Here is a 137,753-nt window from a genome sequence, read left to right on the forward strand (position 1 = left end):
CCCACATGCCACAGGGTGAGGCCAAAAAAAAAAAAAAAAGTTTCCCCTTCTATAAGCTTGGTTCCTTTAAACAGCAGTTCTTTGAAATAGGAGTCCACTTAAAAATGCCTATTGACACTTCTGCAGGAAGACATTTACTCCAGGAAGGAGCAGGAACTGTCATTTTCTCCCTGTGGAAAGCTCTTCTTTGGTGTATCAGTGGTTCTCAACTCTCAACCTGGCAGCACATCAGAATAGTTGAGAAGATAAGAGAGAGAGATGTATAATAGCCCCAAACTGGAAACAACCCAATGTCCATCCTGAGGAAAATGGATAAACAAGCTGCAGTACATACATGCAATGGAATAATAACAAGCTATTGATACACATATGAATGAATCTGAAAAACATTAGCTGAGTGAAAGAAGCCAGACACTAGGATATGTACAGTATTATTCCATTCATATGAAATTCTAGAGCAGGCGAAACTAATCTATACAAAAAGAAAGCAGATTAGTGGATGTCTAGGACTAGAGATGGAGACTGATTGGGAAGAGGCATAAAGGAATGCTTTGGGGTGATGGAAATGTGGTGGTATATATCCATTCGTCAGAACTCATTGAAATGTACACTTAAAATGTATGTAGGGGCTTCCCTGGTGGCGCAGTGGTTAAGAATCCACCTGCCAGGGCTTCCCTGGTGGCGCAGTGGTTGAGAATCCGCCTGCCGATGCAGGGGATACGGGTTCGTGACCCGGTCTGGGAAGATCCCACATGCCGCGGAGCGGCTGGGCCCGTGAGCCATGGCCGCTGAGCCTGGGCGTCCGGAGCCTGTGCTCCGCAACGCGAGAGGCCACAACAGTGAGAGGCCCGCGTACCGCAAAAAAAAAAAAAAAAAAAGAATCCACCTGCCGGGCTTCCCTTGTGGCACAGTGGTTGAGAGTCCGCCTGCCAATGCAGGGGACGCGGGTTCGTGCCCCGGTCCGGGAAGATCCCGCATGCTGCGGAGCGGCTAGGCCCATGAGCCATGGCCGCTGAGCCTGTGCATCTGGAGCCTATGCTCCGCAACGGGAGAGGCCACAACAGTGAGAGGCCCGAGTACCGCAAAAAAAAAAAAAAAAAAAAAAAATCCACCTACCAATGCAGGCGACACGGGTTTAAGCCCTGGTCCGGGCAGATTCCACATGCCGCGGAGCAACTAAGCCCATGCACCACAACTACTGAGCCTGCACTCTAGAGCCCGCGAGCCACAACTACTGAGCCGGCGTGCCACAACTACCGAAGCCTGCATGCCTAGAGCCCGTGCTTGGCAACAAGAGAAGCCACCGCAATGAGAAGCCTGCTCACCTCAATGAAGAGTAGCCCCCCCGCCCCGCTCACCGCAACTAGAGAAAGCCCGCGCGCAGCAACAAAGACCCAACGCAGCCAAAACTAAATAAATGAATAAATAAATTTATATATTTTAAAATGTATGTAAATTATGTCTCAATAAAGTTGATTTTAAAAATATAGATGTTCAGCAAATATCGTATATTAACGCATATATGTGGAACCTAGAAAAATGGTACAGATGAACCGGTTTGCAGGGCAGAAATTCTAGAGACACAGATGTAGAGAACAAACGTATGGACACCAAGGGGGGAAAGCAGCAGGGGGTGGTGGGGGCGGTGGGATGAACTGGGATATTGGGATTGACATATATACACTAATATGTATAAAATAGATAACTAATAAGAACCTGCTGTATAAAAAAATTCAAAAATTCAAAAAATACATATATAGATGTTCAATATTCACCAGAGACCAACTGTCAAATTCTCTGGGCTGGGACCTGGCCATCAGCATCACTTAAAAGTTTTCCAGGTGGTGACTATTTGCAGCCAGAAATATGAGCCACAAGACTCTTCCTGTCCTCAAGGGATGGGGATGAGTTTGGAGGACAGGTGTGCAATTCTCAGTCCCTTCCTGGAAAAGGAGAGAGGAGGGAGTATCTGAAAGAAAGGGAGAGCAACTGGGACAGGTGTGGGCAATTTATCCAACCCTCTGCCCCAGTAGGTCAGAGACTTCAGGCTTCAGATCTCACCTTATTTTTTACCTTCTCTCCTCTTCCCCTGGCTTCTGGGGCTCCAGGTGAGGTCCTCTGGCCTAGAAGGAGAAGGCTTGGGGTTTTGGAACTGGGGCTGAAGACCAAATCTCCTCTCCCTCTCTCCACGCAGCCTCTCCGGGAGTACCAGGGAGTCTGTATCCTCCCAGGTTCGTGCTGAGGGCAGATGCTGAGCACAAGCCCCCTGTAATAACTCCAAGAGTTTGGCCAGAAAAAGATGGACAGGTCTCTGAGGGTGTCCTCCACAGGGTGGACAAGGGCCCCAGCCAGTCACCCACAGCCAGGACCCGAGGGCATGCAATAGGCACTGTAGCCGGAACACAGCAGTCTCCATGGATGGGCCCTCCTCAAACCCAATCACAGACAGCTCCAGCCAGAAGCATCCTAGAGCCTCAGCAGGACACACCTGTGGGGACAGAATGATCTGGTGTCTCTGGGCAAGGGCTGATCCCAAGTCCTCACCCCCACAATTTCTGACCTGTGGCCTGGGACAAGCCCCTTCACTTCTCTGAGCCTCAGTTTCCTCATCTGTAAAGTGGAGCTCTGAATAATCCCTACCTGCTGCCTTCACTGGAAGTGCACCTGTGTAAGTTAGAAAAAGACACTCCTTCCTTAAAGTACTTCTAAGTGCTGATTTTGTTAGAACAAGATACTTTACTGCCGTCTGCTGGAAATTGACAAATATATCCAGGATGAGAATACTGCCCTTGTAGATGTGGGATTCTTATGCAGTGTACACCTTCACATCCATACATGATGGCCTTGTTTACCTCATAGGGTCAGTGTGAAGAGTAATTAAGCTAATATACTGACGAGTACCTGGCACAGGGTAAGCACTATATAAGAATAGCTGTAACCATCACCATCATCCTTTGTTGTGATTATGTGCCAGTCACTGTAGTAGGTGTTGGAGACAGCAGTGAATCAAATATATTTGTTGGATGTCCCTGGTGGCGCAGTGGTTAAGAATCCGCCTGCCAATGAAGGGGACACGGGTTTGAGCCCTGGTCCGGGAAGATCCCACATGCCATGGAGCAACTAAGCCCATGCGCCACAACTACTGAGCCCAAGTGCCACAGCCACTAAAGCCTACAGGCCTAGAGCCTGTGCTCTGCATCAAGAGAAGCCACCGCAATGAGAAGCCCGCGCTCCGCAACAAAGAGTAGCCCCAGCTCCCTGCAACTAGAGAAAGCCTGCGTGCAGCAATGAAGACACAATGCAGGCCATATATATTTGTCAAGGCTGGGGTGAGTCAGGAGCTGGACAGCCAGAATACCAGCATGCCTGTCTCCTGGCCTTAACATGTGCATGTTCTGAGCCTAGTGGGTTCTCCCTAAACTTCCAACTTCAGTAAGGAGCTAATGAGATACCCACCAAAAGATCATCTGCGGTGTAAAGAGTGCCATCATTTTTGCTTCCCTACAATGGCGAGGTAGGGAGTAAAATCAGATTTTGGTGGAAGGGAGAGACTGGCCTTTCCTCAAACATGCCCCCCACCCACTCCCTAACTAGCCTGCCCCTGTCTGCTGGCTCTTCCCTCCCTCCTCACCAGCAACTTCATGATGGCAATGAGGAAGCAGAAAGTCTCCCTTGGGCAGAAGGGTGGTCCTAGGCCTCCCAAGGGCAGCACCAGCAGGAGGATGGTCCAGAGAGGCCACATGGGCACCCTGCCCACCCCCAGACTTTCTCTGGTTCCGGCCTGGGGTCCTGGAAACAAGAGGTACAGAGAGTGGGAGCAAGTTGGAAAACTGGAATAGGTGAGGGGAATTGCCCCCTTTCCCTCCCTTCCAGCTTTACTCAATCCACAGATACCCAGGAAATGTACTCCAAGAAGTTGGAGGAGATGGTGACCCTAGAGTAGGGAGGACCTAGGTCAGGGGACTCCCAGACCTGCTTCTTTCGCCCCACCCAAGATACCAGACTGAGCAAGGCTACGAGGATCACCGTGGAGAGACTGGAGAGTTTGGAAGCTTCCCCTGCCCCCCAAACAGGCCCATAAGGCAGTACAGAGTGTGTGAAAGCATGTGCATTCTGTGGCCTGTCTTCTCACTGGAAAACACCAGGGTTAGGCTTTATCTGTATCTGCAGGTGCATATTTGGAAGTCTCTGCTCTGCTTTCTACTTCTATTTCTGTTGAAAGTGTCTTGGAATCTTCGTGCCTGCCTGTACCTGCCGGTCTTCTTTCTCTGAGGGTTGGCCTCTCTGCCTCTGGATCTCTGTCACTTGTGTCTCCTGGCTCTATCTTTGACTGACCTGGTGTCTCTCTTCTTTTTCCTCTCCTCTGTTGGTCCCATCTTTGCCTTCTCCTCCATGTGTGCCTGTCTCTCTCTTGTGCTGTGTATCTGTCCGTGGGTCCCTCCAAGTCAGCCACTGGGTCTTCCCTTCCTCTCTCCCCGGGGCCTGGCTCCTCTCCCTCTCTCACCCTTTAGGAGCTGGATTCTGAGCTGCAGGATCCTCCCTCCGGCCCCTGACCTGCCCACCAATCTCCACCCTGTCTTGGACCCTCCAGGAACAGGTAAGCCACCACACCCTTTTGCACTTTGGACTCCAGACCCAGTGCTGCCAGAGAAATTGAGGCAACGGTGGGCTCCCTGCAGCCCTGAGAGGGAGCTCTGGGCTAGGAAGGGAGCATCCTGAGTGGTGGGGGGCCAGGGAGCTACCCAATCCTGAGGTTCCTCAGATGGGCTGGGGGGACTGGGGATAGAGCAGTGCTCCCCAGCCTTTTTGGCACCAGGGACCGTTTTCGTGGAAGACAATTTTTCCAAGGACCGGGGGTGGGGGTGAGGATGGTTTCGGGATGATTCAAGTGCATTACATTTATTGTGCACTTTATTTCTATTATTATTACATCAGCTCCACCTCAGATCACCCGGCGTTAGATCCTGAGGGTTGGGGACCCCTGGGATAGAGAATTCTGTGTGGGAGGGGGCTAGAGAGGAGGGTGATTTGGGGGGGTCCGGAGAAAGAGGGTTCTCAGATAGAGACTCTGAAGAGTAGAATTTTGGAGGGTCTCCAAGGAGTGGGGGATTCTAGTGGGGAGGCAAATTTCAGGGGAGACAATTGCTGGGGAGAGGAGGCTCTGAAGGAAAACAAATTCTTGGGAAAGGTAGATTTTGAGGGAGGGGGCTCTGAAAGTGATGATTTTGTGAAAACGGGTTCTAGGGGGACAGTTGCAGGAAAAGCGGATTGGGGGAGGAGCTTCTGAAGAAGGGGGATTCTAGGGCTCGTGGGTCTGAGGAGAGAAAGATTCTGGGGAGAATTATGGCGGGGGGAAAGGGCCCTGAGTGGAGGGAGATTCAGGGAAAGAAAGAGTCTAGTGTGATGATTCTGAGGAGGGGGTTTTGGGAGAAGACCTCTTAGAGAAAAATTCTGGCAGGAGGAGACTCTAAAAGAAAGGAAGTTCTGGTGAAAGTCAGACTCTGGGGTAGGAGCCTCTAAGAGGAAAAGGATTCTGGGGGGACTCTCTAAGGAGGTGGGTTCTAGGACGTAGGGGAAGTCTGAATCCTGCCAGGTTTCTCAGAAGGGAACTCTAGAGGGGAAGAAGATTGCCGACGATGAAGCAGTAACACAAACCTCCTTCGAAAAGGGCGATAATCGGTTGCGTATGGGAGCGGAGGGAGGTTATTAAAGAGCCTAAATGCAAATGAGAACTGGCGGTGATCAAGGAAGACCAAGGATGTGAATTTCGTCTTGTCCGCACCCTTCTCTGTCAGCCCCCGACACCCTTCAAGCCCCGCCCCTTCCGCTCCCGGGGCCCGCCCCCTCCGCTCTCTGGACCCACCTTCCCGCCGCCAATCCAAAGCCCCGCCCACTAGCCGTAAAGCTCCCTCCTGTCGCGAAGGTGAGCACAACGCGCCTGCGCAGACCCTGAAAAGCAGCCAGGTTGGGCCCGCTTTTTCCTTTTCCAGTTGCGGCGCCGCACGGTGAGGAGTTCCTGTGAGCGCTCGCAGCCATGCCGGCTAAGGGCCCTTTGCAGTCGGTGCAGGTCTTCGGACGCAAGGTAAGCCGGGCTCCCGATGGTAGGGGCGAGGGGAGGCCTGGGTCAGGGAGAGGCTTGTGGGCAGGGGTCTGGGGTCGACTTGGGAGCCGGGGCCCGGAGCTCACGTGGTTCCGTTGTTTTCCCTTCGCTTTCCGCAGAAGACGGCCACGGCCGTGGCGCACTGCAAACGAGGTAACGGCCTCATCAAGGTGAACGGGCGACCCCTGGAGATGATCGAACCTCGCACGCTGCAGTACAAGGTACCGGAATTAAGGATGGTTGTTTGGGTTGAGTGGAGGGTTCTGGAGATGGAGATGTTGGAGTAAGTGGGTTCCTGGAGTTCGTCGATCTTGGAAGCTGAAGGGTCTGGTGTCAATAATGGGACGTTTAGAAGCTGAGTAGAGGACAGAAAAATGGGGTATTTGTCGATGAATGGAGTCGGGTGTTGGGGGTTCAGGCGATGTTACAAAAGCTTGAATTGAGAGTGAAAACGTGGAGGTTGAAGGTTAAGCAGGTGCTTAACTGGGTTATTTGGAAGCTCACTCAATTTTGGGGACCGGATGGCATGGGGATTACCCAAGTTTATGTGGTCTGATTTCTTGCAATAAGTTAATGGCGGACATAAGGTTGTTTATTTCTTAATGTTTTGACTTTTAGGGTAATATACACTCTCCGACAACAGGAATCAATGTTTTGTTCTTCGAAACATTGTGATTAAAGTAGGGTTTGAATATTGTACATACTTAATAAGCATTATAAGAATTTGAGTTTGTTCTGCTTGGCTGTGAAAGGAGTTCCTCCTCTCCCTGTCTGAGCCTCAGTTTCTTTTTTTTTTTCCTGAATAAAGTTTTATTGGAAGGCCTCAGTTTCTTTGGCTCAGAATGGAAAGAGATCCGAGTTTGATTTCTGCCGTTTCTAGCTGAGTGATTTGAGGCAGTAACTTACCTTTTCTGTAAAATAGGAATAATTCCTACCTTGGAGGGCTGTTGTGAGGATAAATTGGATTTTCCTTGTAAGGTGGTTGGTGTGTGTGAGAATGCATTTGTTAAGTCTATTGCTTTTAAAGGTGAAGAATAACATCTCTGTTGCAGGTTAGTTAAAACTTAATAAGGTGGTGTCGGAGATTCCTTTGTATAGCAGATAATTGAGTATTGTGGCTTATTCTTACTGTCAGTTTACTCGAAGGCTTTGTGTGTGCAGCCTGTGTTGAGAGCTGGAGACAAATCAGTGACCCTGATGGCTTCAGGGCCTGCCGTCACAGAGCTCCCAATCCAGTGGGGGAGACACATTGGACCCCAATACCAGACACTGCTCCAAAGTAGTCAAAGCTGGCGTACAGGAGCCCAGAGAAGGTTTCTGGCTCAAACCTGGGTGGAAGCGTCAGAGCAGGGTTGGGGGAGACTTGTGAGCTGAGGCCTGAAGTAGGTAAAACAAAGTAGGGTTATAGCATAGTTGTAATTTTTCTGGAAATCTGTGAGGCTCAAAGGGAGGGCACAGAGCTCAGGTGGGGAAAGCACGTGACGTAGCTCAGGAGTGGCTTTTCACTGTTTGGGGCAGCCTTGGTGGCTGCAGAGGTGTTCCTTAGTGTTGGGCTAAAGTGCCAGCATTCTAAGAATCAGTCTTAAAGATGGGTAATCTGATGTCCAGAGGGAAACACAGGAGGGAGCCCACCTCAAGTTTCAGGTTGCCTTCAGCGATCTCTTCTGTCTTGGAAACCCCTGCTCTGCTGGCTGTGCAGAGTGCCTTGAGTAACAGCCCAACCTTCTTCCACTAATACTTTGAGGCCAGTGGTGGCCGAAGCTACTTGGAGAGAGTTGTGGAGGAATGTTCAGTGAGGTGGCTTGGCTGCCCAGGTTGTGATCTAAAATCCTGTCATGCTTCCTGTTGCTCTAGCTACTGGAACCTGTTCTGCTTCTGGGCAAGGAGCGATTTGCTGGTGTTGACATCCGTGTCCGAGTGAAGGGTGGCGGTCATGTAGCTCAGATTTATGGTGAGTCCCAGGAACTGGGCACATGGGTGGAAGGTGGGTCCTACCCTTGGGTGTTCCTAAAGTTGATGTACCTTTTTTGTGTGTGTGTTTCTTTCTCATAGCAATCCGCCAGTCCATCTCCAAAGCCTTGGTGGCCTATTACCAGAAATGTGAGTGAGGGTGGGTCCTTCCCATCAGGTGGTGGGGGGGCGCAGGTTAAGGTCTAGCTCTGGCACTCTTGCATTTAGTCACAAAGAGCAGGAGGACACTTCCTGGCGTATCTAAATCTTCACCCCTACTTTAATCCCCAGACGTGGATGAGGCTTCCAAGAAGGAGATCAAAGACATCCTCATCCAGTATGACCGGACCCTGCTGGTAGCTGATCCCCGTCGCTGCGAATCCAAAAAGTTTGGAGGTCCTGGTGCCCGTGCTCGCTACCAGAAATCCTACCGATAAGCCTGTCGTAAAGATCAGGGTTCACCTTTATAATAAAAATGTTATGGGATTTAAGGTTTCAAGGATTATGCTGTGGTCTTCTGTGGTGGTCTTTGTCTAAAAGGAATACAGGAGATGCCCCAGAAGACTTTCTAGAGGCTACCACTCTGGTAGGAGATGGGTTGGGTTGGAGAGGCTGGTGGGAGCAGACCTGGTCTCAGTTTCTGTGCACCTCCAGTAGAGTCCAGTGTGTTGGCACAGCTGAGGTGGGTGTGGTTCTAGGTCATTGGTTGTGTGGGGTATCCTTGTGAGTTTTTTTTTTTCTCCAATCTTTTTGCTGTTGTTTTATTTTTAAATTTATTTTTAAATATTTATTTATTTATGTGGCTGTGCCAGGTCTTAGTTGTGGCATGGGGGATCTAGTTCCCTGACCAGGGGTCAAACCCAGGCCCGTTGCATTGGGAATGTGGAGTGTTAGCCACTGCACCACAAGGGAAGTCTCTTTGCTGTTGTTTTAATGACATGTCAGAGAAGAGCAGGGGAAATGTGTAAGATCAATAATCTTTACTACAAAGTGAGGAGAAACTGCCTGGATGGAGTCTTTAAGTCAGCAACTAAGAGCCATCCATGCCTGTGTTGGGAAAGGAATTTTCCTTGATGCCAAGGAAGTGCCTAGTGTAGATAGGATTGAGATTGGGGCAGGGGGCTGTAACCACCCCATTGTGGATGGGTGCATGATTCCCCCCTGATTGGCCACATCCTTCAGGATGTCAACACTAACTCCTGAGAAAGTCTGCCACACCCCCATGGCCTCCTTAAAGCAGGTCCCAGTTATGCTCAGTGTGGTGACTGTCCTTATGGGCCTGGGAACATACAGGTCTGAGGACTTGTTCATCTATTGTGTCTGCCATGGGATGATAATAGCTGACTTAGGTGGGCTCTCAGTTGCTACCACTGGGCTGCAGAGATGATAGAGCATTTCCATCATGGAAGAAAGTTCTGTGGGATGGCCCTGGTATACGTATTGGGAAGTACTGTTTGTGAATTAAGTTGCCTTCAGTTTTTCCCCATTTTTAAAGGAAGCTAGTGAACGTCATTGGGGTGGGAAGGGCATCTGTGCTTCCATACCAGCCTTTGCAGCCAACCTGGATACTTAAGCGACCTGCCCCCAAGTGGGCTTCCTCACTACTCCCCCTGCTGAGTACTGGCAAGAACATCATTACACACTTAATCAAGGAGAGTTTCACAAATTTTCTTTATAAAAGAAGGACCTTGGGATTTCCTGACTAGTTGCCCTTTTTGTATGTCTGCCCTACCAAAACCATAGCCACATGTGGCCGCCAAGCTGGGCTGCCCTGATGAGAACATTGTCACAGGAAAATTCTGTGGGACAGCACTGGTGTACAGAGAAAACATACAAGGTGCTTCTTACAGATGGAGAGTGGGGTTGATTGAGCTCCATCTGGTTGCCAGGCTAAGTGTTTACAACATCCCTGTGAGGTTGGTGACAGGCAGGTGTCTTCGTGTTAGCTGGTGAGAAAGCCTAGTGGCTAAATAACTACCTCACCAAGTTTTGCACTGGAGCTGGAGTTAACTCGGGTTAACTGGGTTTGGCTGGCATTAACCTAAACATCCCAAGGAGGGCAGCAGTGTCCCAAAGAAGGCAGTGGACAGCTGCCCTTTCCCTTTTCAAGCCTGTCTTAATTGCAGCTCTAAAGACAGTTTACAAAAGGCAGGCTGTAGTAGACCAGCAAGAAAGGTATTCCTGAGGAGGCGTTGGAGCTGGGGTTACGAAGCAGAGGTAGGAGTCGGGCAGGCAGGAGGAATGGAATTCAGGGGCAGGGAGTAGGAGGGCCCGAGGCAGGCCTAGTGCCCAGGGTTTTCGCAGGGGGTCCAGAGACCCCCTTACTGAGACTCTTAGCCCCCTCCCAGAGGCACAGCTGGGACGCATCTGGAGTGGCTGAGGGGGCTTGCCTCTCCTTCCTCACTCCAAGCCTTGGAGTAGACGGCCTCCTTCCTCCCTGCTGCCTCCTCAAATACCAGGAATTCCGGCACCGCTGGGAGCCCAGGCCAGGCTGGGAACTTTCTTTCAGCTGGGAATGTGCAGCCGGGGGCGGAAGAGGGGAGGGCCAGCCTTAGTCCTGACCTTTTGTCGGGAGGCTGCAGCGGAGCAGGTCCAGGCCAAGAAGCCGACTCAGCCTAGGCCCTGGTGTATGGCATGGTAACCACTCAATAACTGAATAGAAGCCAGCAGCTAACGCTTACTGAGCCAGGACTTACTCAGTTTACCCAGCTAATGACCAATTACCTAGGGCCTTTGGAGCACCAGGCTGCAAGCCCCTTGTGGGCAAGGAATTATTCCCTGTTGTGCCCCCAGTGACAAGAACAGCACCTGACACACTCAAGTAAAAGTGCCAATGCGCTTGGCAGTGTGGATGAGTCCCAGCTCTGCTCCTTCCCACTTGTTTGGGCAAGTCCCTTATCCTCTCTGTGCCTCAGTTTCCTCATCTCTAAAGTGGGGGGTAAAAATCGTCCTCACTTGCCTTTTAGGGATGTTGTGAGGACTCAAAGCGAACGAGTTCAAATAAAGTGACTAATGCCTGTGGTATGCAGTTAGTACTCAAGAACAGCAGTTTTTGTTGTTGCCGTTAATTGATTGTTAAAACCAGACTCTTAGGCTCCTGCCTTGTAGGTTCTCATTCCATGGGCTGGGACTAGATCCTGGGGCATCTGCTTTGAACACTGCCTCAGTGAGTCAGGCTTAAATACATGTGGGAAGTAAGGATCCGCTCACTGAAACGTTCTGATGATCCTGTGAGGCAGATACTGAGGAAACCGAGGCTCGGAGGGAAGTTAACACACCAAGTACTAGAAAAGCTGGGACTTCAACTCAGCCACGATGCTGCGGTGTCTCGGAGAATTCCAGGGAAGACTAAAGCACAAGAGGTTAAGTGTTCGATAAAAGCAGCTAATATGCCCAAAGAAACTGCTTAAATTGTGCTGCTCCCTGGGCACGCCACTGCTGGGAGGAGGACAGAACGATCTCAATATAAAAGCCTTTGTTCCTAAGACCTGAATTACTTCGGGGTGTGGGGGCATATTGAGGCACTGTAGAGGTCCCCAGCTAGAGAGAGGGAGTAAAGGGATCTGATAGAAGAACTTGATGGGTGGGTACAAGAACTGGAATACTTAGGAGGGTGGAGAGTGGTTGCCAAGAGAAATAAGGCAGATGTGGGACACTTCCGCCAGAACCCCAAACCTGATCCATTTTGGCATTACCGAAATTTTGTAGTACCAAGACCCAGAGGAATCCAATTGAGGAATGGATGCAAAGAGATTAAAATGGTTGGATGGACGGTTGGCTCGATGGATTAGGAGATGGTTGAGTGATGAGATGTATGAATGAATGGACATAGATGGGAATATGGAGGGACAAATGGATGAATGGAGAGAGTTGGTTGGAGAAGATGGACAGGTGGGATAATAGATGAGTGGATTGACGGAGGAACGGGTGCTAGATGGGGGGTGGGGTAGGATGATGGATGAATAGGGTAGAGAAAGTTGAATAAAGCAAGACATGGGTGGGATGATGGATTGGAAGACGGATGGACAGAGGGAGATGACGGAGAGATAGCTGGGTGGATAGAATTGGCTAAGTAGATGAGAGGAATAGATGATGGTGGGACACATCAACTGGTTAAACTGCTAAGGGAATGAATTTTGAGGGATCTGCTTGGGAGAAAGCTTCTTAACTTGGCCTTCCTGGATAGGCATCAAGCAGTTCATAAACCCTCTAAAATCACACACCAAACTGTAATGGGTCCAGTCTTCAGTAATTCTCAAAGGAGTTTGAGATTCCCCAAATTTTCAGAACGACCGATTTGTGCTGTATCAGACCTTCCCATTCATTGTCGTCTTCTGTCATCCCCCACGGCCCCCAGAATGGGGAAAGATACATAATTTCATAATATTAACAAAATATTAATGACATCCCCTTCCCCATCCCTGTTGGGTTAATCCAGGTTAAGTAATAAGGCCCATTTGCCAAAGACTCCAGGTGTTGGAAAGCTGTGGCAATTTTTAGACAGCGTCTGGACTTCCAGGTGAATTCTGAGGGTCGGTGGCATCTGGCTGAAGTCTCTGCTTTTCAAGAAGTGCGACATCCTGGCTCACATGTGGAAAGGGGCGTCGGGAGCCCCCTGGGCTCTGCGAAGGCCCACTGATTCCTGGGGGGTTGCCAAGAGAGCAGGGTGGTTCAACCTGACCTGGGCCTTGGCTGGCTGTAGCCGCCCGCCACCCCCGACATGGATGTTGACCGTGGTGGCATAGCTGAGCCTCCTGGCTGGGGGCGCTGGGGGTTGAGGCTGGGGTGGCGGTGAAGGTGCCCGTGACGTGGGGGCGGAGGAGGACCAAGGGCCCCGGGAGGCTGGGGGAGCCTCTCCTCCAGGCCCTTGCCGCCGCGCCAGGCTCTGGCTGATGTATGAGGCTGCCAGGTATCTTGACAGGGCAGCTGCGTTGGAGCCCAGGAGCTGCCGGGTTGCGAGTGGGGGACTGTGGGGTGGGCTCAAGTCTGAAGACTCTGACCTGGCAACGTGAGAGACCGCGTGGCCTCCTTGTTTAGACAAAACCACTGTGGTCTGGACTCGGGTGGGTAACAGGCCCTGAATGTCCCGAGGACCCCCTTGCTCAGGCAAAGGTGGGGCAGCTGGAACATGGTCGTTGGTGAGGCTCTTCTGCTCCAACAAAGGTGTCAGTTTCTGAACCTGGAGGTCTGTGAGGCTTTGCTCCTCAAGCAGAGGCGCAGCAGCTGGACCCTGGATGTCCAGGAGGCCTCCCTGCTGGGGCAAAGGTGGGAGGGCTTGGACCTGGGTGTCCGTGAGGCCTTGTGGCTGCGGGAAAGGTGTGGCAGCTGGAACCTGAAAGTGTGGGAGGTCCTGGGGCAAGGACGGCAGAGTGTTGGCTGGGGTCTGATGGTCTAGGTGGCCTCCATGTACAGGCAAAGGTGAGGTACCCGGAACCTGAGTGTCGGGGAGGTCGTGTTGCAAGGGCAGTGGGGTGTCAGCTGGGATCTGAGGGTCTAGGCTGCTTCTGTGTATAAGCAAAGGATCGACGGCTTGGCCACAGGCAGTGGCTGGGGACTGAACAGCCCTAGAATCTCCTTGCTTAGTTAACGGGGTGTTGGTTGAGCTCTGGCTGTCCAGGTGGCCTTCTCGCTTGGGCGTAGGAGTGGCGGCTAAAGCCATGACATCAGAGCAACTTCCCCGCTTAGGCAAAGCTGGGGTGATTGGAACTTGGATGTCCACGTGGCATCCTTGCTCAGGAAAAGAGGTGGTACATGGAACCGGTATATCCACGTGGCCTCTATGCTCGGGCAAAGGAGCGGCAGCTGGAACTTGGATTTCCGGGTGGCCTTCTTGATCCGGCAAAGTTGTAATAGCTGGCATCTGGCCGTTGGGGGGACCTTCCTGCTTGGGCAAAGGTGTGGTGGCTGGAATCCGGATATTCCAGAGGCCTCCTTGCTCAGGCAGAGGGGTGGCAGCTGGAACCTGGATGCCCAGATGGTGTTGCTCAGGCAAACTTGAAACATTTAGACCCTGGCCGTCCAGGCAGCCTCGCTGCTTAGTCACAGCTGTGGCAGCTTGAACCTGGGCAGCAGGGCTTAGGGGGACAGATTCCTGGGCACAGGTCAGCGGGAAGGCCAGCTCACATACGAGCACATGTCCAAAGGCAGGCAGGGGCCCTGTATGCAAAGCAAGGTGGATAGAGTTAGGACGGATGCCCCCACATGGGCTGCGTCTGCCAACCACATACCTGGACCTCACCTGGCTCAGCCTGCTCACGGGGCAGGCAGGGCAACAGCTGCGGCTGGGCCAGAGCCCGTGGCCGGCGGCGGGGGGCGTTGGCTGATGCCCGGGTCTCAGCCCGCTGCATCTGCTGGATCCGCTCGCTGTAAAGCCGGGCCAACTCTCGCACTCGGGACGCTGACCTCTCCGAAGTTGGGGCTCCTGCCTTCCCGCTTCCGCTGCCTCCACTTAGATCTGAATCCTCCAGGATCAGCAGCGGCTCTGGGAAACCTGGCCGGGCCGGCTGCCCCTGCTCCAGTGCCCGCCAGGCGCTCCGGATTTCTGAGCAAGGGCGGAACTCCAGCTCATCTGGGAATTCCTGACCTTGGGTGACATCCCGGGGCTGGAAAGCTGGGTATGATACTCCTTCACCCTCCTCTTGGCCTGCCCTGCTTTCTGAGGAGGGCTCTCCCAGTTTTCCAGAACTGCTTCCAGGGAAGAGCTCTCTCCTGGTGGCTAGAGCCTCATCCGGCTCCTGCAGAGGTCCCTGGAGCCAGGAGTCACAGGGGAGGGTGGGAGCGTTGGAGAGACTAGGAATGTTGGAGACACTAGGTATGGCTGGAAGGCAGGGCATTTCAAAAACACTGGAAATGTCAGAGAGACTGGGAAGGCGGGGCATTTGGGGAATTTCAGAAAGGCTGGGAATTTCAGGGAGGTTGGGTACATCAGGACTTTTGGAAAGGCTGGGAATGTCAGGAATTTCAGCCGCACTGGAACTTTCGAGTCCCTCTAGGACGTGGAGTGGGGAAGGGCCCCGTTCATCCATATCCAGCTCTTCTTCCTCCTCCTCTTCTGAAGAGTCCCGGCTGGGCAGGGCTTGGAATGCGAGGGTGTCACTGTCGTCTGGCACCTGGGAATCTCCCGGGAACTTGGGAATGTCATGGGGGGGTGGCTGTAGTGGGCACTGAGGAAGAAGCCAAAGGTATCAGGGTGGGTTGGCCCCCCCTGACCCTCAGGCTGTGCCTGCCCAGGCCCAGAGCCCCAAGGACACCGTGAGGGGATGCCCGGCTCACCCCTGGATCCCGGAGGCCTCTTTGGTTCAGCAGCTCCAGGATTTCTTCAGTGATTGAGGTCCCAGAGGGGTCCAGCGTGGGGGGCCCAGTGTCCTCCAGGTCCTCAGGGGGTTCAGAAGCTGGAACTGGTGGCAGAGGCTCTAAGGGTGGGTAGAGCTCCCCCTCACTGCCAGTGTGCTGTGAGGAAGGAAAGGAAGGAGGGCAGGAGTCCAGGGCCCCATCCCCCTCCTCCCTGAGACAGGGGAATCCAGTCCCCAGCCCCCTTCTTCTTCAGACCCAGCACTTTGGAACCCAAGCTCCCTCCTCCCTCAGACCCAGGAGTCCCGGACCCAAAACAAACCCTGTCCCAGGATGTTTCTCACCTTGAGTCTAGGCTTAGCTGGAGATGAAGAGATGAGAAAGAGAAAAGAGTGAGATGTAAGAACAAGTGTTATTCCTTGTCATTGATGAGCTGCCCCTATGACCCCTCCCTCACGAACTCTGGGCATCCCCAGGAACAGACAGACAGACAGGGATGGAGCAGGCCGGGGTGGGTGGTCGGTCCCTCACCGTTCTGTGGAAACATGACGTAAGGGTCCTTCAGGGGCTCTGGAGGGAGGACACAGTGATGTCAGGGGCCAGGTCCCACCTGATGCCTAGTTCACTTTTAGGTGAAGGGTACTCACCAGACTGTCTGCGGCCACGGCGGGTAGTGGCGGGTCCTGGAGATGGAGCTATGGGAGAGGCGGATCAGAACCTTGTTAGGAGCCCAGCTCCAGGCTTCTGGGGGAGGAGTGGAGGGAGGGGGAACTCAGGGTTCCATCTCTTTTACCTGTGTTCCTTCGTCCAGGGGTGAAACTTCTAGCATCTCGAGGTCGGGGAGACCCAAGTGGAGGTGTCAGGGGCTCTGGGATAGACTTACTTTTAGGAGCACCTGCAGGGAGAGATTTGGGGCTAACACTTTACTTTTTCTTAGAAGTGATTCCTCTATTACCACAACCTCCCAACACAGGGCCCCAACTCACAGTGCAGGCTGTTTTCAAGGAGAACTTGTTTTGCCTGAAAGAGACAAGGATGAGGGATGAGGGGGCTGGTCCCTGAGCACCCCAGTCATGGTCCTATTAAAGGGTGCTGCTGGGCTTCCCTGGTGGCGCAGTGGTTGAGAGTCCGCCTGCCGATGCAGGCGACACGGGTTCGTGCCCTGGTGCGGGAAGGTCCCACATGCCGCGGAGCGGCTGGGCCCGTGAGCCATGGCCGCTGAGCCTGCGCGTCCGGAGCCTGTGCTCCGCAACAGGAGAGGCCACAACAGTGAGAGGCCCGCGTACCGCAAAAAAAAAAAAAAAAGGGTGCTGCTACATGTCAGGCGCCTTACATGACTGATAATGACTAATCCTCACCGCAAACCTATGAGGTTGATGCTATCATTCCTCCAGGTGAGGAAACTGAAGCCAGAGAGGTTAAATTACTTGCCTAAAGTCACAAAGCAGGGATGTGATGGAGCTGGGATTGAAACCCAGGCAACGCAACACTGCAATTTAACTACCATGTTCTAAGACGGCACCCCCTGCAGTCAGGGTTTTTCGGTGTTACTGGGGGAGGGGAGTCTCCAGCACCCTGAGGACCCCCCGCAGTGGCAGGAACTGTACCTTGGCAGGGATGGAGGCGGGGTGATTCTCAAAGAAGAGGCGCTGGAGACAGTGAATCCACAGCCTCTTCTCTTCTTGGTTCTTGGCCTGGGGGTGGGGTGGGGTGGAATGGGGAGCCAGGGGTGAGGTCTAGGGACTGGGGGATCCCTGCCCGCCCAGCCCCACCCTCTGCTCACCTGGAGCAGGTGTCTGTGCTTGGGAATGGTCAGATCAGACACCTTGAACCCTAGAGGGTCTCGAGGGCTCTCAGTCACACTCAGGTTGCAACACTGGATGAGGGGCAGAGAGGGGAGGCAAGTTCAGAGGCCTCAGACTCATCCATGTGCCCCTCGTGTGTATCTGGGTCCCTACCCCCTAGAAAGATGTCCCCTTTCCCCCTGTCGACCCTCCCCACCAGGCTGGGCTCAGCTATCCCTCACCAGCCCTCCCCGCCTCATCTGGATCAAGAAGACGTGCGTGCCCATGAAGATGCTTGTCTGGTGGGCAAATCCAGGTCCTCCCCCTCCAGGCCCGCACCACCCGTGCATCCCACTGGCCTCACCCCTCCTTATTAAACCCTGCCCCCCCTCCTCGGACTCAAGAAAACATGGCCCTTTTAAGCTGGGTTGTCCCTCCTTGCGGATCCTGCCCCCAGCCTTTAGGTCTACAGGTATGTGTGTATAGAACATACCTGGCAGGTAACATTCTGGCCCTGCCCCATCCCTGAACTCACGAAGATGTGGCCCTTGTATGTGTATTCTGGTCCCCGGCGCTTGGCCACGAGCAGCATCCGTGAGAACAGAAAGAGCAGCCGTTCACCCCCTCGAAGTCGGGGGCCGCCCCCTCCACCACCTCGGAATGCGCCCTCCAGCACCAGCTCGCCAAAAGCACTGAGCTCCGGACCGGTCCAGCCACCCAGCCGCCGCTGCACCTCCTGCCGGGACCACGCCGGGTGCAGCGGGCACAGGAACACACCGGTGGGCGGTGCACACATACCAACACAGGGGGGTTAGCAACCAGACTGCGCTGTCCCAGCCCGCCCTCCAACGCACGGACCGAACCCCCGCAAAGGCCCTCAGGCCCACTGCCCCCCATGCCGCCGGTCCCAGCCCTCTCCCAGGGGTCACCTGGAGGCGCGCAGCGTGCTCCTGCTTGCGTTTCATGTCATTGATGTACCAGGCGACCGCTGTCATGGACACGATAGCCTCCTCCACCAACTCGCGGCCCCCGGCGTCTGGGCCCTCCACCCAGTGCTTGCCTAGCTCCTGGAGGGCAGCCACCAGGCACCCCGGGAGTGGAAGAGAAACAGAGGAAGAAAGAATGACAAGGATAAGAGAGAGGGAGAAATAAAGGCAGGGGCAGAGACGGAGAGAGACAAACAGGCAAAGACACGAAGTGAAATCAGCTGGCGCCAGCCCCCACTGCCAGCAAGACCCTGCCCCAGGCACCGGCCCAGGTTCTAGGGACGGGATGCCTCCCCAGGCCTTGCCCAACTCGTCCAGCGTCCACTCTCCAGATGTTCCACCGGGTGGCCAATGGACAGGACCTTGCCCCTCCCCAAGCAGCCCCCCAGGGGCCACAGCTGACCTGCAGCAGCAGATGGTACTTGAGGATGCGCTGGACAGGCTTCAGCAGGAAGCTCTGCAGGGGCAGTGAGTGGTGGAGCTGGGCCTGGCGCTCCTGCAGCCACAGGGCTGCCGGCGGAGACACTGACAGCTCCCGGAGCAGGGCCAGGGAGCTGGGGGCACAGCACAGGTCAGGGAGACTTGCAGCTACAGTGGGCAAGGCTGGGAGGGGTCAGGGAGTGGCCAGGGTTTTGGAACTCTCAGGGGCCCACCAGGGTCGGGGTGGGTTAGGGAGAGGGTGGGCGCTGTCACGGTATGGCAGGGCTTGGAGCTGGATGGGTCCGGGTGGAGGGAGCTTGGCTGGCACATCAGCTCGTGGGCACAGCCTGGGGCCCCGCAGGGGCTCCTTGGCCCTCACCTCGGGTAGTTCATGCAGTACAACGTGTAGATGTCAAAATCCTCGCTCTGTGGACAGCAAGGGAGTCAGGGAGACCTCAGTTCCCGACTCCCCATGACCCCCCCGCAACACCTAGCCCAGGCCTGCTCCCCCCTTACCCAGGCCCCAGCCCAGGCCCTCGCCTCACCCTCTGCACGAAGCACTCGGCGATGCCCCCGGCACTGCTGCTGCCCTCCAGGTCCTCCAGGAGCTCGCTGTGGAGGGGAGAGGAAGGGTGAGGGGGTGCCCTGCCCCCCAGCCCCCCATGGGAGGACTCCAGGAGACTGGGGCCTTGGTGGCTGCCAGGATCCCTCAGGGGATGTCATGTCCATACGAAGGGTCCTCTGATCGCGACATGGGGGACTGCAACCTGCTCAGACTTTGTTCTTGGTTACCATTACATTCCTCGGCCTGAGATCTTGTCACAGCTGGCATGAGCCTGGGGCGTCTCATGGCACAACCCAGGGAGAGGGGTGTCAGGACGCTCAGAGCTGTGATGATCTTAAGATCCCACTGTGACCCCGAGACCTTGTCGTGACTCACAAACCTCCTGCAGTAACTTTAAGTGTAATTAGGGAATTCCCTGGTGGTCCAGTGGTTAGGACTCCGCGCTTTCGCTGCCGGGTCCGGGTTCAATCCCTGGTTGGGGAACTAAGATCCCACAAGCCAAGCAGTGTGGCCAAAAAATAATAATAATAATAATAAGTGTAATTAGGTATCATCAAGACACTCGGTGTCATGCTCCTTGGACTGAGTGGCCAACCATTCTGGTTTGTCTGGGACTGAGGGGTTTCCCAGGATGAGCTGGTCATACAAATGCTCACACTGTCATGACCCTCAGGCCCCACACAAGCCTTGGATTCATCATGATCCCAGACCTGACATAGCGATAGCCCCATCTCGCTGCCTGGACCCATCCCGATATTTGGACATCTGGGCCCTCAGGCTCCCATCCACCTCACTCCTCCACCACTCTGGATCCTCACTCCCCATCATGACCCCTGCCCAACGTCATGACGCCCCATGTTCCAGACTGGACAGGGCACTGTGGGGTGCCAAGGTTGGGGTTAGAACACAGCCTGCCTCCCCGACCCCCCGAGCCAGCGCTGCTGCCCATCCCACCCGTCCCTGACCTGCTGAACTCGTAGATGTCCTCAATGTTGGCAAACAGCGTGCCCACCTGCTCCGCGCTCAGCCCCAGGACCCCGCCATCCAGCAGAGGGCCCAAGTAGTCCTGTGGGAATGACTGGGGTTACAGGGGTGGAGGGGCTGGCCTGGGTCCCCACTGCACTTGGGTGCCTACCCGCCTCACCTCCACGATGCTGCGGAGGTCCCGGACATAGGCCCGCTCCGTCTCCACGATCTCACGGGCCACACGCTCCAGCCTCGAGGGTTTCGCCGAAGCTGGGGTCCCCACGGGCGACAGATGCAGGCGGATGGGGGGCCCCGGAAGGGGCTCTGGCCTGGAGGCCAAGCAGGCTGGGGTGGGCCCCGGAGCTGGGTCCCCCTCCGAGCCCACTGTGCTCAGGGATGTGGAGCTCCCAGAACCTCGGGGGGAGGCCATGGCGGGGGTTGCAGGGGCTGCTGGGGGTGTGGAAGAGGCGATCAGGGGGTCTCCCCAACTGAGTAAGTGCGCTTAGCTACCCCACGCTCACCCACCCCTGCTCAACAGCTCTCCCATGGGCTCCCTGCTCCCCTCACTGTGCCCTGTCCTCTCCCATCAGGGTCCTCTCTGGACTGCTGGTCTCCATTCCTTAAATCCACCTCCATGTGTCATCCTGGGAGAACTTTATTAATTGGCCTGACTCTGTCACTCCCATGAGTATAACCCCATTCCTGCCCTCAGGGTAAAGTCCAGATTCCTCAGATCCACAGGGGCCTGTGCAAGGTGGCCATTAGAGACCTTTCCAGTCTGCTCTCTTCCCGACACACCACTTCTTACCCTCTGGACTCCAGTCACACTCAGCTTCTTTCAGTTACTCAAATAAGCAGCCTCTTCTCACCTCTGTGCCCCCGGCACATACTGTTCCCTCTGTGCAGAACACTCTTCCTTGCCTCGCTCAACTCATTCCTCCTCATCTTTCAATTCTCAGTTTAGATGTCCCCTCCTCCAGGAAGCCTCCCTGGACCTCCCAGATTAAGTTCCCACAGTCCCCGGGGCTTTCCTCATCCCAGCCCTGAGCACTCTATGCTGGGCTTCCCCTCTGGACTATCATGGTATGGGGATGGGTCCATCTCCCGGACCAGACCTGGAGCTCTGTGCATGCAGGGCTGGGGCTGTCTTGGTCAGCCTGTGTTGCCAGCACTGGGTCAGCCCCAGAGCGTTGCAGTGTCTTTCATGAAAGAATGAATGCCCAGCAGGCTCCACCCCTCCCTCAGGCTCACCTGTCCGAGTCTCACACACAGCCGCACAGTCACACACTTCACCTCTGCGGCCGAGGCTAGGGCTGGGTTTGGACAGGCCCAGTCCACGGGCTCCTTCGGGCATGGCTGAGTGGCTCAGCGGCTTCTGCAGAAAGACCCCCTTCCTGGATATCAGGACCCCATAGGCCTCCCTGCCCCCCACGCTCAGAGGCTGGGGGCTGAGAAAGAACAGTGTGGTCTAAATCCTGGGAGGGGGCCCTGGGAGTAACTACTGGGGGAGACAGAGGCAAAGTGATAGAAAGAGGGGAGCAAGGAGAGAGAACACTGAGAAAAAGATGGAAAGGGTGAGACAAAAGAGTAAAGCGAGCGAAAGAGTCGTCCAAGCTGTGAGTCTGCTGTGTCTGGGGCCGGAGGCTCAGGGATCCTGGGAACGTTTGGGCTCCGGCTGGAGCCGAGGGCGAGGGGCAGGGCTGGGAAAAAGCCGTGGGCGGGAGGCCGCGGGGTCCCAGGGGAGGGCGGAGGAGGCTGGGGGACCGGATGCCAGGGTCCTGCAGACGGCTCCCTCCCCCGCGGAGGGCTGCGAGTTGGGGCGCTGGCCCAGAGTTCTCGACCCCCTCCAGCCAGTCCCTCCGTGATCCGCTCACTGTTCCCACCGCCGCAGCTCCCCTGCAGCGCCTCCCCACACCCCTCTAGCCCCCAACTCCCGCCAGCTCCTCCGCTCGCCCCCCGCCGGCACGCCCCCTCATTGTTCAGCGGCAGCGGCGCCGCCCCCTCCCCCAACCCGTCGGGGCCCCTCGCCTCCCCCCTCACCTCCCGGGGAGTCTCCAGCCCCGAACCGAGGCAGCCCAGTTCCTATTCGACCCTAGCACGGTCCCCGGGGAGGCGCAGAGCCGGGACTCCTGGGTCTCTCTGCAAGTCAGGGGCTTGAACTTCGGGCTCTCAGGATCCGTGAACCAGAATCCGGGGTCTCTCGGAGGATGGGGTGCACTGGTCCAAATTTCTTTGGTCCTCTAAATGGAAGATGCTGGGGGCGTCGACTCTTGAGTCTCAGATGGGGGTGCTGGGAACCCAAATTCTTGAGTCTTCTAGATGGGGCCGTGGGGTGGGGGGGCCGGATTCCTGAGTTCCCCTAACTCTAAGAGCAGGGATTAAACCAACTCCAGGAGGGAGCGCAGGGAGCCCCAAATTCCAGGGTCCTCTTGAAGTAGTTGGCGCTTCAACCCCAAACGGGCTGGATGGGGCGCTAGGAGTCCGTATCCCAAGTTCCTCAAACCCCGGGAGTCCTGGGCTCAGCTTTCTGGGAAACTCTGGAGGGAATCTCCGGTCTGGGATCCTAAATTCTTGGAAACCGGGTGCAGGAAGCTCGGCCTCCAGGATCGCGCAGCGCTGATGTCCCGGACTCCTAGCTCCTCCAGGAGGGGGCGCTGGGCACCTGGATATCTGGGGTCCTCTAGCCTGGACGCTGGGGCCTGGGCTTCGGGGTCCCTCAGGACGCGGTGCAGTTTCGGGAGGCTGGAGTCTGCGACTGTGGACCCCTCAGGCTCCGGGATGGGTGGCGCCGACTCTGGCGGCGGCGGCGCCACATACATTTGTGGCTGGAGAGCCCGGTCCCAGCAGCGGGGCGGGGGGCGGTCGCCTGGGGCTTCCCCTCCCCCCAGCCGCCCGGGCTCATATCCTGTTCCCGCCCGCAGGGGGGAGGGGCCGCCTTCCGGCCGGCCAGCCAACAAAGGGTTAAGACCCCTCCTCTCTGGTTTCTGAATATTCATGAGAAGGCGAGTCCCAGGTAGGCTACACCCCCACATTCCAAAAGCCTCGCGGACTTTTCCCTTTTACAGCAAGAGCCTTCCAGGCGTGAGAATCCGGAACTGGTAACGCACTTTCTTCTATTGGCCAATCCAAAGATTCCTATTTGTATATGCGACGACGAGGCGGAGCAATCCAACAAGGTCACGTGGCCAGGAATGACTGCAAGACCCCGCGGCGCAAGGGTGCGGCCGGAGCTCCAGTGGCGCAATCGGTTAGCGCGCGGTACTTATATAACAGTGCGAGCGGAGCGATGCCGAGGTTGTGAGTTCGATCCTCACCTGGAGCAATTTTAGTCTTACCGGTTTTTGTCAATTTATGCATCTTATTAATGAACCCGAACATCTACATCACTTAAAAGAATAAACGTTTCGGTCTCCTGAATTTTTAAGCTGGGAGGAATCCTGGGACTCTGGTGACGATCTGTTAGGGAGTGTTTTCTGTTGTGGGGAGATGCCGTTTTCCTCTTGGTCACCAGAGGGTGGTATTGCCTCTTAGATGCCTGGGAATTTGAGTCTGCAAATCAGTAGGAGATGTGTCAGGCTGTGGGTCCTCAGCAAACTGCCTATGTGATACTGTCTCCTTCTCCATCTTTTTGTCTTGGATTCCCGCCCCCCCACCGCCCCCCAGTTTTATTGAAATGTAATCGCCGTATAACATTGTATTAGTCCAAGGTGTACAAAATAATTTTAGATATGTATAAATTGTGAAATAATTACCACAATGTTTAATTAACATCATCACTTCACACAGTTACTATTTTGTGTGTGTGTGTGTCTTGGAGTTTTCTCTCTTTCTCTCCCCATTTCTGAATCGATTTATTTTTTTCAACAAATTCTGAAGCTTGTGACCACTATGTGACTGGTTCCTGTTTAGGGTTTAGGTGTGAGTGATACAGCAGTGAACAAGACAAAGTCCCTGCCCCTGAGGATCTGACATTCTAGCGGGGGAGGAAAATTGCTATAAACATAAGATCTAAGTACATTTGATGTGTTAGGTGGTGGTAAACATCTTGGAAAAAATACAGCAAGGTAGGGAGGATGGGGGTTGCAATAATAGTAGTCAGGGACCATCTCACTGAGGAAACATCTGAGCAGAGACCTGAAGAAGGGGAGTAAGCTGTTGGGATACCTGGGGGAGTATTCCAGGCAGAGGGAACAGGAAGTGCAAAGGCCCTGTGGCTGAAGTATGGCAAATGCACTCTTGGAAGCCAGAGTGACTAGAGCAAGAGTGATCAAAGATGAGACCCAGGCTGTGTAGGCTGGTGAGGACTTAAGACTTTGGCTTTTATGTGATCTGACTCAGGTGTCATGACAGCTTCCCTCTGGTTGCCCAGTGGGGGAGTGGGGAAGAGACTGAGGGTAGGGTCCTGGGCCAGGAGACCAGGAAGGGGCTGCTATGATGGTTCAGGTGGGAGATGATGCCCGATAGAACCAGGGTAGGGGCCAGAGGAGGAGGCAGGAGGATGGATTGTAATCTCTCTTTAGAAGGTGAATCAGACAGGACTGACATTGAATTGGGGTGTGGGGTTGAGGAAAGAGTCAAGAGGAATGACTCTCAGGTGTTTGGCACTGGTAGCTGGTGTTAGGTGCCATTTTTGCAAGTGAGGGTTTGTTAGTTCGTTTGTTTTCAAGGGGCAGAGAATCTGTTTTTCGCAAAGGGAAGGACCAGAGATGTGTTACTTCTTGTTTTTTCAGTGCCTGTGAATGTCTGCGTGGCTTGCTCTTCCTCTCCAACGTCTTTGGGTTTCTGGGTTTCTCTCTCTCTCTTTCCCAAACCTCCTCTCCAAGTATGGGGACCTGAGCCCTTTCCCAAAACGGGGCGCGGGGGCGAGGGTGCTTCGTGGAAGAGGAGATCAAAGGTCAGGGCCTGCCAGTGGGCGAGGGGAGAGGGCCAAGGAGGGCTGAGAAGTCAAGGAGGCATGAGGAGGGGAGGGGAAGAGAACACTCGCAGGAGGGAATGGGGTGAAGAGAAATGGGGTGAGGAGGGAGGTGGAACAGAGGGGATGAAGAGTGTGGGCAGGGAAGGAATGGGTGGAGAGAGAAGGAAAGGAGGCCAGAAGGGGGAGGAGGAGGGGAATTGGAAGGAAAGAGAGGAGGGGATAGAGGACGGAGAATGGGCGGCTGGAAGGTAAAGATATTAAAAAGGGGAAGGGGAGAGGAGTGGGGGGGGAGGGGAAGAGCTGGGGAGGGTGGGGGAAGAAGGGGAGGGGAAGGTCGGCGCAGGAGGGTCTGGGCAGGAGGAACTGAGAGGGAGAAGGGGTGAGGCAGGGAGAGGAGAGGGAAGTGAGGGGCGGGGGGAAGAGGGGTAGGAGGCCGCGACGGAAGGGGGCGGAGCGCAGGCACTGACGCGAGGCGGCTTCCTGGCGCTGGGCTCCTCCGCCCCAGTGTGGTTCTCGCCGCCTCTTGCCTTGTATGGTCCGAGGACGCCGCTTTCCCGGGGGCCCCGCCCCGTCCCGGCGCGGCCGCGACCCCTACCCCGCCTGGGGCGCGAGACCACGAGTTTCCAAGGCTCAGAAATGTCGAGATCTCGCAATCCCGAACTTCTCGAATCCCGACAGGCCAAGATTCTGGAATTCCGAAGGTCTAGGAGCCCGGAAAGCCAGAGGCTACAGTTCTGCGATTCCTAAACGTTCTGGGACACCCAGGGCCTAGAAGTCGCCGAGAGACCAAGTCTGAGATTCCACAGTGTTGACATTCTAGAATCCTGAAGGCTTTCAAGCTGCCTCCGCCGAGATGCCGAAAGCCTGAGTCCCCCACACTCTCCGATCCTGGAAGGCCGGGCGGTGGGACCCCAGGACGCCCCGGCTTCCGGGACGACCCCTCCCCCACCCGCCGCGCCGGCCTCCTTCGCTTGCCCTGGGCTCGTGCCCCGGCACATTCCGTCCTCCCCACTCCGCCCCGCCCTCCTCCCTCGGCCCCATGGGGACGGAAACATCCCGTCCCCGCCCGCGCCCGGCCGAGAGCTGGGTCAAGGATCCCGGCGGGACGGGAGCGCCTCCCACGCCCCGGGAACTGGCTCTCCTGGTTCCTACCCGGTGATCTCACCTGGCCCCGCCCTCTCAGGTGAATGGCCGGGCCAGGTGACGTCACTTCCTGCCAGGTAAGCGCCGCTGGCGGCTCGGCTCCGGGGAGGTTTGGAGGAGCTATCGGCTGATTCCATCCCGCTTCTAAAAAAGGCCACACCGTCCTCCCCTCCCATCTCACTACCTCTAGACCGCAGAAGAGCCAGGATTCCAGTTTACACACAGATTTCTTTATTTAAAAATTCCAAAAAAAATAAAATTTTAACAATATATATTACTTCATATATTATAGTATACTTATAACAATAATTAGTCCATCGTTTCCAATATTACAAAAAAGAGGAAGAAAAATACAAGGGAAGCAGACGACCCAATATATATAAATACTATAAAATCTATTAGAATAAATAAAGTCGTCATAAATAAAAGGCCCAAAGGCGTGGGTGGGTGGGAGAGCAGGGGGTTGGCAACGGCTTTGGCTGCTTGTTTTTGGAGGGAAATTTGAGCACCAGGATTCCCCTTCAGGGGAGGATCCAGTCACCATCAGACACCGGAACCTCAGGATCTAGAAAAAATTGGAAGGGGTCAGCGGGGGCTTATTATTCACAGCATTGGGCGGGGGAGAGGTGAAAGAGGCCTCACTGCCTCCAATTTGCTACATTTTTTTAAGACCCCAGAAAACACTCCTTCCCCCAACAGCATGAACAGCTTGCACACCGAGAACCTGCCCCAGCGTAGGGTCAGGGGAGTGAGTTAATGCACTTTGGAAGGTGGGGTGGAGCTACTTGATTAAGAGTCCCTCAGTTCCCCCGCAGCCTTGGGACCCCTTGTGGAACCCACAGCATAAGAGAACTGGCCCCCCTTAAGATCCAGCTAATCTGCACTAGGCAGTCACTTGTCACTCCGAAACGGAGATACGATTGAAGATGGGGAGTCTCCTGGGGGCTGCAGATGGTTGGGGTGGCCCAAAAACCCCGGCCTCAAAGACAGGCGAGTCAGATCCCCCCAGGCTGCTGCCGCTGCTGGCATATTCGTCAGGATCAGATCCCAGGGAATGCGCAGAGGGGCTCCGAGCCAAGCCACCCAAGGGCCCCCAGACGCTGCTGGGGGTGGCCCTTCGGCAGGAAGGACAACAGGCTGGGGTGGGTTCCCTTCGGGCCACCGGGGTCCCTGGGGCAGCAGAGAAGGCAGAGGGTGAAAGTGGAAGGTCCCCAGGTGGTGGTGGTGGGGAGCTGGAGGGTGAGAAGGAACACGAGGACAGGGAAAGGCCTGCTAGGCCTGCTGGTGGTGGCGAGGTTCGGCGGCCTGAGGGCAGGCCTGAGAAGCTGATGCTCTGGCGCAGCACGTGTGGGTGGCCAGAGGCACCCAGGTCCTCGCTGGGGTTGTGGATGAAGTGGCAGCGTGAGCCGTAGGGGCAGCGGCCCTGGAGGTAGAACTTGTGGCACAGTTCCGTCTTGTACTTGGGGTGGCGACTGGCCTGGCGCAGCTCACCCAGGCCGTGGGCAAACTGGCACTTGGCCCCATAGCGGCAGCGCCCGCTTTCTGAGAAGGTCCGACATAGCTCGGTCTTGTAGCGGGAGGAGGTGGTGGGGGTCGCAGTAGGCGAGGTGGGTGAGGGCGACAGTTCAGGGCCTGGACGGGGAGCCAGGGGCGCGAAGCCTGGGGGTGGGGGCACCCAGCCGCAGCTGCGACCCTCCACCAGGCTGGTGGAGCGGCCAGGCAGGCGGGCAGCCACCCCAGACGAGCTGGAGTCGGGTGAGCCGAGGCTCCAGAGTCCCGAGGAGGCCCAGGCCGAGCTGGACTCAGTCTCTCCGTGGTCGGAAGGCAGGTCAGGGCTCAGCAACTGGAGGGTCTGTGGGAACAGGGATCGGTCAAGACACCGAAAATGCAGGGTGACGCCCCGCCCCAGCTGCAGGGCACCTAAGAGCTTGCCAGTCCGGTTTGTGGGCTCCCAGACTGAGCCCCACCCGTCCGCAGAAAACAAACATGGGTTCCGGATCGCAAGGATCCCGATTTGGAGGTTCTGAGTTTATTCGCGATTGAAACTTATCCCGAGGGACCCAGGAATCCCGGCTCCCCCGGCTGGATCAGAGGGGCTCTAAAGTCAGGACACACCGCTGTCCTCCAATTTTCAGCCTCTGGGCCTCTAGGGGTCTGAGGTTCTCCAGTTTCACAAGTGGAGGAGCGGGCAAAGTTAACCCAGGAGTCCGGATCTCTTCAGTTTTAGAGTTGCCAGAGTCTTCTGGGTCAGGGAGTGAAGAGACAGAAGTCGGCTCCCCCTCACCCTGAGACTCCAGCCCAAGAAACGCCTCCGCGCAAAACCGCACCCTCAGCAACTACCAGGGGTAAGCCAGGTGTGGGGTCATTTCCGCCTGCAGACAGCCCCCGTCTGAGAAAAGTTCTCCAGCTTTCCATCTCCGAGGGCCACCCCACCCGTGTTTGGACCGAGACCAGAAAGTCACGGGCTCCATTTTCACCTCCAGAGCATCACACTGGTCTGAGACGGGAGGCAGGGACCCCGGGCCGAAGTGTGAAGCACTAAGGAGTTCCAGTTTGAGAAAGGAGCCAGGGGTCCCGGGCGGGAGTTTGTGGCGCTAGAGAGCCCTGGTTTGAGAAGGGAGTCAGGCATTGCGGACCTCGGGGTGCCGATCAGCGGGGGCTCACCTCGTAGATGGCGGTGAGATCCATGGCGGCGCAGATGGCCGAAGGCTGAGGTACAGGCCGAAAGTGGGAGCGCTGAAATCAAGCTGCGGTGCGGTGGAAGAGCCGCCGCTTTTATCCAGCCAGACGGGGGCGGGGCCTTGAGGAGTTGGCCCGGGCGGGCGGGCGGGGCCAGGAGGGGCGCTTCCCGGACGCGCGCCCCCGGCGCAGCCCGCCCAGCCCTGGACCGGACCCCATCCGCCCGGCTCCCGGCCGGGACTCGCCTGAGGGGGGCCTGCGGGTGGTCGCAACACCGCGGGGAGTGCGTGGGATGGGGGGTGTCGGCCCAGTCTTCAAAGGCTGGAGACTGAGGCGCGGAGAAGGGAACTGGCACAGAGGTGGGGGCAGGGCTCCTGGGGGAATTGACAAGGGCAGAGGCTGAGAGGGCGTGCGATCGAGAGACTGACCGACAGGGGCGGGGAGAGACGCACGGAGAGCAAGAGACAGAAATGGAGAGACCAAAGAGAAAAACACAGGGACACACACACAGAGGGAGGGAGTTGCGCACACAGGGAGACGTGCACAGAGAGAGACAGGGTAAGGAGAGGAGGCGAGGTGGGGAGGCACAGATTGAAAAGACAAGATATAGACAGTCCCAGAGAGACAAATTCAGAGCGGGAAGCGGGAGGGAGGGAGAGTCACATAAAGAAACAGAGAAAAAGGGAGAAAACTGGGAGAAACAAGCATCCACAGACAGAAATCCGCAGGAGCAAAACGGAGAGAGGAGACCCACGGGCCTGGTGGAGAATTCTCTTCTGAGACCTGCCGGCCTGGCACGGTCTCGCTCTCAAACAGCCCAGATCCGGAGACCTGGACCGCCCTCCCCGCCCCCACTCACGGGGGTTGGGGGTGGGTGTGGTTCTGGACACCTGGTGAGGCTGGAAAGGGGCCTCCTTTCCCAATTTCCCAATTCCTCTGTGTCTTCTCACCCTCACGCAGATAATGGCACTTCTGATCGCTTCCTCTGGGCTAGGCACTGTTGCATGAAAGTGCTTTATTTACACACATTAACTCAAAGAGGTATTGTTATGCCTATTTTACACACCAGGAAACCCTGGCAGAGAGAGGCCAAGTTATCCTCCTTTAGTAAATGGCAGCAGCCTAATACCAGGGCCTTAAATTATGTTAAGAGTTTGTGCTCAGAGAAAACTCAAGATTGGAAAGGGGGAGATCTTTTATTATGGTGGAGGGTTTCCTTGATGGAAAGCTGTCTCGAATGGCAGAAATGGGTCATCCCCAACTGATGGTCGGATGGGTCTCTAATAAAGGGATGTACCTTGAGAAAACTCTAAATGTGCAGAAATCACTCCCCTTATTGGCAAGTCTTTTATTGTCAAGGGGTTGCACTGAGTGACGCTCTCTTAAGATATGGAGAAGAAACTAATTTTTAAACTAGGTCTCGATGAGCCAGCTGGCTGCCCTGAGTGAAAACACGGGGGTAGAAATAAACCGTTGACACGGAGTGCAGTTATAATGGTGGAAAGTTCATTCTTGCAGGTTGCGACTGCAGGCTGCGGGCTTGTATTGAGGTGGGGAGATTCTGCTAGACACGCCGACTTGCTCGTCCGACAGAGCACGGGGGAATCCCTGGTGCGGCGCTTTCTGGGGCCGAGGGGCCTTCCCGGCCGGTCTCGTGAGCTGGGCGGCTGCGGGCGGCTCTGGCACGGTTGCAGCCTCCCTCCAGCCTGTGACTCACTCGCACGGGGCGAGGGAGGGGGGCTTCCTGGAAGCCGTGACGAGGAGGCTAGGCCTGGATGCCAGGGTTCCTCTCTGTAACCAGGGCTTCTGTCGCCTGTAAACAGACGCTCGAGGGCTACGGGAAAAGGGGGAAAGGGGAGGTGCCTGGCACCCGCACCCGGTTGGGCTCCAAATCCCTGTGCGGCTAGTGGGACTAAGGCGGCGGTAAAACGAGAGGTGGGAGGCACCCTGGGGTCCCCGGTGTCCGGCTCGGCTCTGGCCGCGATCCTGGAAGAGGGATACCAGTTTCGATTCCCTGGAGACAGGGAGCATTTCCCATCCCTGAGTCAAGCTGACCCCCTCCCCTCTCCCAACTGCTGAGTCATCGGCCCGAGAGCCAGGACGCTTCGGACTGGGCGACTCTCGAAGAGGCTAGAGGGGGCTTTGCGCGATGAAGAACAGACTACCCCTGGAAACACTGACGGGGGCGGGGGTCCTAAGAGCCCGGGCCTCCGCCCCTCCTTGCTCAGATCCAGGAGTCCGGGTTTCCAAGCCACCTCCTTGCTCAGACCCAGGAGACCCGGCCCCCAGCCCCTTCCTTCACCAGACCCAGGAGTCCAGGCCCCCAGCTACCCTCGAGCTCAAACACAGGAGTCCGAGCCCCGAGGCCCCTCTCCCAACGGTTTAGGAGTCTGGCTCCCATCCCCCCCTCACCCCCCTCACCCCCCCCCCCCCCGTCCAGGCCTCAGGCGTCCCAGCCCAGGAGGAAGTTCAGAGCAGGGCTCCGCCCCGCTCCCCACGTAGCCAGTGGGAAAATCCGTGGCACCAGCTAAGGCCGGGAATCCCCTCAGGAATGACGGTGGGGAAGGGGACGGCCGGGGTCCCCCGTGGGGCGCAAGGGGGCAGGTCCTGGGCGGGCAGACCGAGGGGGAAAGGGGCGGAAACCAGAGAGGCTAAAAATACGGCGAGCGCTTCCGGCCTAGGGGGAGGGGAACGTTGAGCAGTTTCCAGAAAAACAAGCGGGGACGGGAAACGCGGGGGTGTGAGAGCCGGCCACAGTGCGCGGGCGAGCTGGGGACAGTGTACGCGCCGGCACGTGTGCCTTGTGCGCCCCAGGCGTGATTGACTGGGCGGGAGTGGGTGCGGCCGACGCGGGCTGGCAGCGTGCTTGGCTGCGCGGGCCCTGCGGCGTGTGGACCGCGTGTAAGCTGTAGGTGCGAGGTGGGGCTGCCCTGGCGCGCCTGGATGTGCAATTGGGCAATTAGGTGTGGGACACAAGTGCGCCCACTTTCCTGTGTCAACGCTGTGTCCTTACAACCCACCTGGAACGAATGGCTGTGAGAATAAATGCGGGAAACTGCCTATGCCTGCGTGTTTCTGACCAGACTGTATTTACTCTCACCATCTATGGGGGAGGGAGTGTGTACTCAGCTGTAACTGTCTTTGAGGTGGCATCCGTGAGAACGTGTGACTTACATACCTCCCTGCACATCTGTGTGTAGCTCTGAAACACCTTGGGATCTGTAGTGACTGAGTGATTGTAACTCTTTGAGGGGGGCTGGCGAGAGTCACTGTCTGTGTCCTCAGGTGTGATGAGGCTCTGTGAGCACACAGCTTGGGAGCTGAGGGTGTGTGGGAGCATGTGCGTGGCTGTAGGCAGCTGTGGCTGTGTGCAGGGCGCCTGCAGCTGACTGTGTGTGTGATCATCAGGTGTGTGAATAGTGTTCCTGTGTCTGTGTCCTTGGGGTGTAGCTGAAAGCACCAGGAGGCCAGTGTCTGGAAGCAGTTCCTCTGTGGCTCAGTCACAGGGCAGTGAAACTGAACTTTGGTTCCTGACGTCTACAAGCGCACATGATGGGGAGGGCAGCTGGCCTACTCCTGCGGTTCACACAGGCCTCCGTGGGCAGAGCAGAGGAAAACATGCACGCACACTCGAACCTGAGAAGCATTATCTAAATCCAGCCTCCGCTGCTTTTGATAGTGTTGAGCTGAGGGCAGGGCTGAGTCAGCCTGTGATGGGCAAAGTCTGAGATGGGGTAGGAGATAGCGGGTTAAGGGGTGGTTAGAGGGTTGTTTGTATATTCACATAGTTGGATTGTTCCTTGAGTCTGTTTGTGGGACTGCCCCCAGGATGGAGACGCCAGGGACACCATGATTGTAGGATGGTGGGTTATGCCATTCTCTGCTAGGGAAGAGGGGTGTCATGTGCACCTGTGTTTAGCCATGGTCTGTTTTGCCCTGTGTGGCTGTGCATCTCATATGCATGCTTCCCTGGAGTGGGCGGTTGTGCACGAGGCTGTACAGTCTCCCTCTGGGTTTAATAATCCACTAAGAACCTTCACTAAGGTCCTCTCCTATCCCTGCCTCTTCACCGTGGCCCCGGCTTCCACATTATTCCACCAACACACCATCACATTTCTGCCTCAGGCAGGGCCTCTGCACTTACTGTTTCCTCTCCCTGGAATGTCCACAACTTATTCCCTTTCCTTCAAGTTCACTCCAGTACCACCTTCTCAGTGAGGCCTTCATGACCTGGGTCAAGGACTTTAACAGGTTTAAAAATAACCTTGTCATCTATTTAACAAATAATAAATACATGTAACATCTATTTACAGATCACATTAATACATGTGAACCACTACCCAACCTAAACTCTCATGTTTTCCAATAAAGTAACATAATTCTCCATATGCAAATCTTTTTTTTTTTTTTTTTTTGCAGTACATGGGCCTCTCACTGTTGTGGCCTCTCCCGTCGCGGAGCACAGGCTCCGGACGCGCAGGCCCAGGGGCCATGGCTCACAGGCCCAGCCGCTCCGTGGCATGTAGGATCTTCCTGGACCGGGGCACGAACCTGTGTCCCCTGCATCGGCAGGCGGACTCTCAACCACTGCGCCACCAGGGAAGCCCCCATATGCAAATCTTGTGTTACTTATTCCCAAATACTTTTCTTTTCCTCCTATTATCTCTCTCCACTTCTGATCTCACTTCTCTGCTTTATTTTCCTTCTTCGAATTTCTCATTACCTGACATACTGTGTTTTACTTTATCACACTTAACTGTCACTAGAATGTCAGCTCCAGCAAGGCAGGGATCTTTGGTTCACACTATATAGGGCTTGGCCCCAAACACATGCTCGGCAAATGTGTGTTGAATGAACTCCACTTCCGGGTGCACAATTTCCACAGTGTGGCTGTGTGAACTGTGCATCCATCATCTCACTGCCCACCAGGTGTCTCTGCAGTCTCCCTGGGTATGGTTTTAAGCACTGCTGGGCCCCATGTCAGGGCTGCTGGGATGTCATGCCCCCATCTGTGTGTGATGTTGTGTTGATGCTGCCTCACAGGGCCAGCTGTACTTCATTCTGAGTGTGTGGGCCTGTGCACTGACACATCTCTACCAGTATGTGGTGTGTGCCCACAGGCTGGAAGGCACTGGGCTCTTCTGGGGAAAGCGTGCTGTACTCAGATAATTGCATCATGTTAGGTGGAAATATAACTTTGTTTTTGTATTTATTTGGACCTTACGTATGGTTAAGGAGATGTGTATGGGTGCCATATTGACAAGGACAAGGTTATGATGGTCAGTTTTATGTGTCAACTTGGCTAGGCTACAGTCCCCAGTTATTTAATCAAACTAGTCTAGATGATGCAGTGGACATATTTTTTAGATGTGATTAAAGTCTATAATCAGTTGACTTTAAGTAGGTTATCCTAGAAGATCTGGGGAGTCACATGGGGGGGTGGGGGCTGATTCAGTCAGATAAATGGGCAGAGCTGTGGCTTCCTTTCAGAAGAAATTCTACCTATGGGCCGCAGCTTCAGCTAGTGTCCAAGAGTTCTGCTGCCCTGCCTGGAGCTTGCCCCTATGTGCCTGGCACTTCAAGGAAGGTCAGGGAGAAAGGGAAGGAACTTCTGGGATGTGTGTACACACAGACACACACAGACACACACACACACACACACACACACACAGAGTTGCAGGCTCTGGGTGAATCGCAGGTCTCCATGGTCCCGAGTTTTCCTCACAGATGTGGAGTCCAGGACAGGAGGCCTCTGGGCGGTGCCATGGGAACCAGGGTACAGAAGGTTTTGGGTGGGTCAGTCCCCCAACCAGGCTGAGTCACTTGAGCCTTTCACACCCACCAGCTGGGCCTGGGCTGGTAGCTCCGCCCTGTACTTGCCCAGGCCTGAAAGCCATGGGGAAGCCTGGTGGGGCACTCCCTCCCTGAAGCCCCCTCCCCAAGGTCTGCTTCCCGGAGCTGGGGCCCAGGCGCCTGTCTTCTTCCCCAGGACTGATGATTCACCCCTGCTGGGGCCTTTTCACTTCTCCTTTGGGGCTAAAAATACAGGGACCCAGGCATCCAACTGGGCCAGGCTTCACCGCAGATTGCACAACGCCCCTCGTTTGAGTGCTGCTGACGCAGACCCCGGGTACGGGGGGTGGTGGGCTGGGTTGCTCCCCGATCGGGCGTGCTGAGGTCAGGGCCTAGACCCCTCCACTTCCTCTTTCCTGGGTCAAACAGACTGGGGGTTGAGCTGACATGGGAGGTGCTGGGGATCCCTGGATGTGACTGTAGTCCCTGGAAATGAAGCTCCTTCTAGCCCCAGGTAAGCCAGGGGTTCTGGCTTCCATTCTGGCCCCCTGCACAGAGTCCCAGTTAGGAGCTGGGGGCAGAAGACAGCAAAGGGGCACTGGGAGAGAGATGGTCAGAGACAGGGAGATGGGGACAAAGAGATCGAATGACACAAGACGCTCAGAGGAACAGCTAGAAAAGGGAGCAGGCACAGAGACCACCCCCAAACTGGGACAGAATCAAGGAAGGATTGAGGGAGAGGGACCCAGTCAGGGTTCCAGAGCCAGGCCAGGTTGGGGGAGAGCCCCTGGAAGAGGTCACCAACAGGCACAATCCAAAGTCCACCCTCAGCCAGGGAAGAGAGAAGGCAGCCCGCAGAGGCCAGGCCCCGCCCTGGGCGCTCCCTGCTGGCCTCTGCTGCCCCCTGCTGGCGCCAGCCGCAGTGCGCAGGCAGGAAGAAAAGTCAGAGAGACAGCTGCTTTGGGCCACTCTTCATTCCCTCCACCACTGCCAGCCCCGCTCCCAGCCCTGCCAGCTCACAGAGCGCCCCCCGGGCCCGTAGGCGGCGCAGGCGTCTTGCCTGTGACCTTGTTGGCGCAGTCCAGCAGGGCAGTGTGAATGTCCTTGGCACAGGCAATCTGGGCTTTGATGACCGCCAGGTATTGCGGATAGGGCAGGCTGTCAGGCTGGACGGCGTCGGGCTTGGTGGCTGTGGGCACCAGTGTCGGAGAGTGCTTGGCACTGTCGCAACTCTGTGACAGGCACTCATGGGCCAGGCGCTGTGGGCGGGCGGGCAGGCAAGGTGTGGCATCAGCCTTCACTCCGGGTACTGCCAACCCCACCCCAAGGGCCAGCCTGGGGTAGCCTTTTTAGCCTCTGGAATCCTGGGGTCTTGGGGTCAGAGCCTGGCCCTGCCACTCGCTGGGTGACCTCAGGCATGCGGCTGCTGCTCTCTGCGTCTGTCTCCTCCTTTGGAAAATGGGTTTAATAATTACTTCTACTATCTAATAAGGTGAGAATGGTGAGAGCAGCGTGCAGGAGACAGAGGCACAGGTCCTGGCAAGTTAACTTAAGTGCTAGTTGATGAATGTCAACTACTATTGTTGTGACTGTCCTGACCCTAGGCTTGGCATTGGCACTAGCTTCTCTGGCGGCACCTGCTCCTCCTGGTTTTCCTCCTGCTTCTCTGGCTGGTCCTTCTAGATGCTTTTTAATCTATCTAAGCCTTAAGTGTGGTAATTCCCGTGTCCCTTCTCCTCCTCTCATTCTCATGCCCTCTAGGGGTTGTCTCACTCACACACACTACTGTTCCGACCCTGTACTGACGACACCACTTCTGTGCACCCAGCCTCCCCTAAAATTCCAGAGTTCCCATACTCTGCCCCCCAAGCCATTCTCCTTCCTGGGTCCCTGTCTCAGGGACAGCCCTACCATTCCAACTAGAGCCCCGGGCCTCATCTTGGAGGCTCCTCCCCCAGCCCGTCAGTCCCATGGCCCTGTGCACAAAGCCTTCTGAGTATCTCTGCCACCTGCCCTTTCCCACTTCCTCAGGACCCTGCTCTGGTGGAACCTGGCCCTCCTGGATCCTGCCATGGGCTCCCAGCCTCCACTCTCAGCCCCTTGCACCCATCCCTCATGTGGCAGCCAGAGAGGCATATTCCTAAAAAAGCAGATGGGTCCATGTCCTTCCCTGCTTGAAACCCTCCGTGGCTCCCCAGCACCCTCCAGGCTATATTCAAAATGCAACAAGCACCAACGCCTACCACACCTCAGCCAGACTGAATTTCATGATGTTCCTAAAGGGAACTTAAAGCAGAAGCTGTTCCATCTGGCTGGAATACCTTTCTGCCACTACGAGGCTCCTCAGACTGACTTTTCCTTCAAAGTCCAGTTCAAAATAATGATGACAATGAGGATACTACAGGAAACGTTTGCCATGTGTCCAGTACCAGGTTAAGTGCTTCTTTTCCTTCCCAAAAATCCATTTTCCAAAGGAGAAACCCAAGGCTCAGAGGTAGAGATTGATGGTCCGTCTGACTCCAAAGGCTGTGCTCTGAGACACTTGCCCTCCTCTCAACTCCTGCCCTTCTTCCATTTTTGTTCCAGCCTCCGCTCAGATATGCTTTCCACCAGTAGTCTACCCTGAGCCACTTCCTCCCTAAACCTGCCCTAGGCAGGGTCAGGTGCCTTCTCTGGACTTCCACAGCCCCCTGAGCTTCCCTCATTTTAATCCTGCCCCCTCTGCCTGTGCCTCCACGACTCCAGCCCTGAGCCTTCTGTCTATGCTTTCCCCTTCAGAGCCCTCCATGGCCTGAGCTTTTCCCATCAGAGCCCTGACTACTCTGAGCTGTCAGTGTTTGAGGATATATTTGTCACCCCACTGAACTGGAAGCTCTGTGAGGGCAAGGATTGGGCAATATTGTGCCCCCAGCATCAGTTGCAGCATCAGCACAGGTCTGGGCCGCAGGAGGTGCTCAGTGAGCGTGTGTCGATTGACTGAATGAAGGTTCCTGAAGCACCAGGAACTGAGGCAGGGTTGTGGTCACCCGGTGGCTAGGAGACCCCTTACCAGGCAGAGCTCTAGCTGGTCACAGAGTGCGTAGAACTCCTCCAGACACTTGTCAAAGCGCTGAATGGGTCCATCGCTGCTCTTCCTACAGTCCGGGAGGAGAAGGTGCGGAATGTATTTCCAATCTCTGGGACTAAGTGACTACCCAACCAAGTATCCATCAGAAAACCAGGTATAGGCCTAGGAGACCCGAGGCAGGGCCTAGGGGACAGTTAATAGAAGAAGGGGCAAAAGGGCAAGGTCAGGCGCTAGGGAGCCAGGCTTGAAAATAACAGAAAAGTGGGGTGGGTGTGGTGCAAGGGGGATGAGTTTCTAAGACTAGGATGGAGTTAGGACAGCCTGGAGAAGGAGGAGTACTCACTGTCCATTGTCAATGTTAGTGTTCTGAACCAAGTTCTGGGCTGCAACCTTCATCAAGGTCTAGTTTAAAGAAAAAAAAAAAAAGAGGTGCAGCACATGGAGAAAGAGAAGAGGTGACACTTTTGGTAGATCTACACTCTTCCTTAAGATACACCCAATCTCAGGCCTCCTCTTCACTTGGCACTTACCCTCCTGTCACTCCAGAGTAACCCCAGCTTCCATTCCTCTATAGCAATAACCACCTGTCTTTTCCCAGAGGCCCGCTCTCACCTGGGGTTCTCGCCAATACCCTCCCGGACATACCTCAGAGTCCTCCCTCACCCACCAGTCACGGTCAGTCTCTGTACAGGCCAGTCCTTTCCTCAGGCTTTAACGACCAGAGCTAAGTTTCTCCTTTAAATTCCCTCCCCCTCGAATTCCAGTCAGTCTCAAGCTCAAGATTCGCCCTGATCCCACCTCACACTGTCAATCCACAGAGCTTCGCTTTGGCCTCACGAAGAAGATCAAGTCTCATTCCTCTCCCCTGCCTAACGCTCCTTTTGCTCTCTCCCTGACTAAACAGTCCCTCCGCCCGCCCCCGTGGTGTCAGAGAGCCAAATCTCCCGACCAATTACCTGCAGACTTTCCTTCAGCTGCGGGATGAGCATCTTATAGCGCTGCACAGGATCGAAGTCCTGTTGCTGTTGCTGCAAAAGCCCGCTCTGGGCAGGTCCCACAAGCTGTGTTGGTGGTTGTGGCTGCTGCTGGGGACCCGAGCCACCGGCCGAACCCGGACCTGACACACTAGCGGCAGAGGAAGCCGCGGAAGCCTGCTGCTGGGATGCAGCCATCTTTCTCCCTTCGCGGGTGGGAAGTGCGTCAGAAGCGCGTCTTCCCGGTTTCTTTTTAGCGTCTTGGTCTCTAGGCCCCGTTTGCTGGTTAGCTCCGCCTCCCAGAGAACTTAACCAATGGGGGGAAAGAACCCACCCTCCAACTCGATTCTCAAATCCGATGTCTAGACTGAGATACCGATTCACCAATCACATTGCCTCGCTCCGCCCTTTGCCCAGACGCTCGCCAATCCGGGTGTGGTTCCAATCAGACTCTATTTCCCAGAAGGCGTCGCCGCCTGAGGCGACCTGCGGTCCTCAGAGCACTGGCGGCAGTTGGTGTTCTGGAGCTGTGAGTCAGTCCCTGGCGTTGTTTGCGGGTTTACCTGAGTACTACGTAGTACTCCAGTGTTGCTGGAACTCTTCTCACCAGCCCACCTCACTCCGACCCTATCCCTGAGGAGAGCGGTGTCCACCCGAGCCCTGCCTCGGACTGGGCGTGCGCCGAAGTCGGCACGCCTTTTACCGTGGCTTTTTGAGGCTCTTGTCAGGACTTATCTCGCGTCGTCGCCATGGCGCCCACTATCCAGACCCAGGCCCAGCGCGAGGATGGCCACAGGTAGGCAATACGGCGCCTGACTGTACTGTTTTTCTTTACGTTTGGGTAGGCATCGGCGAGGTGGGAGGGTCGAGCCCAGTTGTCAGTCTACAACCTCACCAGCCCCCCCATGTCAGCCCGTGACGTCACGGAGCGCTCACCGGCTCACGGGGGCGGGTCTCAGAAGGCGTGTTGCCCCCCTCTTTCCCTGCCGTGGAGTTCTGGAATTAAGCTCTTGGGGACTTTACCCAGAAGGGATTGAGTTTTTATTCTTCCAGTCAAACGTTTGGAGACCCCTTTTCCCAAAAACAATTGAGCATGTGACTTTTATTAAAGTACTTGAACACATCTCCTTCAAAAGGGATTGAGCACTTGGCTTCATTCATTAAAGCCTTTAGGGACACTGAAAGGAATACGTGACACTCTCAGAGCACTTGGGACACCCCTTCCAAGAGGAATTAGCGTTTGTCACTCTCTCCTTCCCTTTTAAAAGCTTGGAAAAACCCCCTTTGCTCGCCTGTCAATCCCTTTCTTTACATCTTTTGTCAGTGTCTCTCTTTTACCCACCAGGCCCAATTCTCACCGGACTCTGCCTGAGAGGTGAGCTCCACTGTGTTTTCTTAGGACGGGTGGGCCAATGGGGGTTGCGAACAGAGGTGGGGCATCAGGGGCTGGGTTTTGAGCCACTGTGTTCCCAGGTCTGGAGTGGTCTGCCGAGTCAAGTACTGCAATAGCCTCCCTGACATCCCCTTCGACCCCAAGTTCATCACCTATCCCTTCGACCAGAACAGGTGAGACTGCGCATGGGGGTTAGGGAAACGCCTCACTTAGAATATGAGTTCCTTGAGGGCAAGGACTGCTTCTCTTGTTGACTGTTCACGCATACAACAGTAGCTAGCACATAATAGTAGGTGCCCCGTAAATATTTAAGTAAAGAAGCAAGCAGTGTCCAAGTCTCTTCGAGAGCTGCTCGCCTGCTGACTCCAACATGGGGGACATTTCGTTCCGAGTTCCTCCCTGGAGGAGCTTAGCCTCTGGGAAGCAGGGATGTGAGGGATAAGCCTGGAACTAGGCAACCATAATGGGCATGTTTCCCCACCCAGGTTTGTCCAGTACAAAGCGACTTCCTTGGAGAAACAGCACAAACATGATCTCCTGACTGAGCCAGACCTGGGAGTTACCATTGACCTCATCAACCCTGATACCTACCGCATCGACCCCAATGGTGTGTTGGGAGACAGGGAGGGCCTGCCCTAGGCTAGCGAGGGCTGGCTGTGGTCCTCCGTCGTAGTCCTTCTCTCACCTTGCTCTCTTCTAGTACTCCTAGATCCAGCTGATGAGAAGCTTTTGGAAGAGGAGATTCAGGCCCCTACCAGCTCCAAGAGGTGAGGGGGTGCTGAGTGGGGACTCAGGACTGGCTCTGATGGGAGGAAGGTAGTGGGGTCCTGAGGTGCCCGATTCTCCCGCCCCAGATCCCAGCAGCATGCAAAGGTGGTGCCATGGATGCGGAAGACAGAGTACATCTCCACCGAGTTCAATCGTTACGGCATTTCCAATGAGAAGCCTGAGGTTAAGTAAGTTGTGGTGGGTAGGGAGGGAAGGTGGAGCATTCAGGTATATCCAGTGGCCTCTAAAGGCCTTTTTCTTCCTCCCTAGGATTGGGGTTTCTGTGAAGCAGCAGTTCACTGAGGAAGAAATATACAAAGACAGGGATAGCCAGATCACAGCTATTGAGAAGACTTTTGAGGATGCCCAGAAATCCGTAATTGAGGCACTGGGATGGAGGGGGGGGAGGCAGACAAAGGTGTGGTTCCAGAGCACTTTGTACTCCTTCTCACCCTGTTTTTGCCTCTGCCAGATCTCCCAGCATTACAGCAAGCCCCGAGTGACACCAGTGGAGGTCATGCCTGTCTTTCCAGATTTTAAGGTCAGATCCAGGGCAGGGGGCAGAGAGGGATAGCCTGCCATCTCTGCCTGTCCCAGTCTAACTCCAGTGCGCTCCATCTCCCAGATGTGGATCAACCCTTGCGCTCAGGTCATCTTTGATTCAGACCCCGCCCCCAAGGACACAAGTGGTGCAGCTGCATTGGAGATGATGTCTCAGGCCATGATCAGGTAAGTGGCCCTGCCGTCCACCTCGGCCTGCTTCTCGTTGTCTCTTTCTCCTCACTCACTCTTAACTGCTCCTCCTCTTCCCCCAACCAGGGGCATGATGGATGAGGAAGGGAACCAATTTGTGGCTTACTTCCTGCCTGTGGAAGAAACACTGAAGAAACGAAAACGGGACCAGGAAGAGGAGATGGATTATGCACCAGATGACGTGTGCGTGGGTTGGGGTTAGGTTTTGGGTATTGAGAAGTGTCTCCTTTTCTCCCTCACAGGGAAGAAATGGGGCTGACCCTATCCCCTTTATCCTCAGGTACGACTACAAGATTGCTCGGGAGTACAACTGGAATGTGAAGAACAAGGCTAGCAAGGGCTACGAGGAGAACTACTTCTTCATCTTCCGAGAGGGTGATGGGGTTTACTACAATGAGTTGGAGACCAGGTACTCAGCACAGTCCTACCTCACTCAGATTAGCCTGGGCTTGTACTTCAGTACCCTGGGGTATGCAAGAGCCACCTTGGAGGTCATTTATACCTAAAGATTTGCCATGTGCATTTGTAAGAGCAGAAGCCTGTTCATGCATGTGGGCTGGACCTGGTTCTAACACAAGAACCCAGAAAAAATCTTTACTTAACACTGGAGATTTTTAGAGCTTTCACGTAGAGTAGGACTACCAAGTTTACCGATACTACTAAGAGGCTTCGTGTAAGAGTAAACATAGCTAAAGTATGGAGTAATACATAAAATTAGCATGAATGTTTTAAATGAAGCGCTAGATACCCAAGTTCAAAAAACATGACCCCCCAGACTTCCCTGATGGTTAAAAGTTTACTGCTGTGTTGGGACCCTTGGTGTAAGGTTGGGAAAGTGTGACCTGGAGTTTCTATTTAAAGGAGAGATCCAAATTCTGATCCCATTAAGGCAAAAAAATCTAAAAGGGGGCTTCCCTGGTGGCACAGTGGTTGAGAGTCCGCCTGCCGATGCAGGGGACATGGGTTCGTGCCCCAGTCCGGGAAGATCCCACATGCTGCGGAGCGGCTGGGCCCGTGAGCCATGGCCGCTGAGCCTGCGCATCCGGAGCCCGTGCTCTGCAATGGGAGAGGCCCCAACAGTGAGAGGCCCGCATACCGCACACACACACACACACACACACAAAATCTAAAAGGCACAGTGGGCTGCTGGGGGCTGGGTGACCTGGAGCTCTTGGCAACCTCCAAGGGGCACTGCGACCCAGCACAGCAACCCATTTGCCGCTATGCTTGGGGTGGGGGTGGGGGTGGGGGGTGGCGGCGAGGCAACAAAGGCCCGGCGGGGGGGGGGTCACAGAATCTTATTTTCCAAAAGCCAGAAATCCAGATTATGTTCTTTTAAAGTGTTGGTATCTAGTTCACATTAAAGTCTCGTTCTTTATACGTTTATGTGTATGTGTACAGGGCATACATATACACACATATAAAGTGTAGGGCAACCAAACTGCTATCCTGATGGCTGTCATGCCGCCCGTCCCTTACACCCAAGTTTAGTCTCCTTTATTCAGTCTGTATTTATTCTGGTCTGCTCTAGGCTAAGCATAGATGAGTAAGGATGAATAAGAACCATATTAGACCAGATTCCCCACGGGGGTCCTTAACTGAATCACACACCCCTCCCCCAACTCCACCACCGCAGGGTCCGCCTGAGTAAGCGCCGAGCCAAGGCTGGGGTTCAGTCGGGTACCAATGCCCTGCTTGTGGTCAAACACCGGGACATGAATGAGAAGGAACTAGAAGCCCAGGTAACAAGCACCACTGACCCAGGGCACCCATGGGGAGGGTGGTGGTTCTTGAGGAGTGGGGCAGGAACCAGATAGAACACCCTCCCCTTCCCCTCAACCCTGCTGCTTCCAGGAGGCACGGAAGGCCCAGCTGGAGAACCACGAACCCGAGGAGGAGGAAGAGGAGGAAATGGAGACGGAAGAGAAAGAAGCTGGGGGCTCAGGTAAAGGTGGACGGGCCAAACTCTGGGAGCCCTGGGAGGGTGGGGAACTGGGTCTTACTGCTTCTTGCTCCTTCACAGATGAGGAACGAGAGAAGGGCAGCAGCAGTGAGAAGGAAGGCAGCGAGGATGAACGCTCAGGCAGTGAGAGTGAACGGGAGGAGGGTGACAGGGACGAGGCGAGTGACAAGAGTGGCAGCGGTGAGGATGAAAGCAGTGAGGATGAGGCCCGGGCTGCCAGGGACAAAGAGGAGATCTTCGGCAGTGATGCTGATTCGGAGGACGATGCTGACTCTGACGATGAGGACAGAGGACGGGCCCACGGCAGTGACAATGATTCAGACAGTGGCAGCGATGGGGGTGGCCAGCGGAGCCGGAGCGCCAGCCCCTTCCCCAGTGGCAGCGAGCACTCTGCTCAGGAGGATGGCAGTGAAGCCGCAGCTTCCGATTCCAGTGAAGCTGAAAGTGACAGTGACTGAGTCCCAGGGCCTTCAGGGCCGGTGCAGATGGTTATTCCGTGCAGGAAGGCACTTTTCAGATGGTCTCTTTGTGAGCCTTTTGCTTTGTTTCCCTCTCCTCCAAACCTCTGTTGTTAATAAAGCCAGCTTCTCTTTACTTACCCTCCAGGCACCATGGTCTCATTCTCCTGCCCCCCACCCCCACCCCCGCACCCCTGGTGCTTAAGGCACAGAAGCAAAGGCCACAAAGGCAGGGCCACTAGGTTTTTCATGAAATGTAGCATAACAAAGGTCAGAATCCTTTTTGTTTGTTTGTTTGTTTTTTTTTTCCAAAATAAGCCCAGACCATTAAACAAGTGAAACTCCAACAAATAAGTCTTCTCCAACAGCGAGAAAAACTGTACAGTTACTCAAAGCTGATTCTGCCGGTGGGGCTGGGAATAGAAGGGAGAGTGAAATCATGGTGGAGGGGCAGGGGCCGGGGAGGGTCGGGAGTGGATCAGGGTCCTGCCCGTCAGAGTGGGGCCGCCTGCGTCCTGCACACTCTGCTGACAGGTGGGGGGAGGGGGGCAACTCTTGCCTCCCACGGTGTATGGGGGTGTCCCTCACCGCCTCCCAGGGCCAGGAAGACCCAGCTCACCCTGATGGGTAGTGAACAAGACAGGACTGGCTGGGAAGAGGTGAGGGTCTCTAAGAGGAACACCCTGCTGATTCCAAAACGAGGTGGCCCCTGTCCATCCCACTTCCCCGGGCTCGGAGGGGATTGGAGAAGCCCTGGGAGTTGGAGGGGAATGAGCAAAGGCACAGAAACATGGAGGGGCCGGGGTGGGGGACTTGCATAGGTTGATGAGTGTGCAAGAGGTACATAAATAAACCTGACACCCTACCCAGCCCGGCACTGGGAGAGGAGGTGGGGACCTAGAGCAGGTCCCCAGGGCCACCCCACCCCCTGGCTTCCTCCCTCTCCCTGGGCTCAGAGTTGAGGGAGGTCCAGACCAGGAGAGCAGAGGCAAGAAGGTCTGGGGAATGGGTGAGTGCAGGGAGGGTGGTGGTTTTAAAATTTTTTTTTTTGGTTTTTTTTTTTCCCAACATTTTGTATCTTTAATAACATACACAATGGTTACCAGCCATATTCATAACAAAAGTTATTCATAAAATGTATCTAAAAATAACATTTTTTCCTTTTCGGTGTGAAAAGCTTGAGAATGTCCCAATGGGGGGGGCCGGTTGAGGGGGATAAGGGGTTGGAATAGAGGACCCTGGCTTCCCTACAGCCTGAACCCCCAAATCCCCTCCCTCCACCTGGGCCCCAGCACAACCCCTCAGGAGGAACAGGGATCAGAGGGTCTGTATGACTCTGGGACTGGGACGAATCTCTGGCTTATGATATAGTGTTCCACTTAAGTGAGGTCATGACAGAATGGGGGGTGGGATAAGGGTGAAAGAAAAGGGGATGGGGGTGGGGAAAGAAACCAAAAACCATCCCCTTTCCCTTATTCCTTACCCCCAAGTCTTTCAGCAACCAGACCTGGGAGTGGAGAAGGGTTTGTTTCGGTGGGGGAAGGAGACGTTAAGGCAACAGACTTCCTGACCTCAATGGCTGCCCTGGCTCCCAGCCTTCAACCTCTGCATCTGGGGAGCCAGGGCTGGGGGCAAGTGGGGAAGGGCTAGAGGGGTCTGGAGGAGAGGGCTCTGCCCTCTCCCCTCGTAAAATTCAGGCTCCCCCTGCCACTTTCTTGGCTCAGAGAGAGGCCTGGGGATTCTAAAAATGAGAGGGAATGATCAGAGAGAAAAACTGTTAAGAACTATATAAATATGTATCTTAAATAGGCCTAAGAAATTAATTGCAGAGAACCTCTGATAAACAGGGCAAAAGGAGGTGAGTGAGAGGAGAGTGGCTCCTGTCCTTGGGGAATGATGGGAATGGGGAAGAAGGCGGCAAGGAGGGGAGGGGGGCGGGGGAGGGGAGGGAGAGAGAGAGAGAGAGAGAGAGAGAGCGCGCCAAGACAGACACGCTCCTCACCCGCCTTTATCTTCTCAGCTCCTCTCAAATAACATTCAGGAGAGCAGATTATCTACCTCACTCATCTCTCCCCAAATGTCAGATGGCTCTGAGCAGGCCCCACAATATAGTGGGTCAGTGAGTCTCTGGGGGAGACTGTTTCCTTGGGAGGGGCAGGTGGCCGGCAGTCTGGAGGAGGCAGGGGTGGGACGGGGCCAGGTGGGGGATGAAGGAGGGAAGGAGGGGGCAGGCAGGCTGGCTAGTCCCTGCCCCCTTTATCCTGGCTGCCCCCTACCTCCCTGGGCCTCAGCAGAGATCCCTCGACGGGCCTGGGAGTGAGCAAGGCGTGTGCCAATGTTAAACAAAAGTTAAAAGGGTGAGAGAGTAGAAAAATATTAGAATGTATAGCTGAGCCAGCCCACCCTCTCGCTGTCGCGGAGAAGCCCGTTGGGGGTTGGCCCCCGCCCGCCGCCCGGGGAGCCTATGGGTGCGCTGGGCTGTGGGTCCCGTCAGATGGTGGAGGTTTTGTCTGTCCCATCTGTGGTAAGAAAGGGAGGAAGGGAGGAAGGTCAGGAGCTGGCGGGAGGCCCAAGAAAAGGTGCTCAGGTAGCCTGTCATCCCAGTCGGGCCCTCCCTGGAGTCCGGCCTCCCCTGGGGACCCCTCAGGATGACTCTGAGTTGCTCAGTTCAGAGGTGGAGACGCTGGTGGGTAGGTGGGAGCTGGGTCAGGGAAAGAGGAAATGCTCACCACCCAAGGCGTGTTCTGTCATGCTCAGACACAGAGACTCCAGAGTGGGATTGATCTCCAGGTCAGGCCCAGGGACCGGGCAGTCTGGGTGGGAGACAGGAGAATGAAAGCAGTAAGAACTGGACTGGGGTGAAAGGTAGAGTCATGAAGACAAAGGCTGGCATGAGGCAGAGGCTGAGGGGGACGAGAGGGAAAGGGAAGAAGGGAAAGTAAAGGCAAGAGACAGAGACACAGAGAATGTAAGACACGCACACACTTGGATGGAAGGTATGACTGGGCGGAGTTGAAGGACAGGCCTGGGAGTGCCACTAAGCAGGCAGAGGTGATGATGGCAAGGGCAGAGGCTTGGCAACACAGAGAAAGGCCGACAGGAAGTAATGTAAAGCTGGGGGAGCTGCTTGGAGGCCACGACTATTTTGGACACACTACACGTTCCCTTGGGCACAGTGAGGGCATCTGCCCTGAGCACTGGGCAGCCCCGTGCTCCCTGACTGATGACTTGCTCTGTACTTGGTGTGGAAGCTTAATTAGAGCCGTTCCCTCCCACTTGGACTTGCTCCTCTGTCAGGATGCTGTTGGGGAAGGCCTAGCAGGCACGGCAAATCTGGACAGCAGCCATGGGGGCTGGTCTTCATACAGTCTCTCAAAGGGCCTCCTGTTCTGGAACCTGGGCAAGAGCCCACCAGGTCCCTGGGCAGACCTGACACCACCCACTGCTTAAAACCCTTCCTGGGCTCCTCACTGCTTCCAGAGGAACTCTAAGCTTTCTACCTAGGTTTAGAAGACCCTGCTCTTTCGTGCTCCAGCCTCACCTCTCACGACCTCCCTTCTGAACCCATGAGCCATGTCAGACCATCTAACTGTCTCTCCTTAATAAAAAAAATTTTTGACCTTGGGCAAATCACCTCTCTGAGACTCAGATTCATGACTAATAAGATGAAAATAATATCAGTGCCTTCACATGTGCAGTTGGGAGGATTTCATTCAACAGTGCAGAAAAGCTGTCTGACACACAGTCTAGCACACGGCATACTGGTGAAAAGAACTGTTCTCATTTTTTACTCCTGTAATTCATCCACCCAGTCATTTACTATCATTTACAGATGCCTACCATGTGCCAAGCCCTGTGCTAGGATGAATGGGACAAATGGGGTCTCCTGCCTCCCACAGATGGCAGTTCGCATAATCTCATAAAGAATCCCTATTGATTTGGCTATTTGTGACATGAGTTTAGGGTCACAGGCAAATCTAAGCTCTCTCTAGAGGCAGCCCTTTCCAAACCAGCCTTATCTGCTTCTGCAGCCTCAGTGCCCAGCAGCAGGCCTGGCATAGGGAGTCACCCCTGACTTACTGAGCAAGGCAGGGCTAGCGCTTCTCTAACCTCCCTTTTGCCCACTTTGCCCTCATTCTAATCTCCCATCTCTAGGCTGATCTGTGAGCAGAGGGGAAGACAGACCTTCCACCCTTTAGTGTAGAACCCATTCCAAGAGCTGAAGTCTACTGGTTCCTGCTTGGTCACCTGGCTCCTGAAAGAATGCCAGTGGACTGATAGGCAGGACTCCCTTCTATAGACACCTGGCTGCTGGGACTGTCTCATCCCCTCCACCCTTCCAAACTGAGTACTTAATGATTCTAGAAGAAGACGGGGACAGAGACCAGTATGAACACTAAGATTATGACACAGGGAGGGAGAGAGATAGAGATGGGGGGTGGGTGGGAATGAGGAGTGAGAGAAGATGACAGGGAGGGGGAGAAAGACAGAAAGACAGAGGGACAGAACACATGCAAGGGATAGTGTGTACAAGACCCAGAAGAGAAAAGAAAGGCCAGCTAAGGGTGCTGTTGAGGCCGAGTCGTAAGGGTGGGCACTGTACCTGGAGGGAACATGAGAATAGCCTGGGGGGACGAGTGGACCGGGAGCGAGTGGGTCCGCTGCACAGAGCTGCGGCTCTGGCTGGGCATGCTGTTGCTGCCTCCAGGGTTGGCGAACCACAGGTTCTGCATGTGGCATGGGAGAGAGAAAGCAGTGGGTGAGCGGGGAAGAGGCCCAGACCCAGAAGTGGTGGAGCTGGCAGAGTCGTCCCCTCCCCTCTACGCTGGGCCCAGACACAGAGATATGGACACATATATCAGGCACCACCACCCCAACCCCAGAAGTGCCAGGTCCTTTGCTTCCAGCTGGCTCACCTGTCGGCCCTGGCCCCCAAGGCTGGGGCTGGTGAGGGCATGTCGAGGGGAGATGCCCCCAATGCCCGAGGGGCTCAGAAGGCCCATTCTGCCAGGCGGAAGGGCCCGGGGAGGCATTGGGAACTGCCGCTGGGTCCGCCGGGCCACCCCCATCCCCACAGAGCCAGCTATGGGGAGTGAGTTGGAGCCGAATGCCCAGCTGTGAGAGAGAAGGCAGGGTGTCAGTTTAGGTGGATGGGGCCCATCTGTTCACCTCTTCCTCACCGCCCCCCGCCCCCGGCAGCCCCCATGGATAGACAGAACACAGATCTGCTCTGAGCAGGGATTCCCTGTGCAAGGCCCTGCTCTGTACATCGTCTCCTCCTGCCCCAAGGGTAATCCCAGGATGGAGACGGGGAGTGTACGAAGGTTTCCTCAAGTCCACTCAAAGTAGTTCTCCTAACTTCAATTCTCAAGCACAATGTTTCTGCTGTTTGTTTGGAGTGAGAAGGGACTTCAGAGTCCTCTGCACACAGGTGAGGAGAACAAGGGACAGGCGAGGGGCCAGCTATGGGGACATGTGCTGGTTTTGCCAGCGCAGCACTCTATTCTAATGGAAAATCAGGGACCACCTGATTTTCTTATGGCAAAGTCCTCACTGGGTGACTTGTATAAAGACACCCAGTTACTGAATGAGTATAACAGGATTCCCAGCCCAGAATGCAATCACCCCTCTAGGCACTATCTGTCAACCAATGAGGGCCTAGGGAGGGAAGTCCCTGTGCCCTGGCTGCCCGCCTACCCTTTCTGCTGCCGGTAGTTCTGCATCTCTAGTGCGGCTTTGCGCGGGAAGGTCCGGAGGAGCTTCAGCACTTGCTGTTTCCAGGACAGCAGCCGTTTCTTCTGCGTTTCCGTGAAAGCCTAGAATTAGGGGGGTGAAAGGGGTGTGTGTGCTTCTTTCACATTTGCCTTCCATCCATTTGCTCAGATATTTATCAACTGCCTGTGCTGGTCAAAGCTGGGACACAGAGGTGACCTGTGCTCACGGAGCTTACAGTTTAGTTGGGGAGAAGATACACACGCATTCATAAGTGATAAATGCTGTGAGGGAGAAGCACAGGAGGCACAAGAAACCTGATGTTATGAGGGGCTGGTCAAGGCATCCCTGAGATACAGACGTATCAACTGAGATCTGAGGGGCCAGCAGACGGGAGGGGGACTTACTCCCCAGAGGATTATGTACTAAGGCTCTAAGAATGAGCACTCAGGGGCATCCACTGAACCCAACACTGGGAAGGATGAGGGCTGGAGAGGTGGGCACGTGCCAGTCAGGCAGGGCCCTATTGGTTATATAAGGAATGTTGGTCCTGAGAGTGATGGGGCAGCCTTTCCCTTCTTGGGACCCCTAGAGAAGGCCTCACCTCATGAGTCAGGCACTTTTCGATGAGCTGGAGGTAACTGGTGATGTTCTCCTCGTCTGGTCGGGACACCAGCAGCTGGGTGCACACTTGGGGACATGGGAGAGGGCAGGAGGTTAGCTACCAGCATGCCCTCTGCCATGTTCCAGCTTCCCTGGCCCAGCTGGGTGGCACAGAAGGTGGGTCAGGAAACTCGTGCTGGATGAGTACTAGCTATGTGCCAAGCACTGTACCTGGCTTATCACGAGGATATATAAAGTGCCCAGCATAGTGCCTGGCATAAAGCAGATGTGAAGTAAATGATACCTTTTCTCCTTTTTAAGTCTTGCAACAGTCTCATCAATGTAGGCAACTTTAGCCTGAGGCTCAGAGAGGTTGAGTCACTTGTCCCAGGCCACTCAGCTAAAAGAACTTGCACCTGGGACTTCCCTGGTGGTGCAGTAGTTAAGAACCCGCCTGCCAATGCAGGGGACACGGGTTCGAGCCCTGGTCCGGGAAAATCCCACAGGCCGCGGAGCAACTAAGCCCGTGAGCCACAACTACCGAGCCTGCGCTCTAGAGCCCACGCGCCACAACTACTGGAGCCCGCGCACCTAGAGCCCGTGCTCTGCAACAAGAGAAGCCACTGTAACGAGAAGCCCGCGCACTGAAATGGAAGAGTAGCTGCCGCTCGCCACAACTAGAGAAAGCCCGTGCACAGCAATGAAGACCCAATGCAGCCAAAAGTAAATAAATAATAAATTTATATATAAAAAAAACAAACTTATTAAAAAAAAAGAAACAACTTAACCCCAAGTGTAAAGTTGCCTACACTGTGCTGCCTTAGGAAAAGGCTTCACCATTAAGAGCTTCACCACACCCATCCCGTGGACTTCAGTCCCCTCTGAAAGAGCCGACGGATTCGCCTTATCTCTTTACTCCTTACTGTATGCAGTTTCCACTGACACAACGTCCCATCTTCTGCTCAGGCTGGAGACACTTTGAGGGTAAGGACTGTCTCCCACCGTCAGCCTGGATGCACCCGAGGGCAGGGGCCCTGTCATCTCAGTCTTAGCCACTCTCTGTAGTGCTCTAATCCCCAGAGTGCTTTGAAAAGTTTTGCTTCCATCATTTAAACTGGATTTGACCTTTGATGCCTGGGTTCACTTGGCACCCTGCCCCAGAATTTCCTACTGGGCCCTGGGTGGTCTCACCTTTGCCCATCACCCGTGTAAACTGACTGGGGATGTCTCCATCAGCGACGGGAGCCGGGGCTGGCTCACTGCCATCAGTGGGAGCTGGAGCTGGTGGAGGGGGGTAGCCCTCTGCAGCTGGAGGGTCCTTGGCCTCACTGCCCTTGTCTGTGCCAGGGTGAGCCAGGGGAGGCTCCGCACCTGGCAGCGGCGGCTCCCCCCGGCCCCCGTCCTTGGCAGTAGAGGTGGTGGCGGTGGCGGCAGCCACAGTGGCCTGAAGGACACTGTAGGCCTTGATGGGGGTGATGATGATCTGCTGCAGCTCCTGCAGAGCGTTTCGCAGATTCCCGCCTTCCAGCACATCCTGAGTGGGGAAGACACAGCCTGGGTCACATGCCAACCCCCAGAGCTACGTAGAATGACTATACATGTGGGGTCAAACAGTCCTTGCAGAGAGCTGGTGGGACCCTGGGTTCCAGCACACAGAGAAGGCAGGTAAGGGCACTGCCAGAGCATACACACACACACATGCACACACACATTTGTACATACACAGTCCCTGTTCCCCCCTCAAGGTAGAGTCCCACGGAGTTTAGAAAGTGGGGCCTCAGGGTCCCACCGAGGATGGAACCAGATTCAGACCCAGAGATCTGGACTAAGACACTGAAGGGGGCAAAAACCAGAAGGTAAGTGGCAGGGAAAGGGAAAAAGGGATGCAAATCAAGGCAGATGTGTAAGGAGAGTGAGCGGATAAGAAACAACCAACTGGAAAGAGAGATCATGCACACAGGGGAGACACTCTGCTCTATCAGAAAGAGCTGTTAGAAATGGAAAAGTGAAATGGAAGAGAGGGGCTGAGTCAACAAACAAGATTCTGGAGACACAGGCCAGGACAGACAGGGAGGAGAGCCTCTTAGCTTAGCCACAGCAAGTGAACCCTGTGAGCCGACCTGCACTTGGTCCTTGGACCCTGGTTCCCTAGGGTTGCGGAGGTTCCGAGGTGGGGGCCACATGGGCAACAAGGCTGACCCAGAGACTTCAGCCACTAGCACCACTGGGTAGCCAGTTGGCCTTGGATGGGGATAGCAGGTCCTCACCTTCTCCAGGGATTTGAGGACACTCTGCCTCTCGCGCAGCTTCTGGATGCTCAGGGCTATCTTGTGGCGGGCACCTTTGGTGACATTCTGCGGTAGGACAGAAGGGGAGAGGAAGCTGGAAATGGGAGGCTGAGGTACCCAACAAGGCCCAAAGAGACAGAGGAGGCTTGGGCTGCAAGGGTAATGTCAAAATGGTACTGCCCCCAACCCCGCCCTGATGGTCCCCTCAGCTTTACCTGAGACTCCAAGTGCTGCTCAGTCAGTGTCATCATCTCCTCATAGCTCATCTGTGAGAAGAGGGCCGCGTACTTGTGCAAGCGGAGGCTCTTAAGCCACGAGGGCACATCTGTGGAAAAGAAGGGAGGGCCTGAGATAAGGAATCTGGCCCTGGTGACAGATGTGGGGAAGGACCAGGCATGAATCATAGGCAGCCTTAAAGGCTGTAGAAAATTGGAAGGAGGTAGGGAGGAGCCAAGGGTCCATAAGCTACCTTCTTCTGTCCAGCCAGACCCTTCCAGGTGGCCTTCCCTGGTCAGAACACCCGATCCTCCTGAGTTGCTGGTTTGGATGTGTACTAGGATGACCTCTGATGTCTTTAAAAGTATTCCTGGAACCTCTATTCCATCAGTTACCTCTGTGTCCTGGCTTTCTTGTCAGGCTGGTGTGCCTGAGGGCAGGGGCTTTTCCCCCATCAGACTGGGACCTGTGGGGGTCCCTCTGCCCAGTCTTAAGTAAGGGCAGGGCCTGTCCACTCTCCTCAGACCTGTCCCCTTCTCGGGGATGGAGGGGGGGGAGAGGAAGAATTGGGTGGGGAGGGACAGGACAGGTACCCCACCTGTCCTCCAAGCCTCTGGACTCCTAGAAGATGTCACCCTCTGGGCCCTGGGAGGGGCTGGGTAATCACCCCGGCAGCTACAAGCTCTCTTCTGTCCTTGTAAGTTCTGCGGAAGCCTCTTGAGGAGGGTCCTAGTGTTACTCTCCCACATTGTACCTTTCATGCCACTGCCGTCCTCCTGAAAAGTGTTCCGGCTGGAGCCCTGCTCCTCCGTCTGCTCGCTGCCAGAGGAGGCCACGCTGCTCTGGGGCGAGAGGGGTGCGTGGTCGGGCGTGGTGAAAGCAGCCCGGGCCCCAAGCTCCTCTGGACTCGGCCACTCACCAGGGGCCTGGGGGCTCGTGGGGATGAGCGACATGGAGCGCTTCAGCGGGCTGGGGTGGATTTGGCAGGGGAGACCTGGCCGGAGGGGGAGAGAGGCAAGAGGTCAGGCTTGGGGATCTGACCACAGGAGACCGTGTCCCCCTGGTCAGTGCCATGGACGGCAGCTCAGCCCTGGAATTCAACAAGAGGAAGGGACTCTGGGGTCTGAGGGGAACCACCTACCAGGTACTGCTGGTTCCCTCACTCCTCCACCCCCCAATCCATCAGCAAGCTCTCAGCCACTTCTCTGAACCGCTCCACTTCCTCTGCTAGCACCCTGGGCCAAGTCACTGGCGTCCCTAGCTGGAATTACTGTCACAACCTCCTCACCGGTTTCTTGCCTTCATCCTTGCCCCCTACAGTCTAATCAACTCACAACAGCCACACTGATCCTTCTTAAAAATGCAAATCTGACCCAGTCAGTCCCCGATTAAATCTTACCTGTAGCTTCCCTTCGCACTGAGAATAAAATTCAAACTCTTCCCCCGACACCTACAAGGCCCTGCAGGATCTGGGCCCTGCTCACCTCTGACTTCTCATCTCTCATGACTCACCCCTTTGGTTCAAGCCCTTCTAGCCTTTGCCGCACACCCGCCCCAATCTGTTCCTGGAACACTCAGGCTTGTTCCAGCCTCAGGACTTCTGTGCTTGCTCGCTCTTCTTGTTCTCCTGATCTTAGCAGTTGGCTCCCCCAGGTCTCATCTCAAACAATCACCTCTTCTGAGGCTTTCCCTGAACCCTCAGTCAGCAGTAGCTGTCCCCCACCAACCCCCTATCATATCACTCTGCCTTATCTTTTTTTTTTTTGCGGTACTCGGGCCTCTCACTGTTGTGGCCTCTCCCGTTGTGGAGCACAAGCTCCGGACGCGCAGGCTCCGCGGCATGTGGGATCCTCCCGGACCGGGGCACGAGCCTGTGTCCCCTGCATCGGCAGGCGGACTCTCAACCACTGCGCCACCAGGGAAGCCCCGCTGCCTTATCTTTCTTACAGCACGTATCACAGCTTGAAATGACCTTATCTAGTTATTTGTTCACTTGCTTATTAACTGTACGCCCCTCCTACAAGACCTGTGACAGCAGGGCCCTGTCCTGTCTTAAACATCATTGTATCCTCAGTAATTACAATGAGGCCTCGACTAGAGGAGGTTCTTCACAACTACTTGCAAAGTAAGTGAATGAAGTACATAAACTGCTTCCTCAACATCTCTGTTATTGGGCTTCACCACCTCCCAAAGATTTTTCCTATACTGAGCCCAAATCAGGGTGAATCCAGGCCCTCATCCACAGGATGTTTCACATCCTCCATCCATCCCATTCCTGAGGTAAGAAAAAGGATCCAACTTGATTTTTAACCATTCTAAGGACAGGGCAGGTTCCCATGAGCTTCCAGACCTTTACAAGTGCTATTCCCTCCCCCTAGCTCACCGCTCGTCCACCCTTATCTGCCAGCCACTTCAGCCTTGACTCCTGGCTCAAGCGTTCCCTCTTCTGTGACTCCTTCCTCTGCGTTCCCTGGGCCCCTGTGCTACCTCAAGTCCAGCACTTACTGCCCCCTTCACTAGCCTGCCTCACACTGGACTCTGGGCTTCTGTAGGATGGCTGCAAGCCTGCTCCATCATTTCTGTACCTCCAGGTCAGGGCAAGATACACAGGAACTTTCAAAGTTTCACTAAGTCCAAAAGGAGGGCACCCACCATCCTAAGGGTGCTAAGGGGGCCTCTGAGCTTGACACAGGAAATCTAGAAGTATCTCAAGTCAAAAAAAGAAAAGGAAACAAAGCCAAAAAGCCTCACCCTGGGTAGGTGAGAACATCAAGGCCTGGGGAACTGAAGTCCTTTGTCCCAGTTCCCACAAAGAGTTGGGAGGCAGAGACAGAAGAACCCCAGCCTTGTTTCTGATGGAAAGGCTGGGATTCCTGCCAGTGCTACACTGACACCCAGCCTCAGAAGGACAACCAGCCTGGTACAGGTCCCCAAAGCACCTTCCCTCATCTGTGACAGTTATCTATGATCCTAGCCAGGAAGTCACCTGAGGGAGAGGGCAGTGCATTGATCCCACCCACTAAGGCTAGCCTCCTCCCCCTATCTGTGACTTCTGGGGTTCTCTGCAAGGGGCTCCTCCAAGCCTCTGGACTCCTAGAAGATGTCACCCTCTGGGCCCTGGGAGGGGCTGGGTAACCTTTAACACAGGCCTTTTTTTTTTGCCTGTCTTGGTGTTCCTGGCTTCCTCCTTCCTCCCTTCTCAACCAAGAAGCGGGAAGGCGAGGCTGAGAGGGCTGGAAATTATCCTGATTGGAACGATTGTGCAGTTCCTGAGGAGCCCTTTCTGGACCCACACTGGGGTGGAGGCTGGCCACAGCATGAGAACCATAAAAACAGGAATGCCGGCCAGACATCCAGGGCCTCACACTCTCCAAGAAGCCCTGGCCTGTCCTTGGCAGCACCCCAAACCCACCCTGCCTGCCCTTACAGGCCAATCCTTGCTCCCCACTCAAAAATAGTTTAATGGCTTCCTGTTTCCTGCAACTGCTTGAAATTGAAATTGAAAAGCTTCATCCTAGCCTTCAAGTCCCCCTCTGAATGTGGCCCTAACATACTGAGATCTGAGAGTCAAGACAGACCTGTGTACAAATTCTGGCTCTGCCATCTATTAACTTCATGATCCTGAGCAAGTCACTTCATCTTCCCCCTCTGTCTCCACTTCCATGTGAAGTCTCTGGCACAGGGTAAACATGAATATTTGCTACTGCTATTACTCATTTAAATCCTCGCACTTCTCCATCCTAGCCAGACATGTCTGCATACTGTCCCCTCCAATCTGACACCCCTATACCTTCAATTCATGCTGTGCCCTGTACCTGGAATGCCCATTTCCTCTTCTGGTTCAAATCCCCTATTTAACATTGTTCCAGCTTGGTCCTCTAAAGCTGCTGTCCCCATCGTGGGGAGGAAGGACTGTATGGGCACCCTGCATGGGTGACCCCTCCCCTTGATAAGCATCTTCGGGAGGGTCACTTTTAGGTGGGGGCAGTGTAGCACAGTAACAAAGAATATAAGCTGAGGAGCCAGACTGCCTCGATTGAAATTCTGGCTACACCACCTTGGGCAAGTGACTCCTCTGTGCCTCAGCCAATGAATTTATAAGTATAAACTTCTCAGAACAGCTCTTGGCAAAGACTAAACGCTGAATATATTTTAGCTAGAATTATGATTATTAATATACCCTCCCAACATGGACCCAGAAACTGTCATGCTCTGAGACTAGAAAACAAGGTCCAAGACACCTTGGGTTGCTAGAGTTCCCAGAAGTACCCTTCTACCCCTCTATCTTCCCTGATTCTTGCCAGCATCTTGGAAGGAGGCAGGTGACCAGGATATCCATATTCAGCTGGGGAAGAAAGAGGCTCAGGGGTAACTGATATGTAACAGGTGCCACACAGCTGGGCAATGAAGACCCAGGGTTCACCCCACCCACTGGCACAGGTAACATTTCACTGCCACCCACTCCTGGCCTGCTTTAACCAGTGCCTGCAAAAAGGGGCCGGCCACCTTGAGGTTAAATTTGGAAACTTCTTGCTTTAAGTCAGGTCCTGTCACCTCATCAATCCTTGGAAACGCCATTCTCCCTTATACTGTTCAACTAATATTTCAAAAACTCACTGGAATACCAGCTCCTCCCGCTGACCCCAGCCTCTGCGGGTGCCTGCTAAGAGGCCACTTAGTTGAAGGATGGCACAGTGGTCAGATGCAAGCTCTGGTATCAGATTGCCTGGGTCTAAACCCTGGCCAGTTCCACCACTTGTTCTGTGACCTTGAATACAAGACTTCGGCTCTTTGAGTCTCAGTGCCTTCATCTGCAGAATGGGGCTAATAATATTGTTGTGATGAGGATTAAACGAGATCATGCCTGAAAAGTGCCTATAAAAGAGTACCTAGCACAGTCAATGCTCAACAATGTTACCTACTATTACTAATGCCTTGCAGCATGAGTTACACCTAATATGAACAGGCTTACAAACATACATTTCTCAGAAATGAGTCTGTAGGCTGCAGCCAGATACAAAAATCCAGAATGTCTGGGCTGGAAGGGACCTCAAATTATGATGGTCTATAACTGAAGTCAGGCAGTTATCACACATGCCCAAAGTGGGATGGTAGGGGCAGAGGCCGACTGGGACACATGTGCAGGGTCAGAAGGCGGTGACCAATATTCAACTCCATCTTACGGTTGCCACCAGGAATACAGGCCTTGAGTTGCCAGATCTTTTGACTTTTCAAGAGAAGCTGAAAATCCAGATTTTTAGGAGAAAATTCCCAATTCCTTACAACACCAAATTTATTTAAAAACATAACAAAACAAAAACCAAAGTTTTGTTGAGTTTGAGCTCAATAAAACATGTCTGCAGGTCAGAAATGGCTCTGGGAATGCCAGTTCACAACCTCTGCACTGTCTCATAAAGCTGAGGCCCAGAGAGGTTATGTGACTTGCCCAGGGACACAGAGCGAGTGAAGAGAGAGCCCGGTCCGACCCTTTTCAAGTAGGCATGGCCTCCCGGACTCCCACCTCCTCACCTGCGTTTGCGTTGCTCCCAATACTGTTGATGGCTGGCGGCACTGAGCTGGGTGGGTGGAAGGGCACGTGTCCATTTTCCCGGGGTGGCTTGTCCTGCCAGCCTGGTCCTGCCTCCCCAGGGCCCAGCTCTGCAGGGCCACCCCACTCATCCGAGCCCTGGCGTGAGTGGTAGGTGGGCTCAGGCCGGGTGCGGAAGCCGCTAGCTAGCCGCTCTTCCAAGTGACTCAGCCAGAGGGCCAGCGCATTGCGGTCCTCCAGAGTGGTGGCCGGGTGGATGAGGGCATAGGAGAGCAGCTGGCGGCTCTCCTCGATGAAGGCATTGCTCTCAATCGAGTAGGCCAGCACTTTCTGCAGCAGCCTCATGTACTCCGACTTGGCCTCTGTGTTGCCTGGCTGAAGCAGGGGTAGGTGGGACAGCAGGAGGGACACCACCTTCTCTTTGGACTCCTGCTGCCACTGGCTGACGATGGCTGCAGAGGGGACAAGAGGGAATGTCAGGGGAGCCAGGGTGGGGGACTCCCATAAAACCAGGAGAGGTGCCTATAGCCTGCTCCCTCAGCTCCAATCTCATTTCCCTTCTCCTTTCATGACTCCGACATTGTCCCTCATACAGGTGATATCTAACACACTCAGCCTGCTTCCAGAGTAATTTTTTTTCTGGTTCCATCACTCCCACTCTCAGAAACCTGCTATGACTCCTAATAAGCCAAACTTGCTACTCTGGAATCTGAGCCCCTCCTGCTGCCCCCAGGCCTGCTCTTCTTGCTGTATCCCCACTCTTTATCTTCATGGCCTGTACCTGCTTTCCCCTGACTATCAAAACACCCTCTTTCCTGACTTGGAGGACAATGGAATACAGTGGTTAAAAGCTTGCGCTCAGGAATTCCCTGGCAGTCCAGTGGTTAGGACTCCGCACTTCCACTGCGGGGGGCACAGGTTCAATCCCTGGTCTGGAAACTAAGATCCCACATGCCATATGGCTCGGCCAAACAAAACAAAAAAACCTGGAATCAGATGGTCTGGACTCCCCAACTCACTAGCTGGACCTCTGTCGCTTGAACCTCACAGAGCACTGATTTCCTCACCTGAAAAATTCTGAAGATAATTACAGTACCCAATTCACAGTGTCGCTCTGAGATTCAAGAAGCTAAGAAAGAATGGGAAGTGGCCTGGCATACAGAACATAGTTAATAAATGCTTACTGTTGCTTTTTAAACTGGACTCAGCCTCTAGATTCTCCCCTTCCAATTCATCCCATACACCCAGATGGAGTGATCTTCCTAAAGCACACCAGGATATCATGTTCCTGACCAGGAGCTTATGATGGCAACCAGCACCAATGGACTCAAGTTCAAGAGCTCCTAGCCCAACATCACCTTCATTTCCAGGGCACTCCCCCACCTCCTATTCCTCCAGATAAAAACTTGGTTTAGGATATCCCCATCCTCCCTGGGGCTCTCTCCATGCCATATTCATCCAAGCTTCCATACTCAGGCTGAGATTCAACGCTTTAGTCTGCAACAGTCTCCTTCCTCCTATCCAAATTCTACTTCTTTTAGGGATTGCCTACACCTGCCCTTCTCCAGGAAGCCTTCTGTGGCTACTCCACGCCCTGGTGATCTGGTGATGTCTCCTTCCCATCCCATCGTCTGAGGGCCTGTCTGTCCTGTGAAGATGAGTGAGGCTTCCTCTCTCTACCCAGAAGTGAGCTCCCCAAGAATAAGGCCCCAAGCTAGCCACATAAAGGAGGCCTCGGTACTCCCTGGTGGTCCAGTGGGTAAAACTCCATGCTCCCAATGCAGGGGGCCTGGGTTCGATCCCTGGTCAGGGAACTAGATCCCACATGCATGCCGCAACTAAGGGCCTGGATGCTGCAACTAAAGGTTCCTCATGCCGCAACTAAGACCCGACACAGCATGAATGAATGAATGAATAAATAAATAAATATTAAAAAAAAAAAGGAGGTCTCAGGAAGGAACTGTTACAGGACTGACTGTCCTCCTTGAAAACCTTGTTACCACTTCCATGACTAGCTCAATGGAGTGGAGGATGGCAGGTAATGCTGATGGGGCAAGGGAAAGGGACAAAGTATACCAATACTTGAGAAAAGAAACAATGATCAAAAACTGGGACCAACTCTGCCCTCACTCTTGGGCAAATGAGCTCATATCTATAGCCACCGTAATGATTTTCAAACACCTAACAAGGAAGTTCTGAGAGTTGAGTTACTGGGATATTGGTGAGGTCTTGGAAAGGGACAAAGGAGCTGGTTCTAACCGAACAGAGCTAGGACCCCAGAGGGGTGGGTGATGAAAAAGAACAGGCAGTGATGTGGCTTATGTCCCTCCTCTCCTACTTACTGATGTAAATGTGATCACTTCACTGAGCTCTACTTTCTCTATCCGTAAAGTGGGGCTCACAATCATTCCTACCTGGCATGGTTGCTATGAATTGAGGCCAAAGCACAAAGGAAGGCACAAAGTAAGTCCTCAGTAAACATCAGCTGTCATTTCTAACACCATGGTTATTATATCTTACAGGGGCTCCTTCCTTTTGAATACCCACAGAGATTCTCAAGGCATAAGCCAACTCCCGGACAAGGAAACAGAGAGGCTGGGAATGGGCATGTATAGAAGGAGGGCCTCAGAATTCTAGCCATCTGGATTTCAAGTGAGCCCTGATCTGGATCCCTCTGTCTCTGATGGTGTCTCAACCCAATTTCCTTAAGGCTTAATATTCCAAGGACCTCTGGTCTCCTTTGGCCACACTACTGATCAGACACCTGGCCACTGGAAGCCTTGCATTAAAACCTGAGAAATACCTTTTTCACGCATTTCTTTCCCTTAATGACCTGTCTGGAAATTTATGGCTTGGGAATTCACATAACTAATTCTTACATCTGTAGCTCTAAGAAAATGAAACACATACACCTCTCAACTCCTGGCCATATAAGTGCACATTTTCTTGCCTGGGCCTCTCTGACCCAAGCTTCCTAGAGAACCCCTGTTAAAGTGTTCAAGGGTTCATCCATTTATTCAGAGCCATGTTATGCCCACAGTACTGGCCAAAACAGAACGAAGAGTAATACTACACAATAATAGTAATAATGGATATTTACTGACCATTTACTCTGAGCCAGACACATGCTAAGAACATGACCGTCTTTCATCCTCACCTCAACCCTTGTTTTAGCACGCCCATCTTGTAGATGAGAAAATACATTTGGGAAGGTGATGTCCAAGGTGACAGAGCCAAGATCTGAACCCAGGTCCCTCTGCCTCGAAAACTGGGAGGAACTTTTACCCACAACCCTCTACTATCTCTCCAATGCCGCCTATCTTCTTCTTCCCCCTGTCCCTGGCTTTCAAGATCCCGTTCAGGACCTGCCACACAAGGCTAGGAAACCTCATCCCCTCCATCCATCTTCTCCTGATCTAGCTCCCCATGACCATGAAGCTATCTCTTAGGTCAGCTCCATATCTAAAGATCTTTCCAAGGTGGGATAAGCCTTCCTGACTTCAGGGAGTCTTCACCTTTTGAGTTCTCCCACCTCCATCTGGCACTGGATCACATGGGAAGGACCTCCCTGGTACTCCATTTTCCTGACTTAGTCCCTGAGTTTTTAGTTTTTGATGAGAAGGAAGAAGAAATATAGTGACTGAAGATTAGGGACAGAAAGTTAAGGACTTGCGTCCCAGGTGTGGTATAGTTGCCTGGGCAATATGCCTCCTCCTCTGTAAAAGAGGGATTACAGGGCTGCTGAGAGGATTTAGGGAGACAATGAATATAAAGCACCTGACAGAGTCTGCCCATAGTAAGCACTCAGTATGTGACTCAATGATTGGTGTTTTTCTCCCTTCTCCTCCAGCAGAGTTGGCCTACCCCTTTAGCCCTACCCTGATGCTCTCAATCGCTGTTGTTCAGGCCTTGCAGGGTAGGCAGAGGCATCTGGGACAGAGAGAAGCCTTGTCTAGTCCCTCCCCCACCCCAGAGTACTGCCAGGGCTAAGGGACACAGCTTCTCCTCTGGTACTGCCAGGGGACATGACAGAAGAGCCCCAAGGGTTGGGCTCAATGAAGGACCTTGTTCTACTGCAGTGAAAGGGGAGAGCGGTTTTGGAAGAATGGAGGCTGACCCTAGGGAAATGTGTGTTCATGTGTCTGTACAGCGGTGAACTGGGAAGGGTGGGCCTCCCATGACTGGAAAGCATCAGAGAGAACTGGAACTGGCCCAAGGAATCTGCACAGCCTCAGGCCCCTTGGGGTGAGCCCAGCAGGGGCTGCAGATGATGGGGAGGGCTGGAACTTCTAGTTTCCCGCCCAGGGCAGAAAAGTCTGGCCCAGAGTTGAGGCACAGCAGAGGCCCAATGAATACCTGCACAGCTGAACCCTGGTGGTCCCCTGGAAGGTAGTGGCGTCTTTGTGTGTATAATGTGCCCTGTCTAGGATCCCTTGACCTCAGGTCTCTCTGTCTCATGACCTAGAAGAGTATACTGAGTAAAGAGTACAAGTTCAACTGGCAAACTTGCCTGGATTCGAAATCTAGCTCTGCCTCTAAGACGTAGGTCAACATAACTGTGGGCCAGTCCTTTAAACCTCTCTGAGCCTTGGTTTCCTCTTCTGTACAATGGGGGTAGTTAAAAGCCCCTACATCACAGGGTTATTGTAAAGATTCAATGAGACAGTCGGGCAAAGCACCTGATCTGTGTTAAGTGCTCCATGCATTTCAACTATTATTGTCATTGCTGATGGTTGAAGATCTAAAGCCTACGCTATTTCGGGGCTGGAGGGAGCAATTCACACAGGAGGGCACATCTGGTCTCCCCCTTCAGATTCCCCACAGGGGTGGGGAATTTCATGCAGTTATTTACCAAAAACAGACACGTCTCTGGTTCCTCTGAGCTAGAGGCACAACAAGCAATGATGAAATTCTGGAGGTGGGTGGATGGGGGAGGGGACTGGGGAATGCTGTGATGTCAATGACTGCTGCTCACCAAGCTGCAAACCTGGACTCCAGAGAGGATGAGGGAGACTGCATATGAGTGCTCTCCTTGGCCAGGTGACCAGAGCTAAGTAGGTCATGACCCTGGTTGCTGGCAAATCACAGGCGCCAAATATATCTTGGAGACTGCCGTAAGAGCAAATCCATTTTTACATGCTGGGCTGTTGTAACAATCGTGGCAGCCTGAGGCACCAGCCAGAGGGGATGCGTTTTGGCTCCAAACATGCCCCTCTATGCTTCATCCCATCTCACACAAACATAGGGGAGGGCAAGGGGGTTCACATTTTTGTTTGATGAACTGTGTTAGTAGAGCTTGAAAGGGGAGGGTGGAGGCATTAGAGTTGAGCTTGGGTGACTCACTCACCCACAGCCCCTTCTTGACCTCGGTTTCCCCACCCAGATTCGATGAGCCAGAGAGGGCAGGGCTTAAACCTGCTGGATAGGGGGACTCTGACTCAGAGGACAGGCGGAGGGAAGAAATGCAGGAAATGTGGCCCAGGAAGCTATAGGACCAGGGAGGGAAGGAGATTTCAGCTTCCCCGGCCCCACCCTTCTGGTCCAAGTCAGCATGGGAAGTGGGGTGGGTTGTAGGATTACTCTAATAGCTCCAAGTAGGCAGGGAAGACAGCACTGAGAGAAGGAACAGGGATAATGACAAGGGGAAACCTGGGGCTTCTCCTTCCCTGTTCCAGAGACCCTTGGGTGTTGCTTTTCTGTTCCCAGGTTTTATCTCAGACTCTGCTTCCATGAAACCAATGCTGGCTGCCCGGGCTGGGGGACTTCCCTACCCCCTCCTAGCTGCTTGAGAGGAAGGGACACAGCCCAGACCAGAGCCTCTTCCATGCCCCTCTTCTCTCCACTCCCAGTAGGTCATGTGACAGTACCTTCACCACCTTCCTGGGCCCACCCAGAATCAAGTGTCAGCATCAAAACTAGTAGTTCTCCACTAGATGCACACAAGGGCCAAGTAGGGAGCTTAAAAAACACCAAAATCTCTGGAGATAGGACCGAGGCCTCGGGTCCTTTTTATAAAGTGACTCTGACATGAAGCCAGCATTGGAACCCACTCACCGAGACTGAGCTCTCTGCATTCCCTGGCCCTTTCTGAGAAGGAGATGGGTGGGTAGGCAGCTCTGACCCAAACCTGAACCCAGGGTCTCCCTGGGAGAACTGAAGGAAGTAGCAGGGTTGGATGGGTGGGACATGGAGTATAAACCCAGAAAAAGGCAGAGGATCTGCCTCACTGTTCGGCCCTCCTGGCCTGATGGGATCTGAAAAGCTGAAGAAGAGCTTCAGACCCTGTTATAGGCAACCCTTATCCAGAATTGGTAGACCAAATGAACTGAAGATTTGGTTTGTGGGGTAAGTGTGCATCTTGGTGGGAAGGAGGGACAGGTTCACTGAGGGGCCCACCCCATAAAATACTAAGGGCTACTGATGTACTTGGAGAGTATCTAGAACAATCCCCGTACTGTCTAGTGAATCCTCAGGCCCAAGAGGGATGGGGCTGGCCCACGTCACAAAAGGTGTTAGTGGCAGAGCTTGATCTAGAACTCCTGGGTGTCCTGATTCCTATTCTCATGTCCCATGACAAATGAATCATCAGTAGAGCATCATCTCTCAAACTGCCTGGTCAGCAAGAGAACTTGGGTACCCACTACCAGGCCTATCCTCTCAGGACTCTGATTGAGTGGGTCTGGGTTGGGGGCCCAGAAATCTGGATTTTAGGTCACATTCTCCCCCATCAGGTGATTCTGATGATGCAAATTTGGGAAACACAGTGGGATGGGAAAGCCGTAATGAACAGAGGATACAGAGCTCCTCCAAGCCCTCCAAAAGGATGCAGGCCTCCAAGCCCAGGAAGCAGCTCCTTCCTTCACAAATAAGGCAGGGCAGCTGCTCTACCTGAGGTTGGGAGGGAGACAGGAGACACAGTCTTGGAGCCCCAATGTCTATTAGGAAGAGGCCTTCAAGGCCCCACAGGATTTACCTCTGTGATCACTTCTCTCTCCAGTCATGCTCTGCTCTAATCCTGGCAGGCTTCCTGCTGACTCTGGAACACACCATGGCCCTCCCTCTCTTCCCTCATTTTAAGTTTTCCCTAACTCTCCATCCACCTAAGTACCAACTTGTTTTCCTCTCACCACCTGACATGGGGCTATGGCTAAAGACCTTGATTCATATATTCATTCACTAGTCAACTCATTCCACAGCAGTTCTCAAGGACAGGCATTAACCACAATATCTTAATGTAAACCGTCTGAGATGGGTCTCAGGCATAAAGTATACCATGGTATAAAGTGTAGCATGTCTTTCAAGGGCAATGTGGTAACAACAAATATTTTAAACATACATAACTTGAAACTAGCAGTCCCACAGAATTCTAGAAATTTATCCTAGAGATGCTTAAAGGGTACTCATTACAGCACTGCTTTTAAGAGTAAGACCAAACATACCATGCAGTAGAGCCTACTGATCAAGAGGAAGAAATTTAAAGTCAAATTCCAGCTCCACCTCTGACCAGTTGTACAACCCAGGGCAAGCCACTAATCTCTGCAGACCTCAGTCTTGTTTGTAAATGGGGGAGTTAAAAGGCCTTCCTTACAGAGCTGTTGTGAGGGTTACGAGTAATAAAGGTAGTAAAGCACTGCTTGATACACAGGTCAGGCTCTGTTACCTTACTATTCTTACAATCAAGCAGCCATTAACAACAATGAGGTGTACACGTATGTGCTGAATATGGAATGATCTTCAATACTGTTAAGTGAGAAAAGCAAATTGGTTAATATGTGCAATGTTCTTTGTGCTAAAACAATCAAAACAATGAAAAAGCTGAAGAGAGAACTTGTATGTGCTCATACGTGCACAGAATATCTCATAAAACATACACAAATTGGGAACGTGGAAGTCTGGAAGGGGACCTCACTTTTTACCTTTCATATGGTTTGATTTTACCACAAATTTTGAAAACAAAAGCAAAAACTAAAAATGCTCTAATAAATAAATAGCAGTAAGCACGGGTGTGATTCTGATATATAGCCAGGATTGGCACCCAATGCTCACCCAACTCCCTGCTCAGGATGGGGTGGTGGGGATGTGTGACCAAGCTTCTTAAGACACTGGCCTGCCCCAAAGGAGCCCCCACTCTAGGGGCAGAGCCATACCACAACCCCAGAATGCTCGCCCTGGTGCTAGAGCAGAGGGGAACCCTCCCTGGTGGGGAGGATGGGAGGGCTGTGAAATGGCTGAGGTCTGGGCTTGCTGGAGCCAAGCTGGGTTCCTGCTGCCCACTGTCTGCGAGACAGGGACTTAAGCTGATGATTCCTGGCCTGAGGAACTGTCTTCCCCTACAGCCATGGTGCTTCTGTGAATTGTACATAAAAACTCAGAAAAATGAAGGTGACTGCTGCTAAGACGGGTAGGCCTGAGAAGAGGAAGGAAGCAGCTCTGGGGGTCCCCAAATCCCAATCCTAGCAGCCCATGCTGATTTCCTCACCTATAAAATGGAGACAACAACATTACCTATCTCATGAGGTTGTTGCGTGGACTAAATGAGTTACTGACAATAAAAATAACAGTTAACATTTATTGAGTGTTTAGTACATGCCAGGCACTGTTCTCAGAGGGGTCGTAACTAACCTAGAAGCACAGTTATCATCTTGATTTTACAGAAGAGGAAACCAAGGCTCAGAAAGGTGAAGTTACTTGATTATACAGCAAGTGACACAACTGGGATTTAAACCTCGACAGTCTGACTCTAGAGCCACCAAAGAACACTGTTTTCAAAGTTACTATACAAGTAAAACCAGTACTTGGCTTGTTGTAGGGACTCAATATGAACCGTTATCCTGAGGAAGAACATGGGAAAAGTTTGGACACGTGCTACATGGGGTCCTGGGGTCCCCTCCCCAGCTAGCTTTCAGGTGCACATACTCCCCCTCTTCTTTGGCCTCCATCACTCCCACCCGTCACCTAGGTCAACACCTCTCCATCCAGCCTTGTGGAGGCCCAGAAGGCCAGAATGGCTTCAGCAGTGCCCCTTGAGATGGTTCTCTGGACTGACTCCTCGCTAGACCTGGGGCCTGAGGGAGAGGTTCTAGCAAAGCCTAGCTCACCCATCCCAATGTCAACTTCGTGGGACAAAGAGCACTTCTCTACTGAGTGTTCAGGAAACTGATACGGACTGTATCTAAATTCAAAACTCTTGAAGCTGTTTATGCCTTAGGTGCAACCTACCTTTGAGGGGGTAAAGAATAGTATAAGATGACATGTGAATTTTGGAAGAGTTCTAAAATTTCCTCCTAGCTCTGACGTCCCGTAGCTTGAGAAATGAACTAATGCTCACCTTCCGTCCCCCTTTCATAGGTAATGACTTTAGTCTGTTCCTTTTAGCTGCCCAGACCAGCCACCCTACATGATCCTTCCTCTGTTACGGGTAGTTTCTAGTTTGCACTGCACTCCCCCAGGAGTCCCCCATTCCATGTCTGAGGATTTCTGGCAACTAAGCCCCAGAAGAGCCATGATGATGACCTGGGAGGTCAGGGACTTCTCACCTACCAACAAGCCTAGAACCCACATTTCTTAGTGCCATTGCTGGGTAGGCCTCCTCAGACACCTGATATCTGTTCCCGTTCCAGGTCTCCCTCCTGCTGTGCGCCCATCGCTGGAGACTCACCAGCACTGTTGGCCTCCGACTCCAGCAGGTGAATGTCATTGCAGTCCGCCAGTGAGTGCTCCAGGCAGAGCTGTAGGAAGCGGGCCTGGGTGCGGGTGACCCGCTTCAGAAGTGACAGCAGGGCCACTGTCTGTTCACACTCATTCCAGCCCTTGAACCAGCCAGCGAGGATGCCCACCTGGTCTCGGAACATCATGGTGCCAGGCCTGGGGCCAGGGTGGGGGGGACGGCGGTGGCAAGGGCCAGCGCCGTCACATGGTCTCGGCTGCGGGCTCCTGTTACCTCTCCCCTGAGGGCCAGGGCTTGAGGATGTTCCCTGGTGTGGTGGCAATGGGTGGTGCAGGGAGGAGGACACCTGCTCACATCGGGGGAGGTCTTGGTCTAGCCACTCCTCTCCAGGCTCCTGGAAAAGGAAGCAAGGTCGTCAGAGAGAATGAAGGGGCTGGAACTGGCCTGGTGAGTGTGGGCTGAAGGGGTAAGGAGGCCTCATGCCTTCCTCTTTCAAGGTACCTACCCTGCTGAGCTCCTGGGAGAAAGATGAAGCTAACCAGATACTAAACCAACTCTCCCTCCAATCTCCAGATCCAGAGAAAAGGCTTGATTGGGACTCAGAGACCCAGACAAAGAAGATGCTGCCCCTCAGGTCTGGCTGTCACAGGGCCAAAGGAAGTGGATTTAAAGCAGAGAGTAAGTTGGCAAGATATTCTAGATGGGAAATAGGAGACAATGCACACTGTGGCAAAATATCTGAATTAATGGAGACCTGGCCCCAGGTGACATGACTAAGCAGACATGTGATGCTAAGCACATGCCCTTTCCTTGCTGGTCTCTGGTCACCTCCTTCAGGGGGCTGGGCAGAGTGACTGCTCGCCTGCTAAAAGGACCCTATGGACTCTTTGTATTGTTTCAAGCTAAGACCCACAAGGCTAGGATATAGGTGGGTGGTGACCCTGGTGGAGATCTCAGGTATGTGGATAGCTAACTGATCAGTAACTGGGTGCCTAAGGGTAGGGGCAGAGGTCCTTTTCAAAGATCTCCAACATGCTGGGGGGATCTCATCTGTTCCAACCCAGCTCTCCCACTCTGATCTCTAAGATCCCACCTATCCCTGTTCTGAAGTGAATCTCTCCCTTCTTCTTCATTCCCTTGAAGGTTACTCCTGACCCAGGTCCTCTGGGTTGGGATGTCCCCTTGGCTCCCAGACATGGCAGCTTGTCACTCAGACTCCTAAGAGCCAAGAGGATACCAACCTGAGAAGGCGACACATCAGATGTTAAAAACTCCCAAGCAAGAAAGTGTCCAAATTCCTTTTGCAGGCAGGAACTACACAGGAGCTGTGTCAACTGGGCAGACAACAGGCCTATTCTTCAGCTGACTGGTTTCTGGACACTACTCTTAAGGCTTTTTCTAAGTGTCTCCTGCTCCAGGTCTCCACTCACATTTCCCCTCTGCCTCTCTTGCAACCAGTGCTCTTGGCTCCATCCCCAAACCATTTGGCTCCATCTCCCTCTGGCTGCCAAGAGGACTGAGAACTCCATACAAAGACCCATTGAACCTGCTGGGCTAGGTTTTAGGGAGCTATTGCCATCTCCCTGAATGTCTATGCTCCTGCTGAGGAGGGCTGTGAGGTACAACTGACAATGGCTGTGACTCACCTCAATAGATCCTCAGTGGGACAGTTGAACAGAGCAAACTGGTCTGGCTGTCAATCCCTTTGGATATAAGAAACAAGAGAAAGTGTGTGTGTGGGGGAATGAAACCTTGCTCCCAGCTAAACAAGCCTCCCAGAAATCTTTTCAAAAGACAAATCAAATGTTGCCTCCCTGGCTTAAAATCCTCCAATGACTTCCTACTATATTTAAATAAAATGCCTACAGGGCTCCCTGCAAGACTCTGGTGGCCCCTCCACCCTCCCTGTGTACCAAACTCTTGTTCACTTGGACCTATCCATGGCTTCCCCCAGACCTATGCATGGCTGGCTTCTACTTGTCACTCAGGTCTCAGCTCAATGTCATTTCCTCGGAGAGCTCTTCCCTGACCATCCAATCTAAGGAGTTTCTCTCTGTCACTCTATTAATGCTATTTCATTTACTCTATATAATTTGGCACCCTTAGATATCATATTTTTGTTTGTTGTTTCTCTCTTCCCAACAAATGCAAGCTATATAGTTGCGCAGTGCCCAGGACAGTGACTAGGACTTAGAAGGTGCTCAATATATATTTATTGAATGAATAAATGAAAGTGAGCATGGAAGCCACACTTGGGACTTCTACAGCCCCTGGGGAGAAGGTGATAGAAGGAATGGCCCAAAGGATGGTAAAGGGATTTGGAAACCTTGCCCTAAGAGAACAATTTGAAGGCACTGGGGAAATTTCCCCTGGGGAAGAGAAGACTCAGGAAGAATGGCATAACTGGCTTCAAATACCTGAAGGGGTAGCACACAGAAGAAGAATTAGATTTGTTTATTTACTCCAGAGGAGAAAAAGGGTAGATGGCTCTAAGTGAGAGGCAACATGAGATATGGGAAATGTTGAAAGTCAAGAAAATTCAGTTCTAGTCTTGCCCCAGCCACTCTGTCACTTTAATCTTTGAGCTAGTCTGCTTCCCTTCTCTAGAATGTGTGAGATAAGGAGCGAGACTGGATCAGACATGACAAATGTGTTTTACCTCACAGGCTAACTCCAATCGATTGGTAGTGGCTGCCCGGAACACTGCAGTGAGAAGGGTCCTGAAGAAATGAAGCAATGGCAATATCCATCACTGGAGAATGACTAATAAATTGGAGCACACCTCATATAAGGGGATGTTAGGTAGTAATTAAAAATATGCTTGATCTTGATAGCAGCATACAAACAATATATTTAGATCTAAGTAGTGTTTGATCTTTAACTACCAAGATGGAGGGATGTCCATAAGTACATAGTAATATGTACAATCATGCCATTTTTGTAAAATGAAAAAAAAAAGAGCCATATACAAAAGCCCTTATATATCTCATATGTCAATGTCTATGTATGTATGTAGAAAAATGTGTATGCTGTTCATATTGGTTACCTTGGAGAGAAGGGGGAATTATTAACACTCTCTTTATATAACTTTGTACTATTTCACTAGTTGCAAATGAACATATATTACTTTTGTAATTTTTAAAGATAAATTTAATTTAAAAAAATTAAGGCTGCATTTTACTTTCTGGTTCAGTGAGAAAGAGTAATGTGATTGATTATCAATGTTTGCCCTGGATACGGGATGGATGAGTGGTAGCTCATGTGCCTGAAAAAAATCAGTTTCCCTTCCCAGCTCCAGCATTTTGTGGCTTTCAGTCCCAAGGAGACAGCAGCTGCCTCAGCATAAGGAAGAATTTTAAAATAATGTATCTGTCCAAGAATGGAACTGGCTGCCATATGAGGAGGTAATAAGCTCCCTGGCTGCTGGAAGTGGTCAAGCAGAGGCTGGATGAATATCCCTTGGGAGTGGGAGGGATTCCTTCACTGGGTGGCAACTCATAAGATAGAAGGACATGTTACTATTTCAGAGGGAACAACTGTGATGGGAGGTTTGCTATGCCAACAGCGTTTACGGCAAAAAGATGACCAAATCCACAAACAGACCAAAGTTGTGCACACTCTTTCCTATAAACACTTTTACTGGGTTGTTACTTTTCCCAAGCAACAGCACTGTGCCCCCCAACAGCACTGTGCCCCCCAAATAAACTGCTGACTGAACATTAATCTAGTTTCTTCCCCTGAGCCAAATGCTAGAAGCAAAGCCTTGGGACACAGCAGGATCTCAAACATGATGCTTACAAGGCCAGGTTTTGAATGGAGCAGGCTGGTGAGGACTACGGTGAGCTGGAAAGCACACGCCCTGTCTGAAGGGAGAAGTTACTATTTAGCTCGAACCAGCTGCTGCCATGTAGGGATTTGGGTCCAGTATTGTTAGATCTTAGATTATTATATACTTGTTTTAAAGAGGAGCCAGAAATCTGGATTTTTAAATAAAATCCCATTTTTAAATGTTGGAAAATAATTCATATTAAAAGAGCAACAATGAACCACTATACAGAACAAACAAAGCCTGGGGCCTGCAGTCCTTAGACCAGATAGACACAAACTGTGATAAGACCAAAAGTCCGATAACTATCCCTCTCGAGGGCCTAGAGAAGGTCCTACACGTTTAAGCCACCCCACTGCTCAGGAAACATGATTGGCAGAGAGGATCTAGTGCCCAAGTATGGCTTGGACAGTCCTCAGGAAACACTGGGGCTTTAGGTAACAAACAGTCATGTTTAAGAATATACTATTAGGGGAGGGACAAATTAGGAGTTTGGGAGTAGCAGATACGAACTACTATATACAAAACAGATAAAACAACAAGGTCCTACAGTATAGCACAGGGAACTATATTATCTTGTAATAAACCCTAATGGAAAAGAATATGAAAAAGAATACACACACACACACACACACACTTAACTGATTCACTTTGCTGTACACCAGAAATTAACACAACATTGTAAATCAACTATACTTCAATAAAAATCATCCCTAAAGGAAGTGTTCCTATGTTTTGGACAGGAGAATGCTGGGTGTTTGGTCTGGATGGTGACTGGAGAGGAGAACTGGATGGCTTTCCTCCATCAAAAAGCCAGAGGCCCCCAGCTACCTCCTCTCCTGCGTGCTTGGCAACAATGAGAAAGGAAGACCTGGCTTGGTGAGACTGGCCAGGGAAGAGGCATCAGCCCTGACTATTTGAAGACATCTTACTGTGGTAGCAAATTACTATGATACATTCTGGTGGATTTGTATGCCAAACATCCATGCCCATCTTCTGGTACCAGGCCCCTAAATTCCCTTTAGAGAATTAACTGTCTTTCTTGGATCTAGGAGCATACATGGAGTAAAGCCTGGCCAAGGAAAGGCCTCCCTGGACTTTTGCTGGAAATATTGGGGAAAATAAGTTCTTGGTTAGGGTTGCTCAGATTATACAACATCTTCTGATAGTCCTGGTTGCCACTTCTGCTACCTCACAGTGAGGGCCTTCCTCAGAATGAAGCCAATACAGATGAAAGCAGAGTCAAAAGAGGGGAGAAAAAGAGACCTGTTCACATCATTTGAAGACCTGTCTCCAGTTAGCCTGAAGCCCCCCATCCCACCTCCCCATCCCAGACTTTTCAGTTACATGGTCCAATAAATTTCTTTTGTGTTGAGGTCAGTTTGAGCTGGGTTTCTACCACTTAAAGTTTCAACTTTAAGCCTTGACTGCTCCCATACAAGAGAATTCACCACTGCTCTAGTCTCCATCCTTATGTGACCAAAAATGACTCCCTGCCTTTGAGAAAAGACACTAGAGGGGAACCCCTATGGTAAAGTCTTTCAAATAGTCCAGCAATATGGCTGCCATACTTGGTCTCTAAGAGACCAAGTAACCTTCTTCAGAAGCATCTTCTAACCCTGGAGGGTGGGAAATGGAGTCAAAAGTTGGCTAAGAGGTTCCAGGAAAAACTGTCCACTGGACTTTTTCTTTGGCCCCAGTGAAAAGCAGCCCACATACAGGAGGCGCCTCTGGAGGTCAGCTCTCCTCATCCACAAGCAGCACTGTGGAGTGAGACCTGGCTGAACCAGCGCTCTCCTACTGATACCAACTTGCTGTGCTGACCTTTGGCAAGTAACTCAGTTTCTTCCTCAGTGAAGCTTGTTGTAAGAATGAGATGAAAGAATATATATAAAAACACCTAGCATGATGCTTCAAATGTCTTCACATCATATATTATTGTATCATGTGCCAGGCCTTATGCTAATAGCTTTCCATGGATGAGCTCATCTGATCTCAAAAACTATAACTATATATATGTATATAATAGTATTCTCATTTTACAGATGAAGACACTGAGACACAGAGAAGGTCAAGTCACTTACCCAAGACTGCACACAGCTAAGCTGAGATTTTTAAGGCCAAGCAGTCTGCTTCTTCCTGCAAATAATGCTACAGTGTATTTATTTATATTTAATTATATAAACTTATAAATATATATATATTTATAAGTTTATACATATATATATATATAAGTTTATATATTATATATTTATATATATTTATAAGTTCCCTTCCACTGCCTAGAAAGCTGGACCAAGCTGGACCAAAGCATATACCCTTTAACGCCAACATCTCTGGACAAATAACGGGAGGGTCCTATTAGCCTTCCCACCTATCCCTAGCCTTTCTACAGCATCCACATAGGCCTTGGAGGAGCTTGTTCATTTCATGAGTAAAGTAATAGGCTAGTTACCTAAGATTAACTCACTATCCCAACTTGAGAAGAACAGGAGAATGTCAGAAGCCAAGGGACCCCAACTTCTCTCTTATGAAAACCAACCATTATTTTCAGAAACTCGTGAAATATGTATACAAAATATGTATATTACTGCCTCAGCCAAGAATGAGGCTCTTGTATGAATGGTCCTGGAGAAGGGAAGGAGAGGAGGGGAGAAGCCAGGCAGGGCCTCCTGGAAGATAACAGAGCCTGGGGAGCTCTGGGAAACCTGCATAATTTGGGGCAAATGCTCTTACCTTGCAGTGTCTGTTTTTTCATCTGTAAAATGGGTTTAATACTAGTACCTACTCTCATAGTGTTGTGAGGCATAAATACCCTCACAGACTTGTTACCTAGTATCATCATCCTGGATTCCTCTTTCTCTAATCCCATCATTAACTCCTGTTTTCTCAACATGGAACATGTATATCTGTATCCCTCCATTTTTACTACCACCACCATATTCAAGTCATCATCCTTTCTCATCTGGACAAATGTATTGCCTCCTGCTTCCATTCTTGCCCCTGTTTTCCTTGCAGAAACCAGTGAATTTTCTTTACAAACAACCAAACAAGCAAACAAATCATGTCACTGTCTTGCTTTAAAAATCCTCTAATAGGGACTTCCCTGGTGGCGCAGTGGTTAAGAATCTGCCTGCCAATGCAGCGGACACGGGTTCGATCCCTAGTCCGGGAAGATCCCACATGCCGCAGAGCAACTAAGCCCGTGTGTCACAACTACTGAGCCTGCACTCTGGAGCCCGCGAGCCACAACTACTGAGCCCACATGCCACAACTACTGAAGCCTGTGAGCCTAGAGCCTGTGCTCCTCAACAAGAGAAGCCACTGCAACGAGAAGGCCGCGCACCGCAACGAAGAGTAGCCTCCACTCGCCGCAACTAGAGAAAGCCCGCGCACAGCAACAGACCCAACACAGCCAAAAAAAAAAAAAAAAAAAAAAAATCCTCTAATAGCTTCGCAATGCTCTTATGTGAAAATGTAAACTCCTTACCATAGCCCACAAGGCCCCACATGATCTGGCCTCTGTCAACCACTCCAAGCCCTTGCCCCTTCTGCTTCACTTATGCTTCAGCCACAACGAGCTCCTTGATGTTCCTTGAACACATCTGAGGGGTTTTGCACTGGCTGACCCCTCTACCCGAAATGTTCTTCCCCAGATCATCACATGGCTGGTTCCTTCTCATCAATCAGATCTGGGTTCATGTGTGCCCCAATCTTCCTCATCTCCCCAGTAGGAAGGAGTCTTTGGTCTGATATCGTCGTCAAAAAGTGTTTCTTCAAAGGCTGCAGCTCTTCCGGAAACACCTAGACTGTAAGATCCACGAGGGAAAGGAAGACTGTGGCTGTATTATTCACGGCTACATTTTCAATTCCTAGAATAGTACCTCGCACATAACAGACCCTCAGTAAGCATCTGTGAAAAATTTCCCCACCTTGCAGCAGTCCTTTCTCCACATGTAACTATGCTTAGATTAGAATGCCCAGCTCTTAGATCTTCCCACAACTGGTGCCTTCTCATCTTTCAGGTTATCAGGCTCAACTGTCACCTCCTCAAAGAGGCCAATTCTGACCATCCTGTGTACAGTGGCCAACCTCCCACCCCCTTCACACTGTTTTAATTCCTTCATAGCACATATCACTACCTGATTTCTTTTGTTTATATATCTTCCCTCCATCAGATTATAAGACACAAGAGCGCTAAGACCTTGACTGTTTCATTCACTGGTGTATCTCCAGTACCTAGAAAAGTGCTTTCATAAATTGTTTAATTGCTGGAGACGTCTGAGATGTGCACACTCTACACTGCTGTTCTGTTACTTGCCCTCGACCAGACTCTATTCAACAAATTTACCCTAAAACAAACAAAACAAAACTCTACTCACAGTAATCTACTTAACCTTCTTCTAAAGTTCTGAGCCCTAGAAACCCAAAGCTGAGGTAAGGAACTGAACATGAGTACTCCTGGATTCCACTACCCCAAGGCTATAACCAAACCAGGCCAGTCATCTCATTCCTGTTTCTCCCAGTGAGATCCCAAAGGCAAGTCTGGTGGGGTGAGACCAGCCATAAACTCTCTGGATCCAAACGACCATAGAGAAGAGAATGATTGGGGCTGGGGAACAGTGAAGAGGGGGACTACCATCAACCCTCAGAAAGGTCATGGGATGGAATCACAGTCCTGTCTGGTTTAGCAAGCAAGAGAGTCTCTAAGACTGCCGCTCACCTAAACATGTCTCAAAGGATCTTCTGTCACCATTTCACACTTATTCAGAGAGGAAACTGTTTTCAAACTGGGGCTCTCAGGAAAGAGTTCTCTTTCCAGTGAGACTGCTAAGAAGGTAGGGTTTAAGCCTACAGTTGCTGAGGGTCATCTTTGCCGTCACAAAGCAGAAACCAGTTGAGGATGAAGCTAAGTCAGTGGAGAAATGGGGAGAGATTACTAGGAATATTGAACTCCTGGATGCAGGTAGGTCTAGAGCCATCCTAGTTCTGGACTTTTCAGTAACATGAGCCAATTAATTCTCTTTATTTTTATTAAACCAGTTTGAGCTAACGTACTGTCACCTATATCTTAGAGTCTTGGTTGATATGAACTTTTTTTTTTTTTGCTAAAACTGAGCACTTATATACAAGGCATTGTTCTAAATACTTTATACATATTAACTTATTTAATCCTTATAATAGTTCTATGAAGTAAGATATTATTACCTTCATTTTTCAACTCTGGAAACTAAGGACCAGAGAAGTTCAATAACTTGTCCTAGGTCACAAAACAGGGGGTAAGCAATGATGTGGGATGCAAATCCTGTCTGGCCCCAGAGTCTGCATACTTGATCACTACACTACAATGCCCCATTGCACCCAACCCTATCTGAACAGAAAATCCAACTCTCTGACCCCAGACACTATCATCCTGGGACGGACAGAGCCCAGAGACCTTCTATTTGTGCCACCTGTCCTCAATTTCATCCTTTGTAAAATGAGGATAATCACAGTTTACCTACCTCATAGAGTTCCTGTGAATATGAGATGAGACAATACATGTGAAGCACTTAAACAGTGACTGGCAGATAATAATTACTCAATAAACAGTGGTCATTAACATTATTACTCTGTGGGTCACTAGAGTGCAACTGGCAAATACAATGCAGATGGAAGAGATCTGTTTTCTTTCACCTCTGTCCTTTAGGTGAAGAGAAGAGATGCCATGGGTTAGAGATGAAGAGTCTTTCTTGTCTTTCACCCACTGCATAAGCTGCATCCTCTGCCTGGAAGACCACTCATCCTTGTCCCAACTCTTGTGGAACAGCACCCAGAACAAATACCACCTCTTCTATGAAGTCTCTCCAGATAGAGGGTGCCTTCTCTCACTGCCAAATTTCCACAGTATATAATTTGTACCTCACGTTCTGTCCCGTGTACCTGCCCAACCTATCTACTGTACTGTGAGCTCCCTGAAGGCCAGCCCCAGTATTTACCTCGTGATCTGTTTATTCTTCTCAAACTTAGAGAGAAACAAAAACCCTTGGAGAAAGTTGAGAGCCCTGTGGAGGCCCCAAACCTACAAAGGCTGAGGAGGGCTGAGAAGCCAACTAGGATGGGGTGAGGCAGATCCCCAGGAATAGGACGTGGGGTAGCTAAGAATTAGGAAACAGCACAAAGAAAAGCTCCAGATGAGAGAGGGTGGGGAAGGCAGCCTCTCCTAGGAGGAGTGGCAAAAGGAGCTGGGTAGAGAGAATAAAAGAGGGGAGAGGAGAGGAGGGGGTGGATAAGATGTGTTGAACCTGAATGGGGAGTGAGAGTAAGGAACTCAGAGATTTCTGACCAAATGCAGGAAGAGCTGCCCATGAGCCAATGATTCCTAATAACTTACAGAGGGAAGGATCCCAGCTTGTGGGATTCAGAAAAGAACAAGTTACATCCTGGTACTTTCCAAACTCTCAGGCCAGTGAGGATGAGTGGACAAGTACATGAAAAACTACAAGGAAGAAGATGAGCGGTGCTCTAAGAAGTACAATGGAAGGCTCTGGGCAGTAAGACACAGAGAATGAAAAGACTGGAAGGTGCCTTAAGGCAAGGGTGCCTATGTGGAGAACAGATGAGGAATAGATAAGGAGAAGAGATGGACATGTGTGTTCAAGAAGGGAGCAACTTGAAGCAGAAGCACAGAAAGGGGATGGTATGGAGGGGTGGAGGGGAAGCCAGAAGGAGAAAATGCTGAGGAAGATCTGAAAGGGAACCATTCAAAGACGGAATATGAAGTAATTGCTCAGAGGGTGGGGTAACCTTGTGGAGAAACCAGAAACCTTTCAAAGAGGGTAAGGAATCTTCTGGAGGGTAGGTACTTCACAAAGGGGACTCCCAGGAAAATGGGGGTGGGCAGTAGGGCACAGAGGCATATGCTGAGATATCTTTCAGGGGGGCTTTCTGTGGGGAAAGGGAAATCCTCTTAGAGGGCAGTGGTTCTCAAACTTGAGCATGCATCAGAATCACCAGGAAGGTTCCTAAAAACAGCTGGGCCCTACTCCTAGGTTTTCTGATTCAGCAGGTCTGGGTTGGGACCTAAGAATTTGCATTTCTAACAAGTTCTCAGGTGATGCTGATGTTGCTGGTCCAGGGACAACACTCCGAGAGCCACTACTATAGGGGGAGGGATTCTTTTGTGAGGAGGCCCTCAAAGTGGAAAAAGGAAGGAGAAGGCTTCAGAGAGGAAAATCAGGGGAGTCTTCAAGGAGAGTCTAAGGAGGGTGGGAATTCCCTGGCGGTTCAGTGGTTAGAACTCCATGCTCTCAATGCCGAGGGCCTGGGTTCAATCCCTGGTCAGGGAGCTAAAATCCCACAAGCCTTGCAGCGCAGCCAAAAAAATAAAAACCTTAAAAAAAAAAAAAAAAGAGTCTAAGGAAGGTGTTAAGGGTCTCTCCATCTCTCTGAAGGGAAGATCTAAAGGGAGGAGGGGTCTATGAAGATAGAACCTAAGAAAAATGGTCTGAGAGAAAGATCTCCGAGAGTTGGGATTTCAAGAGGTGAGGGTATCTCTTGAGGATCTGTTTAATAAAAGGGGACATAGAGACTCTTGAGAGGGGGAGTCTGCAGGATTCTGGGGGCCTATGGTGGGATAATGGGGGAAGGAGGCTCAGATCTGAGAAGGATCTCTAAGTTGATTGCAGAGGAAGGAGAATGGAGATGAGAGGGTGTAAATGGGGGTTCTAAAAGGGGTATATCTGATAGGGCCCTGAATAAGGCTTCTTGGGGATGTCGGAGGGAGAGCCTGAGAGAGAGTGTTCTGAGGAAGTCTTACAAAGTGCTGGAGTTGCTGATGCACAGCAATTTTGGAGAAAATTCTCTAAAGGGAGTCTGTGGAGGTGTGGTCTTCTGTGAGAGATCTTAGATTTACTGGAGCAGGATGACAGAGGCCTTTTTAGGAACAGCTCTCAAAGAGCTCAGATGAGAAACTCTGAGTAAAGGTCTCAATAGGATATATGGGGAAGGTGGGTCTTGGGGTGGGGGAATATGGGAACATCAGAGTAGAGGGTTTTTCAAAAAAAAATTCTGGGACTTTCTAAGAAAAGGAGCCGGTTGGTGCTGGGGGTCTTCTACAGGTGGTTCTAGAGGATTTGAGGGAAGCTGTGAGGGTGAGTTCAGGGAGGGAACTATCTAGGAAAAGTCTCTTAGTAAGGCAGGAGGTCTCTAAGTGCTGATTCAAGGGTCTCTGTGCTGGAAGGGTCTCTGGGAGGGATTTCAAGGGCGTATCTCAGAGGGCTCAAGGAGGTGGCTGGGGTCTCTGTGAAGACAGGAGGAGGTCTTGAAAAGCTGCATCTCAGAGGGGTCATGAAGAGAGGGTATTAGGGTTTACAGGGCTTGTGAGGAGGAAAGTTCATCAGAATAGGTCTAGAAGGAGAGATTTTGAAAGGGGGATTCGAAGAGCGATTCTAGAAAATATCAGAGAGAAACTATGAGGAAACGTTTTGGAATCCTGAGGAAGCAATTTCTGGAACATTTTGTGTGGGTTACTAGGAGATTTGTGATACATGAAGAGGGTTTTGGAAGAGACTTGTGGAATGTGGAAGAAGAGTTCTCCAGAGATTTCAGGGAATCTCTGGAGGAGATTTTTGGGATAAGTGAGGAGGGTCTCAGGGGAAGATTTCTGGGGTATCTGAGGGTGATCTCTAGGGCATTTCAGGGTGGTGAGATTTGAGAAGCATGAGGAGGTCTTTGAGAGAGATTTTTGGGACCTGTGGGAGAGGCCAAAGGGATGACTTTTGGGATATGTCAAGGGGGAGTGTATATGGGAGATGGATTGGTGGCGGCGGGGCGGGGTGGCGCTCCAAGTGAGTTTTGAGGATCCGAGGCCATTTCAGAGAGTCTCTGAGGAAGATTTTCAGGGGACATCAGGGGCATTCTGGAGGATTCCAAGGGGAGGGGCTCTGAGATTTGGGGGCTATGAGTGGAAAATCTCCAAGGCGATTTCTGGTATGGGGGTAGGTGGGAGGGAAAATTCTTGGGATGTGTGAGAAGGAAGTCTGGGGGAGACTGTTGGGATGTGCGAAGCAGGTCGCTGGGGGAGATTTCTGGAATGTACAGGGTCTGGAGAGGATTTCGGGGAATCTCTGATCTGAAGGAGATTTTTAGGGCTTACGAGGGAGGTTCCTGGAGAAGATATCTGACACATATCGTTGGAATATGAGGAGTGGCCCCGGGGAAATATTTCTGGACGGAGGAGGAGATTCGGGGATCTGGGACCAGACGGGGGTTCTCTGAGGAAGATATTTGAGGCGTAGGACGGGGTCTGGAGCAGACGTGTAAATATCAGGGGTGGCCTCTCGGGAAGCCTTTCGCACCGCGGAAAGGTACAGAGGGCTTCGGGCGGATTCGGGGGGTCTGTGGGCGTGCCCTCCAGGGAGGTGTCCGAGGTACACCTGGGGGGGGTCACGAGATAGGCTGCTGCCGGGCCCCCCGGCCACCCCGAGGGGCGAGAATTTCGGAGAGAAGCTCGAGAAGCGGCCTGTGAGGGCGACTCGGGGGATGGGTGTGGGAGATTCTCTCGAGGGTCGGGACCCCGGAGGCCCGCGCTCCGCGCCCGCCGCCTCCCGGGGTCCCTGAGGGGGCGGGGCCGCCCGCGGCCTGGGGCGCCCTGAGGTGAGCCCCGCGCGCTCCGACCCGCCGCCGCCCCGCGTCCGCCCGACCCTGCCCACCACTCACCGCCTCGGCCTCCGCCGCCGCCGCCGCCGCCCGGGCCTCCTCAGGCCTCCGCCACTGCCGTCGCCCCCTCTCCGGCCCGCGAGCTCCCCTCCCTCCTCCCTCACCGACCACCGCCGCCGCCACCGCCGCCGTCGCGCTGCGTCACCGCGCCGTGCGTCACCGCCCCTGGCCCCGCCCCGACGGGACTGCCGCGCGCCGGCATTAGCTGACGCCGCGGAGAGGAACGGTACGCCCGCCAACGGGCTGCGAGGGCAGTCCGAAGGGCGGGAGGTGTGCGCGGAGAAAGGCGGGGTCCCAGCGGAGAAGGGGGCCGCGGGGGTTGAACTAGGCCCACGAGGCCCGCCCCCCGCTCAGTGGGATTGGCCTGCTGCGCGGCTGACGGGCAGTCAGCCCGGCGGGCGGGGAAGGGGCGGGGCGCGCGCGGCGTTGCCACGGGCAACGGGCCCTGCGGAGCCCGGCGGAGCCTGGGATTGGGCCTCCCGGCCTGCAGGGGACAGTCTCGCGCGCGTCTACCTCAGCGGCCTCGAGCTAAGTCACAATTCCTGATTCTGGCGTTCAAGGCCCGGCTGTGCGCCCCGCCTGCACGCTCCGCTCTAGGCCTGGGCCCTGCCACCACCTGACTGTCTAGGTTGCGAGTAACCGCTCCGGCTGCTGGAGTCTCAGCTTTCCCACCGCAACCGTCTGTGAGCCTGTTGCTTCTTCTCTCAGATAGGAATTGAAAGAGAGGAAGCATTTAAAAGTGCCGGGCAGGGCTTCCCTGGTGGCGCAGTGGTTAAGAATCCGCCTGCCAATGCAGGGGGGCAATGGTTCGAGCCCTGGTCCGGGAGCAGCTAAGCCCGTGTGCCACAACTACTGAGCCTGCGTTCTAGAGTCCACGTGCCACAACTACTGAGTCAGCGTGCTACAACTACTGAAGCCACCACGCCTAGAACCTGTGCTGCACAACAAGAGAAGCCACCGCAGTGAGAAGCCCGCGCCCTGCAACGGAAGACCCAATGCAGGCAAAAATACATAATTAATTAAATTAAAAAAAATTGTTGATAAAGCGGTGGGTGCAAAGCCTTCACTAAGTGGGAGTTGTTGCTCTGACTGTTGTAACCTATTCATTCCGCACACTGTCCTGGATCAGTGTGAACTAAGCAGAGCAGGGCGCTCACTCAGAAGGCTGTCAGGTGACAGAGGCGTGGTTATTAGAGGAACCCAAAGAAAGGCAGTCGGAGTGGAACATAGAGTTCACCGCGGAGTTTGGCCTCTTGAGAGAGTTTGGTTTTGTCCCGAGGACGCTGAGGAGCCATGGAAGGGCTTCAAGCCAAGGAGAGTCAGTGGGGGTTTGCAAAGATGTCTCTGGCTTTTATATGGAAGATGGATTGGAGGAAATAGAACTGGAGCCGAGAGTCCAGGGAGGCAGCTGGGGTAGGAGAGGGGCGTTTGCACCAGGGTGGGACTGTGGGGAGTGGAGGAGGAGTGGGTGGCAGGGCTGGATGCCCAGGAGGCCCGGGGAACCTGCTCTGGGACTGGGTGGCCGCAGAGGGGTAGGGAGGGAGAAGTTCAAGATGAGGCCCTCTGGCTAGAAGGTTGGGGGGATTGGGGGCTTCCCTGAGAAGGAGACCCAGAGGAGAAGCAGGTTAGGAAGATGCTGAGCCCAGTGTGTGCCACCCAGCGTGAGGATTTAGGCGGCTCCACACCCCTGGGGCTGGGGCTTAAGAGAAAAATTGGGGCTGGAAACCAAGATCTGAGGGTGATCAAAGATGGTAATTGAAGCTGTGGGAGTTAGTGACCTAGTGTGCGGTGGGTATGAAGGATGAATGGAGACAAGGACTGGACAGAACCTTGAGAAGAGGAGACGTATAAGGTTTGAGCAAAGGAATTGACACTCTCAACAAAGATTGAGAAGGAACAGCCAGAGAGAGAGAGGAGGAAGAAAACCAGGAAAACATGGCATCTCAGACGCTGTGAGGAAAGGCCATTTTATTAAAAAATTTTTTTAATTAAAAAAATTTTATTTATTTATTTTTGGCTGCGTTGGGTCTTTGTTTCTGCTAGCGGGCTTTCTCTAGTTGTGGCGAGCGCGGGCTACTCTTCGTTGCAGGGTGCGGACTTCTCATTGCAGTGGCTTCTCTTGTGGAGCACGGGCTCTAGGTGCGCAGGCTTCAGTAGTTTTGGCACAAGGGCTCAGTAGTTGTGGCTTGCGGGCTGTAGAGCGCAGGCTCAGTAGTTGTGACACACGGGCTTAGTTGCTCCGCAGCATGTGGGAATCTTCCCGGACCAGGGTTCGAACCCGTGTCCCCTGCGTTGGCAGGTGGATTCTTAACCACGGCGCCACCAGGGAAGCCTGGAAAGGCCACTTTAAAACAGAGTGGGGGGGGGATATCACAAACCCTAAGCATTACCCCCTCCATTTAAGCAACAACTTTCACACCATATAGAATGGTTGTGCTCTAAGGATGCTGGTTCATTTATTCATTCAATAAGACTTCTTGAGTACCTAAAATGTGCCAGGCACTACCCGAAGTGCTAAAAATTCAGCAATGAACGAGGCAGGCAAAAATCCCTCTCTTCATGAGGCTTACCTTCTAGTTGGGGGGGACAGAAACAAATAAATACAATGTAACTTGGTAATAAGTTCTATGGAGAAAACTTATAAGGGGATTGAGAGATGGTGCTGGCACTGTTTTAGATGGGGAAAAGCACCTTTGATCAGGTGACATTTGAACAGAAATCTGAAGGAGTGAAGGGGTGAACCATGAAGGAAGGAGGGTTCCAGAAAGAGGAGCCAGCAAGTGCAAAAGCCCGGTGACAGGATCATTCACAGGACCAAAAAGGGGCTAGTGTGGGTGGAGAGGAGTGAGCAAAGAGTATTGAAAGACAAGGTCCAAGAAGTAATGGAGGAGGGGTCATGGCAGGTGATTTAGAGTTTTTAAGGCCACTATAAGGACTTTTGCTTTCACCCAAATAATAGTGGAGCCATGAGAGGGTTTTTGAGAGGGCAGGCATGTCATCTGGCTTGGTTTTCTTTTTTTTTTTTGGCCACGCCATGCGGCATGCGGGATCTTAGTTCCCCTGACCAGGGATCGAACCTGTGACCCCGCAGTGGAAGCACAGAGTCCTAACCACTGGACAGCCAGGGAATTCCTGGCTTGGGTTGTTTTAGGATGTCTCTGACGGTCCTATGAAGAACAGAGTGTTGAGAGGGGGGCAGGAGCAGAGAAACAGTGAGGAGGATGCTGTGAGATTTCAGGCAGAAGAATATGGGCTGTGGAGGGGAGGACCAGTTCTGGTTATATTTTGAAGTTCAGAGCTGACAATTTCTGAGGTACGTTGTCAGAGGAAACAGATGGGTCAAGGATGACTCTTAAGACATGCAGATGGATATGTCACACTGGCATTTGGATATAAGAGCCTAGAGTTCAGGGGGAGGCCCAGCTGGAGAAATAATTAAGGTATCCCCTTTGAAAACCAAGAAGCTGTTGCTATCAGGAAGACAGGAAGATGGATGGAAAAGAGAAGGGGACCAAGGACTGACCCCTGGGACACCTGACTGTTAAAAGGAGGCTGACATATGATCCTGCAATCACACTTCTAAGCACATATCTAGAGAAAACTATAATTCGAGAAGATACATGCACTGTGATGTTCCTTGCAGCACTGTTTACAATAGCCAAGACATGGAAACAACCTAAATGTCCATCGACGAATGGATGGACCTAGAGATTATCATACTAAGTCAGAAAGAGTAAGACAAATATCGTATGTTATCACTTATATGAGGAATCTAAAATGTGACACAAATGAACTTACCTACGAAGCAGAAACAGACTCGCAGACATAGAGAACAGACTTGTGGTTGGAGGGGTGTGGGAGAGGGATGGATTGGGAGTTTGGGGGTAGCAGATGCAAACTATTATACATAGAATGGATAAACAACAAGTTCCTACTGTATAGCACAGGGAAGTATATTCAATATCCTGTGATAAACCAAAATGGAAAAGAATATGTAAAAAAATTATGTACGTGTATAACGGAATCACTTTGCTGTACAGCAGAAATTAACACAACATTGTAAATCAACTATACTTCAATAAAATTAAAAAAAAAAAAGAAGGTCTGGGGCTTCCCTGGTGGCGCAGTGGTTGAGAGTCCGCCTGCCAATGCAGGGGACACGGGTTCGTGCTCCAGTCCGGGAAGATCCCACATGCTGTGGAGCGGCTGGACCCGTGAGCCATGGCCACTGAGCCTGCGCGTCCGGAGCCTGTGCTCCGCAGCGGGAGAGGTCACAGCAGTGAGAGGCCCGCGTACCGCAAAAAAAAAAAAAAAAGGTCTGAGCAGTCACAGCCAGAAGAGCCAGAGAAAAACCAGACCAGGGTGGTGTCCTGGAAGCCAAGTGAAGAAAGTGTTTTGGGCATGGGGAGTGATGGATGGTGTCAGATGTGGCTGACAGGGCACAGCAGATGAAGACTGAGAATTGACCATTAGGTCCAGCACCACAGATGTCCTTGGTGGCCCCGACAAGTGTATGTCATTGGAGAGAGACAGGAGTGAGTCTGCTGGGAGAGAGTTGAAGAGTGAATTGGGAAGAGAAATTGGAGGCAGTGAGTATAGACAGTTCTTTCAAGAAGTCTTGCTGAAAAGGGAAGGAAATGAATGGGCAGTGGCTCGACGGGAGACAGGGTTTTTAGTTTTTAAGATGGAAGACATAACACGGCGTGTACGCTGAGGGAAAGATCCAGTAGAGGTGAAGACATTGATGATGCGGGGAGGAGAGCAGCTGCAGCAATGCCCTTGAGGAGGTGAGAGAGGGTGGGATCTGCCCACTGCTATGGAGGGAAGTCAGTACAGTGGGCCAGACATCGTGGGGCTGGATCCTTTAACAATTCTCTATTGTTTGCTTATATTTTCTCATGGAAATGCACAGGTTTCTGATCAATTACTTCCCTTTTATTTCTCCTTTATATGACAATTAGGACATTATATTGATTTGGGGGAGAACTTATGTGTATAACTATGTTGCGTTATCTAGGAATTTCATTTCAGGATGGGAACTGGGGGGGTGGGCAATACAAAATGCTCTTAATAAAAAAGGAGGTATTGGTCTGATAGGATGGAACACCATTGTTGTAGCACCATTATAAGGCCCATGAGGTTGAATAATTGCAGGAAAAAATTCATCATTACTTGGGTCCTGTGGAGTCTTCTCTCTATTCTCCATTTCCCCATCAACCTAATAAGTGGCAGTTTGACCAGCAAACATCTCTAAGTTCCCCCTTTCAGCTCTGGAATTAAAATATTCCAGATTGGGTGGGTGGGAATCCAGGAAGGCTTCCTGGAGGGGGGGCTAAAGAGCTCATTATTCCATTATCAAAAAATCTACAGATAATAAATGCTAGAGAGGGTGTGGAGAAAAGGGAACCCTCCTACACTGTTGGTGGGAATGTAAATTGGTACAACCATTATGGAGAACAGTATGGAGGTTCCTTAAAAAACTAAATATAGAACTACCATATGATCCAGCAATCCCTGCGCATATATCCAAAGAAAAACATAATTCAAAAAGATACATGCACCCCAGGGACTTCCCTGGTGGTGCAGTGGTTAAGAATTCGCTTGCCAATGCAAGGGACACAGGTTTGAGCCCTGGTCTGGGAAGATCCCACATGCCACAGAGCAACTAAGACTGTGTGCCACAACTACTGAGCCCACGTGCCACAACTACTGAAGCCCACGTGCCTAGAGCCTGTGCTCTGCAACAAGAGAAGCCACCGCAGTGAGAAGCCCACGCACTGCAACGAAGAGTAACCCCCACTCGCCCCAATTAGAGAAAGCCCGTGCACAGCAATGAAGACCCAACGCAGCCTAAAATAAATAAATTTATTTAAAAAAAAAGATACATGCACCCCAATGTTCATTGCAGCACTATTTACAATAGCCAAGTCATTGAAGCAACCTCATGTCCATTGACAGACAAGTGGGTAAAGAAGATGTGGTACATACATACAATGGAATATTACTCAGCCATAAAAAAGAACAAAATAATGTCATTTGCAGCAACATGGATGGACCTACAGATTGTCATACTGAGTGAAGTAAGTCAGGCAGAGAAAGACAAATATATGTCACTTATAGGTGGAATCTAAAAAAAATGGTACAAATGACCTTATTTACAAAACAGAAATAGAGTCACAGATGTAGAAAACAAACTTAGGGTTACCAGTGAGCAAAAGGAGGGGAAGGGATAAACTGGGAAATTGGGATTGACATATATACACTACTATACATAAAATAGATAAGTAATAAGGATCTACTGTAAAGCACAGGGAACTCTATTCAATACTCTGTAATGACCTATACGGGAAAAGAATCTAAAATAGAGTGGATATATGTATATGTATAACTGATTCACTTTGCTATACACCTGAAACTAACACAACACTGTAAATCAACTATATTCCAATAAAAATTAAAAAAATAATAAAGCTCATCATTACCTACTGTGTATTGAGTGTGTCCACCATGCTGGGAGATACGTGAAACTATTTTAGCCTCATAACAATCCTGAATCAGAGGCGTGAAGTTACTTAGCTAGGGCCACACAGTAAGGCAGCATTCGAACCTGGTCTGGGTGACTGCAAAGCCTGGGAGGTCCCAGCAGATGAGGGGAAGGAAAGAGGGGGAGGAGTCATCTGTGACAGTTGTCCCAGAATGGGCATAAACAGGATGTGGTGTTAGATGAAACCTTTCCCCTACCCCACACCCTGCCCCCTGTAGCCCTGGTCCCCACCCCTAGAGGACAGCGGAACCCAGAAAAGAAGAGGCCTGTGGACAGAAAAGTCATGGTTGGGGCCAGGGTCGTATGGAAAGGGCTAGGGGCTGGAGTGGGGCTGGGGCTAGGAGGACACCAGGGTGAAGGTCAGGCTGTGGAAGGGAGGTCAAGGCTGGGGGAAAAGAGACTGTGGTTCCGGGTTTAGCCCAGGCAAGCAGATCCCTGGGCCACCCTGGGCGTTGCCCAAGGGCACCTGCTGAGAGGGCTCGAGTCCAGCCTCTGCTCTGCAAAGGGGCAGCATCTGCCCTGAGGGATAGGAGCCTTTTCCTAATGTTCACAAAGGCAATCTATGGGCTATTGGGTCTTCCTCTTCATTAGTAGATGGAGAAACTGAGGTTTGGGGAAGGGGGCAGGGTTGAGGCCAGGCGACTCAGCTCTTGCTGGGCTCCTCTGACAGTCTGACTCCCTGGTGGTGTGCGAGGTGGACCCAGAGCTAAAGGAAAAGCTGAGGAAATTTCGCTTCCGAAAAGAGACGGACAATGCGGCCATAATAAGTGAGTGTCATCTTCCCTCCTGGAGGGATGGGGTATGGGGACAAGCGTGGGGGCAGATGGGAGGGGCCTCTAACCCCCATGTGCCCTCCCTCCTCAGTGAAGGTGGACAAAGACCGGCAGATGGTGGTGCTGGAGGAAGAATTTCAGGTGAGGGGATCGGGGGATGGGACCTCCAAGAAGGGCAGGGTGGGACTGGGAGACCCAAGCGACTGTGACTGATGCTAAGAGCCTGGCATGGGGGGCCAGAAAGACCCGGAGGTCAAGTCCCAACTTAGCTGTGACCCTAGGCGAGAGACTTCACCTGTATGGGTCTCTCTTTCCTCATCTATGAAATGGTGATAGCAGTCCCTACCTCTTAGGGTTGTCTGTGGATTCAATGATTTAATCCTTGTAGTGGGTTTAGAAGAAAAGTGTCTTAACACCTCTGGGCTTCAGTTTGCTCATCTGTAAAATGGGGATAACAATAAGACCAACCCCTCTGGGATTTGGGAGAGGTCAGTGAGTTAATCCATGTATGTGTATTTCTTGGACCAGTGCCTTGGCACACAGTAAGTGTTCATTTAATGGCAGTCTTTTTTTTTTCTCTCCCCTCATCCCCAGAATATTTCTCCAGAGGAACTAAAAATGGAGTTGCCAGAGAGACAGCCCAGGTATGCTGGGGGAAGGAAGGGGACGGTCAGGCCATGGGGAGAGGGGTGATGATAGGGATACAGACTGAGGGACTGTTTGGGTTCCAGTCCTATTCATGGGCTCGGGATCTATGTCTTTGAAGTCAAATGTTCCTGTCCTAGGACTTTTGGTTTGTTTACCAAAATTTTACTGCAGAATTTTACACTAATAGTCATATGTAATGTTAGAGTTTGCTTTTTTTTTTGTACAAACCATGTCAGTTTTGGTCTCAACATTGCACTTGCTTCATTTAAAAAAAAAGTTAAAATTTCCTTATTTTTCAATACTTGGGAATACTTTGAGTAGCAAAGGATTTATTTGACCTTTAATGATTGGGGAGAATCCTGTGTGAAGCCAGAGGAGCCTGGTGCTTTTGTGTGTGGAGGAGCTTTTTGACACTTCTGTGAAAACTGGTCTCTTTAGATTTTTCATCTCAACTGATATTTGGGTGCCCTACAACTCTGAGCCTCAATCCCAGGCTCTAGATCTCAGCCAGGACCAGCATCCTGGGCGTCTGACAAGTGCAGTCACACAGGGCCCCGTACCCAGAAGGGAGCCTTGAATGCAGGGCTTGATGCTCTACGACTGCCTGCTGTCTTGAAATTCTTTATAGTTATATCTTTGAATCTGTGTTTTGTGTGAAGTGTGATGGAACAATGGAGCATGTGCTGGGGGCTTGGAGCCTCCCTCAGCTCATATCTCCAGCCTGGATGGGTTCTCAGCTACCCATTCCCTGCATTGCCCAGCAATGGCTGCTGCCATCTGTCCTAGGCAGGCGACCTGATTACAGGTTCAGGGAGTGTCAGGGTCAGGGTCGGTACTCACCCCCTGCATGACAAGTTCCAGGGTGTGCCTTTGAGCATTTCCACTCCCTCTGTGAGTGTCCCCATGCCCAAGAGAGAGTGATTTTAAATAGGAAATTTTAAAAGATAAATCTGGAGAGAGACTGCAGAAGAAAGGAAAAAGCCTTTCTCCTGTGTTTATAACAAGGGGCCCTGCATTTTCATTTTGTGCTGGGCTTGGGGAATTATGTAGCTGGCTGTAGTCTCAGCCCCTGATTCTAGTCCTCTGTATAGTAAAACATAGTGGTTGAGCACTTATACTCTACCAGCCAACTTCCTGGGTTCAAATCTATCCATAGAAACTTGGGCAAGTGACTTCACCTCTCTGGGCCTCAATTTTTCCATCTGTAGTATGGGGATAATAATAGTACCTACATCATAGGGTTGTTGTGAATCAAATAAGCACTTATTTATTTATTTATTTTCACCGCACCACTCGGCATGTGAGATCTTAGTTCCCTGACCAGGGATGGAACCTGCGCCCCTGCAGTGGAAGGGCAGAGTCTTAACCACTGGACCGCCAGGGAAGTCCCTAAGCCATTTTTTCTTAAAAAATTTTTTTATTGAGATATATTTGACATATATTAGTTTCAGGTGTACAACATAATGATTTGATATTTGTATATACTGTATTACAAACTGTTCACCACCATAATCTAGTTAACATCTGTCATCATACATAGTTTAAAAAAATTTTTTTCTTACAATGAGGACTTTTAATATCTACTCTTTTAGCAACTTTCAAATATACAATACTGCACTGTTAACTATACTTACCATGTTGTACGTCATATCCCTAGGACTTATTTAAAATAAATAATGGGAAATAAAATAACTGGAAATTTTTGCGTTTTGACTCCCTTCACCCATTTCACCCACCCCCACCTTCGGCAACCACTAATCTGTTCTCTGTATTTATGAACTTGGTGGCTTGTTTCTTTGTTTTTATTTTTTAAATTCCACATATAAGTGAGATCATGAGACATTTATCCTTCTCTGACTTATTTCACTTAGCGTAATGCCCTCAACATCCATCCATTTTGCATATGGCAAGATTTCGTTCTTTTTTATGGCTGAATAGTATTCCATTTGTGTGTGTGTGTGTGTGTGTGTGTGTGTGTGTGTGTGTGTGTGTATACTGCATCTTCTTTATCCATTCATCCATCAACGGACACTTAGGTTTTTTCCATATCTTGGCTATTATAAATAATGCTGCAATAAACATGGGGGTGCATACATCTTTTCGAATTATTGTTTTCATTTTCTTTGATAAATACCCAGCAGTGGAATTGCTGAATCACATGGTAGTTCTATTTAGCATTTACTATTATTATTTTAATTATTAAAAAGACTTTTACTTTTGAAATTATTATAGATTCACAGAGAGTGGCAAATATAGTACCCCTTATCCAGTTTCCCCCAATGGTTACATCTTACCTAACTATAGTGCAGTATCAAAACTGGGAAACTGACATTTATACACTGTATGTATAGTTCTATGTTATCTTTTTTTTAAAAAATTAATTAATTAATTAATTTTAATACAGCAGGTTCCTATTAGTTATTCATTTTTATTATTATTTTTAAAATCATTTATTGTGTTTGAGGCCAGTACCCTGCGTCTCAGTTGTTAACCCTAGGTTCTCAGACTCAGTCAAGATTTCAAGGTTGTGGTCTCAGGTAATGGGCACTGGGCTTGGGCTCCAGGCCAAGTCCTGAGTTTGGATTCCCTCTTGCTGCTGTAGGTTCGTGGTCTACAGCTACAAGTACACGCACGCCGATGGCCGAGTGTCCTACCCCTTGTGTTTCATCTTCTCCAGCCCTGTGGGTGAGACACAGCTCTACTCATCCTGAGAAAGTGGTCTTAGATTCTGTGTGAGGGTGTGTAAGTGTGTGTGTTTGAGTGCAAGTGTGTGTGCATGCCTGTGACTGGTGATTGTGTGACTGTGTGCATGTGTGTAGGTGCCTGTGTGAGAGTGTGGTGTGTGTGGTGTGAGTCCTGAGAGGGCATTGGGTGGAGGTGGAGGCACAGAGCCCCCATCCTCCTTAGTCCTGAGGCGTATAAGCAAACTCAATTCTTCCTTTTACCTAGAAACCCCTGTCTGGCCCCAAACCATCTCCAGGGACCCTAAAATAACTTCAAGCCCCCGAACAAACCTGGGGACTCTGACTATAGCCTCCAGGGACCTCCTTAGAATTGTTCCTGGGACTCTTAGAAAACTCCAGGGTCTGCAGGACATTACTAGGGCCTTAGAGAACACTCTGGCATCCCCCAGTTATGCTTCCTCCTTCTCTTTTCCACACAGGCTGCAAGCCTGAACAACAGATGATGTACGCAGGAAGCAAGAACAGGCTGGTGCAGACGGCAGAGCTCACAAAGGTCTGGGCCTGGGGCTGAGGCTCCCGAGTGTGAGAGGGAGAGTCTGGACTCCTGGTCTGAGGCAGGAAGGGGCTGGGGATCTGGGTTCCTGGGTCTGAAGGAGGAGGGGATCAGGACCCTCACTGTTTTCGGTTCCTGAGTGGATTATAATACTGAGCCCTCTCTCTGCCCAGGTGTTTGAAATCCGCACCACTGATGACCTCACAGAGGCCTGGCTCCAGGAGAAGTTGTCTTTCTTTCGCTGACCTCTGGACGGGGGACCTGAACTCAGGCCCCCTAGGACCTGAACATCTGAGACCTTAAAGAAATTAAAATGCAAGAACTCAGAGACCCTCAGTTCTGGCTCAGTTTCTGTTCCTCACTGTGGGCTGTAGGTGGCAGTCCTGCAGTACCAGCCTTAGGCCAGTAGAGGGAAGGCAGATCCAGTGGACGCCTGCTGAGGCCTGGGAGTAAAGGAGGATTCAGTACCTGTTCCTCTGAAAGAAAGGGAGGGGCCTGCAGGATTTCCTAGGGAGAAATGAGGGAGGTCTGGTCTCCTAGAGGGATTGGGGGGATATCTGAATCTGTGGAGGGGCCACTCCCAAGGGGGACAAGGACACCTGCGTCCCTGAGAGTAAAGAAGGCAGAGTGCCTGTCTCCCCACCTCTCACCTTCCCACCCTAGCAGGCATTAGCTTGTACCTATGCTAATTTTCTCAGTAAGCCCCCAGGCAGGAAGATTTTAAAGGCAGAAAAGTTGTTGAAGTTGCTATAAAAGTGAAATATAACAGCTTCAGGGGCTGGGGAGTTGCTGGGGGTGGGTGGTTCGTGCAGTTGGGTAGGCCTGAGGGCCCAGGTCTGGGAAAGATTAAAAGGATCCAGGACTCTCAGTGGACCCCCGAGGAGTATGAGGTTGAGGAGGCAGGAAAGGGACACTGCCTGCCCCTGTCTGGAGATTCTTCTTTCTTTCTCTGTCATCTCTGGGTATTTGACTCTCTCAGGCTTTCTGTTTCTGAGGGACATTCATTGAGCACCCACAGTGTACCAGGCTCTGAGGATTCTGAGATGGGCAGGTTTTCACAGAGTTGAATCACTGTCTCTCTCTGCCTCTCCTCCAGGTCTCTGATTGTTCCTCTCTCTGTCCCTAGATTCAGGGACCTGGGAACTCCCTCCTCCCACCCTTTTCCAGGTTCCCAGTTGAGAGGTGGCTGTTGCCATGGTAACAATGACAGAGTGACCTTGGGCCCTGGCTGCCCCTCCCCCGGCCCTGTCATTCCTGGGGGAGGGTCCACAAGCCCAGCTCCAACCCTTCCCCTTCCTTCCCAGCCTTAACATGTCCTCATCACCCCACTCTGTCCCATCCCTTGCCCCTTGTCCCCAGTCAGGACAAGCCCTTTGCATGAGGGATTCAGGATAGAATCGCTCTACACTGGACTATAGAGAGATCCCCACTGCCCTCAGTTTTCTGTGGGGAGAGGGTTGGGTTGAGCGCCTCTCCTCTCTTTCACCCATGCTGGTGCCCCTATCCCATTTCTCTTGCTAGGGATGTCTCTACACATCCCTCTGCACAGCCTCAGTTCCTGAAGGCTAGAGATGAGGAGATAGGACAGGTCATTCAATGAAGAGGTCAGCAACTCCTGGTCTGCAGGGATCAGAGAGGCAAAAGGACTTGTCCAAGGTCATGAACTTACATGATCAAATAGATAATAATAGCCAACTCTTTGATTGAGGGCTTCCTATGTGCCAGGTACTTCTATAAGCACTTTACAGGTATTAACTAATTTAATTCCTACAGTAACCCGTGAAGAAGGTACCAGTTTTATCTCCAATTTACAAATGAAGAAACTGAGGCACAGAAGTCAAAAATAGTTGCTCAAAGCCACACAGCTAGTGCTCTGTACAGTTAGAACTTTAACCCAAAGCTATCCTGTGGTCCACGGCCACTCCCTCTCGTAGGCAGGGGATTCAGGGAACCCGCTCCTCTTTCTCTACCTCCTCTTTCTCCTCCCACTACCCCCCCACACCACGGTTGAACTGTCTGCCTCCAGGTTCATGATTGCAAACGATCCAATCAGAAAGAGGCATGTGCAAGGACTTGCCCAATCAGGAGCAAGGAGTTTGGAAAGCAGGGACCAATCAGAGAGGGTGACTCTGAGGGGCAGTCCAATGCAGAGTAGGTTTGAGTAGAGGGCTTGTGGAGGGACCAATCAAGGAGGTCAGAACAGAATACCGCTGTACAATGCAAAGTGGGCTCAATGGGGCGTTGCTTTTGGTTTGGGGCCAGGCCTTTGAGGGGCGGTACAAACTGGGAGACACCTCCTCTCTTTCCACCAACCTCCCCGCTAGGTTCCCACAAATCCAGGCTCCCTATGCTTTTCCTGGGGCACTTCTCCCTGCTAACCTTGAATGTGAGCAGGGCTTATGTTGAACAGGTGAAGACTGGACGTTAGGTCGGAGCTGAGAATGGGGTACCCAAGCTAGGCCTGAAGGGCCAGTGCCTAGGCTGAAAGCTTGACGCTTTTGGAGTGGAGCCTAAGGTGGAGGGGTGGGGCTTAGGTGGGGGCAGGGCCCAGGCTGAAGAAGTATGAATGTTATAAATTTTAGGGTGGTGACTAAGGTAAAGGGGTGGGGCTTGGGCTGTGAGGGTGAGACCTAGGCTTGAGGGGTGTTATTTAAAGTATTTATTTATTTATTTATTTTTGGCTGCCTCGGGTCTTAGTTGCGGCATGCGGAATCTTTCCTTGCGGGGGGTGGTGCGTGGGCTTCTCTCTAGTTGTGGCCCGTGGGCTCTGGCCGCGTGGGCTCTGTAGTTGTGGCACATGGGCTCTCTAGTTGTGGCGTGTGGGCTTAGTTGCCCCGCAGCATGTGAGATCTTAGTTCCCCGACCAGGGATAGAACCCGTGTCCCGGGCATTGGAAGGGGGATTCTTAACCACTGGCCCACCAGAGATGTCCCGAGGGGTGTTATTTATTTAGGTCAGATAGGGCAGAGATTTTGCTGTGGGGTGGGGCCTTAGAGACAGAGGGTGGAGCCTATGCTTGGGGGCAGGGCCTAAGTTGTTGAAGAATTAGATTGGATCTCTATTAGCTGGTCTAGGTCAGGAATTAGGGCCCCAGGGAATTAATCATACTACCAGCTTCCACCTGTTGCCCTGTTTTTCAGGCCATCTCACATTCCCTGACCTCATGGGGCATTCGCCTGCCTCTGGGGTATATCCTTCCCCTTGCAGGGACCCCAGGCTGGGAGATCCTGTGTACTCCTGAGTGTGGGCTCTCCAGTGAGTCTGCAGCAGATCTAGCTTCCAGACCCTCTCTTAAGAGGAGCTCAAGAACACATGTTTACCGAGCACCTACTGGGTGCCAATTACTACTCTGGACACTGGAGAAAATTGGTGCCCATGCCACCTCTCTCAGGTGGCTTACATTTCAATGACTAGACAATAAGCAATAAACAAATAAGTAAACAATAAATAGGTAAACAACAAGCAAACAAGAGTATTAGTAAGAGTGATAGGGCTATGAAGGAAATAAAATGAGGTGATGGGATGATAAAAATGGTGGGACCCATCTGAGTTTTGTTTTTTTTTTTGCCGCCTCTTTAGTCTTTAGAAGAGTCCTCTGGTTTTTTCCCCACCAACATTTATCATGAAGAATTTCAAACATACAGCAAAGTTGAAATAATTTTACAGTGAACACCCATATATCCATCACCTAGATTCTACCATTAACTTTTCTTTTTGGCTGCGCCATGTGCCATGTGGGATCTTAGTTCCCTGACTGGGGATTGAACCTGTGCCCCCTGCATTGGAAGCTTGGAGTCTTAACCACTGGACTGGCAGGGAATTCCCTACCATTAACGTTTTGACTGTACTTGCTTTATCACATAGCCATCCATCTATCCATCCATTAATCCATTTTTATTTTTAAAGTATTTCAAAGTAATCTGCAGACATCAGGAGAATTGGTGGTGGTGGGGATGTAAATTGGTCATGGGAAAGAGATCTCTGAAGAGATTACATTTGAATTAAGAATTGAATGAAAAGATGGGATCAGCCATGGAAGGGGAAAACAGTGCAAAGGCCAAGGGGCTGGAATTGAGGTGGTATGTTGGAGGAAGAGAAAATTCATTATTGAGGCTAAAAGACAAGCGTGGTCAGGGATGATGTCAAGAGGTGGGCAGGGGCCAGAGCTCACAGGGCCAGATATGCTCTGTGAGTGAGGCTGTCTCTGCCTGGGCTCAGGCTCTTTGTTTCTCCATCTCTGTATACCTTTGTCTCTCTTATTATTAACTTCTCACCGCCCCGCCCCCTTCCACTCCTGTCCATCCCAGGCCTGCCCTCACCCTCTTTCCCCTTCGCCTCCACCTTGTTCTGACATTTACCATCTGTGTGACCTTAGGCAAGTGACTAAACCTCTCTGTGGCTCAATTTTCTTCATCTGTAAAATGGGGATAATAATGCGACTTCCTCATCTGGCTGCTGTGAAGAGTGAATGGAGTCATATATGTGAAGCCCTTAGATCCACTCCTGGTACATAGTAGTGTTTGACACGTGTCCACTTTTGCTGTTGCTGTTATTATTCTCCCACATCTGTCCTCCCAGCCCTGGTCCTCCACATCCTGGCAGGGAGCACCAAATATCAGGGTGAGAGGTGGGGATGGTGCCTGGGTGGTGGTGGTAATGGTGATGGTGATGGTGAAATCTAAAGACTAGGGGGTGGGAGGTGGGATTGTGAGTGTCCCCAGGGGCATCTAATGGTTGTGAGTGGTTCACTGGAGCTTCACTAGAGGGAGGTTCACTAGAGGGAAGCTCTGCAGAGATGCCCTTGATCTGGGGGGCAGGGCAAGCTCCATGTGATGATGTGCCTAGGAAGAATTTAGGGAAGGGGTTTAGGGGAAGACCTTGGAATCCAAATGGGATTCAAAATGGGAGGGATTTGGGCCCCCAGGAAGCTGGGGAATTGCAATAAGACAGATTTTGAGGGGAGGACTTGCTGGGTTTAGGGGCCAGTGAATATCTCAAAAAGAGGTGGAAAGTGGCCTGAGATACTCAGTGGGAGAAGGGCTGGGGGTCAGCTATTTGATAGGAGTTGGGCAAAGGGGTCTAAAAAGGAAGGGACAAGGCATTCTGGACTCCACAGAAGTCACAGGGAGGGAGAAAGGTCTTCAGGGTTCAAGAGAGAGAATAGGAATGGGGAGGAGGCTGGGTCCTCAGGAGGGCAGCACTGGTGGGGAGGAAGATCAAGAATCTGGGGCAAATTGGGCATTCTGTAAACCAAGGGGTGCCTTGGAGGGGAGGACGGTCTGGGATCTAATGGGGGTAATCAGGAACATTTAGGGTCTCCCATGTGGGTAAGAGACATATTTGGGCCTCCTAGATGTTAGACGTGGTCTGGAGTTCCTATTGGGGGGCAGGGAATGGTTTGAGGTCGAGAGGTTAGAAGGACATAGAGGGTCCCCAGGAAGGAGTGGGATATGGTTTGTGGTCCTGAGTGGCTGTAGAACATGGTTTGGGTCCCCAAAGGGAGTAAGGCGCGATCTGGGGTCTCCCTGGATGTTGACATATAGTCTGAATCCTCTCTGGATGTTGGGGTGTGATCTGGGGGCCCTGAGTGATGGGGTGTGGTCTGGGGTCCACCTGAATGTTGGGGTATGACTTACGGTCCCTGATGGGGGTGCTGTGGATCCCCTTGGATGCTGGGATGTGGTCTGGGGTCCCCTTAGATTTGGGGGTACAGACTAAGGTCCCTGATGGGTTTGGGGCAGAGTCTGAGGTCACCAAGGAGAGTAGGACATGATTTGTGGTCCTGGGTGGCTGAGGAACATGGTCTGGGTTCTCAAAGGAGGTAAGGCATGATCTGGAGTCCCCCTGGGCATTGGGACACGATCCGAGGTCTCCACTGGGGCTTCAAGGGTTCCCCATGCCACTCGGGGCGTGGTCTGGTGGTCTCCCGGGAAGCCGGCAGGGCTGGAGGTGGGGCTGGGGAGGGGTTGGGGGCGGGCCGGCAGCTCCGCAGGGGAGAGGGGTCTGCTGCTGGCCCAGGGGCGGGGGGCGGGGGCGTGCAGCCGCCCCGCCCGGCCCCTCCGGTCGGCGTCCCCTCCCCGCTTGCGGTGGTGGCGGCGGCGGGGCTCCGGCGGCGGGCGGTGCGGAGGGCGGAGCTCGGCGGCGGCTCGGGAGGGAGGCGGGAGGCGGGAGGGAGGCGGCCCCGCGGCACCGCGCCCCCTCCCCCGGCCCTCCCCCCACCATGGCGCGGAGCGAGGCAGCGGCGGCGGGGCCGGGCCCGGGGCCCCCCTTGACTGGGTGAGCGCGGCCCGCAGCGGCCAGGGAGGCGGCGGGCGGGGGCGCCGGTGTGAGCGCCGGTGTGAGCGTGCGAGCGTGTGAGTGTGTGTCCGCGGCGCTGCGGCGGGCCCGGCGTGCGCTCGCGCGGCCCTCTGTGTGCCCGGCGCCGGCGTGTGCGGCGCCCTGCTTGTGTGGCCATCCGGGTGTGTGCCGGGTGTCGAGCCGAGGTGCTGTGTCCTGCCGTGCGTGTGTGTCCCCCCGGGTGACTGCCCCTCCTGCTGTGTGTCTGGGGGGCTGTCGCGCGCCCATCGGAGGGGCTGTGTGCAGGTGTGTGTGCGTGGGTTGTGTGCCCAGGTGTGGGTCCCCCACCCTACCCCCCCCCCTCAGCTAGTGTCTTCGCGCGGCTAGCTGCGTTGGGTGTTTGTGTCCGGGTTGGATGTCCATCCCAGGATCTGTGTAGCCGGGTGTGCCCGCTTGGGTGTCCATTTGTGCGTGTGTGTGTGTGTGTGTGTGTGTGTCTGCGGGTTGTATGTCTCCGAGGGTGTGTGTCTGTGCGTCCATGTCAGGTTCCCGGCGGGGGGCTGGGGCTCAGCGCCTCGTGGGACCAGGCCTCTGTGTGGGTTTGGGGGAGGGGAGTTTGCCGCTTCCTCGGTCCATGTCAACTCCGGGGGGGGGGGGTGGTCCTCGGCGGTCCTTGGGGGAGACGGCCATGTCTTCCCCTTCCCGGTGGCTGGGTGGGGGGGATGGGCAGCCGGTAGGTGGACAGATGGAGGGATGAGAGGCCGAGGGATGGACAGATGGGCCCTAGGGGAGGGACGCAGACCCGGCCCTTTCCCACACCCATCCCACCCCACTCCCTCACCGGCCAGATCTCCGCAGATGGGGCCGGAGTTGCCTGCATCCAGATAGCCAGGCTGAGGGACCTTTGGGCTGCTGGTGGGAGGATTGCCTTGGACCAATGCTCTACGACTCAGGCCCCCAACCCTCTGAGATTCGACCTGCTGAACTCTGACCTGGCTGGGGAGGGGTTGTGCTGGGAGGGAGGGATGTTAGGATTTCTTTGGCCTGGGAAGTAGGTGGGGCGGGGGTGCCTCAGGGCTGGGAGGCATGTGTGTCCATGACTGTGTGTGACTGGGATTCTCTGCTTATCTGTTGACTGTGCCACTGTGGTTCAATATTTTGTGTGTATTTGTAAGTGTGTAAATCCCTCACAGGGCAGTTGTGTGGGCATGTTATGAGTGAACACCTGGGAGTGTCTGTGCAAAGGTGGATCTTTCTGTACCTGTGTGCTTGTTTGAGTATGTATCAGCCTTGTAAGTGTCTGTGCACGTTGTGGTTCTGTGTATGTGTGTGAGGTGTGTATTCGCGAGTGTGTGCATTTGTGCATCTGTTGGTGTAGTAATGTATCAGCTTTGTGACCGTGCATCATGGGGATATGTGAAGTTGCATGAGTGTGTTTGGGCATCTAAGAGCATGCACCTGTGTATCTTTGTGCGAGTGAGCATCTGTTATATGTGTGTGCCCCTGTGTGTTGGTGAGTGTGCAAGGGTAGATCGGTTATAGGTGCACGCACCTGGGGACACGTGGGTTTCACTGTTGTGTGTGTGCATCTGTGTGTGAGTGTACAAGGGAAAAGGCAATATTGTATGTGTGGTTGTGTGTCGGTGTGTCAACCTTGAGGGTATGTGTCTATACTGTGAGTCCATTTTTGTGTTCACGTTGGTCTCTGGGGGTGGGGTTGTGTATGTTCAAATACATATATTCAGGATGATATGCGCACATGTGCCTGTGTCCTTGACACAAGGCTGACCCCACTTATGGGCCCAGTGAATTGGGGCCCATGTGGCATGACCTGTGGTATGCTGGGATCCATGGATACAAGTGTGCCCACATCCTGGACCAAGAGCCTGTTGAGGGCAGGGGGCACACAGATCATGCTGCTGTGTCCATGGAAATCCAGATGGAGAGTCGTGGGTTGTGGGCCCATGTGGGTTTTGGCATGTCCACACATGTTGGTGTGACAGTGGTGTGATGGTGCAGATGAGAATCTCTGGTCCTCCCCCAGCTCCTGGTACTGTTCAGGTCTTTGAAGTTGGGGGACTGGGATGTGGATTCTGGAAGGAGGAGGCTGGGAGCCTAGAATCCTGGGTTTGAAGGAGAAGAGGGCTGGGGGGCCAGAGTCCTGTGTCTTGAGAAAGGAAGGAACTGAGACCTGGACTCTTGAATCTGAGGGAAGGGGAGGGTGGGGTTCTTAGCCTCTTGAGCCCCCAGAGGACAAAGGACAAAAGTCCTAGACTCTTGGGTTTTGGAGGGTGAACAGTCTTAGGCCCAGACTCCTTGGTTTCCAGAGATGACTTCCTGGGTCCACCTGAGACTATGCAGAATCTGTAGCAGGAGAGCTGAGAGAGTGATCACACCAGGGACTTCCTTGGCTGAGATGGTCTCTGAGGCAGGTCTCTGGGGAGGAGCCAGAAGAATGTTAACGGTGTGGTTTTGTTCCTTTGTAGGTACTGGCCCAGGCCCTGATTCCCTGAAGAGAGGTGAGTGGGGGTCCCACAGGCTGGGGAGAGAGATGTGGAGTGACTGGGCTTGTTCTGAGCCAACTGGAGGCCTGGAACACTGCCTTGTATGGATTTCAGTGGCGGGTATGGCAGGGACCAGGTGCCCCCCAGGCTGGGGGGTAGGGACAAGGTCAGGAACATCGTGTTTGGGTAAGGGCTCGAAAGAACCATGGCATGGGTGGTAGGTGGTGGCCTCAGACCTGGAGGCATCCCCTTTCAGGATGAGTCAAGTGGTCGGAAAAGGGAAGTTTCCACATATCGGTAAAGGATCCAAAAGAGCTTCCTGACGTGATAGGACCCTGCATTTGGAGAGTGGCGTGGATATAGTTTACCATTGTGTGTGTGTATGTGCATGTACGTGGGAAAATCTCCTGATACTCAGACCTGCTGGTGGCTGAGAAAAAGCCAGAGAAAACGATAATTTAACGCTAATAACAGCTAACGTTTATATAGTGTTTACTCTGTCAGCAGCTACTCTAAGCATGTTGCAGTGTATCATCTCATCTAACCCTCACGATAATCCTGTGATTATAGCAGGCGCTGTCCTCCTTGTTTTACAGACGAACACACTGAGGCACAAAGAGAGGAAGTCACCTGATTAAAGTCGCACAGCAGGGAATTGGGGGTGTGAACCTGGAAAGGTTGGGGCCACATTCTGTCCGGCAAGGCTGCACTGCCTCTCGATGAATGTTAGCTATTTTCAGTGTTATTATTACAGTTTCAACTTGAGTCCCACCCAAGCTGTGGGACTTCCCGTTGCATAGATTGTGGTTCTGAGCCCTAGAGACCCTACTGCCAAGCAGGTACAGAGCTGGGCCTCCTACCTTGGGAGCGCCACCTCCCAGGCCAGGGTTTTCTGTCCATTGTAGAGCAGCGTCCTGGAGGGAGTGCAAGACAAATTAGTGGGGGGCCTCAGAGATGGTGGGATACCCTGACTTTGCCTTTTTCTCTCTTCAGCCCCATCACCGTCTCCCTCAGTCTCTCTCTTTCTTCCCGTCTTTATCTGTCTCTATAACACTCTTACTTTCTCTTCCTGTCTCTCACCCTCTCCATCTCTGTGTCTCAGTCTCTCTTTTCTGTGTATGTCTCCTCCATCCAGTTTTTCTGGCTCTCTTTGCTTCAGTCTTACTGTCTCTTCACCTTTCTTTCAGATTCTTTCTCTTGTTATCTCTTTGTCTCTCTCTCTGAATCTGTCTCTCTGTAACTGTGAGTCCATCTCTCCCTCCCCCTTGTCTCTGTCTCTTGGTCCCTTCCCTGTGTCCACAGCCCCCCTCCCCATGGGCCGAAGGATCAAGGCCACATCAGGTCACAGGCCCCAAATGCAGATTCCTGGGAGGTGGGCCAGCAGGGACTGGGGCATGGGGTGGGGTGAAAACAGTTTCAGGGACCCCCCCCTTCCCATCCTTTTCTCTTCACCCCCCACCCACCCTGTGTTGTGATGGAGTTGACATGTCGTGGGCTGCAGCTGCCGCAGGGGGAATCCCTGCCGGAAGGTTTTGCCTGGAGCAGAGGCACAGCCTGATTTTGTGTGTGTGAGTGTGTGTGTGTGTGTGTGTGTGTGAGTGTGTGTGTGTGTAGGCATATATGGGGCCTTGTGTTGTGCCCATTAATGTGAGCATGAAAGCCTGCCCCCTGTGTGGGAGCTCAGCAGAGCCCAGGATGAAACCAGCCTCAGAGAAAGACTTCTCAAGACTGAGCAGGGAGACTGATGTGTTTTTCTCAGCCTCTCCCACCTTCAGAACCCCTCTGCTACAGCCAGAGGTTGTGGGGGGGGTATTACCCTTAATATTTACTGAATACTTACTGTGTGCCAGGCCCGATGCTCAGTGACCCCTATGAATGAGTTCACTGAACTCTTGCAGCAACCCAATGAAGAGAGTACAATTATCAGACCATTTTACAAATCAGGAAATTATGGCCTAGTTAGGGAAAATCATTGGTTTGGGGTCACAGAGCTAGCAAACTGGGGAAGCCAGGACTTGAACCTGAGTCTATTTGATCTAAAGCCCTTGCTCTTAATAATAGTGCACATTTCTATCTCTGGCACATATTGGACACGATGATAATAATAATAATTATCCACTTACATGTATTGAACACATTTTATGTGCTGGGCACTGTTCTGAGTATACCATGCTCATTAATCCATTTAATCCTCACAGAGGTAAGGCCTGTTTTTATCTCCATTTTACAGATGAAGAAACCGAGATTCAGAGAGGTTCAGACACTTGCCCGAGGTCACACAGCTAGTAAGTGTCAGAGCTGGAATTTGAACCCAGGGAGTATGGCTTTGAAATCCATGCCTTTAAGCCCTAGTCAGCAGTGATTTTTCAAAATACATCATGGGTAGTGGAAGACACAGGCTGGGCCAGATGATGTCCCTCTGGTTGTGAGATTATAAGAGGTCTGGGAGCTCCTAGAAGAAGGGCAGAGGTGGGTAGGACCCTCAGAGGCGGGGCAGTGGTAATTTACCAAGCAGCAATGGAAATACTGTTACCTATTAACAAGTGCATGCCAGCTGATGATCAGCCTTGTCACTGTTCTAAAGGACCCGCTTGTCAGGAAGGGAGGGATCTGGGTCGGACTCCTAGCAGGAAATCCCAGGGTGGCCAGGCTGGTGGTCAAGCCCTACGCCTGGGTGACCCTTCTCCTTCCTTGCAGATCTCACCTCCCACTCCTCCCGTCTTCCCCCTGCACCATGGCTCCGGGCCCCTTCTCCTCGGCGCTCCTCTCGCTGCCGCCTGCTGCCCTGCCCTTTCTGCTGCTTCTCTGGGCGGGGGCATCTCGAGGCCAGCCCTGCCCCGGCCGCTGCATCTGCCAGAACGTGGCGCCCACGCTGACCATGCTGTGCGCCAAGACCGGCTTGCTCTTTGTGCCTCCGGCCATCGACCGGCGCGTGGTGGAGCTGCGGCTCACCGACAACTTCATCGCGGCCGTCCGCCGCCGAGACTTCGCTAACATGACCAGCCTGGTGCACCTCACCCTCTCCCGGAACACCATCGGCCAGGTGGCGGCCGGCGCCTTTGCAGACCTCCGCGCCCTCCGCGCCCTGCACCTCGACAGCAACCGCTTGGCGGAGGTCCGGGGCGACCAGCTCCGCGGCTTGGGCAACCTCCGCCACCTGATCCTCGGCAATAACCAGATCCGCCGGGTGGAGTCGGCCGCCTTCGACGCCTTTCTCTCCACCGTGGAGGACCTGGATCTGTCCTACAACAACTTGGAGGCCCTGCCGTGGGAGGCCGTAGGCCAGATGGTGAACCTGAACACCCTCACGCTGGACCACAACCTGATCGACCACATCGCCGAAGGTACCTTCGTGCAGCTTCACAAACTGGTTCGCCTGGACATGACCTCCAACCGCCTGCATAAACTGCCCCCTGACGGGCTCTTCCTGAGGTCCCAAGGCCCCGGGCCAAAGCCACCCACGCCGCTCACGGTCAGCTTCGGCGGCAACCCCCTGCACTGCAACTGCGAGCTGCTCTGGCTGCGGCGGCTGACGAGGGAGGATGACCTGGAGACGTGCGCCACCCCTGAGCACCTCACCGACCGCTACTTCTGGTCCATCCCCGAGGAGGAGTTCCTGTGTGAACCTCCGTTGATCACTCGGCAGGCAGGCGGCCGGGCCCTGGTGGTGGAGGGCCAGGCGGTCAGCCTGCGGTGCCGCGCTGTGGGTGACCCTGAGCCGGTAGTGCATTGGGTGGCACCTGATGGGCGGTTGCTGGGGAACTCGAGCCGGACCCGGGTCCGGGGGGATGGGACACTGGATGTAACCATCACCACCTTGCGGGACAGTGGCACGTTCACTTGTATAGCCTCCAACGCCGCCGGGGAAGCCACGGCACCGGTGGAGGTGTGCGTGGTGCCTCTGCCTCTGATGGCGCCCCCACCGGCCGCCCCACCACCTCTCACCGAGCCTGGCTCCTCGGACATCGCCACACCTGGCCGACCTGGTGCCAATGAATCTGGGGCTGAGCGCCGGCTTGTGGCTGCCGAGCTCACCTCCAGCTCCGTGCTCATCCGCTGGCCAGCCCAGAGGCCCGTGCCTGGCATCCGCATGTACCAGGTCCAGTACAACAGCTCCGCAGATGACTCCCTTGTCTACAGGTGGGTGCTGCAGTCCCAGGACCTCCTCCCACCCCAGGGGCCCTCCCTCCCATCTGCCGGCTCACTAGGCCTTCTTGCTCAGCTGGGGTTCTAGATGGGTATGTAGAGTGGTCTCCGGCTCTCATTTGCCATATTTCCTTCTCTCTCTCTTTCTGTCTCACTGTCTTTGTGTTTCACACATTTTGCATATCTTCGTTTAGCACCCACATGAGCCAGACCAGGGCTGGGCACTGGAGTTATAACTGTGAGTGCACCCAGCATGATCCCTGCTCTCATGGGGCTCATGGTCTACATCACTGCTCGCCAAAGGTGTCTGATTGTCTACCTTGTCAGTTAAACATTCTAGAGCATGAAATATACTCACACATATATATTTACAGTTACATTTATATTTGGAAATTATATACCAGTGCTACTGTATCAATACATTGGGTACATTATAGAGACAGAAAAGTATGAGAAAAAGATATAAATACAAATTATTTCCACCATCCATTGGGTTAGAAGCCATCGCCCCAGTGAGGACAGACACGTGTGGTGTAGACAGATGTTAAAGAGTTACTTTCCCCCATCATCTGATTTTCTCTTGTTCTCGCCATGTCTCTGTCTGTACCTTCTCTCCCTCCTGCCCTCATGAGGCACTAAGCCCCTGCTCTCTGCTAGGCCCTGAGCTGGGTGCAGGGGACACAGGGAGACCAAGAGAGCAGTCCCTGCCCTCAGGGAGCTCACAGCCCAGAGGGAGGAGGCAGTACACGAAGAATTAACAGCCTTGGCCTTGCATTGCCTCTCCAGCTGGGTAGTTTTTGAGTGTGGCTCACGGCCACAGACCTGGCACACAGTGGGAGAGTTTGAAAGGTGGTTGTGGACTCTGTGGACGTCTCTCCTTCATCCTGGCTCTGCCTCCCTTGGACACACTGTAGAGTGCCCACTGAATGCTTAATCCTGTGTTTGACTTCACTTGGGGGCGCCAGAGCGGGTGGAGCCATTTCCCCACCCGTGGGCAACCTCAGATCTTGGGGGTGCTCAGACCTGCACTGAGAAGTCTGCCTCTTGGGCTCCATCTTCACCTTGCCCAGTGTTCTCTTGGCCACGGTCCTGGCACACAGTAGGCATTTTCCCATTGTTGGTTGAATGAGTAGATGCCTTCCTTTTTTCTTGTCTCTGTCATCCTCATTTTCCTCTCTTTTTGAATCTGGTCACCAAACACTGAATAAATGCCTACTGCATGCCAGTTTCCATGCTGGGCCCGGGCCTACTGAGATGGATCAAACACTGGCCCAGTCTTACAAACATTAGGGCAAACAAATGAACAAAACAAAAACTTTTATAACGTGCTACCAAGGATTCTACTCCATTCGACCTTCCCAACTCCGCTGTGAGGCAGCCATGATCCCCCTCCCATTTTACAGACAGGGGAAAGTGAGGCTCAGTTGGGGGAAGTCACTTGCTCAAGGTCACACAGAAAGAGGCAGAGCCAGGATTCCAGTTCTTACCCTTCTAACACCTAATTCTGCCCTTTTTACACTGAACACATGTTTATCGAGCACCTACTGTTTGCCAGGCAGGGATTAGGGGAGATGGATAATACATTTCTGTAAACAGCTCTTGGTTTCTGTGATTCTCCACCTCTCTCTTTCTCTTTTCCTTCTCTCTCTAACCCATGGTCACTACATGATGGAGTGGAGGGAGGTTTACAGGTCCCCAGACCCTGCATGTATGCCGACGTTGGTGGCCCTCTGTCTCCAGCTGGGCAACAGACCCTGGGACTCTTCCATTCCCTGTAGGGCCACAGTTCCAATCCTCCGTCCCCCATTGCAGGCCCCTGTGCTACAGCACTGCAGGGGTTAACTTCCTCACTGCCGCCATGGGCGGAGGTGACAACCAACCAGAAGCCTGCTCTGCTGCTTGCTTGGGTCTTACAGCCAATTAGAGACACATGGGCTCAAGCTTTCTTAAGGAGCCAGCCTCTGTCCTTGGAAAGGGGGGAGTCCCTAGCAACTGGTTATTTTGGGGGAAGGAGCAAAAAGAATCCAAGGCTCTTTGAGAAGGGATGATGAGAGGAAGAGGAAGCCTTAGAGCCAGGGGCCCAAGGTTGGATGGGGTTGGGGGGGCCACTGGTCTGTGAAATGGCAGGCAGGGGGAGAGTCAGAGAGGTAGTTGGCCTTTATGAGGTGGTGAGGGCCTTACCTGAAGTCTTTCGGTGGGAGGATGGCTCTTGGTGGTGGGTGGAACCTTCTGGAGGTGGAGGAACTGAGGTGGGTTTCAGGACCAGAAGGTGGCCTGTGGAGATGGGGGCATGGCCTTTAGAGGAGGTGGCGCTCCTGCAGCGTAGTCCCCACGCAGGTGAAGAGGCGGTTCTTGTCTCTGGTGACCCACTAAGAGCTTTGTGGGAGAGGAGAGCTTGCGAGATTGAGTGCATGCAAATCTATGTGGATGTGGCAGTCCCAGGTTAGCCGAGGCTGGACATGAAAGGGATGTGCCAACAGAAGAGGGGCAAGGCCTAGTGGGAATGGCCTTATAGATGCGGAGGGGCACAGCTGGCAGGAGAGTGTGAGCCACAGCAAGGGTTACCGGCCAGCATCGTGTGGGGCGCAAGCTGTTAGTGAAATTATTAAGTGCCAGGCTTTGGCTATGTTAACTCATCATACTTCACGCCATCTCTATGGAGTAGGAATTGTTAATACCCCCATTTGGGGGAAATGAGACACAGAGAGGTTAAGAAACTTGCCTGAGGTCACAGAGCTAGCAAGGAGCAGAAGAGAACTCAAACCCTGGCATCATGGCTCTCAGACTTTGTCAGCTTAACCACTTCTCTACACTGCTGCTCATTTGAGGGCAGGGGCCCATAGCAAGAAAGGAGCATGCTTTCTTGGCTACATTTGCCCCAATTATGGATGAAACTTACCGGGGGGGCATGCTTTAGTGACTTCAGGCAGTATAGGGGCAGGGCATGCACAGAGTGGTTGCCTTTATTACCTGGACACGTGCGGGACATGCAAAGAGTGGACATGGTCCTAGGCACAGTAGGGGAACCATCTCCAGTGGACCGTTGTGGGGTGTGGCTTGGAAGGCACCTGTCAATCAGAAGGGAAGTGGCCTTTAGCCCTGGCCCCTTAGTAGGTGGAAATATGTAGTTGAGGGGCTTGGAAATTGTCCCAGAAGATAGATGCAGCTACGAGATGTGTATACCCAAGGATGTACAGATGAGGGGGAGTGGTCTGTATCATGGTTTCCCCGAAAGGACAAGAATGTGTAGAAGAGAGGAACTAGAAGAGCATCCATTGCCCCAGTAGGAGTAAGACGGGGTGTGAGGTGACCTCACTGTCCACTTGAGTGAGGGTGGGGCATGCAGGTAAGGGGGCGTGGCCTGTAGCATCCATCCCCTTAAAGGTGGGAATATGTAGATAAGAATGCTTGAATGGCATTTGTCCTGGTAGGAATGAGACTGCTAGGGAGCATGCCCCTTGAGGGCAGGGCATAAAAACTGTAGCATTCCTCCCTGGCAGGGGCCAGGATATGTAGATGAGGGTAGATGAATGGCTAAAATTATCCTAGTAGGTGATGAGACACGGACAGGGGGTGGGTCTGAGGGTGGGGCATGCAGATAAGGGGCATGGGCTGTATCAAAGGCCCTGAGAGGGTGAGAATTTGTTGCTTGAATGGCTGCTGTTGTCCCAGTAGAGGGTGAGACACTGGTAGGGATGTATCGTTTGGTCCCCCCGGGTGGGACATGCAACTGAAGCATCGCGGTTCAGAGTGGAGCTAACCCCGCGCTGATCCCGCCCCCTCCCGCAGGATGATCCCATCCACCAGCCAGACCTTCCTGGTGAATGATCTGGCAGCGGGCCGCGCCTACGACCTGTGCGTGCTGGCCGTCTACGACGATGGGGCCACGGCGCTGCCCGCCACCCGAGTGGTGGGCTGCGTGCAGTTTACCACGGCGGGGGATCCCGCGCCCTGCCGCCCACTGAGGGCCCATTTCTTGGGCGGCACCATGATCATCGCCATCGGGGGTGTCATTGTCGCCTCCGTCCTCGTTTTCATAGTTCTGCTCATGATCCGCTACAAGGTCTACGGCGATGGGGATGGCCGCCGAGTCAAGGGCACCTCCAGGTCGCCTCCGCGGGTCAGCCACGTGTGCTCTCAGACCAACGGCGCAGGCGCAGGCGCAACGCAAGCCCCGCCCCCGCCGGCGCAAGACCGCTACGAGGCGCTGCGCGAGGTGCCAGCTCCGGCTGCGGCGGTGGCCGTCGAGGCAAAGGCCGTGGCGGCCGACACGGCTTCCGCGGAACCGGAGGCGGTCCTTGGACGCTCCCTGGGCGGCTCAGCCACCTCGCTGTGCCTGCTGCCGTCCGAGGAAACCTCCGGGGAGGAGTCCCGGGCCGCGGCTGGCCCTCGGAGGAGCCGTTCTGGGGCCCTGGGACCGCTGGCTTCGGCGCCCCCCACTTTAGCTCTGGTTCCTGGGGGAGCCCCGGCCCGGCCGAGACCGCAGCAGCGCTATTCGTTTGACGGGGACTACGGGGCGCTCTTCCAGAGCCACAGTTACCCGCGCCGCGCCCGGCGGACAAAGCGCCACCGGTCCACGCCGCACCTGGACGGGGCCGGAGGGGGCGCGGCCGGGGAGGACGGAGACCTGGGGCTGGGCGCCGCCAGGGCGCGCTTGGCCTTTACCAGCACCGAGTGGATGCTGGAGAGTACCGTGTGAGCGGCTGGCGGGCGACGGGACGCCTGGGTGCCGCGGACAAACGCCCAGCCGCCCGGACGCCGGGGCAGGACTCGGGGGACAAAGCTCCGAGCAAAGACGTCGGACTGCAGGGGAGGCGTGCCCTTCTCCTCCCTGGAGGGGGTGGGCGGCCTGGGCTGCGGCTCGAAGTCACGCCCCCGCGCTTAGGGGGGTTTGAGGGTGGGCCGCCGAGCTCCTCTCCCCCACGGACTTTAAGCCCCCCTCCTGCCCCTCCCCCCGCGCGCTCGCGGACCTCGCTGGAGCCGGTGCCTTACACAGCGAAGCGCGGGGAGGGGCAGGGCCCCCCGACACTGCAGCACTGAGACACGAGACCCCTCCCCCCGCCCGGGACCCGGGGCAGGGGCGAGGGACCCATTTCTTGTATCTGGCTGGACTAGATCCTATTCTGTCCCGCGGAGGCCTCCAAAGCCCCCACCCCCACCCCATTCAATTCCCTGGTCCCGTCGGGTCTGGCTTGGGGTGCCCCTTTCTCTGTTCCCTTCGTTTGTCTCTGTCGCGCCCTCTGTCGTCTCTGTCTTACGTCCTTCCCTGTTTGTCTCTTCTCCCTCTGAACTCCCGTATTGCGTCCCGCCTCCTTGTCTCTCCAGATTATATCTCCCCAGTACACATTCTCCCGGGCAGGTCCCACTGGAAGGACCAGACTCTCCCCTATTCCTTCCTCTTAACCCCCAAATAAATCCCCACATGAACAAAATCCAAAACCAAATCCCCCTCCCTACCGGAGCCGGGACCCTCCGCCGCAGGAGAATTAAACATTTTTCTGTGTCTGAGGCCACTCTGCTGACCTCTGTGTGTGTCCATGTGTCTTGGGGAGGTTGAGGGGGAGGGTGACCTAGATTACAGTGTAAGGGCTCTTAAGTGAGTCTGAAGGTAGGACAGCTAACTGGGCCCAGGAAGATTTGCAGACAGTTTCCTACCCTCTGAGAGACTTAGAGGTGGGGAATAATATGTCAAAAACAAAACAAACAAAACCCCAAAGGCACAAACAATAGCTAAGGTTTAGTGAGTGCTTGCTGTGTGCCAAGCACTTAATTCGTTTAATCCTCACAACAGCCCTAGGACATCAGTACCATTATCCCACTTTATAGATGAGTAAATTGAGGCCCAGAAGTAAAGTAACTTGCCCCAGGTCACATAACCAGAAGGTGGCAAAATTGGGTTTTAAAAAGGCAGGCAGGTTTCTGAATCTTTAGTGCTGAGCAGCTAGGAAATGTTCATTCTACACATAGGCATTGTGCTAAGCACAGCTCATCTCTCCAAGGTCGGATGGCTGTTGGAGGCAGATGCATTTGGTCCCATTTTATAGACAGGAATCTGCACCCGAGAGCGGTGAAGCCACGTGCCCGAGGCTCCCCTGGTGAAGAAATTGGAGACCTGGCAGTTTGACCTCAGTATCTGTTCCTCACCACTACCAAATGTAGCCTCTGATGTCTGTGTCTGGAGGCTAGGGAATGGCCCCAAGGACCTTAGTTAGCTGAGCGTGGGTATCCAAAGCCAGCCTGGTGGGGGAGGGGACGAGGGAAAGGGCTCATTGGTCATGCTGTCTGGAATCTGAGGGCTCTTAGGTAGAGAAGGGGTCTGCTTAGGGCGCAGGGCTTGGTGTGGGGAGGGGAGTTTCTCAGGTGAAGATGTGGGCTGTGGCTGGGGAAGGGAAGTTGTTTCGGCGTGTGGGCCCTGCAGTGAAAACTCTTTCCCAATCCTGGGGAAGAAGGAAGAAGGCCTCATGCCAGCCAGGGGCCTCCTGAGGCCTGGGGAGGAGGAGAGAAAGACAGAAATAGAAACAGAGCAGGAGGGAGGGGAATGGATCTGGGCAGACAGGGTGGTAGGCAGCAAGGACAGAGGCACCAGAGAATCACAGGCCAGAATCACCCAGTGGCCTAGCCACACTTATCTATCTCAGTCATCACGACTCCTGGGTACTGAGGGCTTCCCACACACCAGGCACTGTGCTCACAAACCCTCCCTGATGCATGAATAGAGAGTGTGCAGCTCAGCCCCTGGCACATAGCACTCACAAAATGGACTTAAGACAGTAAGCATGATTACATCTATACTCTGCAACAGATGTGTGCGGTGTGTGCACCCTCTTATTTATTTTTGGATAGGTAAGAAGTGGGTTTACTTAGAAACACGCTCCACAGACAGAGTGTGGGCCATCTCAGAAGGCAAGAGGCCTTGTGTACCCCCTTTTTTTAGATAAGGAAACTGAAGTTCAGAGAGGTAAGGACTTGCCCAAGATCATGCAGGCAGTAAACGGCAGAGCCATGATTGGAAAGTTTACTGCCTCCAAATCCTGCACACCTAACCATCTGACTATATTGTCTCTGATCCACCTGATAAAGCTTTCTTGAGCATGTACTATGTACCTGGCCCTGTGCAGGGGATACAACAGTGAACAAAATAGACAAAACGAGAAACCCCTGCCCCCATGGAGCGAGGAGACGGTAATCAAGCAAGTAAATAATGAGTGTCTGGTAGTGAATAAGTGTCACGTTGAGAATGAAAACAGGATGCTGGGATGGGATGACTGAGAGGCTTACTTTAGGATAGAAGGTCAAGGAAGGTGATGTTGGAGCTGAAGAAATCCATTGTGGGAAGAGCATTCCTGGCAAAGAGAAGAGCATGTACAAAGCCCCTGAGGCAGGAGTGTGCTTGGTGTGTTGGAGGTATAGCGTGTCTGGACTGGAATAAGGGGGAGAGTGAGAGGAGAGTAAGTGGGAGAGGCAAGCAGGGAGCAGGTTCTGCAGAGCCTTGTGGGCTGTGGTCAAGAGTAAAGATTTTATTCTCAGAGCTGTGGGAAGCCAGTGGAGTGTTTTCAGCTGGGGCAGTATATGGCCTGATTTCCATGGAGAATCCAGCTTCGAGCAGGGTGTGCCTGTCTTCAAAACAAAATCAGGAACTGCCACCTCAGAACTTGGCATCCACCCATCGGCACATTTGGGACCCACATGGTCCCTGGTTCAGCCCTTTGGATGACAGGCATCACCTTCCTTCCCCTGTAACTTCAGGTCTTTCATTTAACAGAGAAGTATTTATCAATGCCAATGACATGCTTGGTTTTGTTTTTTCCCAAAATTGAGAGCTTTAAACCCAAGAACAGGTACATTAGTGAGAGAGGGCATGGTATCATTCGAGGGGAGTATTGGAACATCTGCTCTGTGCCCTGGCCCTGTGATGGGCACTGGTGACCCAGCAGTGACCAATTGGTCAACAGTGACCGACTGACCAAGACAGCTCCAGTTCCTGCCCTCTTGGAGCTCAGGCAGACAGATATGGCAATAGGGCTGCGGTGGGAGAAACATAAAGCCTATCAGAGCCCAGGAGAGCTGCCTGATCCTGCCTGGAGGTTCAGGGAAGTGTGTAAGAGTCTTGGTAGCAAGTGACAGGAAGTCAGCTTAACTGGATTACGTGTAAAAAGTGTGCATTTGTTGGCTCGTGTAGCTAGGAAGGAGACAATCAAGGGTAAAGCTACCAGGAACTTGGCCTTAGAGACTGGAACCCAGGCTCAACTCCATCATGACACTCTTCCCATTCATTTCTCTTCTCTGCTTGTCTCAACTCAGATTTATCTGAGTTGGGAAAATGGCCATTTATTTACAGGCACAGACTCAATCCTTCTAGCACCACAGCCCAGAGGTAAAATGGCAAAATCTCCAGTCCTAAATGAAAAAAAAAAATCCCAGGGAAGGGCTCTGATTGGCCTGACTGGGGACACATGCCACCCCTGCATTGATTGTGATATCCAAAGAAATGGAATGCTTTGACTGGCCAGGTTGGGGTCACATGTCCAGTTCGTTTGGCCTGGGGAAGGGGGAGGTGCTAAAAATATTAGGGTGAACCATATGAAATTTCCAGTTTTGTAGGTTAGAAATGGCAGAACATTGGCAATTTCATATGGTTGAACCTAAATAGTCACTGGGAAAGTAGGATGGGAAAACTTATTGGGCATATAAAAGCAATAGAAACCCCAGTGCTCCACTCAGAAGGATTTTGTTTTTGTTTTTGCGGTACGCGGGCCTCTCACTGTCGTGGCCTCTCCCGTTGCGGAGCACAAGCTCCGGACGCGCAGGCCTAGCGGCCATGGTTCACGGGCCCAGCTGCTCCGCGGCATGTGGGATCCTCCCGGACCGGGGCACGAACCCTCGTCCCCTGCATTGGCAGACAGACTCCCAACCACCGCGCCACCAGGGAAGCCCACTCAGAAGGATTTTTGGTGGAGGAATTTATATTACTGAGACATAGGGAATGAGTGGAAATTAGATGAAGACGTGGTAGTGGTGGGAGAGTAGTGGGGACATGTCCCAAGCAGAGGGAACAGCTTATGCAAAGGCTGTCATGAGGGAGGCAAGGGAAGACTGGTCACTTTACTCTGGAGATGGAGTGCTCTGACTGGGCACACCTGAGTCTTGTGTCCAACCAATGAGGGAATGGGAAAGGGGGGTCATGTCGCAAAGGAAAATTGAGAAGCTTTACCAGGTGAAATGGATACTGGGCAGGCAAACCAAAGTATATCCAGTTCAAAATTTCTTTGTTAGGCCTTGGCATCTCCAAGCAGAGGTTTGCAACCTTGTTTCAATTACATCACTCATACTGAAAAGGGGTATATGCCTGAACTCAGACATGTCCTACATGATTCAAATTTTTATTATCAAATAATTGGTCTCTTTCTCTGGGTTCTTTGCTGGGCATACAGAGATGGATTTTTGAGGATACATTTGGCTGAAGAAACAAAACCCAATTAACATGACTCAAGATATTTGGTTATCTCATTTAATATGTCTGGAGTTGGGAGTTTGGAGCCGTTAATGCAACAGCTTATTGATATCACCAATGACCCATTCTCCTACTCTTTTGTTCCACCTTCCTTGGAAGAACAGTTTCATATTCTAGGCTTGCTGCCTCATTGGCAACCACAGCTCCAGGTCTCTCATCCTTATACCAATGAACTAAGCAGGAAGGAAGGGAACAAATGGAAGAGTTTTCTTTGTGTTAGGGAAGAAAAAAATCCGAAAATAATAAAAATGACAGCAATAAACGCATATATGGGGCTTAACCCGTGCCAAGAATTGTTTTCAATTCTTTACATAAATTAACTCACTTAAGAAGCCCTTTAGTCTCATGGCCACTCCAAACTGAAGAGGCAAGTGATCCACGCTGGACCCTGTCCGATTTCGTGACCCACAGAATCTGTGAGCATTATAAGATAGCTGTTGTCTTACTCCACTGAGTTTGGGGTGTTTGTTATGACTTGGAGAATATTGTTTGTGTGAAAGCTGGAGCCATGGCTGCTGTCTTGAGACCGTGAGGTAGCCACAGTAAGAATCAGTCAACAGAAATGGAAAGAACCTGGTTCCCCAATGACATTGTTGAATGAATGAATGAATGAGTTTTGGAGCTGCCCTGCCAATGCACTTTTTACTGTGACATAATAAATTCATTTTTGTTCTACCCATTTGAGTTGGGTTTCTGACACATTATAGGATAAAGCATCCTGACTGATATAGATTTCCCTCTGTCCTAGGTACATATGGAAAAGAGAGAGAGACAGTTCACACAGACAGGGAGAGATATATAAACATGTGCATAAATACACACACACACACTTACACACACGTGGGCATGAATATGCTGTTATACATCTTCAATTGGACTCAGGTTCGGGCAGATACTCACTTGGATGTGGATACATACACAGTCCCAGAAGCCAGGCGCACGCAAATATACGCAACCTGTCATGAATTTTGCCTGCACTACACAGACATCCACACTCAGTCACAGACCCACAGTCACACACACACACACACACACACACACACACTCAGAGATTCACTTATCGCAGAAGAGTCCAATTCCTTACTGTTTATTTCTGCATATTATATAAAAGTAGAAAAAGAAACATTTCTTTCAGGTCTTAGTCAGGGCTGCAGGGGTGAGAAGAAATAACTTAAGGCAGGGCTGGGGTTAGTGCATGAATAAGGTCTGGGCTCCCAGATGGGCTGGGGTAGGTCCCAGTGCTCAGACGCACAGGTCTCCTCTGGCAGCACAATTCAGGTCCCAGGTGAGGAGGTGGAAGAGGATGAATGTGACAGAGGCCTTGAGGCCATCTTGAAACTCCCGTGGGAGAGACGAGAAGGTGGTTTCCCATTGCCCAGGCGTCAGCCTCCTCCTTACCCAGGGCCCAGGCATCCACCCTCTTCCCGGGTCACTCACCTTCTTTGGGGCCTCCTGGAGCCGATGCAGCCGGTACTGGAAGTGGCTCCTGGGGCCTGGAGCCTGCTGTGGGCTGAGCCTGGACCTGAGAACAGAGGAAGGTGGTGTGTGAGACAGGGCTTGGGACAGAGGGACGAGGTCCCATCTGTCCAGAACCCACAGATATGGCCCGGGTGCCCCGAGCGCTCACGCAGGCCTGGAGTTTGGAGTGGATGTGGTGCAGCGTGTGAAGGGTCTGGTCCAGGATGTGATCCAGGGATGAGTTAGCCACCGTCCCCAGGACCCTTCAGTGTCAGAGCCAGCTCCGCCTCCAAGGCTGTGGGGTGCTCCTACACCTGAGGAGAGGTGAGAGAGAACAGGTGAGGTGGAAAGGTGAGGAAGGATAGGCAAGAAGGCCCAGTTAAGTGGGGACAGGTGATGGGACAGGTAAGAGAGAGACAGGAGAGGGGAACACATGAGGAAGGCGGCAGATGAAGGGGATACAGGTGAGGCAGAATGATAAGGGAAAAGAAAAGTGAGGGAACAGGTGAAAAAGTGAAATGGGGACAAATGAAAAGTGACTCATGAGGGAGGTCACAGAGGTCTGAAGAACAGAGATGGGAACAGGTGAGAAGAGAACAGTTTGGGGAGGTAGGTGAGCGCGGGACAGTTGGCTGCATAGGTGAGAAGCGTGGAGGAAGGAGGAGCGTTTGCTGGGAAAAGATCAGTGGAGGAAGATGACAAGGGACAGAGAGGTGAGAGCATGGGGAGGGCAGGTGAGAGGGGGAGAGGGAATCAGTGTTGAGAGTAGATGGTGACAAGGTGGGCAGGGCAAGGGGCACAGGCTGGGGACAGAGCCGGGAGAGAAGAGAGAAGTGAGAAGGAACAAGGTAAGAGCGCAGGTGAGAGGGACAGGTGGGGGAGATAGGGAAGTGAGGACAGGCAGAGAGATGATAAAAAGGAACCCAGGGGAGGGACAGGGTCAAGGGAACAGTTGGGGAGGCACAGGGGCCCAGGACAGAGGAGGAGAGACCAGAGAGAGGGAAGCACAGGTGAGATAAAGGACATCAGGGGCCACCTGCAAAGCCAGAGGAGCGGGGCCAGGTGAGGGCAGGCAGGCCTGACTCTCCCAACTCACCTGCAGCTGCCTCAGGTCCCGGGTCCTGGGGAAGAGGCGGGAGCTGCAGTTCCAGTCCTTCTGCAAGAGCGATACTTCTCAGAGAGCAAGGGCAGGTTCAACCCACAACGGGAGGGACAGAGGCTAGCAGCATGGATGAAGGTCTAGCAGGAGGGCTTGAGTTTAATCCACAGCAGAGAGAATAGATGTTAGTCATAGCCGAAAAGCTAGAGGCTAGCCATGTAGCAGGAGGATAGAGGTTAGGCCAACAGTAGCGGGCAGCAGCTTGGCTACGGTAGAAGGGGTAAAGGTTAGCCCACAACTGGGACTTACCAAGGCATCTTTGGCTTTTTTTTCTTTTTTTTTTTGGCCGCACCCCGAGGCTTGTGGGATCTTAGTTCCCTGACCAGGGATCGAACCCGGGCCCGGCAGTGAGAGCGTGGAGCCCTAACCACTGGACTGCCAGGGAATTTCCATCCTTGGCTTTCTTGAAGGCCACCAGCTCATTTGGCAGCAGAGATTTGAACATGCCAATGTCGAAGCCCTTCCTGGTTGTGGTGGGGACAGGACATGCTCTAGCCAAGCCCAGCCCCATGGTCGTCATCAGAACTAGCGTCAAGTCTGCAGCCATGGTCAAATCGCAAACTGCTTCCCCAGCTGCCTGGCTCGGCTTTTTAGCCAGGCTAAATGCGCAACCCTGGCTGAGGGCTTTGACTTTAAAAGGCATGAATGGATGGGGCCAGCTGCTAAGCCAGGTGAGTTGACAGGTATGGGTGGAACCAGGTGAGCTCAGAGCTATGCCCAGAAGAGAAACTGAAATCCCAGGAGGGAGCCTGAGAAGTTCCTGAACCTAGTTTAGGAAACCCTGGGATGTTGGGGAGCCCCTGACTGAGGCTGAGGCAGGAAGAGAAATGGGAAGCTGTCACAGCAGGGCAGGGGCTGGGGCGGGGTGTGTGTGGGCGGGGCTGCTGGAGCAGCAGAGAGGGAGCTTCCTCCACCGGTTTAAGCGTGTTCCACGAGCTCATTCATATTAGGCTCCGAACATTCCCGTGAGTAGTTATTTTTATGATCATCCCCCATTTTACCAGTGAAGGAACTAGGGCACAGGAGGGTAAAGTGACTTAACCTGAGGTCCCACAGGTGTTTAATGGCAGAGCTGGGGTTTGAATGGAATCCCATGCAATTACTCCCTATTCGGTGTACAGCCAAAGCAGAAGATGGGAACCTCTGGGACTCACAGACGTCCAGCTTTCTTTTCTCTCCCTCTGGGTAGCGTGAAAGGCTAGGAAGTTCCTCGTCTGCGGGGCAAGAGCACGTGCTGGGGACTGGAGGGGCTGCCTGGAAAGAAGGCAGTGAGCAGGGCTTCCAGAAGGCAGGCAGAGTCCGGTCGCTTTGCTGTCATCATCCCCTGCGGCGATAATCACTGTGTAGCGAGAAGGGAACTGCTCTGACGTACAGGCACTTCACATTTTTCATTCCTTTATTTTTTTCTTGGCCCTTAGGTGCAGAAAGATACTAATCATGCTCTTCGGATCATAATATAGACCCACAATTGGCCCATGAAAGACCCTCTAAGGTTTTACCCCCAGCCTCATGCCCAATCCCTATCCCATCCCTCCCCTTCACAGACACCCACTTTAATGTGCTTGATACATAGCTGCGAAGACATATCTTTATACTTTGTGATTTTGTGTGTGTATATGTCTCCAATTTACATAAATGGGATTGGGCTATAAATCTTGTTCTGCTTCTTCCCCCTCTTTTTTTTTTTTTTTTTGCGGTACGCGGGCCTCTCACTGCTGTGGCCTCTCCCGTTGTGGAGCACAGGCTCCGGACGCGCAGGCTCAGCGGCCATGGCTCACGGGCCCAGCCGCTCCACGGCATGTGGGATCTTCCCGGACCGGGGCACGAACCCGTGTCCCCTGCATCGGCAGGCGGACTCCCAACCACTGCGCCACCAGGGAAGCCCTTCGCCCTCTTTTTTTTTTTTTTTAACTTAACAGTATGTTTCTGAGGTCTCTGCATGTAGTGGTGTACATCAATCTCTCTGTTTCTTTGTTTTTTTTAAATAAATTTATTTATTTTATGTTTGGCTGCGTTGGGTCTTTGTTGCTGCGCGCCGGCTTTCTCTGGTTGTGGCGAACGGGGGCTACTCTCCACTGCGGTGCGCGGGCTTCTCACTGTGGTGGCTTCTCTTGTTGGGAAGCATGGGCTCTAGGCTCGCAGGCTTCAGTAGTTGCAGCACGCCGGCTTAGTAGTTGTGGCTCGCGGGCTCTAGAGCGCAGGCTCAGTAGTTGTGGCTCATGGGCTTAGTTGCTCCGTGGCATGTGCGATCTTCTCGGACCAGGGCTCGAACTCATGTCCCCTGCATTGGCAAGCGGATTCCCAACGACTGCACCACCAGGGAAGCCCGCAGGCTCTCTGTTTCTAACTGCTGTGTTGTATTCCATGGTGTGCCAACAGCACTCCTTCACTTATTTATTCCTCCAGTGACGGACATTTAGGTTGCCTCCAGCTCCCTATCACCATAAGGCTCACACACATCCTCTCTGCGGGAGGATTTCTAGGCTGCTGTAGCCCCAAGCGGGTGCCCCCACCATATCGCTTCAGCTCATTTTCTTTCTCACTTGTACATCTGGTTCCCACACGCGCTGACAGCTTCCCACCTCATGTGCCCGTATCTTTCTGCTTCTCCATCTGAGGTCTTTCTCTTGTGGGCATGCAGAACAGACTGGAAGTGCCAGGATAAATTCCCCATGGGCAATCTTCAACCAGTGAGGGTCAGGAGTTTGTGACTAAATACTTTTGCTTCCCTTTTCCTCAGTGAGTCAATTCTGAGTTATGTTCTACACGATTTCTCAACTCCTTAGAGGGTCCTGGGTACCAATGAGCTCTAGTTGTTCACAGTGGTCACCGTTTCGGGGCTGGGACTAGGGTGAGGAAACAAGGTGTCTAGGGTGCAAAATTTAAGGAGCCAGCCCCCCTCAGGTTCAGGTAAGCGCCCTAGGTGCCTCACTTGCCTCACTCTAGTCCACACTCTGCACCATTTATTGGCTTTTCCCCTCTTTCTTTAAAAAAAATTTAAAAAAAAAATTGTGGGCTGTGCCTTGCAGCTTGTGGGATCTCGGGCGCCCGACCAGGGATTGAAACCGGGGCCATGGCAGTGACAGCACCAAATCCCAACCACTAGGCCACCAGGGAACTCCCAGCTTTTTTCTCTTTCAGTCCCAATTTTCCCACTCACTTGTATTTCCTGGGGATACCTCCCAGATAAACTACCTATACCCTTTGCTCAGGGCATGCTTTGGGGAGATCCCAAACTAAATCCTGATCCCTATTCAGGAGTAAGATTTCTGAGGCAGGGGGCACACCTGTGCTTATATTGTCTAGTTAAACACCATTCCGTAGAACTTTCTGCAATGATGGAAAGGTTCTATATCTGTAATGTCCAGTGCAGGAGTTACTAGCCACATGTGGCTGTTGAGTAATTAAAATTTGGCTAGTGTGTTGGAGGAACTGAATTTTCAATTTCTTTTTTTCCCTTAATTTAAATCTAATTGCTATATGTGGCTGGTGGCTTCCATAATGGGCAGTGCAGTTCTAAATACTCATCTTGTTCTCCCAAACTGTTGCACCTGCTTCACTCCCTTTGGAGGTGCTTGAGAGATCCTGTATCCCTGCAATAGGGTGGCCTCCTCAACACCTAGCTCTGACTTAGATGATGAGGTCCTAGACTTTGACTATGAGCCTGATGCAACATAGATGAGACTTTTGAGGTTGAGGATAGAGGTGAGTGAATTTTGCATGTGGAAGGAATGTAAATATTTCATGGCCAGAAAGCAGACTGTAGTAGTTTCAAAACATGTCTTCAAAAACTTTGACCCTTTCCTTACGGAGAAGTGGGTCTGTCCCCTTCACTTCAATCTGGGTTGACCTTTGTTGGGCTGTGCCCTGCAGGCCTGCAAGCCCTGTACTTGCCCAGCCTCAAGGTCAAAGTAAGAGCCCAGAGTCAGTGACAGAGACATCAATGGTTTAATGGGTGGGGGGATCTTACACTTCTGAAGCAAGGTGTTGGAGTGACACGCCACCGGGTGTGGCAGACAGTGGGCAGGACATGGTGGTAGCAGTATTTGCTACTGGGGTTTGGGAGGGAGGTTACCAGTTAGAGGGGGGAACTGATGTCAGGTTGGTTCACCGGTTACCAGAGAAAACAGCAGAGGAGCACGGCCCCTCACCACCCCTCGGATAAGCTGTGTTGGTGGAGACATTCTGATCTAAAGATTAGAGCAATCAGTAGCTGGGGCTGGAGGCAAGTCTGTAGGTGTTTACTGATTAAGCTCTATGATTTAGAGGAAGGGTCAGTCATGTGAGTAGGGTGTAGGTGAAGCAGGGACTGGTCAAGCAGGGGATGTACAGAGAGCAAGAGAACAGCATCTTGGGTGGCCTTATCATACAACCTAGTGGCTCACTTGTAACCATAGGTGCTGCATGACCTCTGGGTCTAAGTCAGAAAGGACTTAGGTAGCTTCTGTGTGGTTCTCTCTCTCTCTCTCTTCTTTTTTTTTTTGCCATGCCGCAGGGCATGTGGGATCTTAATTCCCCAACCAGGGATCAAACCCATGCCCCCTGCAGTGGAAACGCAGAGTCTTAACCACTGGACCGCCAGGGAAGTCCCTGCATGTTTCTCTTGAGAATCTCTCTCTGGGGAAGGCCAGCCGCCATGTGAAAAGGATGAATAACCCGAGACCACCATGCTCCCACCCTCACTCAGCATCAACTACCAGCCATGTGAATGAGGCATCTCGGACACCCAGCCCAGCTCTCAGAACCCCCAGACCATGGTTGGGGCTCTATCATCTCTAATCCCCACCCCACCAAGGACTCTACCCAGCCATTTTTACTCTACTGCTCCCAGGCCTCTGTGGCCCAGAGAACAAAATAATTATATAGGCACACATACATTCATACATATACAATCTCCCCTTTTATATACAAATGGATATATATATATATATATATATATACACACATATATATACATACATTCATACATACATACATACATATCTGGTTACAATTACTATGAAACAAATTATCCAAAACTCCAAAAAATGTGATTCAGCCACTGTACAAGGTGACCAGCACTGGGAATGTATAAACAGAGCTCTGATTATTGCTCTGGCAGTAACATTTTAAGAAAGGAATTAGAGCCTCATATTATAATCCTCCAAATATCCAGGATACAAAAGAAAGTAGTTCATTATACTTGATATCTCAAGAATCAGGAAAATCTTAAACAGAATGGGAAAAGCCAATAAGTAGATACCAACACCAAGATGATGCAGATATTAGAATTATTTGACAAGAATTTTAAAGTAACTATTTTAAAAATGCTTCAAGGAGCAATCATGAACACTCTTGAAACAAATTAAAAAATAGAAAGTCTCAGCAAAGAAATAGAAGACATAAAGAACTGAATGGAAGAATTTCCCTGGTGGCGCAGTGGTTAAGAATCTGCCTGCCAATGCAGGGGACACGGGTTCGAGCCCTGGTCCGGGAAGATCCCACATGCCGCGGAGCAACTAAGCCCGTGCACCACAACTACTGAGCCTGCGCTCTAGAGCCCGTGAGCCACAACCACTGAGCCTGTGTGCCACAACTACTGAAGCCCGTGTGCCTAGAGCCCGTGCTCCACAACAAGAGAAGCCATTGCAATGAGAAGCCCACACACCGCAATGAAGAGTAGCTCCCACTCGCCGAAACTAGAGAAAGCCCATGCGCAGCAACGAAGACCCAACGCAGCCAAAAATAAATAAACAAAATAAATAAATAATTTTTAAAAAGTAAATGGATGGAAAAAGATATAACAATCAATAGAAAGCTGGAGTGCCAATAGAAATACTAGATAAAGTAGGCGTTAGGAAATTATCAGAGACAGAGAAGGACATTACATAATGATAATAGGGTCAATGTACCAAGGAGACAAAACAATCTTAAAAGTGTATACACCAAATAACAGAGCTTCAAAGTACAGAGCTTAGGCAAAAATCAACAGAATAGAATGGGGAAATAGAAAAATGCACAGTTACGGTTGGGTACTTCAATGTCTCTCTCTCAGAATGACTAGACACAAAAATCAGCAAGGATATCATAGACTGAACGGTACCATCCACCAACAGGATCTAATTGACATTCGTAGGACATTCCACCCAACAACTGTAGAATATACATTCTTTTAAAGGGCACATGGAACATTAAACAAGATAGACCATCTCCCAGGTTATAAAACCAACCTCAACAAATTTAAAAGAATTAAAATCATGTAGAATATATTCTCTGGGTACAATGGAATCAAACTGGAAATCAATACACAAAGCAGGACATTTTTCAAACACTTGGAAATGAAGCAATGCGCTCCTGAACAATCCATGGGTCAAAGAAGAAATCTCAAGGCAAATAAAAAATACACTGAACTGAATGAAAATGAAAATACACCATATAAAAATATGTGAGATACAGCTAATGCAGTGCGTCGAGTGAAATTTGTAGCCTTAAATGCTTATATTTGAAAAATATTTTCTCAAATCAACAATCTAAGCATCCTCAAGAAGCTAGAAAAAGAAGAGAAAAATAAACCCAAGCAAACAGAAGGAAATAAATAAGAAAGATAAGAACAGAAATTAATAAAATAACCAGAAAAACAGTAAGGACAATCAATAAAACAAGAAGCTGTTTCTTTGAAAATATTGTAAAACTGATAAACTTTTAGCAAGGCTGAAGAATAAAAAGAGAAGACACAAATGACCACTATCATTTGGTCATTTGGTCACTATCATGAGGTCTAAAGGAGGTATCACTATAGACCTCATAGACATTAAAAAAGAAATAAGGGAATACTACAAGCAATTCTATGCATATACATTCAACAACTTAGACAAAAAGGACAAATTCCTTAAAACCCACAAACTACCAAAGCTCACGTAAGATGAAATAGGCAATATAAATAATCTTATTAACTATTGAAGAAACTTAATCTGTAATTAAAAGGCTTCCAAGAAAGAAATCACCAGGCCCAGATGGTTTAACTGTAGAATTCTACCAAATATTAATTTAAGGAAGAATTAACACGAATTCTTCACAAATTTTCTTCTGGAAAATTAAAGAGGATGCAACACTTTCCAATTCATTTTATGAGGCCAGCATTGCGTTTCATTCCAAAGCCAGATAAAGACATAACAAAAATAGAGAAAAAAAGAAAGAAAAGGGAACTGAAGATCAGTATTCCTCATAAACATAGACCAAAAAAATACACCTAAAACTTTAGCAAATTTTATCCAGCAATAAAAATACATGTAAAAAGTCAGTACATACCCAGAAGAATTGAAAACAGGAACTCAAAAAGTACTTGTATGCCTATGTTCACAGCAGCATTATTCAAAATAGTCGAAGGTGGAAACAAGCCAAGTATCCATGAACAGATGAATGGATAAACAAAATGTGGTATATACATATAATGGAATGTTATTCAGCCATAAAAAGGAATGAAATTCTGATGCATGCAACAATACGGATGAACCTTGAAAACATTATGCTAAATGAAATAAGACAGACATAAAAGGACAAATATTCTGTGGTTCTACTTATAGGAAATATCTAGGATAGGCAAGTTCATAGATACAGAAAATAGTTTAGCAGTTACCCAGGTCTGGGAGCGTGGGAGACAGAGGAGTTATTACTTAATGTGTACAGAGTTTCTGTTTGGGGTGTTGAAAAAGTTTTGGAAACAGATAGTGGTGATGGTTTCACTAATGCCACTGAATTGTACCCTTAAAAATTGTTTAAATGGCAGAATTCCCTGGCGGTCCCGTGGTTAGGACTCCACGCTTCCACCGCAGGTGGTCTGGGTTCCATCACTGGTTGCAAAAGTAGGATCCCACAAGCCATGTGGCACAGCTAATACAAACAAACAAATAACAACAACAACAAAAACCCACAGAAAACTAAAAACAAAAAAATACCAAAGATAAAAAAATGGCTAGGGCTTCCCTGGTGGCCCAGTGGTTGAGAGTCTGACTGCTGATTCAGGGAACACGGGTTTGAGCCCTGGTCTGGGAAGATCCCACATACCGCGGAGCAAGTAGACCTGTGAGTCACAACTACTGAGCCTGCGCGTCTGGAGCCTGTGCTCCACAACAAGAGAGGCCACGATAGTGAGAGGCCTGCGCACCGCGATGAAGAGTGGCCCCCGCTTGCCGTAACTGGAGAAAGCCCTTGCACAGAAACAAAGACCCAACACAGCCAATAATTAATTAATTAATTAATTAATTAATTAATTAAAAATGAATATCTAAAAAAAAAAAGGCTAAAGTGGCAAATTTTACTATATGTATATTTTTTACTATAATTAAGGGAGAAAAAGGTAACCTTACGGGAAGAATGGCAGTCCAAAGTGAATAAAGATGTTTTATATTTTTTAAAAACATCATACATAATGACCAAGCAGAGATTTATTCCATGAATGCAGGTTCAATATTTGAAAATCTATCAATGGAATCCACCATATTAACAGACTAAAGAAAAAAACATCATACTATCATAAAAGCTTTTACACAGCAAAGGAAACCATTGACAAAATGAAAAGACAACCTACTGAATGGGAGAAAATAATTTGCAAATGATATGACCTATAAGGGATTAATATGCAGCATACATAAATAGCTCATACACTCAACATAAAAAAAAAAAAACCAAACAATCCAACCAAAAAATTGGCAGAAGAACTGAATAGACATTTTTCCAAAGAGGAATTGCAGATAACCAACAGGTACATGAAAAGGTGCTCAACATCCCTAATCATCAGGGAAATGCAAATCAAAACCATAATGAGATATCACCTCACACCTGTCAGAATGGCTATCAACGAAAAGACCACAAATAACTAATGTTGGCAAGGATGTGGAGAAAAGGGAATCCTTCTACACTGTTGGTGGGAATGTAGTTTGGTGCAGCCACTGTGAAAAACAGTATGGAGGTTTCTCAAGAGACTAAAAATAGAATTATCATATGACCTGGCAACTCCACTCCTGGGTATATATCCAAAAAAACCAAAAACACTAATTTGAAAAGATAACATGCACCCCAATGTTCATAGCAGCCTTATTTATAATTGCCAAGATATGGAAGCAAACCAAGTTTCCATCAACAGATGAATGGATGATGAAGATGTGATTGATACAGACACACACACACACACACACACACACACACACACACACACTGGAATACTACTCAGTCATAAAAAATAATGAAAAATTGCCATTTGAAGCAGCATGGTTGGACTTGGAGGGCATTATGCTAAGTGAAATAAGTCAGAGAAAGATAAATACTGGTGATATCACTTATATATGGAATCTAAAAAATACAACAAACTAGTGAATATAACAAAAAAGAAGCAGACTCACAGATATAGAGAACAAACTAGTGGTTACCGGTGGTGGGGCAAGGGGCAATACTGGGGAGGGGGAGGGGGAGGTACAAACTATTGGGTGTAAGACAGGCTCAAGGATGTATTGTACAACACAGGGAATATAGCCAATATTTTGTAATAACTGTAAACAGAAAGTAACCTTTAAAGTTGTATAAAAATTTAAAACATTAAAGAAAATCATGTGATCATATCAGTCAATGCAGAAAAGGCATTCGACAAAGTCTAAGGTCCATTCCTGATTAAAAACTCTCAGCAACCAAGGAAAAGAAGGAAATGTTTTGACTTGATAAAGAGAATCAGTGAAAAACATTCAGGTAATCTCATAATGGTGAAATACTGAATGCTTTTCACACTAAAATCAGGAACAAGGTAAGGATGCCGACTCTCACCATTCTTGTTGTTTTCATTGTGGTAAAGTACACATAATATAAAATTTACCATCAAACATTTTTAAGTGCACAGTTCAGTAGCATTAAGTACTTTCACATTGCTGTGCTATCATCACTGCCATCCACCCACAGAACACTTTTCACCTTGCAAAACTGAAACTCTGTACCTAATAAACGATAACTTCCCATTCTCCTTTACTCCTTGCCCCTGGCAACCACATTCTACTTTCTATCTCTATGAATTTGACTACTCTGGGGCACCTCATATAAGTGGAATCATACAGTATTTGTCCTTCTGTGACTGTCTTATTTCACTAGCATAATGTCCTCAAGGTTCATCCATGTTGATATGTGTCAGAATTTCCTTCAATTTTAAAGCTGAATAATACATATAATCCATCATATGTATATATCACATTTTGTTTATCCAGTCATCCGGCAATGGACACTTGGGTTGCTTCCATCTTTTGGCTATTGTATATAAGGCTATTATGAACATGGGTGTACAAATACCTGTTTGAGTTCCTGCTTTCAATTCTTTTGGGTATACACCCAGAAGTGGAATTTTTGGATGGTATGGCATTTACAATATTTTTTAGGAACTGCCATACTATTTGCCAGAGGGGTGGCACCATTTTACATTCCCACCAACAGTGCATAAGTGTTCCAATTTCTTCACATCCTTACCATCACTTGTTATTATTATTTTTTTAGTAACAGCCATCCTAATGAGTGAGAAGTCTCACCACTCTTATTTAACACAGTGCTGGAGATCCTAGGCAGTACAATAAGGAGAAAGAAAGAAAGAAAGAAAGAAAGAAAGGAAGGAAGGAAGGAAGAAAGAAAGGAAGGAAGGAAGGAAGGAAGAAACGAAGAAACGAAGAAAGGAAGGAAGGGAGGGAGGGAGGAAGGAAGGAAGGAAGAAGGAAGAAAGAAAGAGAGAAAGAAAGAGAGAGAGAGAAAAAGAAAGAAAGAAAGGGAGAGAGGAAGAAAGGAAGGAAGGGAGAGAGGAAGAAAGGAAGGAAGGAAGAAAGAAAGGAGGGTGGGAGGGAGGGAAAGAGGGAAGGAAGGAAGGAAGAAAAGAGAAAGAAATAAAGGAAGATTGGAAGGGAAGAAATAAAACTCTGTTTGTAGATGACATGAATGTGTATGTATAGAGACACCAGGAAAATACAAAAACTCCTAGAACTAATAAGTGAGTTTAGCAAGAATAAGGTACAAGGTAAACACACAAAATGAATTATGTGTCTTTATACCAGCAGTAAACAATTGAAAATCAAAATTAAAAATAGGATACCTATTACAATTGCTAAAAAAAACCCCGCTGTGATATAAGTAAACAAAATATGGATAGAATCTGTATGTTAAAAGTTACAAAATTCTGATGAAATGTTACTGAGTCCAAGCTCACATGGCTTGCTGCACAACAGGCCAATAAATCGAGAGATGAGTTGGGGCAAGGAATAGGGGCTTTGTTCGGAAAGCCAGCAGACTGAGACCGTGGTGGACTCATGTCCCAAAGAACCATCTTACCTGAGTTAGAATTCAGGCTCCTTTCATGCTAAAAAGGGAGGGGGTGTGGTTCGTCGTTGCAAGCTTCTTGGTGGGGAAATCCTTTGTTCTCGCAGCTATTCACTGTAAGGTTGGTTGCAATGTTCCTATAAACCTCCAACAAGACAAATGTTATTCTCTATCCTGAAACTTTTTATCTCTATATGAATGGAAAAGTGTTATATATTTAAAGGTCAGATGGGCTATCATGTATATTTCAGGCTATAGGCAACATTCTTTTACAAAAGTGCAGAGCCAGAATTACTAAGCAGAGGCAACAGAGCACAAAGGGTTAGAGCTAAAGGAATAGGTCGGATATGGAATCAGGTTTGTTCTTCTCTTTTTACAGAAAGGCATCAAAGGAGAAATAAATAAAGGTAGAGACATACAGTGAACAGGAATGCTCAATGTAGTAAAGATGTCAGTTCTTCCCAAACTGATTTGTAATTCAATGCAACTCCTATCAAAATGCCAACTAGATTTTTTTTAGTATATATACACAAGCTTACCTTAAAATTTATATTTACATGGATTATTATATTTAAATTTATATGGGAAAGAAAAAGAACCAGAACAGTGAAAACAATATTAAAAAAGAAAAAATAATGTTAGAGGAATCACACTACCTGATCTCAAGACTTATTAGATAGTGACAGTAATCAAGACAGTGTGGTACTGGGGGAAACATAGACACATTAATCAATGGACCAGAGTAGGGAACCTAAAAATGGGGCCACATAAGTGTGCCCAAATGAATTTTGACAAAAATTGAAAAACAATTCAAAACGGAAGGATAGTCTTTTTTTTTTTTTTTTTTTTTTAGCGGTACACGGGCTTCCCAATGCCGTGGCCTCTCCCGTTGCGGAGCACAGGCTCCGGACGCGCAGGCTCAGCGGCCATGGCTCACGGGCCCAGCCGCTCCGCGGCATGTGGGATCCTCCCGGACCGGGGCACGAACCCGTGTCCCCTGCATCGGCAGGCGGACTCTCAACCACTGCGCCACCAGGGAAGCCCAAGGATAGTCTTTTTAACAAATGGTGCTGGAACAACTGGACATTCGTAGGCAAAAATATGAACCTTGACCTAAACTTCACACCTTATACACAAATTAACTCAAAACAGGTCATAGATCTTCATGTAAAATGTAAAACTGTAAACTTTTAGAAGAGAACATAGGAGAGCATCTTCATGACCTGGGATTAGGCAGAGTTCTTAGACTTGACACCAAAAGCACGATCCTTTAAAAAAACAAAAAGGATCAATTGGACTTCATCAAAATTAAAAACTTTTACTCTGTGAAAGGCTCATTTAAAAGGATGAGAAAATAAGTAGCTGACTGGAAGAAAATATTTGCAAACCACATATCTGACAAGGACCAGTATCTAGAATATATTTTAAAAACCTCAGAAGTCATCAATTTTAAAAAGTCAAAAAATCCAATTAGAAAATGGGTGGAAAACATTGACATTTCACCAAACAGTATATTCAGGTGGCAAATGAACACAAGAAAAGATGTCAGCATCACTTGCTGTTAGGAAAATGCAAATTGAAATTATGCAAATTGAAATCATGATGAAATGATGATTCATCATTCACTACACACCTACTAGCCTGGCTAATAATAATAATAATACTGATAGGACCAAATGCTGGTGAGCATTAGAAGAAACTGGAGCTCTCATACATTGCTAATGGGAATGTAAAATGGCACAGCCATTCTAGAAAACAGTTGGAGATTTCTTAAAAAGTAAAGCATACACTTACACTGCATGACTCAGTAGTCACGCTCCTGGGCATTTATCCTAGAGAAATAAAAATTCGTGTTCACACAAAAATCAGATATGAATATTCATAGCAGCTCCAATAGCCCATTAAACTATTTAATACTAGCTAAACTGGTTAATATTATTAGTTTGTAGTAGCCCCAAACTAGAAACAATCTGTATGTCCTTCAACTGCTGAGTGGTTAATATTCCTTTGTTGTCACATCCATGCAATGGAAGAGTACTCAGCAATAAAAAGAAAGGAACTAGTGATACACAAGTTGGATGAATTTTAAGGGCACTGTGCTGAATGAAAAAAGCCAATCTCAAAAGGTTACATGCTATAGGACTCCATTTATATAATATTCTTGAAATGACAAATTATAGAGATAGAGAACAGATTAGTTGTCAGAACAGTTGTCAAGGGTAACAGAAGAGGAGGGAAGGTATGACTGTATAAACGGGTGGCACTTGGGCATTCCTCTGTGGCGAGAAGATAATTCTGTATTTTGATTGTGGTACTTATACACATGATAAAATGTCACCGAATTATACACAAAAGTCCAAAAACAAACAAATAAAAGAGTGTTGGAAAGCTGGGGAAGTCCCAGTCCCAGTAAGGTCTGTGGTCTAGTTAATTGCATTGTGACAATGTCGATTTCCTAATTTTGAGACAGTGCTATAGTTATGTAATAATGGATACAGGGAGCTTCTCTGTAGTAGTTTTGCAACTTCTTGTAAGTCTATGGTATTGTAAAATTTTAGAAATTTTTATTTTTTTATGTACTGTGCAGTAAATGTACTAAAAGAAAAAAATGATTCCATGCGCATTTTTCCCTTCAGCTTATACTCCTTTTCCCCTTTCTTTCTTACCTCCCTTTCTGCCCCTCTCTGCCCTACTCCAATCGCCTTAGATAACCATTGTTAACTCATAGCTTTTCCTATACACTTATATCAAATGCAGATTCATGCACACATTCTCGTTTTGGTTTTACGAAAGTGGCATCAGTCATATGTTTTTCTGCAATTTGCTTTTCTCATTTTGCAGTGCTCCTGGAACTGGCCAGCGTTTTCCTGGGTGGTCAGGGTAGGTCTGGGGGAAGGAGTAAAGGGGAGGCACGAGTTCCCAGGTGGGGGTGGGAGGGGCTGAGTCAGGGGACCCTGATTGGGGTCTCAGCCCCCCTCCCACTGCGCATCACTCCCGCGGTGCCTGCTGGGCCACATTGAAATCTCTGGTGTGTCTCTCAGGAGCCCCACTGCAGGTGTGGAGGGGACCCAAGGGGCAAACACGGGGGGCGCGTTTTCAAGGGCAGAGGCTGGGAGGCGGCAGAAAGGGGCACTTTGGTTCCGCTGGGGGTAGAGGAGGTGGACTGGCTCCACCGGCTTGCCCTGCAGAACGTTGGATGCCACCCCGAGGTTGCAACCCCAGGGAACCTCCATCTCCTACACAACCTTTTCTGCACGCTCCTCCCTACCTCTTGCCTATCCCTCCTGCGCAGGTCTGAATAGTTCCCCGGCCCCTACATTCCTTCCCAGCCCTGAGGTCCACAGCCCTGCCCAACCCTGCCCAGGGCGCCCAGAATCCCTGAGAGCCTTTGGGGCGCCCTGGGTGGGAAACAGGAAGCCCTTGCTAGCAAAAAGGATACAGAAGAGGAGACAAGTGGGGAATAAGCAAAGGGGGAATGATGAAAAAGACAGAGGCAGAGGGTTAAAGGTGAAGGGGGAGGTCTGTGAGGAGTGTCTGAGAGGGGACAGGTGGGCAAGGCAGGCGAGGGAAGCCACAACTGGATCAGAACAGTTGAGAAGGTTGAGTGAAGGGGGCAGGGAGTTGGGACAGTGAGAGAGTTGAAGGGAAGTTAGGAGAGGGAGAAAGGTGAGGGGAGACAGGTTATAGAGGCTGGGGTGGAGAGCCGGATGAAAAGGCCAGGTGAGGCGGCCAGGTGAGGCAGGACAGTTAAAACGCCCATTGGACTCTCCTCCTCTCTGACTTGCTTCTTGCCTGTGCCCGCCACCTGTGCCACTCAAATGTGTCTCCTCACCTCTCTCTCTTCAACCTGACTTTGTGGGTCTCCTTCTCACGGATCACCTGTCCCCCTTCACCTGATCCCACTGCCCTGCTCAGCTTTGCCCCTCACATGTACCCATCTTTAAGCTCCCCCAGCTCCTCGCTTGCTACAGCAGGTCCCAGCTTTCAGGTCCTCTGGAGGGGCAGGAGCCATGCCCACCAAGTCCCTAAGGATTCTCTCATCTGTTCTCTCATCATATATTAATGAGTCCCCAGTGTGTGCCCTAGGTGATCAAATGTTTACTGCCTTGGTCCCTCAGAGAGGAGTGGGTCTGAGGACAGCGGCAGGGCGGGAGGGGGTCTCAGCCCAGAGCACGAGGGATGGGGGAATGGACCTCAATAGTAAGAGCTACCACTGTTATCTCCCAACGAAGGAGACTGTGAGTCCACAGACGACCTGAGAGAGCAGTGCCAGGAGTGGGAGCACCAGAGGTGAGCCTTTAGCAGGACAGGTGGGAGATCGTAAACCACAGTGGTGACATTTGAATGCTTACCCTATACTAGGCACTGTTCTAGATATGTCACTTGTGTTGTCCCCCTTAATCCTCAGAATAGTCTTAGGACCTAACTCAGACGTATTATTTATATTTCCCATTTTCCAGATGAGGGAACTGAGGCACAGAGAAGTAACGTAATCTGCCCTAGGCTACACAGTTTATAGGTGGTGGAGTCAGATTCAATCCCAGGTCTGCCTGACTTGAGAGCTTCTTAACACTCGTGGGGGAGGCTTACAAAGGCGGTGGCCTCTGCCCTCTTGGATGCCTGCCGACTAGAACCTCAGAATACAGCAGTCTCTCCCAAGTGTGTGCCCCCAAAGGTGCCACTTGGACAGGGCTGGACCTGTGGCCCTACCTGTTGGATGGACAGGCTGAAGGGACAAGGACATGGCAGGGAGAGGGGAGTCACGGCCGGGGCATGGATTGGACAGATGGATAGATGGATAGATGGATGGGCATTGATCAGGGGAGGGAGGTCTGCCTCACCTAGCTTTGCCTCTAACTTCTGGCTGTGGAAAGTGTTGGTACTTCTTCTCTGTGGGTGTATTTCTCCTGGAGTCTCTGTCTCCCCCGTTGTGTGAGTCTGGGGTTCAGCTTTTGATTTCTTGGGTCTCAGTCTCTGGCACTTTGCCGCTGTCTGTTTTCTGGCTCTAGCCTCTATCTTGGTGTCTGCATCTCTATTTCAGTCTGTTTTCATATTTTATCAATACTTCCGTGGCTCCTGGGGCCCCAGGGGGCAGCTTTCAGCTTTGCTCAGTGTTTTTCAGCCTCTGCTGCACATTAGAAACACCTGGGGAGTTGATAATACTCATAACAAAAATAGCAAATATTTATTTGGTGCATATCCTATGCTAGGCACTGTTATACTTACGTTAACTCATTTCATCCTGACTATGCCCTGACGAGATAGGTATTATTATTATCCCCATTTTACAGACGAGAAAACTGAGACCTCAAGAAGCCACTTCCAAATCTCATAGTTAGTCATAGGTAGAACTGGGATTGAACCCGGTACTCCTTAAACTTTAACCTATGTATGAACCACCTGAAGTTATTGTTAAAATGCAGATTTGTGATTCAGTAGGTGGCGGTGGGGTCAGGCCTGAGATTCTTCATTTCTAGCATTCTCCCAAGGTGATGCCAATGGTCTGTGGATCACACTTGAGGAGCAAGAGTTTTAACCATTTCAAGTTGCCACCTCTTGGTACAGAGCAGTGCTTCTCAAAGTGTGGTCCTTGGACCAGCAGTATCAGCTGCACCTGGGCACTTTTTTTAAAATCTTTTTTTAAAACAATTACTTTAATTTTTGGTCTTCGTTGCTGTGCGTGGGCTTTCTCTAGTTTCAGCGAGTGGGGGCTACTCTTTGTTGCGGTGCGCAGGCTTTTCATCGCGGTGGCTTCTCTTGTTGTGGAGCACGGGCTCTAGGCACACGGGCTTCAGTAGTTGTGGCGTGTGGGCTCTAGAGCGCAGGCTCAGTAGTTGTGGCGCACGGGCTTAGTTGCCCCGCAGCATGTGGGAATACTTCCTGGACCAGGGCTCGAACCCGTGTTCCCTACGTTGGCAGGCAGATTCTTAACCACTAGCGCCATCAGGGAAGTCCACTGGGAGCTCCTTAGAAATGCAAATTCTCTGATTTACACTGAATCAGAAATTCTGGGTGTGGAGTCCAGCAGTCAGGTTTAGCAAGACCTCCAGCTGATTCTGACGCACATTAAAGTTTGAGAACCACTGATTGAGTGTGACAATTAAGACCAGTCAAATCTCTGGGACTGCAGCCCAGACACTGGTGTCTTTACAGTTCCCCAGGTAATTGTAAAGCAAGCAAAGACCCTGAACCACCAGATTAGCTGGAGGGACAATCCTAGTTTATGTAAGTAAATGAACACACTAGCTGAATTGGAATTTGCTGGCAGGGTTTGGGCAGGCCTGAGAAAGCCCAGGTGGGCAGTGGCCAGGAGATGACAAATGGGAAACTGAATTTGGAAGAGTACCAGAAAGGAGGCTAGAACAGGGAGACTGGTATCCTTCCAAGAGACTCCTGGACAGGCAAATCCTTAGAACCCATGGAATGGTGGGAGGGGAGGAAGTTGCCCTGAGTCACCCCTATTTTCCTTGTGAGGGACACAAAATAAGGGGTCATATGTTTCTGAAGAAATTGGGGCATAGTGGAGGGCTTTCTTGGAATCTCAGTGGACACATGTAGGGTTTGGGGGTGCCAGAATAAAGATGATGGGTTTAGATGAGTTGTCTCAAACACATCCCATAATAAATAATGATGACAGTGGTATATGAAATGTGCTAAGTGTTCTATACCCACTGTTATAGAGACTCCCTGTGATGACCCTATGCAGTAAGTATTGCTTTCCTTCTCCTGTCGATGAAATTGAGGCTTCATTGTAACCATTAAGTCATACTTGATTTTTCTTTCTCCCTCTGTCTGTCTCTCTCTCACACATAGTCTGTACTATTTTCAATTTATCAGCAAATCCTGCTGGCTGTACTTTCAAAGTGTTTCCAAATTCACCCACTTCTCATCCTCTCCACACCCCCATCTGGTCCTGTTATGCTCACCTCCTACCTGGACGATCACAGCAGCCTCCTCCCTGGTCCCTCATCCCCACCCTAGTCTGTCTCCCACATACAGTCAGCGATTATGTCCCCCTTCTATTCAAGACCCTCTCATGGCTCCCATTTCACTCACAATCAAATCCAAAGTCCCTGCCATGCTTTACAAAGCCCTTTGAGGGCTGGCCCTCCAGGTCTTCTAACCTCATCCTCCTCTTCATCCCCCTCTCCTCCACCACATGACCTTACTGCTGTCCCTTCAGCAAGCCCCTTCCTGCCTATATCTGTCAGGGCTCTTAGCTGCAAACAACAGAATCCACACTGGCTAGAGCAGTAAAGACATTCAATTAAAGACATTGGGAAGCTCATAGATTACCAGAGAGGGCAGAGTGGCAGCTTATGGAGCCAAAAGCCGGGAACAATCCCCAGCCACACCATGAGGGCCTCTCTGGGCAGAAAAACCCTGTACCTGAGGCTTAGAATCTCTAAAGGTCAGAACCAGGCTCCAGGAACATCCCTCACAACCTTCCCCAAAGAACCAGAGGCTTTTTTGTTTTTTTAAATTTTACTGAAGTATAGTTGATTTAAAATGTTGTGTTAGGGGACTTCCCTGATGGTCCAGTGGTTAAGACTTCGCCTTCCAATGCAAGGGGTGTGGGTTTGATCCCTGGTCAGGGAGCTAAGATCCCACATGGCTCGCAGCCAAAAAATCAAAACATAAAATAGAAGCAATATTGTAACAAATTCAATAAAGAGTTTAAAAATGGTCCACATCAGGGCTTCCCTGGTGGCGCAGTGGTTGAGAGTCTGCCTGCCGATGCAGGGGACACGGGTTCGTGCCCCGGTCTGGGAAGATCCCACATGCCGCAGAGCGGCTGGGCCCGTGAGCCATGGCTGCTGAGCCTGCGCGTCCGGAGCCTGTGCTCTGCAACGGGAGAGGCCACAACGGGAAGAGGCCTGTGTACCGCACACACACACAAAAAAATGGTCCACATCAAAAAAATCTTAAAAAAATAAATAATATGTTGTGTTAGTTTTTGCTGTACAGCAAAGTGAATCAGTTATACACATACATATATCCACTCTTTTTTTAGATTCTTTTCCCAGAGGCTACCAGATGACTGCTTTCCACTTTTGTGGCCACCTCTTGTGGCTCTCTCTTTCTCTCCTTTTTTAAACAACAAAACCCAACATTTATTGAGCACGTATTATCTCCCAGATATGGTTATCTTCTTCATTTAATTCTCATAACCACTGCCTGAAGTAGATATTATTATTATTCCAGTTATATAGATGAGGAAACTGAGGGTCAGCAAGATGAAGCAACGTACGCAAGGTCAAGCGGTTTTTAAGTGGCACCAGGCTTTATATTCAAGTCTGTCTTATGTACTTCAAACCCTGTATCCCTACCTGACATCATCTTACATATCTTTTGGTAACAGCTTTGAGATATAATTCGCACACCATATAATCCACCTATTTAAAGAGTACAATTCAAAACGAACACAACATTGTCAATTAACTATACTTCGATTTAAAAAAAGTATAATTCAATGGATTTTAATATAGTCACACAGTTGCGAAGCCATCACCACAATCAATTTTAGAACATGTTCATCACCTCCAAGAGAAATCCTATATGCTTTAGCAGTCACTCCCCTTTTCCTCTCAATCCCCGCACCCCACCCCAGCCCTAGGCAACTGTTAATCTACTTTCTGTCTCTATGGATTTGCCTAT

At 51.4% G+C, this 137,753-nt stretch overlaps 8 protein-coding genes and 1 non-coding gene across 21 annotated transcripts; 5 read left to right on the forward strand and 4 right to left on the reverse strand.

Annotated features, from left to right (window-relative positions):
- The first annotated feature begins 5,966 nt into the window (after positions 1-5,966).
- RPS16 (ribosomal protein S16) lies at positions 5,967-8,545 on the forward strand. Its single transcript, XM_022585677.3, has 5 exons — positions 5,967-6,082; positions 6,220-6,321; positions 7,955-8,051; positions 8,153-8,200; positions 8,342-8,545. Exons 1-5 carry the CDS (start codon positions 6,035-6,037, stop codon positions 8,485-8,487), a joined length of 441 nt encoding a protein of 146 aa, XP_022441385.1. The 5' UTR covers positions 5,967-6,034; the 3' UTR covers positions 8,488-8,545.
- PLEKHG2 (pleckstrin homology and RhoGEF domain containing G2) lies at positions 5,976-25,305 on the reverse strand. 2 transcript variants are annotated; one of them, XM_022585675.3, is made up of 19 exons: positions 22,102-25,305; positions 21,313-21,436; positions 20,240-20,508; positions 20,061-20,161; positions 19,076-19,142; positions 18,910-18,956; positions 18,514-18,664; positions 18,054-18,191; positions 17,660-17,860; positions 17,124-17,216; positions 16,948-17,034; positions 16,327-16,360; positions 16,134-16,235; positions 15,988-16,035; positions 15,872-15,910; positions 15,685-15,701; positions 15,323-15,499; positions 14,289-15,213; positions 5,976-14,206 (listed from the first exon to the last, which is right to left on the reverse strand). In XM_022585675.3, exons 2-19 carry the CDS (start codon positions 21,413-21,415, stop codon positions 12,636-12,638), a joined length of 4,170 nt encoding a protein of 1,389 aa, XP_022441383.2. In that variant the 5' UTR covers positions 21,416-21,436; positions 22,102-25,305; the 3' UTR covers positions 5,976-12,635. The 2 variants fall into 2 exon arrangements, with proteins under 2 accessions (XP_022441383.2, XP_022441381.2); XM_022585673.3 differs by having other exon boundaries at positions 20,240-20,511.
- On the forward strand, positions 23,291-23,383 carry TRNAI-UAU (transfer RNA isoleucine (anticodon UAU)). Its single transcript is given in 2 exon segments — positions 23,291-23,328; positions 23,348-23,383. It is a non-coding gene; the product is annotated as a tRNA-Ile (tRNA).
- A 1,028-nt stretch (positions 25,306-26,333) lies between the features above and the next one.
- ZFP36 (ZFP36 zinc finger CCCH-type) lies at positions 26,334-28,907 on the reverse strand. The gene is made up of 2 exons (XM_022585676.2): positions 28,784-28,907; positions 26,334-27,971 (listed from the first exon to the last, which is right to left on the reverse strand). Exons 1-2 carry the CDS (start codon positions 28,805-28,807, stop codon positions 27,018-27,020), a joined length of 978 nt encoding a protein of 325 aa, XP_022441384.1. The 5' UTR covers positions 28,808-28,907; the 3' UTR covers positions 26,334-27,017.
- A 4,990-nt stretch (positions 28,908-33,897) lies between these two features.
- Positions 33,898-38,975, reverse strand: MED29 (mediator complex subunit 29). 2 transcript variants are annotated; one of them, XM_022585690.3, is made up of 4 exons: positions 38,615-38,975; positions 38,002-38,060; positions 37,641-37,725; positions 33,898-35,850 (listed from the first exon to the last, which is right to left on the reverse strand). In XM_022585690.3, the coding sequence occupies exons 1-4, from the start codon at positions 38,828-38,830 to the stop codon at positions 35,608-35,610; spliced, it is 603 nt and encodes a 200-aa protein (XP_022441398.1). In that variant the 5' UTR covers positions 38,831-38,975; the 3' UTR covers positions 33,898-35,607. The 2 variants fall into 2 exon arrangements, with proteins under 2 accessions (XP_022441398.1, XP_022441399.1); XM_022585691.3 differs by lacking the exon at positions 33,898-35,850 and adding an exon at positions 35,857-36,040 and having other exon boundaries at positions 38,615-38,924.
- Positions 38,730-44,107, forward strand: PAF1 (PAF1 component of Paf1/RNA polymerase II complex). Of its 2 annotated transcripts, none has more exons than XM_022585687.3 (14): positions 38,730-39,428; positions 39,957-40,007; positions 40,106-40,198; positions 40,511-40,632; positions 40,726-40,792; positions 40,880-40,981; positions 41,064-41,169; positions 41,266-41,334; positions 41,419-41,522; positions 41,613-41,729; positions 41,827-41,955; positions 43,183-43,288; positions 43,401-43,491; positions 43,570-44,107. In XM_022585687.3, exons 1-14 carry the CDS (start codon positions 39,382-39,384, stop codon positions 43,965-43,967), a joined length of 1,602 nt encoding a protein of 533 aa, XP_022441395.1. In that variant the 5' UTR covers positions 38,730-39,381; the 3' UTR covers positions 43,968-44,107. The 2 variants fall into 2 exon arrangements, with proteins under 2 accessions (XP_022441395.1, XP_022441396.1); XM_022585688.3 differs by having other exon boundaries at positions 39,978-40,007.
- Positions 44,108-44,247: 140 nt separating this feature from the next.
- SAMD4B (sterile alpha motif domain containing 4B) lies at positions 44,248-81,634 on the reverse strand. Of its 9 annotated transcripts, XM_089902846.1 has the most exons (15): positions 75,318-77,019; positions 70,661-70,721; positions 69,648-69,704; positions 67,993-68,395; positions 58,316-58,786; positions 53,541-53,780; positions 52,786-52,895; positions 52,550-52,636; positions 51,474-51,816; positions 50,284-50,369; positions 49,665-49,783; positions 48,884-49,082; positions 48,571-48,694; positions 46,697-46,780; positions 44,248-44,380 (listed from the first exon to the last, which is right to left on the reverse strand). In XM_089902846.1, exons 4-15 carry the CDS (start codon positions 68,186-68,188, stop codon positions 44,295-44,297), a joined length of 2,145 nt encoding a protein of 714 aa, XP_089758972.1. In that variant the 5' UTR covers positions 68,189-68,395; positions 69,648-69,704; positions 70,661-70,721; positions 75,318-77,019; the 3' UTR covers positions 44,248-44,294. The 9 variants fall into 9 exon arrangements, with proteins under 9 accessions (XP_089758972.1, XP_089758975.1, XP_089758973.1 ...); XM_089902849.1 differs by lacking the exons at positions 70,661-70,721; positions 75,318-77,019 and adding an exon at positions 81,527-81,621; XM_089902847.1 differs by lacking the exons at positions 70,661-70,721; positions 75,318-77,019 and adding an exon at positions 77,036-81,467.
- A 4,660-nt stretch (positions 81,635-86,294) lies between these two features.
- Positions 86,295-93,064, forward strand: GMFG (glia maturation factor gamma). Its single transcript, XM_089902852.1, has 7 exons — positions 86,295-86,313; positions 88,741-88,837; positions 88,935-88,984; positions 89,438-89,487; positions 92,094-92,176; positions 92,655-92,728; positions 92,902-93,064. Coding segments are annotated over exons 2-7 (330 nt in total). The 5' UTR covers positions 86,295-86,313; positions 88,741-88,836; the 3' UTR covers positions 92,974-93,064.
- A 6,653-nt stretch (positions 93,065-99,717) lies between these two features.
- Positions 99,718-116,341, forward strand: LRFN1 (leucine rich repeat and fibronectin type III domain containing 1). Of its 2 annotated transcripts, XM_022585697.2 has the most exons (4): positions 99,718-101,523; positions 103,739-103,793; positions 104,206-105,648; positions 109,444-116,341. In XM_022585697.2, the coding sequence occupies exons 3-4, from the start codon at positions 104,243-104,245 to the stop codon at positions 110,351-110,353; spliced, it is 2,316 nt and encodes a 771-aa protein (XP_022441405.1). In that variant the 5' UTR covers positions 99,718-101,523; positions 103,739-103,793; positions 104,206-104,242; the 3' UTR covers positions 110,354-116,341. The 2 variants fall into 2 exon arrangements, with proteins under 2 accessions (XP_022441405.1, XP_089758980.1); XM_089902854.1 differs by lacking the exon at positions 99,718-101,523 and having other exon boundaries at positions 101,535-103,793.
- The last annotated feature ends 21,412 nt before the right edge of the window (positions 116,342-137,753 follow it).

This window comes from Delphinapterus leucas, chromosome 20 (assembly GCF_059928025.1).
Source record: "Delphinapterus leucas isolate spDelLeu-1000000601 "Yukka" chromosome 20, BTC_Dleu_Yukka2, whole genome shotgun sequence".
Classification (NCBI taxonomy): Eukaryota; Metazoa; Chordata; class Mammalia; order Artiodactyla; family Monodontidae; genus Delphinapterus; species Delphinapterus leucas.

Bases quoted from the DNA above. Each gene is read 5' to 3' on its own strand.
- RPS16 (XM_022585677.3), top strand. From the start codon at position 6,035: ATGCCGGCTAAGGGCCCTTTGCAGTCGGTGCAGGTCTTCGGACGCAAG. The intron at 6,322-7,954 runs GTACCGGAATTA...CTGTTGCTCTAG, and splicing joins CTCGCACGCTGCAGTACAAG to CTACTGGAACCTGTTCTGCT. The intron at 8,201-8,341 runs GTGAGTGAGGGT...TTTAATCCCCAG, and splicing joins GGTGGCCTATTACCAGAAAT to ACGTGGATGAGGCTTCCAAG.
- PLEKHG2 (XM_022585673.3), bottom strand. From the start codon at position 21,415: ATGCCCGAAGGAGCCCGTGGACTGGGCCTGTCCAAACCCAGCCCTAGC. The intron at 20,512-21,312 runs GTGAGCCTGAGG...CCACACCCCCAG, and splicing joins TGTGTGTGAGACTCGGACAG to CAGCCCCTGCAACCCCCGCC. The intron at 15,911-15,987 runs GTGAGTACCCTT...TCCTCCCTCCAG, and splicing joins CCGTGGCCGCAGACAGTCTG to AGCCCCTGAAGGACCCTTAC.
- ZFP36 (XM_022585676.2), bottom strand. From the start codon at position 28,807: ATGGATCTCACCGCCATCTACGAG. The intron at 27,972-28,783 runs GTGAGCCCCCGC...CTGTTCCCACAG, and splicing joins ATCTCACCGCCATCTACGAG to ACCCTCCAGTTGCTGAGCCC.
- MED29 (XM_022585690.3), bottom strand. From the start codon at position 38,830: ATGGCTGCATCCCAGCAGCAGGCTTCCGCGGCTTCCTCTGCCGCTAGT. The intron at 37,726-38,001 runs GTGAGTACTCCT...CCCGGACTGTAG, and splicing joins ACTAACATTGACAATGGACA to GAAGAGCAGCGATGGACCCA. The intron at 35,851-37,640 runs GTAAGGGGTCTC...GCCCGCCCACAG, and splicing joins ACCAGCTAGAGCTCTGCCTG to CGCCTGGCCCATGAGTGCCT.
- PAF1 (XM_022585687.3), top strand. From the start codon at position 39,382: ATGGCGCCCACTATCCAGACCCAGGCCCAGCGCGAGGATGGCCACAG. The intron at 39,429-39,956 runs GTAGGCAATACG...ATCTTTTGTCAG, and splicing joins CAGCGCGAGGATGGCCACAG to TGTCTCTCTTTTACCCACCA. The intron at 41,730-41,826 runs GTGCGTGGGTTG...CTTTATCCTCAG, and splicing joins GATTATGCACCAGATGACGT to GTACGACTACAAGATTGCTC.
- SAMD4B (XM_089902843.1), bottom strand. The intron at 52,896-53,540 runs GTACAATGTGGG...TCTTTTCCACAG, and splicing joins GGACGGCAGTGGCATGAAAG to ATGTGCCCTCGTGGCTTAAG. The intron at 49,784-50,283 runs GTGAGGCCTTCT...CCCTAATTCTAG, and splicing joins AAAAGTGCCTGACTCATGAG to GCTTTCACGGAAACGCAGAA.
- GMFG (XM_089902852.1), top strand. The intron at 88,985-89,437 runs GTGAGGGGATCG...CCTCATCCCCAG, and splicing joins TGCTGGAGGAAGAATTTCAG to AATATTTCTCCAGAGGAACT. The intron at 92,177-92,654 runs GTGAGACACAGC...TTTTCCACACAG, and splicing joins CATCTTCTCCAGCCCTGTGG to GCTGCAAGCCTGAACAACAG.
- LRFN1 (XM_022585697.2), top strand. From the start codon at position 104,243: ATGGCTCCGGGCCCCTTCTCCTCGGCGCTCCTCTCGCTGCCGCCTGCT. The intron at 105,649-109,443 runs GTGGGTGCTGCA...CCCCTCCCGCAG, and splicing joins GATGACTCCCTTGTCTACAG to GATGATCCCATCCACCAGCC.